The sequence below is a fragment of the Myxine glutinosa genome, chromosome 3 (assembly GCF_964187855.1).
Source record: "Myxine glutinosa chromosome 3, kmMyxGlut1.1, whole genome shotgun sequence".
NCBI lineage: Eukaryota > Metazoa > Chordata > Myxini > Myxiniformes > Myxinidae > Myxine > Myxine glutinosa.
This window is the reverse complement of record NC_136263.1, coordinates 68,601,046-68,745,224: the sequence shown is the minus strand read 5'-3', so window position 1 is coordinate 68,745,224 and position 144,179 is coordinate 68,601,046. Positions and strand designations below refer to the sequence as shown.

The window sequence follows — 144,179 nt, the reverse complement described above, 5'->3', positions numbered from 1 at the left end:
ACTAACAGGCTACACGCCCAGCCATTTACACGACACTAATGCACCCATCCAAATACCATTCTTTCACCTCGCACCACAGATGCCAATATCCAACCACAATTTACCTATACCCTCTACCTAACACTTGCACTACCCGCCCCGGGTATCCGTGATGGGGGTCCACTCTTCCCCCATTCACACCTTCGCACCATCCACTCCACTCCACAATTTCCACCATACTCACTCCACGACCATCCATTCCAATACTCCATACCATTTATTCCATACACCTGTCTTTCATTCACCTGTCGTTGCACACCTGTGCAATCCTACCTGGTGCCACCTGCACCCTCCTCCTCTTCCTGGACCAGTTGGTCAACACAACACACAATCACCACTACTCCCTCATACACTGCTCCACACACCTGTTCAGTTGCACACCTGTGCAATCACACCTGTTCAATTCTCACACACACGGCATCATCTCAGCTAACTACTCCCTTCTGAAACTTGCGCTTCCCAGTCGTCCCTTTAAACTATTGCGCTCCCACGTCATTATCAACCACACTAATCTACCTGCGTCCCCACTACAGGTATCAGTCACGAACTAAACTTAACGTCACCTAATGTCATCTTCGCTAGGGCCCTATCAATATAACCTAACCCACCCGGGCTAGTTTTCACTGCCATCACCCCATAATCTATTGCTCCTTTGCCCCCACTCTGTGAGGGATGGTGGATTTGCCATCCCACCACATCGGGGGTCTCTCACTACCAATTTCGCTCGTCCAAATCCAACAATTCAAAAATTTTCTATTTACTGCCAATTCTATTCACTTTTCTAAATTTTGTATCAAATCACTACTATCACTATCACCATCACCCGTCTACTTATTAGGTCCTCTCGGTGCGCCAATTCACATCTACAGCCCGGCTTCGTACAGCCGAGCAATGAACGCGGGTCGTTTTGTGCCAGCGGCTGGATACGTCCCGCATTCGGGGCAGGGACGGAGGCTTACCCGGGCCGAGATCCCATGCGCCACCTCGGCGTGGAGCCATCCAATGTCCCGATCTCGACCTGCCGGCACGTCTCAATAGAAAGTGGTCGCCATGACGACCCTTCCTATCGAGCTGCCCGCCCCGCCTAGTGGAGCCCGGACGCGGCCGTTCCACGCGAGGCCCAGCGTGGATCGCGCACGGCGGTTCTTTCGAAACCGCCGTGGTTCGGATCCCCGCTGGTTCTCGCGGCACGCGAAGCCCGGCACGCACCGAGGGCCCGAGTCGGCTATAAGTCGTTCTAACCTTTAACCCGGTTATCGTCGACGCTTCACCTGCAGACTTACATGCATACGCTACCCCTTTCGTGCTCATACATGCAGCCGTTCCCATTCTCCTCGTACCTTTCCTTACGCACCTCGGTACACTCACTCCGCTCACCGACTTGGTCACACACCTGACCACCGAACACCTTGGCACACATTCGTCGCTCGCACACCTCACCAACACACCTCTTCGCGCCCCTTTCTCGGTCACCTCCTCTGTGACAATCACAGGTGTGCTCTCACTCGCACACCCAACCACGTGCCTCACTACCAACTCAAATGTGCCTTCCCACACACGCTCTACCATTCCAGGTGTGCATCCTTGCTCACCTGTCACAACCAACTCACGCTCCGTTTCACTCTCACTACTCTCACCTCCACTCTTGACAGCGCACTCACCCTTACTCTCGACGGCACACTCTTTCCTCATGCACCCGTCCGTTACACACCTTTCTCGCGCATCCTCTCGCGCACACTTTTTCGTTACTTCCTCCGTAACACTCACCACACCGCGCTTCCCTGTGCTCCCTCGCACACGCGCTACGACCGGCTCACTCCTGACGGCACACTCACTCCTCGGCGTGCACTTTTTCCTCACACACCCCATGGTCGGACATTCTCGCACACCTCTTTTTTTGCACACCTGACCTGTCACACACTTCACCAACGGCCTTTCACGAACACCCGGATCCAATCCAATCCCCAAGCCGACTGAAGCTTTCCTCACATCATATACATTGCCACTCACCTTGGCACCTCGTCCCCGCACCTCCTTTGCCACCTGCAAACTCTTTATTTGGTTAGTGAGCATCACATCATGAGTTGAGCACCGACCTTGCACATATTCCATTACCTCCTCCTGGATTTCTCTCTTAGTTTCTGTCCGTCCCTTCTTAATTTCACTCACCTCTTCTCCCACTTCCTCTAATTTTTGTTTAACCTCTTTTATTTCTCGGTGCGTCTCCTCAAGCTCGTCCTCTAAGGCTACCGTGACCGTCTCTATGTGCATCCTTACCTCCCGGTCCTTCGTCTCCATTACTTCTGTCACCTCGTCCACCCTCATTGTCAGTTCCTCCCTTACCATCTGACATTGCCTCTGCGTCGCTATTAATTCGTTTTTAATTTCTTTTTGTGTCGCCTTTAACCCTCCTAGTACCGCAGTGTTCTTTTGAACCTGCTCCACTAACTCCGTCTGTCCCTCTGTCAGCTGTTCCACCTCCTCCGTCAGATCTTCTATTCCCCCTTGTAACTTAGCCGTATTATTCCTCACTTCTTTCTCTATACGCTTTTCGCCTCGCTTTACCTCCTCGCGTAGCCCCGAGACCTTCTCACTCACCCCTCGTCGTATTTCCTCCATCTCTTTTGTAGATGCCACCCTCATCTGTCCCAATTCATCCCTCTGAGCATCCAGTTTGGTTTCTACCCCGATTTTCACCTCCTCTATTTGCTCTCCCATTTGTTTGATTTCCCTGGCAGATTGTTCCCCTATTTCCCGCAATTTGTCCTTCATCCTATTTTCTAACCCCATTAACCCATTTTTCACCCCCTCTAACTGATTCTCCTGGGCAGCCATTCTGTTTTCCACCCCCGTTAACCCATTCTTTACCTCTTTTATCCCGTTGTCTAACCCCTCAAAATTATTGTCGAACTTCCCAAATTTATTGTCTAACTCCTCACCGGTACCCCTCGCTTCGTCCCTCATTACCCCCATTTGGTTTCCCATTACCCTCATTTGCTCACCCTGAGCATCCATTTTTGCTTCTAGCCCCATATTTGCCATTAGTATGGTTGCATTAATCTGCGCCATGAGGTCCCGCACATCAATTCCCGCTATTTGCGCAGCGGGCGCGGCTACCCCGCGCTCGTGCGAGCCGCCACTTTGTGCGTCTGATACTACGTGCGCGAGAGCGCCATTTTGTGCACCTGATACACCCTCAACCACCTCATTGCTCTCCTCTTCCCTTTCTTCCCCGAAGTCCTGGGTTACTTCTAACCCCTCTATCTCTCCCACCGACATCCCGTCGCCTTGAACAGCCATGGCGCGATTTCAAAATTCGGGTTTTACTTTATAAAACAAAATAAATTTCGGTACTTTATAATTTTGAGCGCGTGAAGCGCGCTCCGGATCGATCTCACTCCCCGACACCAATTGTTACAGTACTAACACAATTGGTGTCCAAAATTTGGGCTAAATAAATTTAGTCCCAGGTTCGAATCCAACTCCTGACACCAATTGTTATAGGTCGCGGACAGATGTTATAGACCGAGCGGTGGTGTAAGACCGCGACCTAACAAAACTCACCCGATTCACCCAGACTTTGGCCGGATCGCACCGCAGCTGCTCAATGAGGGGAAAAGACAAAAACGACGAATGCAAAGAGGAAAAGGAATTAAAACGAGAAGACGTACAGACGAGTAATGGGGTTTATTATTTACACACACAAGCAAAAAGGAGCAATTAAGTTTATTTACAACACATAAGACGCAGGTGACACAGTGCAAATACTAGCTTATCTACAGGCTTAACTTATCCCAGGACAGAACAAACAGAACGCTGACTCACGCGGGGGATGCCAGGAATGGCAGAAGGTGGATGGCTGGAGGGAGAGGGAGAGGTCCAAGGGGGGTCCCGCAGCACAACCGGCGCGTTCAGCAGCCGCCGTTCCTCTTTGGCCCTGCTCCAAACCGCCGTTCAGGCCCCCTTTGGCGGTTGGGTGGTCTTGCGGCTGCGGCCTCCGTCCGCTGCGTTCCCAGGACTTGTCTCACTCGCTTTTCACCACTGACTCCTCACCACCGCAACCAACTGTGACCACTGACCCTCCTTTTGCAACCGACTCAGACCAACTCTTCTCTCTCTCTTTCTTGGTGCGACCAACTCCTCCTCTCTCTCTCTCTCTTTCTCCGACCAACCCAGAGTGCATCTCCCCCAGCTCACTTCCGGTTGCGCCCTTTTATAGCGCCCCCAGCGATCACGCCCCCCGGCGCTTTGGACACGCCCATCGGGGGTGCTCACCTCGGCCCTGGTTGGTCGCGCGACCCTCTGGCTCCGCCCTTGATGACGACGGGCGGGCACGCCTTTCTTCTCCGACCCGAGCACAGGTTCAATGGCGGTTTTGGAGGGGAGGTAATTGCCAAACGACGAAAAGGGGGAATGGAGGTTGTGGGAATGGGAATGAAGGGAATCTATCTCTTTTACTGGTGCAATGGAGTATTTCAATTAATGGAAGACACAGCCTTACACTAATACACAGAATAAGATATAACTATCGAACATGAATATCCTATGATTGGCTGACATGTATGCTTGTGAACTATGGGACGCCCTTTTGATCTTACACAGCTCCGGAGGCAGGAGGCACAGCACAACAACAACAACAATAATAATAATAATACAGCACACAATCAAAAAAATATATACAGTCCTCAAATCCACAACAATATTTTCTGTGCCATTTTAAGATTTCTGTGTGGAATAAGCTAAGATTTTGTATTTTTTTCAGCTTTTTTTGTTTTGTTCCACTGCAAACCAAAGAAATACATCTGTGGATACCAAAATATTTTTTAATTTCAACAATTTTCTGGAAGAAATGGTGCATTATTTGAAAAAAGTGAAAGGGTGCCAATATTTTTGGCCACTACTGTACAGTGTACCTATTTCCTGAAAGCAATAATGGAAATGTAAGTGAATAATATTTTAACAAGTATAAGATCACAATGTATGAATCATGTTTGACAGATGGCTGTTCTGTGTCTCTGTGCAGAAGCGGGAATTCCCCATGGTGCCTGGTGGTGCTTCCAGTTTTGACAAGGTGCTTCCAGTACCTCTTGTCTTTCAGGACCAGGACCAAGAAATCCATCGTTTAGAGATAATACATGGAGATGTGAACTTTTATGTGCAGTTGTTGCATTGCATAAAAGATCGCCTGCATCACAGCCACACATTACTACATGAAATGATCTCGAGCGTTCTCAAGAAGCTGAAAGGACTACGACGATTGGCAAAAAGGAGGAAAGAAGTACTTCAATCAGCTGGCAGAGTTAGCGGAACGGCTGGGGGAAGTATCAATGTGAACGGGAGAAAAAGAAGACGGGAACGGAAACGTCTTAACATCAAGGACCAAATTGCTAAGATGAACGACTTTACCTTCCGTCAAATAGCTGGCATAATCCTCCAAAAACTTATGGAATACTTAGAGGCCTTGCATTAACTTTTGTTCAACCAATTTGAGATGAACACAACTCTGTTGCTTCCACCAATAATCATTTGAAAGTTTGATTATTTTCAAGCATCAGAAGCACCAACATTAGAACCTGAAATAATTACATTAGGGTTGTTTAACATCTGCAAGCTGAGTAAGTTTTTGAATTTAGTCAATTTTCTGAATTCTGTGGAATCTAAATCTCTCAACACGAGGCCAAAGTACAAGACTTGCCGCTGTCGCATTGCAGACAAGTCAGTGGCCTCTCTCTCAAAATACATGGAACTTCATTGTAGAAGGGGGGGCATTAGGCCCACCAACCTTGTGTAATCATGTCAATATCTTCGTACTGATTACGCATCCCCACTATTTGCAGATACCTATCCAACTCAATTTTAAACCAATCCATTGACTCTACTGCCACTAAGAGACCATTCTATGCACTCGCCACTAAGTGAAAGACCCCTGCCTTATTTACTACCGTCCGATCTCCGCTCTCAAAAAGCCCTTACACCCCCTTTACTCTTAAGAACTAGAAACTTAACTACTAACTATTAATTAATAACTATAACTTAATGAATAATTATAACTTAACTTAACCATTAATTAACTTAACTATTAATCTTAACTAGAAACTTAAATTAAGTTAACTTAACTAAGAACTAGGAACTAAAAGTAAAGGATAATATACACCCAAGAGTATTCTATTGAATGCATATTATCCGGCCCTGGAGCTTTATGATCCTTTACTTTTCCGAGTTATTTTTTTTTACTTCCTCCACTTTCACTTGGATCTTCTTATAAGGCCCTTGCCCACGCCCACGATAGATACTCTCCGCTAATTGAAGTTCCACTGACTATTCTTGTGTAAATGTAGAAGCAATTTTTTTTGTTGAATACGCATGCCATGTCACCCTCATCATCCACCAATTATCCTCTGCTATTTTTGAAGAGGCCCACACTTCTCTTAACCTTTCCCTCTCCCTTATAAGAATGTCTTGTTATATTTAATATGTTTGGCCATATTCCTTCCTTCCTTTCTCTCTCTCTTCCGACCCTCCCAAGATCTTCTTGGACACACACACTTTTCCAGTAATCTCCTCATTCAACTCCAAAATCCAGGCTCTGTCCAACCCTTTGTTTTTTTTGTTTTTTCTCTTTTGTCCTGTTTATGGAACTGCCTTCTGGAGACGGTTCAATTGCACTCTTCACTCAAAAGGTTTAACCAAGTGGTGCACCACCCTCACCCCACCCCCCATCCCTGCATCTGCAATGTTTTCTACCACCATTAAGCCTACCTCCTTCAATCCTCTTAATAGTGTGTTACTGTATCCTCCCCTCTCATATCTTTTGTTATTATCTCATTCCTTTGCTGAGCTTCAACTGTGACACCACTCTCATTACATTGTGTTTAACAGATTATCAACTCGTTCTTCCATGCGCCCCAATTTTGTACACAGGAAAAAAAAAAGATATACATCATCATCAATGATGCTAAAATACTAAAATACGCAATTCAGTATCTGTCTGACCGCAATACATTCGGTCGTTACTTATCTAAGCTCAACCAAACTTGACAGGAGGACTAAGGGTCAACCAAACTTGACAGGAGGACTAAGGGTCACACAATGAAAATTGGAAATTGGCTGGAAATTGGCTTCCGGTTGGCTTCTGGTTCAATGGAAATTGGCTTCCGGTTTCTCGATCAAGGTGGCGACTTTTGTTCTCTCCGGGCATCCAAAGTTGTTATTTTCCCATTCATGTGTTTGTCAAATTTCCACTCGTTATTTTATCTTCTATGCGTTATTGTTTGTTTCTAGTTCGTTTTGATTTGAATTTCCTGTAACTCGTAATAAATTAATCGTTTCTGTTTGCCCGCATGTGCGGCCTTGTAGCCTTGTAGCCCGAGGCTTCCCCCGTCGAAGTTTGTTCACTTAAGTTCCTTCCTTTGCTGTTTTTGCTTGGTTCTTAGATTTTTCCCTTCTCCCCCAAACATCTACTCTTTGTCAAACGTTTTAAATCCCCCCCCCCCCCAAAAAAAACAAAAAAAACACATTTATTGTCTGTGTGCTGTGTGCTGTTGTCTCATGGTGTGCTACTGTCCACGTGCGCTGTCTCGCCCCGTGCCCATTATCTCCTTGCCTTCCACCTTTTGCCCTGTTCACATGAATCGTGGTTGTCCCTCTCGGCCCTCTCCCTGTTGGTATTTTGTAAATATAAGATTGTTCTTCACGGTTCTGTTTAAATATGTTTAAACTTTCCCCTGCAGTGTTTTATTCAGTGGTATATTACAACACGCTGTTTTTCTTCATATTTAAAAGGCTTTTTTTCATTTTTCATCTTCAACTCATTCCACTTCAAAAAGAAATTCAATCTCTTACAACTCTTCCTCACTACATCCTCTAAATTAACATTCATTCCACCCCTCCTCTATCGTTCTTAAATGGATCGCTAACTTGAAAATCACAATAAACCCAAATTGTTATAAATGTTCGTCTTTCATAAATCATCCACTTTCTAAACTTCCCCCTTGCCCCTCCCCTCCAAATCTCCCCCCTGCCCCTCCCCTCCTCAACTCGCCCCTCCCCTCCTAAACTCACCCCTCACCTTCAAAACTCCATCCCAACCCCTCCCCTTCAAATCTCCCCCCCCCCCCGACCATCCCTCTCCAATTCTCCCCCCTCCCCCCTTCTCCTCAAAGCTGCCTCCTCCCCACTTCGTCTCCCTTCTATCTCATACCTCCACGTCCCCCAACCTTCTACTTTCCTCTGCCCCTACTCAAACAACCCCTCACTGTGCCTCATCCCATCACCATCAAACCTTTCGTCCTCCTCATCCTTCCCATCCTACTCTCTGTAATCTCTGACGCACTATCAACTGCTTTCCCTACCTCCCCCTCACATCCTTCATCTGACCCTACCCCTCCCCTCCCCTGTCCTGCACCCGATGCTCCCCCTCTCTCCTCATTAACGGTATGGACCTCAAACATCCGGGGCCTTCGCTCAAACCTGATTGATCTCTCCATTCAGGTTGCTTCTGACAATCCAGACTTGATCTGCTTAACAAAAACTTTCCTCCTTCAAGATGTCTCTGATTCCTTAATATCTCTTCCTGGTTACTCCCTCCTCCGGTATGATAGACCTGAGCCTCGTCCTGGTGGTGGGGTTGCTATCCTTATCAAAAACTCTCTTCCTCACTCTCCCTGCGCTGCCCTCTCTCCACCTCACCCCCAGGAGTACCTCTGGCTATGGCTTCCTCTCCGCTCCCACCTTTTGTTCGTATGTGTTCTGTACCATCCTCCAAATAGTGATGACTCCATTTACATTTCGCTGTCTGACAACAGCGACCAATTTCTATACACTCATCCCAACTCTCTCTTCCTCATATGTGGCGACTTCAACTGTCATCATTCCAGCTGGCTGGGTGTGGTTTCCTCTCTCACCAGCCATGGAACCTCAGCAAAGGACTTCTGCGACTCATTGGGACTGACACAATCTGTCAATTTACAAACCCGGATCTCAGTCAATGGAGCATCTTCTCTTCTAGACTTGGTTATGACAAACTTCCCTGCAAATGTCTGCTGCTCTTCTTCTGCTCCAATCGGTTCTTCTGACCATGTGCTTGTTAAAGTGGACATCTCTCTGGCCATTCTCAGAGAGCCTCCTCAGCGTCGACGTGTCTGGCATTTCACTCAGGCCGACTGGCACGGTCTGCAAACAGCCATCAATCATCTGGACTGGTCTCCCATCTCTACTGCCTCTGAAATCAATTCTTCCTGGGAATTCTTCCAAAGCAAACTGCTCTCTCTCATGTACAGATTTATCCCATCTCATCTTCAGTTGTCTTACCCTTCCTCCCGTCCATGGTACACTGAATCTTGTGGTGAGGCAGTTTCCCTGAAACAACTTGCCTTTGCTTCTTGGAAGGAAAATCCAACTGAAGGCAATCTCAGTTCCTTCCACCAAGCTCGGAACAAGTGTGTGTCTACCCTCAGGAGTGCCAGGAAGCACTATCTCTCCACACTCACGAATGAACTCTTAAACCTGTCTCCTTCCTCCAAATCCTGGTGGTGTCTGGTCAAATACGTTTCTGGTGTTTGTTCCTCCTCCATCCCCTCCCTTACCTCAAATGGCTACACAGTTGACACGGCACGTGACAAAGCCGAATGCCTCAACTCTGTGTTTGCCTCAAAATCTTGTGTCCCAAACCCATCTCTCTCTGTACCCACCTTACCCAGTCGAACCCAACTGCTCCTGGACTCTGTGTCCTTCTCTCCTGACAAGGTGGAGAAGTTTTGGTCAAACCTCGACTATGATTCTGCAACTGGACCAGACGGCATCAGCCCACGGGTCCTAAAATCATGCTCTGCAGCTCTATCTCACCCTCTCTCTGCTCTTTTCACACTCTCTTTTGCTCAAGGTCATCTGCCAGCATCTTGGAAATCAGCAAACATTACCGCTTAACACAAAAAAGGTGCAAAAACAGATCCGTGCAACTACAGACCAATCAGCCTGCTCCCAAGTATCAGCAAAGTCATGGAATCCATCATTGCTTAGTATATCAAATCCTTCCTCTTCTCCAATGGCTTGATCTCCGATCATCAATTTGGATTCAGACCAGGTCATTCTACTCTGGACATGTTGCTACTGCTGTCTCAACAATGGATGGAGGTCCTCAATGCCAAACAGGAAATCAGAGCTGTCTCCCTTGACATATCACGTGCCTTCGATACGGTCTGGCATCCAGCTCTGCTCACCAAACTCTCCTCCTATGGTATCCATGGAAATCTCCACGCACGGCTTGCGGACTTCCTCTCTGGCTGTAGTCAACGTGTGGCCCTGAATGGATTTCTCTCATCTCCCCTTCCTGTTCTGGCTGGAGTTCCCCAAGGTAGTGTTGTGGGCCCTGTGCTTTTTCTGGTCTTCATCAATGATCTCTCCGACTCTCTGGAAAACCTCTCTATCTCTTTGCTGATGACCACTCTCTGCCGCTCCATTCCTCATCCCCGAGGTCGGCAGTCTGCAGCCTCCTCACTCTCTGCAGAGCTGGACAAAATCACAGACTGGTCAAACAAGTGGAACATGTCTTTCAATCCTGACAAATCTCACACTCTTACTATGTCTCTCCGAAAAGACTGACTGGAAAACCCTCCCATCTACTTTCTCAACAATCCTCTACAAGAAGTTCTGTCACTCAAGCTTCTGAGTCTCACTATCTGCCATGATGTTTCTGGGGAAAACCACATTTCCAAGCTGGCCTCCAAAGCCAGTCGCCGATTGGGCAATGGGCATCCTCTGTTGTGCAAAGTCCTTCCTTGGCACACCTGAGCTCCACCCCACATACAAGGCTTTCATCCACAGCTCAATGGAATACTGTTCCCCTCTCTGGGCCGGTGCTCCTGCCTCACACCTAGATCGGCTTCATGCTGTTGAAGCCAAAGCTTTCAGAATCATTGGAATCTCCTGCGATGAAGCTAACTCCGAGGGTCTTTCACTCACTCACCGCAGGCAGGTTGGTGGTCTTTCTGTCTTCTACCGACTCCTCTCCGGCCTTGCTCCCCCAACTCTCTCTGTGCTCTGTCCCCCAAATATTCCTACAGGTCGCACAAGATCTTCTAGCAACCCTCTTATGGTTAAACTGCCAAAATCTAGGCTCTCTGCTCACCTTTGCTCTTTCATTCCCCTTTTCTCCCACCTCTGGAACAGACTCCCATACTGCCTTCAATCCCACACCTCCCTCCAGGTCTTTAAAACAGCTGTTCACCACCATCTCTTATCTTCCCCCATCCAAAACCTTGATCTTTTCTACCCCTGCTAATTCACCCCAGATCCACTTTTTTGAAATTCCAGCTTCTTTCCTGGAAGTCCTTGCAGTGTCCATATGTTTTATACCTCTCCCACCTCCCCCCAAGCCCTCTCCCTCCCACAGTTCTCTCGATGTCCCTGCTCTCAAATGTTGTGTTTGTGTCCTTCCCCCTCTCTCCCCATCTTGTCTACGGCTCCCCTTATTTTGTGTTTTATGTGTCGGTTTGACTTTTTGTGTGGTTAATGTTAGCTCTTTCACGAGCCTCGATCTTGTATGAAAAAAATAAATAAATAAAAATGAAGGTTTTAGCGACTTAATTTACCCCTCTCCCCATTTGCCTTGGGTGAAATCCGTGTTAAGATAGCTGATCATGGCATTTTTCCAAGGCTGCTTCTAATGACAAAAGTAATCACAATACTATTGATAATATAATATTAATGTTATTACAAAATAATATTAATACTAATAATATCCCCTCATTCCAAGGGTGGTTTTCCTCTTGAACAAACACCGTGTCAATGCGAATGAATAATTTGTCGTGGTGTATCCTGGGGCACCCATACCAGAAGTAAAAAAATATTATGAAACACAAGCATGTCACGACTGCTGTTTAACACTGAACTGAAAGAAAGCTGGAGGAATCCCAACAACCTTGACGCAATATATGCTTTTCGCATCAACCACAGATTAACGGATCAGTGCCTAGATCTACTGTAATATATATACCCTAGGGAGGATAACAACATGACCCTTCCTGTCACTCCCATAGGGATTGGGTGTACCAGTGTAATAAAATATTGTTACGTGGAAGGGGGGAGGATCCATAGTTAGACCGTCTAAGTGTAGTATGGTCCATGTGTTTTGAGTAGCTGTTAGATTGACATGTAGTCGGGAACCCAGGAGGCCTTGTTTAAAAGACAAAGGGGTCACGAGGCCTGGTGGAGGAGGTGGATCATTGCTGGCATTTTACACCAAACACACTCTTCTTCCTGCTCGTTTGGCTCTTGGTCACTATCCATCTCACACCTGTATCCCAAAGTAATCTATTTTGAGCCTGGCATTCACCCCGCACATCATATAAGGGAAGTCTCACCTACAATTGTTTTGTTGCATGTATGTAATCTGTGATGCCTAGTGGGTTCGGAATTGTTTTATTTCCATTCATTGTACATAAGTTTGAATTTTCCCATTTTCCGCTTTGTGTCCATTTGACTCGCATGCTTCGCTCCATTTTTGTTTATAGTGTCTTGTTACCCGTTTCCCTGTTTATTTAACAAATAAATCCTTTAAAAGGTAGGAAAACTTATTTCAGCTATCTGCTTCCATATCCATGTGCCACCATTGTTTTGGCGCAATTGAATGAAGCTCCTTGGGGAACAGTAAAGTTGGTTAATTAATTATTTAAACTCAGTACAATAACTAATAAAAGATCATTCGGTCCATCTTCTGAGTCTAACTCAGCGCTGAAGTTCTTGTTTTAACGGGAGCTTCAGACGTGACAATATGTTGCTTCTCTGCATGAAAACCATAGACAGTGGAAATTATCATGATCATTTGAGGTTAAAAAAAAACTTGTATGCACTCTTGCACTGCTGAACCGAGTTAGCTTAAAACTGCAGCTTGTGCTCGAGGATGAAAGGGTAGAAAAGGTAGTGAGAGAAGGGATATACGGTAAGAGGGAATGGATGAAGGGTTTGAGGGAAGTGAGTGATTGGGTTGAGGGGAATGGAAGAAGGAGCCGCTAAGTCAGTAGGAGTAGGTTTGCAATCGTTAGCTGCAATGGGCTGTCTACTTTGCAAAAACTTGAAATGTTTTGAACAACAAACTTACAATTTTAATTGCCAGATTTTGTAGGGCCTCAGCAAATGATTAGTTTATGTAATTGCATTATTTGACTGCTGGTTTTATAATTTCTGGAGGTGACCTGGCAATTTCGGTAATGTAGTTTAGTCCTAATTGCACCCTCCCCACCCATGCTTCAGCATATCAGGGCAGGGATTTAGGATTTGGCAATTGTACCTGCACACAATGACCTACTTTTACAGAAAGGTAGCATATGACCTTTAACACCCACTTAGTCTGCCTGCCAAGGGCCGAAAAGAGGCCTAAATTTTGATGGCATTTTTTGTTAATGGCCAGCATCCATGCTTATAAGGTTCATTGGGGGTGTGACAATCATCACCTGGGGGGATGCCACACTGGAGTTTTGCGATTAAGGTCGTTTCGGGGTCAAAGGTCATCCAGGAGGCTTATTCGAGAAGTATTGCCATATTGGTGCAGATTTAACTGCATAAATAGGCATAAAACTGTCCTATATCATAGATAGATGTTTTTAAAAGGTATTTTGTTAATTTTATTCGAAACAACAAAAAACAAATTTGGGTCAAAGGTCGTGTCAAAGGTCACAACCCAATGGTCAAAGGTCAAATAAGACATTTCACTAAAAACCCATGATTACTGATTTTTTGTTTTTCAAACAACGAAATTTCACTAATTTTACTTGATATCGAGAATTAAAAAAATATATACAAAATAATTTTGGATGGTTTTTAGAAATTATTTATTTGAACTTTTCAAAACCCGATTTTGTATTTTCAAAATAGGACTCGTGTATTTTCACATTACCAGTGCATACTTAGTTATATGGAGATATTCCAGTTCATCATCGAATAAACTGTGAATTTGCAGCAGCCTCTAAGGTCATTGGATTTGCGCATCCATCTGCGTCACATGACACTCGTACATACAAATCTGGCATGCATGATAACACCTGCATCTCGCTATGCTGCAGTTAGTTTTACATCCACAGGTTTAGTTCGATGTGCTTTTGGGATGGCTGGCAATCTCATCTAAACAACTTCAAGACCTTTCTGTCCTTCTTTCCATCCATTCGTGTCAGTTGCAGATCCAACTTCAATTTCCGCTCTGTCTGCCAGCAACCATATCTTTGCTTGGTAGTTCGATCTTACCAAGGGAATCTCTCAGACATCTCTCGTTGGTGGGAGCTGCTCCAACTCTTTCCTGGCCTTTCTGAATAGAGTGTACCTGAATTCCTCCACACTTGGACTTTCTGGGTTTTCACCACCATACAGCTTACTCACAAATTATTCTGGACCTGAGATGTCACTATCCTGATCGATATTTTCCAGAAGGGCAGGATATTTGTTATACTTATTGGAAAATCCTGTGAAGGATGAGGTGGTATCACAACCGGTGAAGGCATGGAATCCAAGCAAATTATCCAAAAGAACCCCATCAGGTTTGGATGCTATCAAATGCACCGGGAAGTATTTTTCTGTGTTTTGCCGTACCTGAAGCCATCTACATTTCCACATCAATGCGTCCAAGTTGGCAGAGCAATAGGAGAAGGACATCGGCATCGAGAAACATTTCGCTGGTATTGGTTTTGGTAGACATCTTTAGCATGCAGTACAAGTCACATATCTGCCTCTTCGTGGATTGCAGACAGGTTTGTGACATCTTGCTTTTTAGATCTTGCATTTAGAGATTCTGGATGCCCACCACCAGTCATGACTTTGTGGTCTCTTGTGAGAGAGGAAGTCTTCTGAAGTAACTCGTCAGATAGAAAGTGGGCAAGATCTTCCTTGTTTTCTTCTAATGCCAGGATCTGATCCCAGACTTCTGGTAGAAGAATGTCTGGTCCCTGAATAAGCTTTCTAATTTGTCTTCGTTTCAAAGTCCTCTTGGATCGTGTTGAAGACTTGATGCATCGAACTAACATCCTGTGGATGTAAAACCAAATGCAGCACAGCAAGATGCAGGTGTTATCGTGTAAGCCAGATTTGCATGTACGAATGTCGTGTGATGCAGATGGATGGGCAAATCCAAGGACCTTAGAGGTTGCTGCAGATTTACAGTTATTCCATGATGAACTGAGTATGCACTGACTGGCAATGTGAAAATTCACAAGTGCGATTTTGAAAATACAAAATCATGGCTTTTGAAAAGTTTAAATAGTTTCTAAAAACCTTCCAAAATTCTTTTGTATATATATTTTTTCTAAATATTATAGTTAGCCAGCCAACCCCACAAAAAGTGCCGAAAAACTGGCTTGATGGCATCTCTCTGTTACGAGCAAACTAACTACCCAGATGTATTCGTTAGGTATCCGGGATCATCACCTGGGTGGATGTCAGTTTCGTAAGTCGTCATTTCCGGTATAAAATGACGTCATTCAAAATGGCCGCCATATGGTGATATTATGCTATATGGCAAAGCAATAATCATGAGATTTTGTAATTTTGACTGACAAAAGACGCGTGTTTGTGCTGTATGTATTATCATCACTTGATTATCATTTGCAAACGCCTAGGTAGAAATTAACTGCACAACATTTTTTTCAAAATGGCTGCCATATGGCATCAATAGTAATATAATGCGTCTCATACGTAACATAACACATCTTTAATTGTACAAACTTGTTTACTCGTGTCCACATTCTGTTAACAATGATGAATATTACAATAGAGTCAGTGCACTTGACATATTGTCCGATTAACATTAGAAAGTTACATTTAAAATGTCTGAATGTGGGGGTTGGGGGGGGGGGGGGGGCTGACAATTGAGTCTGTTTATTTACTTATATTTACTAGCGACAGTGAGAGAATATAACACGCCGAAAGACCAGCATAAGACTAGATTGGATCGAATTACTTGCACAGAGTCTCTTTGACACCATTTTGTCAGTTAATTGTGGCTGTTGTGATAAACAGCCCGATTCACAGTTACTGATTCGTAGCAGGGTTACAGCAACCCTCGGATTCACACCCACATGCTGGGATGCACATCTGCCTCGACTTGTGGCATTTGCACGCAGCGTACCTGCACTTTGTTTTGCAACCACAAGTCATCAACTCAATACATGCCACTGGTACTGCTGGAAGAGTAATCCAGACAACATCAAGTCCCCCTTCAGTTTCTCGCCATCCACCGGAAGATGACGGCAAGCCTACTACCTTTCGATTGTCACACTGTCCAGCGGCCAACCACACTTTCGCCTGGTAGTTTGCTCTTGCCAAATGTGACTTGAGAGCATTTTCTGTGGGTGGAAGATTTTCAATTTGTTTCTTTCCTTTTCGGAACAGATCAAATCTAGCCTAGTTGACACCGCCTTTGGGATCCGGGGCCGAGTGTAGGCGACACACAAACTCTTCAACTTCTGTCAATGGTCCATCGCGACCAACTCCACAGAGAAGATGGGGATATTCTACAAAGACTTTCCCACACGTCTTCTTGCCACATCCTGTAAATGATGAAGTTGTGTCTGATCCAGTCAGAGCATGAAACCCCAACAGATTATCCTTGACAGGCTTTGACAGCTTTTGCGAGACTTCGTGAACCGGGTAACATAGTCTATCACGAGAGGTCCCACCAATCATCCAAACAAGGCTTTGTTGGAAGAAATACAGCAGAAGAAGGAAGACATCAGTGTCTCTGCAAGGAACAATGACTCTCTCAGATCCGGATTTGGTAGTTTCTAGCCCATGGAGAATAATGCGGGTATCCGCTTCTTCGTGATCACAGCTCAAACTGGTTAGAATACCTCTACTTGTTGATGAGGCTTTCTCGAGAGTGGTGAATCCTCCACCGACTATCAACTCGCAACCGTCAGGAACTTCAGCATGACGGCTCATCAGGTCATCTGAAAGGAATGAAGCAAGATCAGCTTTGTTTTCCCCCAGGGATACGAACTGAGCCCAAACTTGCGGAAGTGGAACCTTGCCGTCACTGATTATCTTCCAAATAGGCCTCCTTGCCTTTTGGCCTCGTTTCACTCTCGTCTGGCCTTTGATTGACATGGAGCCAATATATCTGTCAAAGATGACATCTACCCGTGTGGCACCCCGACCGAAGTGAACACCTACAGCGTAGTCGTTCCAGTTTAGTTTCGGTACTAAAACTGCCATAGCAGGATTTATGCCAAACAAAAGTACCGTCAGACCAATCGTTGTCATTCAGATCAGCCAACCTGTGCACTATTGCTGATTCTGGCAAGTCCACGTCTTTTAAGCCTCCCAGTTCATTGACAACCTCTCGAATTGGCGTCTTTCCCTGCTCTGTACTCTGTCGTAGTTTGGTCTCTCCTTTTCGCGACTTTTTCTCACAGAATAGACACGAATTTCCTGATGAAACGGGAGCCTTCCGCTTGCGCTTTAAAACTGCTACGGGTTCCATGTTTCATCGATCCTCACAGAGCATATTTAAACCTGTGGAAAGACAAAAAAGAAAACTGGTGAAGTCATTTAATTAAAACGTGTTCTAAACAAATGTTGTATATTTACTTACAAGACTGACGCAAATATATCAAACAATAACCGTTCGGAATATAAACATTTTGGATTTCACAAATTCTTCTAGCAACGTGCAAATGATCTAAATTACCACAATAAGTAATCTAATCGGCAGAAATGTTAAGCTCCTATATTTTTGCCGTTTCCCCCATCCTGCAGGATTAACATACAATCGCAGGGGAGGGGTTTCTTTTGGAGATCCACAACAACACAAGTGCGAAATATTCATACAAAAACATTTTTTCCGATGCCCCTGCTTTTGAGAATTATGTTCTTTCCTTTAGGTTCACAAAAAAAACAACTTTATACTCACAGTAGAGTGTTGAATTGAAAAAAAAAGAAGTCAAAAACATGATTTAATGGTGGTTTTGTCCGCCATTTTTTTTTTTTCGATTTTTGACACTTTAACGGCCAAAGCCAAACTGACATCCACCCTGGTGATGTTACATAGGACCCATAGAACGTGCCTGGCCAGTTAGTTTGTAACAAAGAGATGCCATCAAACGACACAATAGCCTGTGTTGGCTGGCTGACTATTAAGTAAAATGAGTGAAATCGAGTCATTTGAAAAACAAAAATTCAAATAATCACGAGTTTTTAGTGAAATATTTTAATTTAACCTTTGGACTGTGACCTTTGACAGTTGACCCAAATTTGTTTTTTGTTTCTTTAAAAATAAACAAAGAACTTTTTATAGACATCTATCTTTGATATAGAACAGTTTTAAGCCTATTTATGTGGTAACATCTGCACTAACATGGTACTATTTCTAAAATAAGCCCGCTGGGGAGGGGTTTCGGCCCTTGACCCCGAAATGACCTTAACCGCAAAAAATCCAGCAGGGTATCCCCTAGGTGATGATTGTCATACCCCAAGGGACATTTTAAGCATGGATGTCGGTGAATAACAAAAAATGCCATCAAAAGTGGTTTTTTTGGCCTTTGGCAGGCAGAGTGAGAGTGAGTGAATTACCTAACAGCAGATATGGGAGCCAGCTTTATTGATAGACACATGCAGAAGTATTCCAAAGGGCTTTTGGGGGAGGAGAGGAGAGGAGGGAAGGTTGGTGCAGGAATGGGAGGATGCAGAATGGAGTTTTTAACATGGACAGCAATAACTACCACCAGGATGGGGAAGGAATGTGTGAACACAAAAGAGAAAATACTCATGGAGAGAGAGAATCGGAGGTAACTTGCAAGAGGAACATTTCTGGCAAACACTCAGGGTAGAATTAACAAAAGGCGTCTAGCGAGCATCTTGCTAACCAACACACGCCTAATAGTCAGGGCCCTTAGGGATATTTTGGGGCCGTTTGGTTCAAATTCTTCGAAAAGCACCAAATGTGGCCCAGATGTTGCCCATGCCATACTCTATCGATTTTTGACGGGCGCCAAGACGGGCGCCCCCCCCCCCCCCCCGGGGGCCCAATATCGGCGAAATACTAAATGGCCGCCACCCGGAAGAGGAAAATCAGTTAAATAACCAAAATGGTTGGAATCATGTATGATACTGAAGGAGCTGCGCTCCAACGCGAGTCGAAAGAATTGACGCGACCAAAGACGGAATTCGTCCGAGTTGCTTTATTGAAACAAAACAGCTCAGGTATTCTGACAAGCCCGTTTATCGGGCAGCAATATATATACACATTTATGCCGGGGCGTTTGCCCGGGAAAACCGAGACCGGGCATGCCCGGGTGTCAAGGGCGAGTCCTGGAAAGGCGAGTCTGGACATGCCCGGGCGTCCTGGACGCGGCCTGGCAAGTCGAGGCTGGGCGTGCCCGAGCGCTCTGGGTGAGCCCTGGAAAGGCGAGAGCGGGCATGCCCGGACGCTCTGGGCGAGCCCTGGAAAGGCGAGTCTGGACATGCCCGGGCGTCCTGGACGCGGCCTGGCAAGTCGAGGCCGGGCGTGCCCGGGCGCTCTGGGCGAGCCCTGGAAAGGCGAGAGCGGGCATGCCCGGGAAAGACGAGACCGGGCGTGCCCGGGAGGTTCGGGTGTGCCCAGGAACAGCGAGTCCGGGCATGCCCAGGAGAGGCGCGTCTGGGCACGTCCGGACGAGCCCGGCATGGCGATCGCGCCCTGGCCGCGTCCTGGCAGGTGCAAGGCGATTGTGTACATTCAGCGGGAACCGCTACACACGCCCCTCCAGAATCGACCTGCACCGGCAGGGTCAATTTAAGGGGGGTCCGGATGACCCGGCCGAAGCGACCCCTGGAGGGTCGTGGGGGGGGGGGTCCGATCTGGTGGTGGGTGGTCGAGCGGGGGGAACTGTGGACAGGGGGCGGCCTCGCCGCGGAGGAAGGGCCAACCGTGGTGGTCGGTCGACGTCCACGTGCGCCGGTTTGAGGCGGTCCACAGAGATCCGGTCCGACCGGCCGCCGACGTCGACGACGAAGGACTTGTCGCCCCGTCGCAGGACCCGGAAGGGCCTGTCGTACGGCGGCCGGAGTGGCCCCCGGTGCGCGTCATGACGCACAAAGACGTACTCCGCTGTGCGAAGCGCCGGGGGGACGTAGGACTGGAGGCCACCGTGGCGGGACGTTGGCACGGGGGCAAATCGTCGGGCGGCCTCCTGGAGGTCCGAGCGCTGGTGTGCGGCGGACCAGGGACTGGTAGCGTCGGGCACGAACTCGCCCGGGACGCGGAGCGGCTGGCCGTAGACGAGCTCGGCGGCGGACGCCCGGGGGTCCTCCTTGGGGGCCGTGCGGAGGCCCAAAAGGACCCACGGCAGCCGGTCGGTCCAACCGTCGTCCTGAAGGCCGGCCATGAGTGCGGCCTTCATGGAGCAGTGAAACCGCTCGCACAACCCGTTGGCTTGGGGGTGGTAGGCCGTGGTGCGGTGCAGCGTGACCCCCAACGAGCGGGCGACCGCGCTCCAAAGTTCGGACGTGAACTGTGGGCCGCGGTCGGACGAGATGTCCGCCGGTGCGCCGAAGCGCGCGACCCAGGTGGCGATGAACGCCTGCGCCATGTCGGCGGTGGTGGTGGAGGTGAGGGGCACGGCCTCCGGCCACCTGGTGGTCCTGTCCACCGTGGTGAGCAGGTGGGTGAACCCCTGCGATGGGGGCAGGGGACCCACCAGGTCCACGTGGACGTGGTCGAAACGCCGTGCAGGCACGGTGAAAGGTGCTAGCGGGGCCTGGGTGTGGCGGTGGACCTTGGCCTGCTGGCAGGCCATGCAGGCGTTGGCCCAGTCGCGGACGTTCCGTCGAAGGCCGTGCCAGACGAAACGCGCCGACACCAGCTTCTGAGAAGCTTTCCGGCCCGGGTGAGAAAGGCCGTGGATGGAGCCGAAGATGCGGCGCTGCCAGGAAACGGGCACGATGGGGCGAGGCTGGCCCTGGGAGACGTCGCAGAGCAGGACGGTGCCCGCGAAGGGGATGTCGGCCAGGCAGAGGCCCGTGTCCGCCGCCCGGAGGGCCTGCACCGAGGTGTCGGTGGTCTGGTCGGCCGCCATGAGCGCGAAGTCCACACCGATGTGGACCGCGTTCGCGCTGGCCCGAGAAACACAGTCGGCCACGGCGTTGTCGTTGCTGGCGATGTGCCGGATGTCCGTGGTGAATTCCGACACGGCGGAGAGGTGGCGCTGCTGGCGGGCCGACCACGGCTCCGTGACTTTGGCCATTGCGTAGACCAACGGCTTGTGGTCGACGAAAGCCGTGAACGGGCGGCCCTCCAGGTGGTGTCGGAAATGGTGAACGGCCAGGAATAGACCGAGCAGCTCGCGGTCGAACGTGCTGTATTTTAAGTCGTTCGGCCGGAGTTGCCGGCTGAAAAAAGCAAGTGGCTGCCAAACCCCGTCCACCCATTGTTCATGGACGGCGCCCACCGCGTAGTTGGAGGCGTCCGTAGTGAGGGCGATGGGCGCGTTGAGCACCGGGTGAGCCAGCAGCGTTGCGTCGGCGAGGGCCCGTTTTGCGCTCGCGAAGGCCGCGTCCATGGCCGCGGACCAAACGACGTCATGCTTGGCCGGCTTGCCCGGGAGGGCCTCGTAAAGGGGCCGCATGAGCTGAGCAGCGCGGGGCACGAATCGGTGATAAAAATTCACCATGCAGAGGAACTCTTGTAGGGCCTTGATGGAACGGGGACGCGGGAACGTGGTGATGGCCTCAACCTTGGTCGGCAGCGGCACGGCCCCGGTCTTGGTGATGCGGTGGCCCAAAAGGTCAACGGTCGGCGTGCCGAAGTGGCATTTGGCCGGGTTGACAATCAAGCCGTGCTCGCTGAGGCGACCGAACAGTGTTCGGAGGTGGAGGAGGTGCTCGGCGCGGGACGTGCTGGCGACGAGGATGTCGTCCAGATAGACGAAAAGAAATGGCAGGTCGCGCAGCACGCCGTCCATTAAGCGCTGGAACGCCTGGGCCGCGTTCTTGAGGCCAAATGGCATCCTCAAAAATTCGAACAGGCCGAACGGCGTGATGACGGCCGTCTTCGGGACGTCGGCCGCCCGGACAGGTACCTGGTGGTATCCCCGTATCAGGTCAATTTTGGAAAATATGACCCGTCCCGCCAAACGGGCGGAAAAGTCCTGGATGTGCGGGATCGGGTACCTGTCGGGGGTGGTAGCGTCGTTGAGGCGGCGGTAGTCGCCACACGGGCGCCATCCGCCCCCGGCTTTGGCACGATGTGCAGTGGTGAGGCCCACACGCTATTGGAGCTCCGCACAATGCCGAGGTGCTCCAACGCGTCGAACTCGGCCTTTGCCACGGCGAGCTTGGCCGGGTCGAGGCGGCGGGCCCTGGCGTAGACCGGCGGGTCCGTAGTGGGTATGTGGTGCTCGAACCGATGCCGCACCGCGACGGCCGAAAACGTCGGCCGCGTGAGGGCCGGGAATTCTGCGAGCAGGCGAGCGAACTCGTTTGCCGTCGGGAGGGCGCACGCCAGTTCGGTCGGCGCGGAGCTGCTCATCGTGCACGCCAGGGAGCTGAAGGTCTCGGCGTTGACAAGGCGACGTCGTTTGACGTCGACCAGCAGCCCGTGCGCGCAGAGGAAGTCGGCGCCCAGCAAAGCCATGGGGACGCAGGCGGTCACAAAGGTCCACTGAAAGCACTGGCTGCCGAAGCAGAGGGTGACATCGCGCGGGCCGAAAGTGCGTATGGCCGAGCCATTAGCAGCGACCAAAGAGTGGCCGCAAACGGCGTCCCGCCTGTCCTGCTCGGAGGCAGGTATGACGCTCAGTTGGGCGCCGGTGTCACAAAGGAAACGCCGCCCGGACGCTTTGTCCCAAATAAAAAGCAAGTTGCCCGATGGCCGGCGCTCATGGCTGGGAATGAACGCCGGCCCGGCCGTTTCCCGACTTGCCGAAAGTGCACGGGGGTCGGCACGTCTGAGCCTTGTGTCCGAAACTGGCGTGGTAATAACACCACGCCTGGTCAGGTGGAGGCCCCGGCCGTCGTGTCGGAAGTGGTCGGCGCCGCGTGGCGGCCGCCAGTTGCACCGGCAGTTCGGCCTCCAACCGCGCAGGGCGCTCGGGCGTCGCCTCGGACGGCGGCAGGCTCCAGGTAGCCGCGCCGATGTGTTGGCCCGCCGAGGAGATCTTATTGGCTTCCCTGGCGAGGGCGCGGGGATCGGTGATCGACGTGCCAGCCAGGGCGAGGCGTACCGGGTGAGGCAGCTGGCGAAGGAACAGCTCGCGGAACAGAAAATCCGGAGAGTGCTCACCGAGCAACGAGAGCATATAGTCCATGCGCTCGGACGGGCGCGTGTCGCCGAGCTCGGGCAGGTCGAGCAGGCGCCGTGCGCGTGCCTCCGGTGAGAGGGCGAAAGCGTCAAGGAGGAGCGTCTTCAGCGCGTCATACTTGTCAGCAGCCGGTGGGTGCTCGAGGAGGCACAGGCCGCGGTGGCGGAGCCGAGCTCTGCCCCGACGTGGTGGAAGCGGGTGTCGTCCGCGGTGATGCCTCGCAGGGCGAACTGGGAGTCCGCCTGGGCGAACCAAACAGCCACGTGAGCCTCCCAGAAGGTAGGCAGTTTAAGAGTCACTGCCGTGTCCATGTCGGTAGGTCACCAGTGAAGGAGCTGCGCTCCAACGCGAGTCGAAAGAATTGACGCGACCAAAGACGGAATTCGTCCGAGTTGCTTTATTGAAACAAAACAGCTCAGGTATTCTGACAAGCCCGTTTATCGGGCAGCAATATATATACACATTTATGCCGGGGCGTTTGCCCGGGAAAACCGAGACCGGGCATGCCCGGGTGTCAAGGGCGAGTCCTGGAAAGGCGAGTCTGGACATGCCCGGGCGTCCTGGACGCGGCCTGGCAAGTCGAGGCTGTGCGTGCCCGAGCGCTCTGGGCGAGCCCTGGAAAGGTGAGAGCGGGCATGCCCGGACGCTCTGGGCGAGCCCTGGAAAGGCGAGTCTGGACATGCCCGGGCGTCCTGGACGCGGCCTGGCAAGTCGAGGCTGGGCATGCTCGGGCGCTCTGGGCGAGCCCTGGAAAGGCGAGAGCGGGCGTGCCCGGGAGGTTCGGGCGTGCCCGGGAACAGTGAGTCCGGGCATGCCCAGGAGAGGCGCGTCTGGGCCCGTCCGGACGAGCCCGGCATGGCGATCGCGCCCTGGCAGGTGCACGGCGATTGTGTACATTCAGCGGGAACCGCTACAATACCACTTTTCAGGGGTTTTCGAGGTCTAGGAATCCAATTATGATGTTATTTTGATGATTCGAGGTCAAGGTCAACCCTCAAGGTCATCTTAAAGGTCATTTTTGAGTCAAACATGTCGGTTTTTGTCAAGATTTACGCGAGGTTCACCATTTTATGTTTCTGGGTTGGGTAATCGAACTCTGACCTTATTTTTGACAATTAGAGGAAATATTTACACGTCTATTTCCTAATTTTCAGGCATATGCAGTTCATCAGTCCAATTACAAAGGTACGGATTTTGATGTTTTATGAACTGTATGCCATATCCTTGTGTTTAATTTTTGTGCGATCATGATCCGGGTTCATGTATACATGATTGTATACATGTCATAAATATGACGTCATAGGTCATGTGACCTGGCGGCCATATTGGATTTTATGAAAACCTTAAAAATGGATCCCTGCCTTTATTTTTCGATCGATTCATTTTGAACTTTGACCACTTATAGTACGCCATGTGATTGGATGCATATCCTAATTATGACGTCATAGGTCAGGTGACATGGCGGGATGGACCGGTATGGTCCCCGGATCATACCGCCCTTGGCGCCCATCAAAAATCGAAAGAGTATGGCATGGGCAACATCTGCGCCAAATTTGATGCTTTTGGAAGAATTTGAACCAAAATATCCCTAAGGCCCTGACTATAACCCTTAAACTCTGACAAAAACATTGTTGTACGCGCACAGCAAAACATACGTCTAAACAACAATTTACGAAGGAAGATCAACATCCGTTTAGTTGTGCGCGTCTAAACATCCGATTAGCATGTGAAACACCCCACATATCTCCAACATACGATTGATATGATGCACTTGCAAAGAATCAAAGAGCCACCTGGACAATTGTTGGAGGGGATTCAGCGCATTGTTCTTCATCGTAGATTGATCCAGGTCATCTTGCATTAGATTCAGCAGCCAACAAAATGATTACTTCGAGAGATCCATCCCTCCCTCCGAGATTATTCATCCCTCCTTCCACTCATCCCTCCTTCCACTCATCCCTCCTTCCACTCATCCATACCTCCTTCAACTCATTCATCCCTCCAACCATTGATCATGGAAAAGACAATCTGTGAATGTGTACAATCTCTGTACCCGAGCTATGGTTCCCACATTTGCCACTTCGGCTAATCTGGATTGAAGTGATGATGATGGTTATTGAAACATCTATCATGTTTTATGTTTGGGTTGTACACCCAGTATAAAATTAATCAGTGCCTATGTATTTATTATGTATGCAAATCTGGTGACATTTTGCCACTCTTTCCCTACCCTTATAGTTATTATAAAAGTTAACTTAAATGAGAGTACAACTGCAGTTCTAACTCTAAAATGTTTGCCTAATGCTAGCCTCAAGGCCTCAAGCCAATCTAACATAAACTACAGTTCTAACTCTACCATTTTTTCCTAATGCTAGCCTCAAGGCCTCAAGTGCAATCTTACATAAACTGCAGTTCTAACTCTACCATTTTTGCCTTATGCTAGCCTCAAGGCCTCAAGCCAATTGCTTATTGGCTGGAATGGCTCATGGCTGCTTCAAATGTCAGCGAGTGAATATTTACAGACTTGGTGCAACTTCGGTCATTTCCAGAATGGTCCCTTTCACGAGAGGCGCGGCAGTTCACTGATATTTTGCCAGTGTTCCTGCTTGAAATCGTACGTGCATGTTATAACTCTTGTCACCTCACCAGATTTTTCTTTCACTTGCAAATGACGCAAGTAAAATAAAAAAGAAAGAAGAGCATCAAGAGCGATAGGTTACGGGACATCTTTATAGCAACGAAAAAATAAATGGTGTATTTATATTATTATACCAAGAACACTCTGCAGCTGCAAAACAAGATTGACTGACATACAAGAATGTGGGGGATTTATTTTTTATATAAAAGCGAGAGGGAGAGGTGGGGGACTATAGCTTCATATTTCCCTTTTTTCAAACAAAATGAACATGGCAGAGCTAAATTCCACGACGTGATTGTACAAGATAAAAATGTCTGTAAAAGGCGATCTCCAATGAGGTTCAACAATAATAAACAGAGAAGTATATCAAACGAACATCACATGACCTTCTGCTTCTTCCAGGTGTGCCCAACAGGTCTCCTGCTGTTCCCCTTTGACCGTTGCACTTTGTTTTGTGTCTTGACAGCTCCATTTCCACGAGTCTTCTTTAACTGCATGTTCCCTTTACTTTTATCTGCACCTTCCTCTTCACCTTTCGCTCTATCACTTTCGCTCTTTGATGCGAAAGATATGATATCGTTAGCATCAGACTCTGCAATCGCTTTCTTGGAATGTTGTGCCAACCGCATTTTTGTTGCAGGTTTTGAAGCTTTACCCCATCCCTTCTTTAGTGGAATGGCCTTTCCCAATGCAAAGGTCTTCCCAGCCTTCCCAGGTGACTTGGCCTTCGCAGGCACCACACCTTTCCTAGATATAATATCCTTCCCCAGAGTCAGGCCCTTCTTGGATACAACGGCCTTTGCAGAGGTCAAACCCTTTTTGGATACAATCGTCTTCCCAGAGGTCACACCCTTCTTGGCTACGCCAGCTTTCCCGGCCTTTCTTGGAACCCCGGCCTTCTTTGGCTCAATGGCAGCATGTGACTCCGCATTACTTTCCACAGGCATATTGGGCACTGCACATGCACACAGAATTGTATGTTAGCTAATCATCACATAACAATCAGCTCAATGCTGAGCCTTCTCCAGAACTATGGATCAAAAAACAAATTACAGGCTCAAGTTTCACTTCTCACATCTAAGCGAACATCACAGAAGTGAAAAAACTTCCAACATGTAATACCAGATTCTCCATGAACAACTGAGAGCCGAGGCTTCCAATACAACCATCCATCACAGAAGTTAAGACACAGAAGACCACTAATGTTCAGAGTTAATCGATGGTCGCCATCTATATTATAAAACAGGAGTGTCCGTCCGTCCCCGAACTACTCCCTCAGTTTTGGGGCTAGCATCACCAAACCTTCTGTGGAATCTTTTAGGGTCCCAGCGGGTGTCATGAGGTGGGTGGGAGGTTTCATAAATAATTCCTCAATACAATAATGATTTTGAATTTCCACCCATACAAAACTGCTCCCTATCTGAAGTAAACAAAATCATGGGTTCAGCATCCGCAGTTTGGCCATTTACTGAATGTGGAAACATTCGCTGGTTTGATAATGGACGCCACTTTTATTGATCCAAAGGTGGATGGGAGTTTTAATAAATTCCTCAATACAATTATGATGTTGAATTTCCATGCAAATGATGCGTTACGTAACCGCTCTTTCTCGCTGACAGATTTGTCTGTATCGGTTATCATGCCAAATGGCGTCTATATTTGTTTACTTCACGAGTGTACATTGTATTTTGTTATATTAAATGGTATAGTATTGATTTGTGATTCGAATGTTGCTGTTTGGAATAAAAATATAGTGAGATTGAGTTTAAAGGAGAATGAGGAAATAGTACTTGAGAAAGGTGCGAGGAAGAAGGAAAGTTTTGTTTTATCATCTATGAGAGGCTGCGACGTATATTCATCCCTCGTGGGTGATTACAATAGCTGCAGAAGACCGCTTTAATTATAATCACCAAGATGGCACTTCTATTTCTTCTTTGGGATAATTCTTCTGCAATCGTCTCATATCTGATTGAGGAGAACTTGCATTCACGGGTTCGGCATTAGCAGTTTCGCCATTTACCGCATGTGGACGTTCGCCGTTTCCGCATTGTCTATATCCGTATACAGACTTTTCAATCAATATCACACCACGTTCGTTTGAGACTTTTGAGATATCATGGCAAATAAGAGCCAATCCCCTCTCCCCAGCCATCACCATCATCGTCATCAGCTTCATCATCATTAAAGGGACATTGATTTTACACAGTACTGCTCCCACGGTTTTTGGGCCATCCCACCAAATTTTTGGTGCACCTTTTGGGGCCCATGCACGTGTTTTAAAGTGGGTGGGAGTTTTCATAAAATTTTTCAAATTTTTTTTTCACGATGTTGGGTTCCCACCCATGTGTAGCACGGCTACCTCGCTAGTCTCTTACTAAAAGAAGAAACGTCCATCTCTGTGTGTGTCAATCACACTTTATCCTGAAGGGTTCCTGCTGTTGTCGAATAATAAAAATAGCACTGTTAGAAAGCTTATAATTTACTTGGTTGAAAAGATAATAATTGATTTAGTTGCAACAAAAATTAGTGTCCATTTAATCATAAGAACAAATGTTTTAAAAGCCCATCTTTCCAGGAGGGATTCAGCGAGTTGATAGGAAATCCTGTTCAATTTTCATATCTGATGAAAATTGACAATTTTAGACATTTGGCCTATTTTGGATCTCATAAATAATTGGTGGTTGAATTCAGTGACCTGATGTGCAAATCTTGTACAAATTTCAAGTCAATCGGATGAAATTGAGGATTTTAGAAATTCCAACTAAGTTGTTGACCTATGGCCTATGTTGACCTTTTGACCTCAAAAACAATAGGCTTCCTGCTTATGACAAATTATACCAGGTGGTGAAGTTGCGTGAAGATCGGAGTAAAAATGTGACCTGTCGGCTAGTGACATACAAAGAAACAGACAGAATAACGCACATGACCAACCAATATACAGTACTTTAAAAAACTGCGATATTCGCAAGAAACAAACAGGGGTGAAAATGTAACCTCTGCCCCAGCTTCGGTGGCGTAGATAATAACAGACAGAACTAGAAATGCACTCAATTGAGTGTATACATACCTCCGCCAGGCTGAACAATTATGTTTCGTATCCCACTGATAGGCCAGATCTAGATCCAGACAAAAACCAAAATGTAATCGGCTTGTTCTTGCCACGTAACCAACTCATCCACCCAGTTTTGTCATAATCTGTCCACAACTTTTTGAAATATCATGTTATTATATCGTTTTTGGCCCTTTCACTCAATGGTGAAGAATCACTTAGGAAATTAAAAAATTGTCGTATCTGGATCCATATTTGGATCTTTACCAAAATCGATTTAATTAGTCCTTGTCACACACCCAATCAGTCCACCAACTTTCGTCCGAATCTGTCCATAACTTCGAGATATCGTGCTGTAAAGTTGGTTTAAGCCCAATCACTCAATGGTGAAGAATCATTTTAAAAACCTTATGATCTGGATTCGGATCCAGATCTTCACCAAAATCTAATCATTTTTGGCCTCGTCACATACACAACCTCTCCACCAAATTTCGTCCGAATCTGTCCACAACTTTTTGAGATATCCTGTTCAAAAACAGACAGACAAGACAGACAGGGGTGAAAACATAACCTCCACCCACCTTCGGTTGTGGAGCTAATAATAGACCAGCCAGCAATATACTTGTGAATCTTCAATTTCGCAATAACTGACCTGCACCTGCATGCAATAACTGACCTGCACTGACTTACAAGTGAATAACTAATGTGAAAAATTGATAAACTGACCTGCACCAGGAATGACATTGGAGAACTTCCTGAATTTTGCCACAAAGAAACCGTCCACATTGTGGTCATGCGGATAGAATCGGCGTGTTAGTTTCAGAGAAGGGTGGAACCGATGTTCCTGAAACCTGCACACCAAATACACAGAACATGAAGCATTTTAATCTCCTTCTTGTACATCCATGTGAAAAAATGACAACAAAGACCCATAGCCTAGTCAAAAAATCTGAAAATGTGCCTTTATAGAATGATTGAGGCATTTTTGAGTAAAAGCAAACAAACCACTTTTTCTGGGGTAGTTTTTCATGCTGAATATGAATCTGTTGTTTGCCAAGCCCAAAAATGCGTAATTAGGTCACTAATCAAGGTCAAAGGTCAATGAGTGCAAAATTCAATTTTTTTGAAAAAATGCTTTATTTTACATCCCCTATCTGTACATTTCAATTATTTTACAATATTTTGTCTAGTAAGGTTGCTAAAGCTTTTCAAAATCTTATTTTTAAAGGAAAACGTGAGGACACATCTATGCTCATTTGCCTTTATCTCTGTAAGGGGCGACAATTAGTTTTTGCGTAATTTGCTTGCAGTTTAACCTCTAAATGCACAATGGGGCAGAGTTTTTATGCTCCTATTGATGGTCTAGAGATAGATTTTATAAAGACAGAATCTAAATGTCACCGGTAAACAACATAGGTCAAAGGTCAATGAGTGCGAAAGTCTTGCAATGACGTAACAGTTACTTGCACTTGAAACCATCCCTTTCACTCAACAGTGAAAGTGGCTTCATCTTTCTGACCCCAATGCATTTGCCATGTTTGTCAAATCATTTCCATTCAGACAGAGCAGGGTGTTCTTCAATAGACCCTTAATGATGAAGAATGAATCTAATAGCCTAGCATAAGCCATCTAGTTCGTACCCTAGGCATCAGGCATTAAACATTTCAGGAGTACAGGTAAGGGTCTTTTTAAGATTGTTAAAAAATGAAATATAAAATCAAATGAAAGTAAAGGAATGCATTCTTCTTTGGTGAGATACATGTACATACAAATGTGTAATGTATGCTTGACATCTCACATCATAGGCAGGCCTACATACATGTACATTTACCTAACAGTAGCAAAAAGACAGGCAGGGCATGGGCATTGACGATGAGTGCCTAATGCATCTACCACTAATGAATTAGTGATATCGGTTAGATGTTTTGTCTTGAAGAAGCTTTACTTTGTGTCTTTGAGAATAAGATTAAAACCCGGGCCAACACTGCCTGCGCTTATTCGATCATTTAAGGGCTGTTGCAGTATATCATACAACGTTGTAGTTTTCATGGTCAGAACATGCGTGCCTGGTGCTTAGTTTGGTTTCTGTTTCTCCCCTCAGGCCAACCATGGAACCTATTGCCAGCCTCAAGCGACAGCGTGAGGATGTGTCGTTTGAACTTTGTATCATTTGTCAGGGAACTAGCCAGGTCAAAGATACGATTTTCAACCAGACAAACCAGGGTATTGCTGCCATCAGAGAGGCGACCGAGCTCCGATGCAAACTTAGACACTATGAATTTCGATCAGCCGTGGACAGGCTTTCGACTCTCTTTGCAGAGCCTCCAGAAAGTCTCCCCAAACTTAAATGGCATAAGCTATGTTACTCTGCATACACACACAAGGGGAAAATAAATGCTAAGCTAGCCAAGGAACAATCGAAAACCGAAAAAGATCCTGAAAGAAAGAGTGTTTTGGCTGAAGCATGTCCGTTTTTACGCAGTAGTACTACTAAGATGAACTGGACATTGTGTATGTTCTGCCAGAACTTTGACAAGAAGCAGAAGACAAGTCGTGTCACAACCTTCAAAATGAGTAATGAAATTACGGAAAAAGCTAAATTTGTACATAACATCTTAGTCCGTACTGCAAATGAGAATGATTTAATCTCAGCTGAGGCATGTTACCATGTTAACTGTCTTAGTAAATTCTTTAGGGATGTCAAAAGGGCGGAAACTGAAAGCAAATCAGCAGACATGGCGATATCATGGTTGTGTCAAGAGCTGCGTCACTCTGCTGAGAAAGGGCACGTATTTGAACTATCTGCAGTGTTCGAGAGGTACAAAGAGTTAGCCAGTGAGTGCGACGGCACAATTCCTACATCGTATCTTAGTAGACTGGGGACTTTTAAAGAAACTTTGTCGAATTGCATTGGGGACATTTATGAATTTCTTGTGCTAAGAAATTTGGCGCCTTCAGAGAAACAAACTTTGCTTCTTCCACGACATTTCAGTCACATACCTCTTTCAGAAATGGTGTGCGGTCAGAACAGTGCAGACTATATTCCCATATTTAGACAACAGGATGATCATTTTCTGTCTTTAGTGCACGTTGCTCTGCAACTCCGCAGTGATATCATGTCACATCCTGCATTCGAAGGTTGCGATGTAAGCGAAAAAGCAGAGTTGGCAAGTGTACCACCATCTGTACTCATGTTTGTGAATATCTTGCTTGGAGGCCAAAGTAGTGTCGATGCTGAGTTTGACGAAAGTGAGATGTCTGAAACTGGTTGGGTGAAGAAGACAAGGGTCCTTAGCATTGGACAAGACATGGTCTATGGTGTATGTGGAGACAAGAAGGCACCGCCTAAACACGTTGGAATGGGTATGACGCTGCACCAGTCAACTCGATCAAAGAAATTAGTTGAGCTATTCCATAATGCTGGGCACATAATCAGCTATAACCGGGTTCTTAGGTATGACACTGCCATGGCTGAAAACACTCTGAAAGCGCTTGATCAAGAAACTGGGGCAGTTGTTACCAGCAACCTGGTTTCGGGACGATTTGTGCATTTTTCTGGCGACAATATTGACATCAATGACTCTACCCTAGATGGCAAAAATACATTTCACGCTACTCAGTTAGCTGCCTGGCAGAGGGGGCCATCTGCTGAAAGCGGTCTTGGAGACATCAAACCATCCAATACGTCAACGTTGGATATACCAACAGCAGTTGAAAAGATCCAACAACAGCAGTTTCCGACACCATCAAAGAAGGTCACAGAAGATGCTGAAAAGTTCATTTGCCATATCTACAAGGAACCATCTGAGAACTGTAATCAAGCCCGCATTAAACTGTTCAACAAATGCCATGCAACGGAGACCCTACCTCCATCTAGTGATGCAGCAAAGTTCCACATAGAGCGTGCAAACTACCAAAGTTTCATTTGGAGAGAGGCCAGTAATCCAATGACAGATCTGCCACCGCCGACTGATTGTGGATGGAAACTCGTTGATGACAAGTTGTCACCGGTTCTTACAACTTTACCGTCAATTCCAAAGGGATGCCGAGAACTTACTCAGTGTGGTTGCAAGAAAGGTTGCAGTTCTGATAGTTGCTCTTGTCGGAAGTGGGGGAAACAGTTCTGCACTGAGGCCTGCAAGTGCAATGCCAGTGAAACACCATGTCGAAACAGGCCAAAGTAGGGGGGGGGGGGGGTCAGAGCTTACACAGTTAAGCTAATTGGCATTCCCCTGGATGGCTCCTCCTTCCAGCCAATCAGTCTGACAGACTGCAATTGATTCAGGATTAATTAAGAATACATGTGATAATGATCAACTGCCTGCACTCCAAACATGTTTGTCATGAAGTGCATTTTGCGCCTTGTGCCATGTAAGTGCACTTTGCGCCTTGTGACCGTTAGCCTTAATTAAGTGGCTAATTAGTCAAATATTGACATTTAGTGTAGAAAACAATCTTGCTATTATATAGGACTCAGGTAAACCACTTCACTGATGGTATTTAAGGCAACAATTCAAGTGAATTAAAACAGTATGTCAAAAAACGAAAAGTTGCTTCATTACGGATATATTCACAAAAATCTGATTTTTTCCCTTCACAATTCCCTTTACTTTCATAATTGTGAAAAGCTGTAGTAACCTTACCAGACAAAATACTGTAAAATAATTGAAATGTACAGATAGGTGATGTAAAATAAAACATTTTTTCAAAAATTTTGAATTTTGCACTCATTGACCTTTGACCTTGATTAGTGACCTAATTACGCATTTTTGGGCTTGGCAAACAACAGATTCGTATTCAGCACGAAAAACTACCCCAGAAAAAGTGGTTTGCTTGCTTTTACTCAAAAATGCCTCATGAATTCACGTTTCCCAGAAATTTGACTAGACTACCAATATTCCCATTCCACAAACAATACAATCATTCATCTGTTCAACAGAAAGACATCCAACACAAAATAAAGGAATTTTATTTAATAAATCCATTAGTGTGTGTATATACATATATACAGACTTGGCATTTAATATGGAATTTTTTTTTTTCTTGACTTGGGTTTACTTTCTTAACTCAGTATATCAATCTAGTGAGTTTCTTTTACACTTTGGTGATTTATTTGTTAAAAGAACCATGTCAGATTGTCTGTCGCAGCAAGAAGTCAACAACAGCATTATATCACAGGTGGCGTGGCAAAATGTACGGACAGGTGCATTTGATGATTGGCTTCACAGTCGGGTATACAAGGGTTGTTGCGTTCTGTATTAGTGGAAAACAACTGCTGCACGTCTACAAAAGTTATTGCCGCTTCCTCTGGAGATGGTCCGTCAACTCGACAATGCTGTTTGTCATGGAGTGGTGGCTTTACGAAATTACGGCATGAAACAGCGTGCTATTGCTCGGCAGTATGGCATCACTCAAGGTCAGGTGTCAAAGATACTGAAACGAAATGCTCAGAGGGGTGTCCCTTCTCCAATACCGAGGCCAGGACGTCCCCGCAGAACCACAAGGAGGGATGATCGCCAGCTGCACAGGTTAGTCCGCAATGGCCGTACCAAGTCAGCTAATCGGCTTAGGGCTGAGTGGCAGCAACTGACAAATGTGCCTGTATCCAGAAGGCTAGTCAACCAACGACTGGTTCAAGCAGGCTATCGTGCCAGGCGTCCCCTGAGAAAGCCACGCCTGACCAGACAACACCGCCAGCGCCGATTGCAGTGGGCCAGAGCACCGTCAATGGCAGCCAGGACACTGGAATCACGTGATCTTCAGTGCCGAGTCTAGATTTCTGGTCTATCGTCAAGATGGTCGCGTCCGAGTGTGCAGACAAGTGCATCAAGCCTACAACAAAGATTGTATAGTGCCAAGAGTCCAAGCTGGAGGTGGTGGGGTGACCGTTTGGGCTGCTTTTCATGCAGGGGGCAAAACTGACCTGGTTGTTCTGAATGGAAACCTGAACCAGTTCAAGCACAGGGCCATTCTGGAAGAAACATTGCTTCCATTTGCTCATGCAGCCTTTCGAGGAAACTTTGTCTTCCAAGATGACAATGCACAGCCTCATCGTGCTCGCATGATCCAACACTTTCTTGCTGACCGTGGTGTAGAGCATATGGAGTGGCCTGCCATGTCACCCGGATATGAATCCGATAGAGAACTTGTGGGCAGAATTAACGCGTCAAATCGATCACTTGGACCAGCAGCCGACCTCTGTGCGTGAATTGCAGCAGGCTATTGTCACTGCATGGCAAGCGATTCCTGTCCAAACCTTGGCAAATCTCGTGAACAGCATGCCTCAATGTGTACGTGCTCTCCTGAATGCTCGTGGGGGTTACACGAAGTACTGAACTGTAATTTTACTGTCCGTAATCCCAGTCGTAATTTAACTTTTGTTTTTGTTATAAAATTTTTTTGGCTAATGTGCAAAATAAAGAGATACTTCTGGAAAACGTACAGAAGTTTAACACAGTACTGTCCATGAATTGAGTTCGATATCAGTTTACATCACTTTCAAGGATCAATTTATTTGTTTCGAAATGTCAAATGTGGTTTTTGTTTCTTTTAAAGGTCACATCAACAAAATCTAGAATAATTTCAACATAATTCCAATGAACTTTTGGTTCTAAGACATCTTGAAAAGTAAGTTCACCCCCACAAAAAAATATTCCATATTAAATGCCAAGTCTGTGTGTGTGTGTGTGTGTGTGTGTGTGTATATATATGTATGTATGTATGTATGTATATATATATATATATATATATATATATATATATATATATATATATATATATATATATATATATACATATATATATATATATACATACATATATATATATATATATATATATATATATATACATATATATATATATATATATATATATATACATATATATATATACATATATATATATATATATATATATATATATATATACAGTGGAACCTTGACTTACGAGTGCCCCAACTTACGAGTTTTTCGAGATACGAGCCGTCGCTCGGGCGGTTTATTGCTTTGAGATGCGAGCCGAGATCTGAGTTACGAGCTTTCGCCACCCGGTCACGTGGTTATCTTGCCGTGCAAGTACAGTATCTCTGTCGTATAGCGCTGCATTTTTGTTTTCGCATGTTGGTTATTTTGAGTTTACGCCACCAGGTGGGTTCTGGTCACGTGGTTATCTTGCCGTGCAAGTACAGTATCTCTGTCGTATAGCGCTGCATTTTTGTTTTCGCATGTTGGTTATTTTGAGTTTACGCCGCCAGGTGGGTTCCGGTCACGTGGTTATCTTGCCGTGCAAGCACAGTATCTCTGTCGTATAGCGCTGCATTTTTGTTTTCGCATGTTGGTTATTTTGAGTTTACGCCGCCAGGTGGGTTCCGGTCACGTGGTTATCTTGCCGTGCAAGTACAGTATCTCTGCCGTATAACGCTGCATTTTTGTTTTTGCATTTTGGTTATTTTGGAAAATTTCATGTTCATGTCGAACATTTCATGTTCATGTTCATGTTTTCATGTTCATGCCATGCCAGGCCACAACTTGTTCAGAGTGCCGGCGATAGCTCGCCTTCTCTTTGTGGAAAACACGGTGAGATCCTTAACATCCAACAACTAATGGGACGCAAACGGGGCGCCCAGTTTAGCGGTACACACATTGATGAATCACCCTGCCTGTGATTCACCCATGACAGGTTATAGCTGGGTCGGGATTCAAACCCAGGCTGGACAGTTTAGACTTTAGAGTCAAGTTCATGTTTTCATGAACTCGCGAGATCTCGCGAGATCTTGGAGACGGCGGCAGGGATTTTCGAAGCTCCACACGGTCTCCACGTTTTTCGAAGTTGTCTGTTCACAATTGTATTTTGTCGAAACTGTATTTATCTTTCGGTGTGTTAAGTTATTGTGTGCAACTTTGGTTGTTTCTCGGTGTTTATCTTTCATAAATTGATCGTCTGTTTGCCGTGTCGTGTCTTGAGGCCTTGTACAGTGTGCACTGTACAACCTTGAGGCTTTGTTTTTCTCTCAGCGGTCCGTCTTTTGTGATCCAATAACTTTCGTTCTCTGTATTCCCAGTCTTTTCACCCATAGCCTACTTCCTTGTGTAAATCTCAACTCGGGGGAAAAAAAAAAAAAAAAAAAAAACAAAAAAAAAAAAACATTTTCCTTCTCTGTTCTCATTCGTTTATTCATTCTTATTCGTTCGTTCGTTCTTCGACCACGTGTTTCTCCCCCATTTCCCCAGATAGTTTTCACTCATTAACCTTCAATGTTTACATTTTCCCCTCAAGTTATGTATTCCGTCATATTTTATAACACCTTTTTCTTCTTCTTCTTTAAAAGGCTGCTTTCGACTTGCTCACCAAATCAATTCATCCCAAAAAAAAATATCCATCTCCTATAGTGCCTTTTTTCTACATTCCCTAAACTCTCCTGCACTCCATCCTCCATCCTTAAACGTATTTTTAACTCGAAGGTCACAAGAAACTCATTTTGCAATAAATGTTCGTTTCCCATAAATCGTACACTTTCAAAATCCAATCTCACCCCTCCCCTCCAAATCTTCCCCATAACCCCTCCCCTCCAAATCTTCCCCATCACCCCTCCCCTCCAAATCTTCCCCATCACCCATCCCTTTCAAATCTTGCCCCTTGCCTCCTCCCTCCTAAACTACCCCCTCACCCCTCCCCGCCAAGACGCCCCCTCGCCCTCCCCTCCTAGACTCCTGCCTCACCCCTCCCCTCCAAATCTCCCCCATATCCCATCCCTTTCAAATCCCTCCCTTGCCCCTTCCCTCCCAAACTCCCCCCTCACCCCTCCCCTTCAAATCTCCCCACCCTCATTGCTTCTCAATTTCCCCCCTCTCACTCCCCCCTCCTCAAAGCGTCCTCCCCCGCTTCTTCCCCTTCAAACTCTCACCCCCATCTCCCCCAACCTTCTGCCTCGCTCTTCCCCCTCCTCAAATAACACCTCATTGTGGCTCACCCAATCACCATCAAACCTTTTGTCCGCCCCATCCTTCCCTTTCTCCGAGCTATTCTGAAATCTCTGACACACCTTCAACAGCTCTCCCTACCCTCTTCCACCTCTTCCACATCTTACCCTACCCCTCCTCCCCCCTGTTCTGTATCTGATGCTCCCCCTTCCTCTTCATTAACGGTATGGACCTCAAACATCCGGGGCCTTCGTTCAAACTTAACTGATCTCTCCATGCAGGTTGCTTCTGTCAAACCAGACGTGATCTGCTGAACAGAAACTTTCCTCCTTTATGATGTCTCTGATTCCATAGTATCTCTCCCGGGCTACTCCCTCCTCCGGTATGATAGACCTGAGCCTCGTCCTGGAGGCGGGGTTGCTATCTTTATCAAAAACTCTCTTCCTCACTCGCCCTGCACTGCACTCTCTCCACCTCACCCCCAGGAATACCTCTGGCTACGGCTTCCCCTTCGCTCCCACCTCTTGTTCATATGTGTGTTGTACCGTCCACCAAACAGTGATGACTCCATCTACATCTCGCTGTCTGATGATATGGACCAACTTCTATCTACTCATCCCAACTCTCTCTTCCTCATATGTGGTGATTTCAACTGTCATCATGCCAGTTGGCTGGGTGTGGGTACCTCTCTCACCAGCCATGGCTCCTCAGCAAAGGACTTCTGCGACTCACTGGGACTGACACAATCTGTCAATTTCCCGACCCGGATCTCAGTCAACGGAACATCTTCTCTTCTGGACTTGGTTATGACTAACTTCCCTGAAAATGTCTGCTGCTCTTCTTCTGCTCCGATCGGATCATCTGATCATGTCCTTGTTAAAGTGGACATCTCTCTGACCATCCTCAGGGAGCCTGCTCAGCGTCGACGAGTCTGGCATTTCACTCAGGCCAACTGGCACGGTCTTCAAGCAGCCATCAATCATCTGGACTGGTCTCCCATCTCTACCACCTCTGACATCAACTCATCCTGGGAATTCTTCCAAAGTAAATTGCTCTCTCTCATGCACAGATTTATCCCATCTCGTCTTCAGTTGTCATACCCTTCCTCCCGTCCATGGTACGCGGAATCTTGTGGTGAGGCTGTTGCCCAGAAACAACTTGCCTTCGTCTCCTGGAAAGCAAATCCAACGGAAGGAAATCTCATTTCCTTTCACAAAGCCCGAAACAAGTGTGTGTCCACCCTCAGGAGAGCCAGGAAACAATATCTCTCCGTTCTCAAGACCGAACTCTCTTATCTGTCTCCCTCTTCCAAATCCTGGTGGCGTCTGGTCAAATCCGTTTCTGGTGTTTGTTCCCCCTCCATCCCCTCCCTTACTTCAAACGGCTACACAGCTGACTCCGCACGTGAAAAAGCTGAATGCCTCAACTCTGTGTTTGCCTCTAAATCTTGTGTCCCAAACCCATCCCTCTCTGTACCCACCATACCCAGTCGTACCCTGCTGCTCCTGGACTCCGTGTCCTTTCCTCCTGACAAGGTGGAAAAGTTTCTGTCAACCCTCGACTCTGATTCTGCAACTGGACCCGACGGCATCAGCCCACGGGTCCTAAAATCCTGCTCTGCTGCTCTATCTCACCCTCTCTCTGTTCTCTTCACCCTCTCTTTTGCTCAAGGTCAACTGCCATCTGCTTGGAAATCAGCCAACATCACCGCTTTGCACAAAAAAGGTGCAAAAACAGATCCTAGCAACTACAGACCAATCAGCCTTCTCCCAATTATCAGCAAAGTCATGGAATCCATCATTGCTTCGGATATGAAATCTTTCCTCTTCTCCAATGGCTTGATCTCTGATCATCAATTTGGTTTCAGACCAGGTCACTCTACTCTGGACATGCTGCTTCTGCTGTCTCAACAATGGATGGAGGTCCTCAATGCCAAACAGGAAATTAGAGCTGTCTCCCTCGACATATCACGTGCCTTCGACACGGTCTGGCACCCCGCTCTGCTCACCAAACTCTCCTCCTTTGGTATCCATGGAAATCTCCACGCATGGCTGGTGGACTTCCTCTCTAGTCGTCGTCAACGTGTGGCCCTGAATGGGTTTCTCTCATCTCCTCTTCCTGTTCAGGCTGGAGTTCCCCAAGGCAGTGTTCTGGGCCCCGTGCTTTTTCTGGTCTTCATCAATGATCTCACTGACTCTCTCGAAAATCCTCTCTATCTCTTTGCTGATGACTCCACTCTCTGCCGCTCCATTCCTCTTCCCTCAGATCGGCAGTCTGCTGCCTCCTCACTCTCTGAAGACCTGGACAAAATCACAGACTGGTCAAACAAGTGGAACATGTCTTTCAATCCTGACAAATCTCACACTCTTACTATGTCTCTCCGAAAAGATCGACTGGACAACCCTCCCATCTACTTTCTCAACAATCCTCTCCAAGAAGTTCTGTCGCTCAAGATTTTGGGTCTCACTATCTGCCATGATCTTTCTTGGGAAAACCACATTTCCAAGCTGGCCTCCAAAGCCAGTCGCCGACTGGGCATCCTCCGTCGTGCGAAGTCCTTCCTCGGCACACCTGAGCTCCTCACCACATACAAGGCTTTCATCCGCAGCTCAATGGAATACTGTTCTCCCCTATGGGCCGGTGCTCCTGCCTCACACCTAGCTCGGCTTCACGCTGTTGAAACCAAAGCTTTCAGAATTATTGGAATCTCCCGCGATGAAGCTATCTCTGAGGGCCTTTCACTCACTCACCGCAGGCAGGTAGGTGGTCTTTCTGTCTTCTACCGACTCCTCTCCGGCCTTGCACCCCCAGCTCTCTCTGTGCTCTGTCCCCCAAATATTCCTACAGGTCGCACAAGATCTGCCAGCAACCCTCTGATGGTTAAACTGCCGAAATCTCGGCTCTCTGCTCACCTTCACTCTTTCATTCCTCTTTTCTCCCGCCTCTGGAACAAACTCCCTCACTCCCTTCAATCCCACTCCTCCCTCCAGGTCTTTAAAACAGCTGTTCACCACCATCTCTTATCTTCCCCCATCCAAAACCTTGATCTTTTCTACCCCCGCTAATTCACCCCAGATCCACCTTGTTTGAAATTCCAACTTCTTTCCTGGAAGTCCTGGCAGTGTCCATATGTTTTATACCTCTCCCACCGCCCCCTTCCCACGCCCCCCCCCCCCAAAGCCCTCGCCCTCTCTCAGATCTCTCGATGTCTCCATGTCTCTCGGTCCCTGCTCTCAAATGTTGTGTTTGTGTCCTTCCCCCTCTCTCCCCATCTTGTCTACCGCTCCCTATGTTATATGTTTTATGTGTCGGTTTGTCTTTCTGTGTGATTAATGTTCGCTCTTTCACGAGCCTCGACCTTGTATACAAAAAAAAAAAAAAAGTGTGCGTACCTCCAGTCCAGGCCATCCTGCCAACTTGTATGCTGCATACAGGTGAAATATAAAGCGCGAGATATTTTTATATATACTGTATATTAAAAAAAAAATTGGTGTGGTTTTTGGCGGGCTGGAACGGATTAATAGCATTTCAATGCATTTTAATGGGGAAATTTGATTTGAGAAACGAGCAATTTGAGTTACGAGCTTGGTCACAGAACGAATTAAACTCGTAAGTCAAGGTTCCACTGTATATATATATATATATATATATATATATATATATATATATATATATATATATATATATATATATATATATATATATATATATATATATGCTATATGTATACAGGGTCCGGCTGGGAGGTGTGACGATTTTCAGAAAACTCGTACAGTTATTTTTAGTCGAATTTCAATTTTTATTATTTTTAAAGACTACATATATAATGCCATTTAATACACTGTAACAAAGACATTTATATATAATAAAAATAACCACCTTTAGAGGCCATTTTTCCCCGCAAAGCGGGGGTTGGCCTTTTTCGGGGACCGTGGTTGTTGTTGTTTTTTTTGGTCCCCTTTTTGAAGCAATGTTTTACGGCCGGATGCCCTTCCTGACGCCAACCCTTTTTGCCGCCTTTAACGACAAACAGGGAATTACCAGTGAACTGGTACTCAGTGTAACAAAGACATTTTAAAAATGTAATTCATGTTTGAATTGGGTATAACAATGCAAGTGGGGGGTCTAGCGCATGCGTGATGGCTGTTGGTTACCCGTTGTTAGGCGCCATTTCAGTAGCCATGGAGCTGTGGACGATTGAACATCGCGTCTTTGTTGTTGAGACATTTATTCAAACGGGTAGTTCGGTGGTGCTTACACAGCGCAGATTTCGTACTCACTTCAATGTTGGTCGACGTGGCGCCGTTCCGTCTCGAAACACAATATTGAAGTGGGGAAAAAAGTTCAGGACAACTGGATCTGTGAGGCCGGGAGCAGCTCGGGGAGGTGATCGAACCGTTAGGACCCCGGAAAACAATCGAAAGGGTTCAACAAGCTGTGGAGGCCAGCCCTCGTCGGTCAGCGGTACGGCACGCTCGCGCTCTACGGATGTCAGACAGATCAGTTCGGCGAATTTTGCACTTGGACCTTCATTATCACGCGTACAAAATCATGGTGGTTCAAGAACTGCAGCAGAATGATTTCGTACGGCGGTTTACGTTCGCAGAAAGAATGCTGGAACTGCTGAGGGATGCTGCTGTGCTGAGAAATGCTGGAACTTTTCCGCACGTCTGCAAGAATGCTTGGACAAGAACGGCCGCCATTTAGATGATGTCATTTTTCAAACATGAATTACATTTTTAAAATGTCTTTGTTACAGTGTATTACATGACATTATATATGTAGTCTTTAAAAAAAATAAAAATTGAAATTCGACTAAAAATAACTGTATATAATATATATATATATATATATATATATATATATATATATATATATATATATATATATATATATATATATATATATATATATATATATATATATATATATATATATATATATATATATATAAATATATATATATATATATATATATATATATATATATATATATATATATATATATATATATTGCTGCGGTTTTGAGATTTGTACAGTAAAGTTCAATAAAGGCTAAAAGTTGCCCCCCATAGTTAGTCACACGAGCAACTTGTAGCCTCATTTGTAGTATAGTTATGTCTTAGTATATGTGAGAGTAGGCCCCTTCCAGTGTTAATCCTGCGTTGTGTAAAGACAGGAGGATAGGCCCTACTTCTACCAACTATTCCACGTCCATAGGCTCGATCCATTGCGGCTAAAAAGCCTGGTCATGTTGGGCGCGAGTTAACACGAGGTACGCCTCGGAAGGTGGAGGAGGGTCGAGGTTGTCGCAGCGGCGATGCGAGGATGGTAAGCATGAGTCACCAATCAGGGCTCACAGCGTGTGGCTGCAGCACTGCATCACAGGGCGTGGTTGGAACATCGATCGGGCTAAGGGCGTGGCAAAAAAACCGATCGCGCGAAGCCCCCACCCCAGTTATGGGAGAGGTGCGCTGGTGTGACTTCAGAGTTATGGGAAGGGAGAGGCGCTCGTCGAGTTATGAGAAGGGAGAGGCGCGCGTCAAGTTATGAGAAGGGAGAGGCGCTCGTCAGTACTCAGTTGAGTTGGGCGTGAGTTCAGTCGGGAGACCCCAGAGTTATGGGAGAGGTGCGCTGGAGTGACTTCTGAGTTTTGGGAAGGGAGACGCGCTTGAAGGGAATCATTCACACTGTATGAACTTGGTTACGAGAGATACGTGGGCGCAGCCAGGGCGTTGATAACTTGCGCAGTTCGGCCAAAGCGAGTGAACGCGGCTGAATAACTGCCAGCTGCGCTAAGTCCGCCCTCTACCATTCGCCCCGAGATTAGCCGTTTGTTCGAGCGACACGATACGAGTCCCTGCTTTCGCCTACCTCCATCTTCGCAGGACGTGCCGGGGACCGTGGAGAGTGAGACGGGGCCGATCCTGGACGACCACCGCGGCGCTGGAGAACATCATCCTGCCCATCTGCAATCCCCGTGTGAGTGTGTGTGAGACGGGCCCGTTTGTCCTGGGGTATTAAGAATAAGACTGTCTAGGTTTCCCTGTGTCTCTTCGTCCTGAGCTGTAAATACGTGCATAATAATTAAACCTATTTGTTCTTCCTTTTCTTCTGAATCCGATCGTCTTTGTGATTTCCCCATTGACTAAGCGTGGCACGGGTAAAACCGCTTGAATCGGGTTCCACTATCGATAATGGCGCAGATCACATGTACGCAAACCGCTCGGCGTATTACCATCACACGTGGTTCGTGCGAGGCTTATTTCCTCGCTTCCAGGGCAGCGCTAGTACTTAGGTACGAGCGAATTTGGTCCAGAAACCCTATTTGGCGCTGTCCGGAAGGGACGTAATAGGTCTCGGGTCGCGCCAGGTCAGTAAAGACAAGGGGATTAATCCCTCCTTGATAAGGGGAGAAGGCCGGCGGCAGATCCGCAACAATTGGTGTCAGGAGTTTGGATAGGACCCGAAGTGCGCTTAACGCACTCCAAATTACGAGCGACCAAAATTTAGTTTTTAAGATCCAAAAATTAAATTCGTGCCATGGCTAGCCAAAGCGGTCGAATGCGGGTGGGGGTAGAAGAGGTAGATAGATAACGAGGAATCAATGACCCAGGACCCCCGGGGAGAATCAGGAGACGAAGAGGACATTGATAAGGGGCCGGTCGTAGGGGTAGAAAATGGCGGCGCCTCGCACGAGGCAGCGGAAGCCGAGCCCGCGGCGCCAATGGATATGGGCACCTTCATGGCGCAAATCAAAGCGTGCTTCGTGGTGCAAGGTAATGAAATAAGGGAAATGAAAGACGGGTTAAATAAATTGGAAAACAAAATGGGTGGCCAATTGAAAGAATCGAGGGACAAATCCACCCGGGACATAGAAAAAATGGGTGGCCAATTGAAAGAATTGGGGGACAAATCCACCTGGGACGTAAAAAGAAATGGGTGACCAATTGAAAGAAATGGGGGACAAATCCACCCGGGAATTGTTTGAGTGGAAAAATGGGCTGGAAAGGCAAAATGGACACCAAAAAGAACGAATGTGGCAGAATGAGGGTGGCGTCGAAAAAGGAAATAAAAGAGTCAGGGAAGGACATAAGGCGCAGGTTGGGCGAAGAGGTCGCAAAGGGACGTGACGAGGTAACGCGGTGCGAGGCATGCGTAGGGAGTGAGCTTGGGCAGAGCGCAGCCAAGTTGACCGAGGGTGTAGAAATCGCGACTCGGGGTGTAAAAGAGCCGACGGCCGCCGAATTGGAAAAGCAAATTTTATTGGCGCCGGCGGTCGTCGAGGACAAAGAAATGTGTATAGTTGAAATTGGGGCCGAAGAGACGGCAGGTATAGAGGAATTATCACGGGAGGAAAAAATGGAATCTGCGCAAAGTCCGTGTTCGCATTGTGATGCCGTACTTGCTAACAAAATGGAAGGTTTGCAGGTGCGGTTGCCGGAGAAAATAATCCCGAAGGTGAGCAGGAGTGCGAAGGTGAGCAGGAGTGTTTGGCGGGAAAACATTTTTGCCGCGCTTGGGGTATAGACGGAGCCCGGGCGCTCGTGGAAGGTCCTTTGTGAGGTGTACGAGAGCGAATGGTGCGCGTGTGCGAAGGAAGTGTGCACCGGAGCGAGAGTGTGAAACGGAGGGTGAAACGGAGTGTGAGACGGAGAGTGAGAGCAGATGCACACCACAGCGTGTTGTGGAGAGTGTGCAGGAGTGCACACCAGAGCGTGTGATTGGGTGTGCAACAGGAGAGTGCACACTCGTAGGTAAGTGTGCACTGAATGGGTGTGTACCGGAAGAGTGCACACCAGTGGTTGTTACTGAGGGTGTAATAAGAGAGTGTACGCGAGGGTGTGCGATGGCCGAGTGTGTAACGGGGTGTGTGGAAGGTATGAGTGTGCCTGGGTGGTGTGCACGAGAGCGTGTGGTAATAGAATGCAGGGAATGTATGAGAGGCGCTGGAGCGCCTCGATGTGCGAGAGTGGAACGCGTCGCGTGTGTTGAGAACGCGGCTCGAGCATCGACGCAGACCGGGGCAGCGTTTAGGGCGAAAGTATAGCCGACGCGTGCGCTCGGTGCGTGGCGTGCTTTGTGTGCTGCGGGGATAGTTGCCACGGCGGCATGCACGATTCGTGCCGGGCCCCGCCCTGTATGGTCGGTGCCATGCCGTGGCGAAAGAGGCAAACGGCACGGTTCGGGTGAGGGGTGGGGGGAATAGGAGGGGTCGGACCTTCACCCCCTGGCGGCTGCGGTGCTCCGACCGGGGGCGGTTGGGGCCATCGTGCAGGGGGCCGAAAGGCTCCACGCAGAGATGGCGCCTTGAACCTTGGCCCAACAAAGCCTCCTCCCCTGAATCGAAAATGCCGGACGGACCCAACCTACAGGCGACCAACCACCCGCATGCATTGCTTGGCTTTTCGAAGTCGAGCTGTGACGAAAATGTATTGCCGCACGGAGAGGCTCATAGTTCAGAGGACTGGAATAGCAATAGTGTTGGCGAATGGTACCCGGCGTGGGGGAGTGGTGGTTTCGCCATTCCTCACATGTTCTTGGGGCACATGAGCAGTAGATTATGGGGTGGCAGCATAAACTAGCCGAGGGCGGGCTAGGTTAATTGTTAGGGATTTAGAAATGACTTTAGAAGACAAGATTTAAGTAGGGACATGGTACAGGTAGAGGGGACGTAGAGAGATTAGATGGATGATAACGACGAGGGAGTGCTTACTGTAAGGGAAGACGGGGAAGCACGAGTATTAGGGGGAAGTAGTCAGTTAGATGATGCTGTGTGTGTGAGGAATTGTGTATCGAGGACGAATGGAGTGTGTTGAAGTGAATTGACTTGCATGGTGTGCAAGTGGGGAACAGGTGTGTGAGCACAAGAGGTGTGCAAGAGAACTTGGTGTGTGGAATAAATGGTGTGGAATGAGTGGTGTGGAATGCTCGGTGTGACGTAAAAGGTGTGGAATGCATGGTGCGAAGGAGTGAATGGGGGAGATGGACCCCTTCACGAATACCCGGGGTGGGTAGTTTAAAGTCAGGTAGAGGGCTTAGGTAAATTGTTTGGATATTGACACCTGTGGTGCGGGAAGTAGCAGGAAGTGCTTGGTTGGGTGCATGAGTCTATGAAATGGCTGGGCGTGTGGGCTTTGTTGGTACGTATGGGTATTGGGGCACTCCGCCACTGGTAGTCTGTCAGCCAGGTGAGGCCGCAGATAGGCTCCGGGAGCCAGTTACAGTTGTGAGTAGTGTTCAGTGGGGCCCGAGGATCCTAGGAAAGGACCCGGGTAGCCCAATGCCAAAGAGGGCATCAGGGGGTGAGAGAGCCAGGAGGGGCCTTCCCCAATTTAGGTAGTCGCAAGGAGCAAGGTAAGCTCGGATGGCGACTTCAGTGGCGGAGGTGCGCAGGTAGGTAGACCTGCTAGCGGAGCCACAGAACCCAGCCCCGAAATTGTGCAAAGGCACAGTAAGAAAAATTGGGGAGTGAGGCCCAAATTCGTAGGGCACCAGGTGGTCAATGGGAATCAGGTTTTTAGAACCACATAGTTTAAAGAGGCCGATTGGCAGGGCATGACCCCGGGTTAGTTTAAAAGTTAATGTCAACTAGTTTAGTTAGGAATTGAGAAGTCCCTTCGCGCCATCCACATCCATTCACCAAGGTGACAAAGCTCCGCACCAGCACCAAGTGATTGATTTGAGTGAGTAAGACGCATCTCGACGTGAAAGAGACAATGTGTGTTATTCCATCTCTTCCTTCTTGGGAGGGATTGGACGACGAATTTGGCTTAGAGGGGGATATGGGAGACAGGACGTAGACGGATTTGTAATTTGTAAATACAGGGAAGGGCAAGGGTAGTGTAAGCTGACATTGGGGGGTACGAACGGTTAGGGACGAGCTTGCTCTGCTCGCTCTCCCGCACCCCTCATGCTGCATTGCCTTGATTGATGTGTACCCTTGCGCCCTTTCCTTTGTTAACTGTGCTTTGTCTCTCCTCCTCACCCATGGACCCACTTTTGAGGAGGAGTTGTGCAGCAAACTCGAACTGTGCAGCTGCACTTTGCTATTCCTGTGCGTCTGCGCCTTTCTACCCCTGTGCGGCTGCACATTGCTACACCCGTGCAGATGAACGGCGCGGTACTTTGCTGCCGTACTCTTTATTATAACTTTGCTGCACATTCACAGACACTTTGCTGCACCACTTACACATGGACCACACGTTTTGTGGCTTTACACTTTGCTGAGCAGTTATTATTATTATTATTATTTTTTTGTATACTGAATCGAGGCTCGTGAAAGAGCTGACAACCACGAGGGAAAGACAGTACAGGGGGACTGCGAGGGAAAGACAGTACAGGGGGACCGCGAGGGAAAGACAGCACACGGGGACCGTGAGGGAAAGACAGTACACGGGGACCGCGAGGGAAAGACAGTACAGGGGGGCCGCGAGGGAAAGACAGCACACGGGGACCGCGAGGGAAAGACAGTACAGGGGGACCATTAGGGAAAGACAACACAGGGGGACCGCGAGGGAAAGACAGCACAGGGGGACCACGAGGGAAAGACAGCACACGGGGACCACGAGGGAAAGACAGCACACGGGGACCGCGAGGGAAAGACAGTACACGGGGACCGCGAGGGAAAGACAGCACACGGGGACCACGAGGGAAAGACAGCACACGGGCCATTTGCTGCAAACTTACCCTTCATCTTCGGACCACTGGTTTTAAGTGGCATCAATGTCACGCAGTTGGACCACATAAGGATGGCCCTGCGGACAAATAAAAATGAACACGGGTTCTTGTACATTTTATTCTGGTGTGCCAGGAAAGAAGAACTAAGTTTTTATTGCACACAGAAGATGAAGCAAGAAGAAGATGCGGCCCAGCAGCAAATGGTGAACTTTTTGACTGTGCATTGATGAATGTGTTTTGGTGTATTGGTGCATTGCTGTGCTTTCTCTCCCCTCCAATCTTCTTTCCACAAAAATAATAGGTCCTGGGTTATAGAAATGTAAATAAGGTTAGATTTGTAATTGTAAATAAGATGCTACCCACCGGCTTTATGTTTAGTTTGAGAATCAATTCCGCAATTCGGTTAGTTGTGGGTGCGAGTCTGTTAGTTAGTTACACAACGCAGTAGGTGGGACATATTTGGTGTTGTAAAACTGTCGCATACACGGGGTTAGAGCAAATGTTAGAGGGGAACCACATCTAAGTGTCACATGTAATTAAAAACTAGTCCCAAGTCTTTCTCAAAACCGGTCGTTCACACTTGTGTGGGTTCGACTCGGGGACGAGTGTGACGAGGGAGGGGGGCAGTGCTGCAGTTTTGAGATTTGTACAGTAAAGTTCAATAAAGGTTACAGGTTGCCCCCCATAGTTAGTCACACAAGCAACATGTAGCCTCATTTGTAGTATAGTTATGTCTTAGTATATGTGAGAGTACCAGCTTGCTGGGATAAATGATCCCGGTGTGAACCCCGGTTTAGAATAGGTACACCGTATCCCTGCGCATCGTAAGAGGCGACCAAGGGTTGGCGTCAGGAAGGGCATCCGGCCATAAAAACATTGCCTCAAACAGGGAACCATGATTGTCATGGGGCCCGCAAGGCTAACCCCCGCTCTAGCGGGGAAATGGCCTTAAAACGATCATTCATATGTGAGAGTAGGCCCCTTCCAGTGTTAATCCTGCGTTGTGTAAAGACAGGAGGATAGGCCCTACTTCTACCAACCATTCCACGTCCATAGGCTCGATCCATTGCGGCTAAAAAGCCCTGGTTATGTTGGGCGCGAGTTAACACGAGGTAGGCCTCGGAAGGTGGAGGAGGGTCGAGGTCGTCGCAGCGGCGAGGCGAGGACGGTAAGCATGAGTCACCAATCAGGGCTCACAGCGTGTGGCTGCAGCACTGCGTCACAGGGCGTGGTTGGAACATCGATCGGGCTAAGGGCGTGGCAATAAAACCGATCGCGCGAAGCCCCCACCCCAGTTATGGGAGAGGTGCGCTGGAGTGACTTCAGAGTTATGAGAAGGGAGAGGCGCTCATCGAGTTATGAGAAGAGAGAGGCGCTCGTCAAGTTATGAGAAGGGAGAGGCGCTCGTCAATACTCAGTTGAGTTGCGCGTGAGTTCATTCGGGAGCCCCCAGAGTTATGGGAGAGGTGCGCTGGAGTGACCTCTGAGTTCTGGGAAGGGAGACGCGCTTGAAGGGAATCATTCACACTGTATGAACTTGGTTACGAGAGATACGTGGGCGCAGCCAGGGCGTTAATAACTTGCGCGGTTCGGCCAAAGCGAGTGAACGCGGCTGAATAACTGCCAGCCGCGCTAAGTCCGCCCTCTACCGTTCGCCCCAAGATTATTACCCGTTTGTTCGAGGGACACGATACGAGTCCCTGCTTTCGCCTACCTCCATCTTCGCGGGACGTGCCGGGGACCGTGGAGAGTGAGACGGGGTCGATCCTGGATGACCACCGCGGTGCTGGAGAACATCATCCTGCCCATCTGCAATCCCCGTGTGAGTGTATGTGAGACGGGTCCGTTTGTCCTGGGGTAGTAAGAATAAGACTGTCTAGGTTTCCCTGTGTCTCTTCGTCCTGAGCTGTAAATACGTGCATAATAATTAAACCTATTTATTCTTCCTTTTCTTCTGAATTCGATCGTCTTTGTGATTTCTCCATTGACTAAGCGTGGCACGGGTAAAACCGCTTGAATCGGGTTCCACTATCGATAAAGGCACGGATCACGTGTACGCAAACCGCTCGGCGTATCACCATCACACGTGGTTCATGCGAGGCTTATTTCCTCGCTTCCAGGGCAGCGCTAGTACTTAGGTACGAGCGAATTTGGTCCCGAAACCCTATTTGGCGCTGTCCGGAAGGGACGTAATAGGTCTCGGGTCGCGCCAGGTCAGTAAAGACAAGGGGATTAATCCCCCCTTGATCAGGGGAGAAGGCCGGCGACAGATCCGCAACAATATATGTACATACACATACACACTGTCGGACCCCGAAATTTGCGAGGGATATGTTCCTGAAAAATGCTGCAAATGTCAAATCCGTGAATGTCAGGCAATGTTTCATTGGGAAAAGGGGGGATTGGTTCCCAGAGGTTCGTGATTTATAAGGGTAAATTAAAAAATTTTAGAAACACAAATGTTTCACATTTGAAACATTTTGAAACATTTGAAACATTGCACATCATTACAGTTTCATTAAAAATTCTTCCAAATAATAATAAAAATACCGTAAACCTTTCCAAAAGATTAGCTCACTCTTTTGGCGTGAGTGTAATGTTACTTTATCAAAAACGAACCATTTGTTTTCCTTCAATCTTGCCTGTTAACATAGCGATATAAAATGTCAATAACATGCAGTTTCATGTCAATTCTAATTCATTCGTCTAGCCTGAAGGGGATGCGAGATGATTGCAATGCCTGTGTCTGTGCGTCTGACGGTCTGTGCGTCTGACGGTCTGTGCGTCTGACGGTCTGTGCGTCTGACGGTCTGTGCGTCCGACGGTCTGTGCGTCTGACGGTCTGTGCGTCTGACGGTCTGTGCGTCTGACGGTCTGTGCGTCTGACGGTCTGTGCGTCTGACGGTCTGTGCGTCTGACGGTCTGTGCGTCTGACGGTCTGTGCGTCCGACGGTCTGTGCGTCCGACGGTCTGTGTGTCCGACGGTCTGTGTGTCCGACGGTCTGTGTGCCCGACGGTCTGTGTGCCTGGCAGTCTGTGTGCCTGGCAGTCTGTGTGTCTGGCAGTCTGTGTGTCTGGCAGTCTGTGTGTCTGGCAGTCTGTGTGTGTGCCTGTATCTGTGTGTGTGCCTGTGTCTGTGTTTGTGCCTGTGTCTGTATGTTTGTGCCTGTGTCTGTATGTTTGTGCCTGTGTCTGTATGTTTGTGCCTGTGTCTGTATGTTTGTGCCTGTGTGTGTGTGTGTGTGTGTGTGTGTGTGTATGTCTGTTGTCCGATGGATGTGACAGTTTAAGCAGAGGTGGGACTCCCCATGGGGAATATTTTATTGCTAACTCTGATGTCGTAGGTCACATGGTATGGCAGCCATATTAGATTAAAAGAAAAGAAATTGACATCATTTTCTCTGAAACCATTCAACAAAATAAATTAAAACTTGGCATATATAATCAACTCTCCCATGGGGTAAATAGGGTGATAACGGTGACATCATCATGAAGTGGTATTCCAGCCATAATCGTTTGAATTGAAGTGTTCATCCAAAAACTTTGAAACTTCATATATCTGATCTATGACCAAATGTGAGGGAAGAATTAAATTTACGACGTTCATAACCCATGCCAATAAACGAGGTGACATAATAGGGTGCATGGATTATACGAGTATATGGGCCATAATAGTCGTGTGTTCAGTCAACGATGGTATTTTTGTTAAGAATGAACGCACGAGGCAAGACTATGCACTCTACGAGTGCAGTTCTTGGTCCTAATGTGATAATTGCAGTGAAAATATATTTTGCAGCACTTTGTTAAAACAAACAATGACAATTACCATCTCTTGGCTTTGAAAAAATCAAATCCACTGTCATACTGATCACGAGCCTCAATCATACCCTCATTACTTTTGTCCCCGGCCCCTCCTACATGGTCGGAGACAGGGAATAATAAATGAGCTCCATGCGACTGACCGATAATTTGTCCATGTACTTTTGTGTACATTATATTTCAAAAATCGTTGACCATTTCGCTTTGATATTGCAGATATCTATTCCTCATGACATTGTCCCAAACTGATTCGATCACAGATGTGATTGGCTGCATTATTTTGCCATGGCAACCATCTCAGTAACTTGGCTTGTGTACGCGATATTTCAAAAACCGTTCAAGGTTTAGCTTTCATCTTACACAGGTCTATTCCTCACACCACTCAAAAGGCGAGAGATACCTACAGTATCAGGCTCCTTGTTCTCTAAGCACTGGCTGGTAGCAAAAAATGTTATTGTTACCATTTGAAGAGTTTATTTCTAAAGCAATAAAAAGCATTTTTATTTATGCTGCGATATTGGGCGAAACAGCAAAAGCAGTACCTGGTAAAGCCTTCCTTCCCAAAGTCCAGCCCAGTTGGCACCAATTTAACATTTCGCTTCCGTAGCGCATAATCTACCACCCATTCATTCTCCTCCATCTGCAAAAGAAAGAACAAAATAAAACAGAGTGGTTGGATCGAATCTGCAAGCACAGAAACAACAACAAAATAAAAGAAATGGAACAAGTGGGAGAGATTGGCAGGTTCAGCTCCCTTTCTTAAATGAGAGATCAAAACGTATCTGCCCAGCAGGAGCAGCACATCTTTTACCATGATTGAGCATGTGCAATAGACCATTACACCGCCAGACAGTGAATTGGCATTCAGGGAGTCGATGGCCGAGAGGAGCAGCTCCTTTTGCAGGTGGGCAAGGCGCTGTACATCTTTCTCGTCCTGTATACGCAAGCACGATGAACACAAACTGCAACAGCTCTTTCAGGATCCTTCAAGAGCATACATTTATTGACAGGATCCAGCAAAGCAGTTTTGCCTTGGGCATACAATACAGATAAATACCTACTTTGCTACTTTTCACCAACGGGTCTTTGGAGATTATTCCCGTGCCGCTACACGGGGCGTCGAGCAGCACTCTGTCAAATCCTCCCATCACCTGCAAGTTGATGCACATGCACATAATAACCACTGTGATAAAAACTAACATCAATAAAGGGTATACAACATAGTATTCATAGGTAACTGTGGTAGATATGCATGTTGACAACATCAGAAACACTGGTGCAAAAGGTAGAGACGATGTCGAACATATCGCTTCACATTTGTGCAATGGGTCTCAAAGTTGTCATTCTCCATCTAACAGCTATTTCTAGTTACCAACAAGGTGTGCACGATGGTTCGTGTGAGCCTGAGCTAATTGACATCTAAACAAAGGATATAAACGTCAATTCTCGAGACAAAGATACAATTTCCCTTGGTCTGAAGGAGATTTTTTGAAATAGTGCATTTGTTCCCTTTACAGAATACATGGCTCATGGAAGAGCTACGCAACAGAGAGTGGCACGTTAAAAGATTGACAGAGGGGTATAGAGGAGCAAGTAGACAAAACTCAAAGAAGTACAGCACGGTATGAAAAGGTGAGTGGCAGAGATGAAATGGGGAATTAAGGGGTTCACAGCAAGTGTAGATGAGTAAGTATAGAGCCAGTGGTGGGCAACTTGAATGGCAATAAACAGCTGATTGAATGACTCAAGGGATGGGACCGACACAACAGTCACAGACAGCCGGTTTCACAGAAGATATAAAAGTGGGATGACGAATTGGAGGTGAGCATCATGCTTGAAATTGGGGAGGGTGACTTGGTGTGAGTTTCTCGAAGGATGTGGGCGACTTAAGGTGAGTGCGGTAGATGCGGGAGGGAGGTTAGTGGTTTGGAATTGACAGAGCAAAACGAGGCAGTAAAAAAAAAAAAAAGAGGAAGGTTACCACCAGACTGCCTGCGGTAGTTGAGAAGCAATTCCTGGGACATGGCCTACTGCTAACACACCAAAATGAGAAGAGTTTTGAATTCAACCGCCCTGGTGGAGCAAGGTGGGAAACAACTGGGCTAGCATAGCATAGCATAAGAAGTCATACTCCATCACATTTAGGATTCAAGTTTCTTGTACACCATAAAATAATTAGAACAGCACTCGGTAGAGAGCATATCTCCGCCAGGCTGAACAGTTTACGCTTTGTATCCCACCGATAGCCCAGATCTGGATCCAGACCGGAACCAAAACCAAATAGGCTTGTTCTCGTCACCTAGCCAACTCATCCACCTAGTTTTGTCATAACTCACCCACAACTTTTTGAAATATCATGCTACATAGCATATTTGGCCCCATCTCTCATCTCTCTATAGTGAAGACTCTATAGTTATGAGAGCCATTTGTGTGTCTCCATTTTTCTCAGAGATGGCCAAACGGATCTCCGTCAAACTTTCAGACGTTCATCAGTGAGTATCGGGGAGTATCGGGGAGTGTTTTAGGCAAAAACTTACGATGTCTCTCCGAAAAGACCGACTGGACAACCCTCCCATCCACTTTCTGAATAATCCTCTCCAAGAAGTTCTGTCACTCAAGCTTTTGGGTCTCACTATTTGCCATGATCTTTCCTGGGAAAACCACATTTCAAATCTGGCCTCCAAAGCCAGTCGCCGACTGGGCATCCTCCGTCGTGCGAAGTCCTTCCTTGGCACACCTGAGCTCCTCACCACATACAAGGCTTTCATCCGCAGCTCTATGGAATACTGCTTTCCCCTCTGGTCTGGTGCTCCTGCCTCACACCTAGCTCGGCTTCACGCTGTTGAGGCCAAAGCGTTCAGAATCATTGGAATCTCCCGCGATGAAGCCAACTCCAAGGGCCTTTCACTCACTCACCGCAGGCAGGTTGGTGGTCTTTCCGTCTTCTACCGACTCCTCTCTGGCCTTGCCCCCCCAGCTCTCTCTGGGCTCTGTCCCCCAAATATTCCTACAGGTCGCACAAGATCTGCCTGCAACCCTCTTATGGTTAAACTGCCAAAATCAAGACTTTCTGCTCACCTTCACTCCTTCATTCCTCTTTTCTCCCACCTCTGGAACAAACTCCCTCACTCTCTTCAATCCCACTCCACCCTCCAGGTCTTTAAAACAGCTGTTCACCACCATCTCTTATCCTCCCCCATCCAAAACCTTGATCTTTTCTACCCCCGCTAATTTCGGTCCCCTTGTGTTTTATACCTCTCCCCCCCCCCCCCCCCCCCTTCCCACGCCTCCTCCCCCCAAGCCCTCTCCCTCCCACACTTCTCCCTGCTCTCAAATGTTGTGGTTGTGTGCTTCCCCTTCTCTCCCCATCTTGTCTTCCGCTCCCTCTTTTTGTATATTTTGTTTGTCTGGTTGATTTGTTTGTGAAATAAATGTTAGCTCTTTCACGAGCCTCGATTCAGTATACAAAAAAAAAAAAAAAAAAAAAAGTTGGACTTTTTGAGAATTTTCTTTTAATCGCTCTATCGTGAGGGTATGTAAGTTCGTATGAGCTCATTCCATAGTGGGTGTAGCGAAGTAATTTAGCCCCCCCAAACCCCCCCCCAAAAAATAGGCCAGGCAACACCGGCTAGTCACATACATTTTTGAAAACTATCGTATCTGGATTCGGATTTTCAACAAAATCAAATTGATTCGTCCTTGTCACACACTCAACCTGTACACCAACTTTTGTCCAAATCCGTCCACAACTTTTTGAGATGTCCTGCTCACAAACAAACAGACACGAGTGGAAATATAACCTTCGGTGGCGGAGGTAACGATTAACGGATCAGAATGTAACTACCTTTGTGGAGAATAGCATGAAGTTGAACAGCCTTGGAAATATGATCTACTCAAGACACTTTATGGCTGATAAGGAGGCTTTTTGTGTGTTGCGCATACAAAACCGCAGAGAGTACACTTGTAAATGGTTAATCCACTCATTATGTTGACGGATGCACGCACGGAGGGACAGCCAGATGAACAACACAAAAACATAATGCCTCCGACAAATTTGTCAGCGGAGGCATTCGAAAAATTAACCGTTTTAATGACAAACACTTTTAGTTTCACATGTATATTGTGTGTGCGGGCCATAGAACTCTGTAGAGTGTAGTCCGTCTCGGCAAGAACTGTTACACTACCTCAAATCCATACTTGCAATAACACCTGACCATTGTTAACCCTGCAATACCTCATTCCCGCTTTTACCACAACCTTACCGTTAGAAAATGAGTGAGGATGTTTTTATTGTTTGTACTTTTTGTGACATGTTTGGTACACTAACTTTTTCCCTTTAAGTTACACGTTTTTCGAAATGTGGATTTTTCCACAGATAGCACTAGTCCACATGAGAGGCGAGAGAGACGATGTTGCATTTTTCTTGCTTTTTTTACTGGAACTATCATGTTATGATCAAATGAGTCCTTAATGTCAATATTCTTACTAAAAATAAACAAAATGAAAATACGCCTCAAAATCTTCAGTTTACGATACCGCACACAACTTTTCCCATTATGGAATGTGCCGACATAGGCAGTTTGGAAAATGTAGTGTCGCGTTGATGTTATAATTTTCAATATCATAATCGAGCCGATAAAAGAGATATCTCCCGGCCCTAATGGAGGCTTGTGAAAAATACAGTTGACCAAATTACAAAGTGCCATTTTGGATGGTGGTCCATTGTACCACTCCGTGAATAACTCTCCCAGAGTTTACCCACAGAAGTAGACCGCAAGATTCATTGGCTGATCTATACAGGACATATTGCCCATAGACTAGTTTTCCAGATCTACAGACAAGGATGCTGCTACAGCCTGCCTCCACGATGTGATGGAATCATCAGCAAAATCGTAAAGATAATTTTCCAGTGAAGCAGTACAGTGATGTAAAAGAAGAACAGCATTTACATAGTATACTGCATGGCACTGCCTCAAGAAGGAAAGCACAAGACAGAATGACATCGAAAGAGACCCAATGTTTGCATTCAGAAAGAAAAAAAAGAAAACGAAGAACCATTCAACATAAGAACCTTCAATACCAGTGGCCTACGGTTTAGAAAGGAAGGCTGGATACCAGGCAGCATTACAAACAAGCCCAATAAAATGACACCTTCTTGGTGACTTGTTATTGTGTGATAAATTTGTTATTTGCTTGTGTGATAAATGTTAGCTCTTTCAAGAGCCTCGATTCTGTATACAAAAAAAACAAAAACAAAAATTCTTGAAACCGAGGGGTCCATCCATTGACAATTTTAGAAGCAGGAAGTCCAGAGTGGAACAGCATGGGCACAACCCAAAGTGATGATCATGATCAGTGATCAGAGTTTGAGAATAGTTATGATTTGAAGTTTACAACAATGACACATGACATCACTTTGCTCAATGGCCTGGAGTTGAAGGAATCAGTCCTGGCACCCAAATTGTGAATGGGTGATGCTGGTAACTTTCCATGATGACGGCAGGTGATCATTTACGAAAAATTTGCAAAATAAATAGACTGGAGGAAAAAAAAACATGGCAGAAGAACAGATTTTGAAGATTAAAGCACTTAGATCATTGGGTGCAGTTGCTGAAGGGGCAATATCGCCGAGGAACTTCAGAACCTTTGTGAGAGAGAGCACATGCTACAGTCAAGCAGTCTTTTATTGGAGATAGGGTGAGGACAAGAGAATAAAGGCAGAGATTACGTGAGAAGGCCAACCTTGGGGAACATCCTGCCGTTGTAGCTGCAGACCACGGTGTTGGTGACCCCCAGGCGGTGCAGGTTCCCAACCACTGCACGCAGCCGCTCAGGATTCACATCGTTGGCCAAAATCATCCCAGTGTTCTTCATCAACTGTGCTGCAAGATGCGAAAATTATTGGCTAACTGTTTAAACCATCAAGCATTCAACCATACATGTGGGCCATATATTTAAAATGTACACACGTGCTAAGGGAGGGGTTGGGGATTGTGGGGTTATTAAAATGAGAAAACGAAGACAAGGGGGGTGATTGAAGGGAGAAAAGAGGGCAGTAAAGTATGACGTTTGGGAAAGACAGAGGTAAAAGGAGGGGAAAGAAGACACGTACAGGAAGCAGAATCGAAATCTCAACCACATTGTGTGTACATAATAAATAGATGGCCTCTTCGAAGACCAATGCAAAATATCAACCAACAAGCATCCTCAAGTAAACAAATAGCCAACATTTGATGCAACTTAGCTTAGAGTTAGTTCAAGTGCTTCGTGACCAAAGCAAGGCCTTTAAAGGTAATATCTGCAGTACTTAGTCTTAGACCCAAGTTGCAATATGAGTGGTGTGCATACTAAGTGAGAGCTAGTTCGTTGCACCAGATGCTGCAAGTGAGATGTGAGATTGAGCATGGCATTTTTGGATTGCATTTTCACTATGTACTGCAGAGATGAGTCTCAACCTGTGTTTTGTACATGGACTGCTGCCTTTCATTCAGAATAATGCAAGCGTCAGCATACCAATGTAGGTAGTTTTCCCTCCAGGTGCAGCACACATGTCAAGCACCTTATTGCCCTCACGCGGTGCCAACGCGATGATAGGCAGAAGACTCGATGCGCCCTGTATCATGTAATGCCCCGAAAGGTACTCTGGGGTGGCACCTGGGACAAAACACATCATCAAGATTACGTTGTCACATAATGATCTTTATCGTGACATGGCCATTTGAAGTCCTGCGGTTCTAGTACAACTGCCCTGCAGGCATCTTCAATCACTTCCAGTCGTTTTATGCAACAGTCAGAATTCACTTTGCACAAGTTAAATGCAAACAAAAACCCCGACTAAACTATCCCGCTCCGACCAATTATACCCAATGGATCTTACCAATGGGAACGGAGGAGTCGTAGATCACCAACCCGACCTTTGACCACTTCTCGATGGGGTCCAGATTCACACCACGGTTTATCAAAGCCTGAAGAAAATGGGGAAGGAAAGCAGGAAGTGCACATGTGCATTCGGAAGCAACAAGGAGCAAGGTGGAGAAAAGGTCACCAAGACTACAGTTTATTTTTTTAATCGTCACTATTATTTATTTGCCTAAGTTCTATGTTCCGTTGCAACTTGCTGTTTTACAAGACTGTCCTTTACTGCAGAAAACACGTTAATGTAACTCACAAATTCTGGTTTGCTGATGTAGTTAGATAAATTGCAGCATGAAAGATAAAAAGTTTTTAACAAGTATGCTTTAGACTGTTTAGAGTACAATTTTCCAAGACTGTGGTCAAGAGGCACACACACTCGCCTCTAAGCTGTCTAGCCTGGGCTTGAACCCCGACCCACCTATAAACTGTCAGTTTCGTGTTTCGCAGGTAGGGCGATTCATCAATATGTGTGCCGTCCCTCAGATGGATGTTAAACTGGGAGTCCTGTCTGTCACCATGTGTTGGTGGCCATTAAAGATCCCATGGTGTCCTTCGCAAAGAGTATGTGAGTATTGCCGACACCATGGCCAAATTCCAAATTCCTGCCCTAACTAGGCGAATGTCAGGCATGGCCAGCCGGTTCGTGAAGACTTGGGCCAAGCTTCCCCCCAGCCGACCCCACAATGTGGGATAATAGTGGTCGTTAAAGACCAACAAGAAGATTCCCAAGATTGTTCAAACAAAATCATTTAATGAAGGTATACTATAAGTAGCGGAGGAGCATTCGGCAGGGTGAGACGTGCTACAGCTTGCCCCTTGAAGAAGCAAAAAGTCAGAAGCAACGGAGCCTGGTCAGGCAGAGCATCTCTCCTCGGGAGGCTGTCAAGAGCGTTAAAGACATGAGGGATCTGGTAGTTAGTTGGGCGCAGTGTGGTAGTTTAGGCCACTCTCTGAGATCTCTCCAGTTGGACCTCAATGCGACCTGCAAATTATTTCCACCGGTCCTAGGCGAATGACCAAGGAGGCTGCCATATTCCTACCTGGATGAGTTTTCTTTTATTTATTTACACCCTCGACCCTGGAGTTTTGTTTTAATACCTGTGAAACCTCAAACTACCACAATGAGTTGTGGTCACAGTAGGATATGGGTTTTCTGCGATTCAATAAGTAAGTGTTGCGCATGTCTCACAGTGGAAGCCCGGCGGATTTGTACCACGTGTCATGTGCTACTTGTATTTATTATTTACAAAACTGTGCATCCTGATTATATTATCATTGTAAAGCAATCATAGCCATTATCAGATTGGTTAAAGTTTTGTGAGGTTGCCATCTCATTCCGTCAGCAAAGGTGTCAGCTTAGTAAAGCCATCGGAATTTCGGTGCAAAGACCACAGGCTTTCAAATTCCTGCCAATCAGGCCACTCTGTTTATTCTGAGGCAAATATGCCCAGCAAATATGCCCAAATATGCCCGTGGTCCACCCAACACCCAGTCACGTTATAAAAGGTCTGTGCGAAAGTTCATGAAACCCCCACCATCAGTTTTGGAGGAATATCAATTGTTAATAGTTGGATTAAGCACCAGGGCAGAAGCTCCCTTGAGCACAATTCCAGGTTTAGTCAGAACAAAACAGAAAACATATAAATGCCAGGCATTAACTGCAAACAAATAAGCAAGTGCCAGGTCTCGGTGTTCTTACCTGTGCCAGGTCTCGGCGCCGGGTTTTGAGGGTGTTTGTTCGGATTGTTATGGGCCTCTGCACCTCATTCGCTTCGAGGAATTCCACCAGCTGCAAATAAACAAAGAATCAACCAAGACCACAATAACATCACAACCTAATTTCAAGCTCAACAAAATACTTTTGTATTAATTATAAGGACATTAGTAAGATGAAGAAGACCACTCCTTTTGCATCTTCAGATGTATAGGGCTGCCAAATCAGTTTCTTAGGCTAATGGGCACAATCCAGGATGGGTTGCCACTCCGACACAGGATAATCGAATGGCTAATTCTTCCACCTCATTTTGCCAACCTTGAAAATATGACTGACTGAGTCAACCCACCTGGTGTTAATTCAACGGCACGATAGGGGCAAGAACTCAGGACCCTGAGACCTCAAGCCAACCACCTTAACCTTTAGGCCAACACCAGGCTTGCATTAGTAATAATTAACACACTATATAGGATTTTAACATGGGATCTCAAAATCATGAGCAAAATGCTCAGATGGGAATTAGAAGCATGCCAAGGTTTCCAGCAAGAAACAAATTTATATTCTAAAGAACCAATGTTATATTTTGGTGTATACATCAATCACAAGTTTCATAAAATTATTGGCACACCTGGACTGTTATCTACTTACAAGATTTCGTCCACAGCTTGATGGAATACTGCTCTCCCCTCTGGACTGGTACTCCTGCTTCACACCTACCTTGCTCAGCTTGATGCCATGGAAACCAAGGCCTTCAAAACCATTGGAATCTCCTGTGATGAAGCCGAGTTCATGGGTCTATCACTTTCATACCATAGACAGGTCAGTGGTCTCTCCATCTTCTACCACCTCCTTTCTGGTTTGCACCGTCTGCTTTCTCCGTGCTCTGTCCTTCTCAGGTGTCTGCGTGGTGCAAGTGATCTGCCAGTAACCCCCAAAATTCAGACTCACTGCTCACCTACACTCATTTGTTCCTCTTTCTTCCCGCTTGTGGAATCAACTTCCTTGGCCTCTTCAATCTTATTCTTCCCTCCAGGGCTTAAAGATAGATGTTCACCACCATCTCAGATCATGCCACATCCACAACACTGATCTTTTCTATTCCCATTAATCCTCCACAAGATGACCTCCTTCCGAGTTTTCAATTTTTCCGTCCACTTCTGTGATCGAGTTTGCAGCTGCGGCCATCTTGTTCACCCCGTGTCCTCCCCTCACCCTCATTCTTCCCCACATCCCTTACTTCTCCAAGTCTCCCTCTATTTTGTCCCTCAACCCTGATGTTGATGTACCTCCTCTGTTTCTACTGTTCTTTTTGTTCTGTTACATCCTGATCCAATCTGTGTTCTAGCTCCTCCATGAGCCTCGACACGGTATACGTTTTATTTTAAGGTCAAGCATCATTCAACCCAATAGAGTACCTATACTGAAGTCAATGTGCATTACATCAATGTTCTTAAAGATGCATGAGGTTGTATTTCGTTCTTGTTTTCAATAATGTAAATGATGAACTTCTGAATTAGATCCAAGTCAGTTTTAACATGCTGCAATTGTAATATGTCACAAGACCTTGCAGGTGAACAAGCATTCGCTTGAACAATTCATAATATAAAAGCAAAATGCCGAACATGAGGTTACGGGCTTACGGCATTACAAAACAAAACACAAGAAACATTTCATTTCTTGTTCGTGCTATCCAGCGAACAAGTGAGCAGTTAGCAGTTGCGTGGTACTAATCACAGCAATCTGATAGTGTGACGGTCAGTGCAGCCTGCAACAATAGAACCAAATGTTTGTCATCACAATTACAGCGTCGACAAGGCACCTACGCATACCTCACTTGCATGACAGGTTGTCCCCTCCTGAGTGTCACTGTTCTAGAAACAAGCTCAACAGTAAACTGTGTGGCACAACTCGATCTCAAAAACATGTTTGAACCAAAAACTGGGAAAGGAAATAACTAGAACTCACAAGCGATTAACTGGCCACCGACTCCATTTTGTCTGCTTTGACTCTCTTCAAACAGATGTACAGTTCATGAAACATAAACAGTTGGTATGAAACAAATAATATGGTTTATTATTCCATTCCCAAGTTTATTCCTTTAATAAACCACTCAAATAGGGACATATCCAGCCAGAAGGCAAGCGTCGTCTTAGCAAGAGTTCCACGAGTGGTCCGACACTGAGACAACTGTGGTTTGGAACATTGCAGATTTCCCTCGTGACTTCAATAAGGACATTTCAAACAAAACTTCGATTAGAGCATGAGCATTAACATCTCAAATACATTCCTTCCTCATGCAAAACATTTCGCCGAGATCACGGAAGGCTGCAGGGCATCACAGACATCCTGTTCACAAACAGACAAACAGACAGACAGGGGTGAAAACATTACCCCCGTCCACCCTCGGTAGCGGAGGTAATAAAAGGTATGCCTTTTAAAGTGATGCTACGTGTGAGTTGAGGCGACACAAATCGGCTCGTGGTATTAACGACGTGATAACGTATTTGTGAAACGAGGTAAAACGAGGAGACCTAAATGGGCTAGTACTGTATTTGCGCAATTATTTTTCATTTTGTGCAAAATAGACTCTTCGTGGAAGATTTAAAGGAAAGCAACAAAAGAAAAACAACAAGTACAGATACATTCAAAGTACACCGCCCCCATGCCAAATAAATAAATATCCTCCAGCGCGGCATTACCGGGGCGCCTATGGCACCCGGAGATACCGCTGTGCAGCTCATAGAGACTGTATTGGGAGGGAGAGAAAGAAAAAAAAAAACATTTTAAAGGCCATTTTCCCTGCTAGAGCGGGGGTTAGCCTTGCGGTCCCCATGACAATCTTCTCCATTTTGCCCTATTTTCTGCATCTCTCCTTGTTAACCCCCTTGCCCGCATTTCTTCTTCCACCATCTTTAGCCAAGTCTTTCTCAGTCTTCCCCGTCTTCTACTTCCTTCTACATTGATTTCCATCACTCTTCTCAACCAGTCACTTTCATCCTTCCTCAACACATGACCAAACCATCTCAACCTGTTCCTCTTCACAGCATCAATCACAGGCTCTATTCCCATCATCTTTCGCAATTCATCATTTGTCTTCCTCTCTCTCAACGATACTCCGCACATCCGTCGAACCATTCGCATTTCCACCCTTTCCAACCTTCGTTGCTGCTCTACGTTCATTACCCATGTCTCGCTCCCATAAATCACAACACTTCTCACACATGCAGCATACACCTTTCCCTTCAGCTTCAACGACACTCCCCTCATCATCAGCACGCCACTCAATTCCCGAAACTTCTTCCATGCACATCTCACTCGAGCAACCGTTGCCGAGTCTGATCCACCTTCTCCATTCAACATGTCTCCGAGGTAGCAAAATGTTTTCACACCTCCCAGCTTCACGCCGTCTCCAAGATCCAACTCAACATTTCCTCCATCTGCAGCTCCCTCTGTGCACACCTTACATTTGAATGTAGCTGCCACACTGGTTAATGACCCTCTCAGACCACTACATTTTTGATGAACCCACTCAGCGCACATTGTACACTGAATGGAGTTCACTCCGACACCCTTCCTACACACAGCACAGGGCCACTTCCTAGTTCTTTCCACCTCACCACATGCTTTACCACTTGCCATCACCTTCGTCTTTCCGATATTCACCTTCAGACCTTTTGTCTCCATACATTCCTTCCACGTGTTCATCTTTTCCTTCAGTCCATCCATACTTTCCGCAATCAACACCAGATCATCTGCATACAACAACTCCCACGGTAAACCCTCCTTTACGTTCTGAGCCAGCACCTCCATCACAGCTACAAATAGTAGTGGCCTTAGTACCGACCCCTGATGCACTCCCACCTTCACCTCAAACTCACCACTGTTCCCGTCCTTCGTCCTTACAGCTGTGCGTGCTCTTTTGTACATTGCCATCACTAGTCTGATCAACCATTCCTCCACTCCTAACTTCCTCAATGCCCATGTCAATACTTTGCGTGGAACCCGATCGAATGCTTTCTCCAGATCAACAAACCCAAGAAACAACTTCTTCCTCTTCTCCATGTACTTCTCCTGCAACTGCCTCACAATGAAAAGCGCGTCTGTCGTTCCTCTTCCTGGCATGAATCCAAACTGCATTTCGTCGATCTTCACTTTCTTCCTCTCCAACACCCTTTCCAATACCTTCATTCCATGCTCCAATAACTTTATCGCTCGGTACGAGCCACACTCCAGAGGGTCACCTTTCCCCTTGTATAGAGGGACGAGGGTACTCAGTTCCCAATCCACTGGAATGCGGCCTTCTTTCACCACCAGATTACAGATCTCTGTCATTCTCTTCACACCCCAACTTCCTGCTGCCTTCAACATATCTCCCACAACTCCCGTCGGCCCTCCCGCTTTTCTACCCTTCATTGCTTTTATCGCTTCCTCAACTTCCTTCTCAGTTATCTTCTCTGCCAGTCCTAAAACTGGGTTACTCTCTATGTTGCCATCCCATTCATTCTCTGTATTCAACAGCATTTCCATATATCTTTTCCATCTTCCTTTAATTCCATCTGGGTCGACAACGATTTGTCCCACTTCATCCTTCAAGCAACTCACCCCCATCACATCACACCTCTCTTTCGCTATCTGCTTTGCAATCCTGAATACTGCTTTCTGACCCTCTTCCGAATCCAAGCGTTCTCCGAACATTTTCCTACATGCCTCCTGCGCCTTTGCTACCTCTTTCTTTGCAGCCTTCCTGGCTGCCTTATAACTTTCATGCTCTGCTGTTTCTGCTCCCGTACCCTTCGCCTTCTGCCACTCCTTGAACTTCTTCCTCTTTCCAACTTCATCATCCCACCACCATGTTTCCGAGTGCCACGGTGGTCCTTTTGTCCATCCACATACCTCACCAACGGCTCCCAACAGACTAGCTTTCATTGACATCCAACCACTTTCAAGCTCAACCACATCATCCTCGACCCTACTCAGCCTCTCTTTTAATGCCTCCCTTACTGTCACCTCTTTCAACCTCCACACCTTCATTCTCGGTTGGTACTTCACCCGCCGAGCTCTCCTCGCACCTTTCACCCTTACGTCGCAGACAACCAAGTGGTGCTGTGAAACAGCCTCCTCCCCCGGGATCACCTTTGTGTCCCGGAGGTGCCCCCTATCTCGCCTACGCACCATCAGGTAGTCCACGGTTGTCGTCGACCCACCTGACGTGTATGTAACAAGCTTATTATCCTCTTTCTGGAACTGAGTATTACAAATCAACAAATCAGCTCTATCAGCAAACTCCAAAATCCTTTCACCTTCTCCATTTCTCACACCATATCCGTAACCCCCATGAACTCCGTCAAAACCATCCATACTCCTTCCCACATGTCCATTTAGGTCTCCTCCTACCACAACAACTTCCTCATTTTTCCCGTTTTCCATCAGCTTCTCTATCGCACACCAGAACTTGTCCTTCTCTTTATCGCTTCGACCAACCTGCGGAGCATATCCCGAGATGACGTTCACCAAGAGCTTTCCAATCATCATTTTCACCATCATCAACCTTTCACTCACTCTAGTAAACTCCTCAGAAAACAGGACACCAACACCATTCACGCCCTCCGGGCACCCTTGCCACACAAACTTGTATTTCTGTCCCTGCCTACCCTTCACCATTCTCACACCACTTCCCTTCCATCTCGTCTCTTGCACACAACATATGTCCACTCTTCTTCTGACCAATACTTCCACCACTTCTCCTGATCTCCCTGTCATTGTCCCTACATTCCATGTTCCAAACCTCAGAAACCGATCTCCACTTTGGGCTGTACCCTGCCCACATGTAGTTGTAATTGTCATGGTTCTCTTTTTGAGGCAATGTTTTTATGGCCGGATGCCCTTCCTGACGCCAACCCTCTTAGTCGCCTCTTACGACACGCAGGGATACGGCGTACCTATTCTTATCCAGGGTACACATTGGGAGGGAGAGGTGTACAATAATTGATTTAATCAATTGCATAATTAAAATCAATAAATAGTAACCGTGAAATAATTTCTTAATCAATTGGCTAAAGCATAGCTCAACCACCAGTTTCATCCGAAGCTGTAACTTTTTGAAAAATAAATAATTCATTTATCAAAATAATTAAATAATTCATTCATTAATCAATAAATAATAAATCGATTAATTGATCAATCAATAAATAAAAAATATCCTTTATAGCCAAATCACATGGTCACTGTCGTGTCCAAATATTAGCTTCCTAGCTCAAAAGGTCCCCGAGATATTTAATTCCCAGATGAGAAAGAAAATAAACAAGAAGACGTCATGCGGAGTACGACACTTGTAAAATCCGCCCCCCCACCCCCCCCACCCCTCCACAAGAAAAACAAATTCCATTGATACAGCAAATTGTCCATTTCATCAAGATTAAAATTGACAATCTTGATCAAAGCTTGGGTCAATAGGAAGAAAACTGACGATTTTCACATGAAAAATGATGGTTGGAAGGTTGACCTTCAGTTGACCTTTGACCTTTTGACCTCAAAAATAGTTGGTTTCCTACTTCAGTGAGGCAATATTTTCCAAACACGATGGAATAATATTTACCGATATGAACAGTGATGTGGCTTTTATTGAAATTCTACAAATACTGTTTAGATTTTGATGATTTGCGTGTGATATGATTTAACGGATGTTTATATAAATCATTTAAAATAAAAAAAGCCTTCAATTTCTGATATTTTGTCTTTTCATTTGGGCCTCCCAATTGAAGCCCTGCCCGTAGGGCGGGTACCGTTGCGAGTATATATAATGTAAAATAATGCTCGTACACATCAGCGATGGTTTTTTTTTTTTGTATCCAAGATCGAGGCTCGTATAAGAGCTAACATTAAGGACAAAAACAAAAGGACACATAAGACGAAATAAAGGGAGCGGGAGACAAGATGGGGAGAGAAGTGGAAGCACACAAGTACATCGGGAGATCTGTGGGAGATAGAGGGCTTGGGGGAGGAGGCGTGAGAAGGTGTGTGGGGGGTGGGAGAGGTAAAAAAAAACAAACAAAAAAAACACACATGGACACTGCTAGGGCTTCCAGGAAAGAAGTCGGTATTTCAGAAAAGTGGATCTGGGGTGAATTAACACGGGTAGAAAAGATCAAGGTTTAAATGTTTAAATATTTTGTAAACTTTATAATATCTCGTTCCATTTTACAATGATGAATTAGCTCAGATGGACACACGATAGCACATTAGCCAAGTTTTGCAACTTTCATCGAGGTAGTCAAGTCTAAGGCTTATCGATCAAAGTATGTCACATGGTAAAGATACAAAATGGTCCTCCATACCTCTCCCAGTGGGAAGATGTCCATGAGACGAACGATGAGGTAGTCATTATAACTGTAGTACAGGCTGAGGTCATGCTGAAGGAGTTCTAAATAGTCTTGTCTACTCCTACATATAGAAATCAAGAACAGTAAATAAAAGAGTGAGTTTGTACATGTTAAAAATTGATGAAGGAATGCAATTCCCATGCCAGTAAAACTCTACATAGATGCAAATAAAAAAGAATGGGAAAACAGTTTGTCACCCTTTTGGAAATAGTTCATTCATATTCAACATGAGCACCTCGTATCGAAACAAGAAACGATGGAAGAAACAAGATAGTGTGAAGAATATACTGTGATGCATCAACCCACCGTCCTTCCTCCTTGCGTGTGTTGAAGTTTGCAAGAACAGCTACGTTATCATGAATCCTCTGTTGTACGACTTGCAGGTCTGGGGGCTGGACTGGTGCAAAGGTGTTAAGGAGGTATTTGGTTGCAACCAAAGTTTACAGCAGGTAGACAAAACTACAATGCACAACATTCCATTGAGGATATTTCTTCAGGAGAATCGTCGTGCCTATTTTATGTCAGAATTGCAGGTTGATCTTTTCATTCGAGAACCCTAAATAATTCCCATACACTAAAAACGATATCAGTTAGGAACTTGATATTTCGCGTAAAATGTCGCCTAATGTTACAGAAAGACGTGACATGACCCACACAATGGTACTTTATAGCTAAGCCAAGATTCAAACCAAAGCTAGACAGCTTTGAAGCGAGTGTACGTACTTCCAAGCCACCAGGGGAGGTACCGAAGTGAGAAGATAAAAATGGAAAAATGAACATACTTTCTCCACAGCAAAAACGAAACACAAGCTTTGGATATAATTTGTCTCCAAAAATAATGTTTCTACCTTTGGATACACCTCTTACACCTCACAAACAAACCACCATGGTTATCAAGCACACTGTGAACGCAGGGCTAATCAGAGACAAAAGGATATCCTCTTTCTCAATCTCCTGGCCACTCGGGAAGACAAACTTTTCATCCTCACTGATGTTAATCTGGATTCCATCTTGCTCTTCCTCTTGCCGTTGCTGTTTCCTGAAGGGAAGAGGTTTCGAAAAAAATCAACAGTGACACCAACATCATGAGATAAAGACGACTCCTGTGTTGTGGTTGATTGCAGGGCAAAGGGTAAAACACATACCTTGCAGCCCTTTTGAGCTTCTCCCTTTTCTCGGCCTTTTCAATGGGGAGGAGCTGTGTACATTCAGAATATAAATAAATATACATGTAGAAAATAACAAATCAAGTCAGTAATTTTCGACATTTACCAATTCCTATCCAAAGCCCTTGGTTATGCATCATGTCAGGATAATTCTGCGGATAATAAAAGGGCATGATCAACGTTTTTACAGGGATCAACATTAACGGTTGTCTGACAGCCCAGGACAGGAAATTTGGTCTGTCGGACAAGTGAAAATCTCAATAAAGCTGTCCGATCGACAGGTCAATTTTACAACCCGGAAGTTTAATTAACAGCATACAGGTAGTGGAAACACCAACAATCAATGGAAGCACCAATGCAAAGTCACTTAAAGGGCGTTGGGCCACTATTGTGAGGCCAGTACAGCATGTACAGTCACATGAAAAAGTAAGTACACCCCATGTAAAGTTTTGACTTTTTCAACATATTTCAACATACAGCTATTTGATCTTCATTTCAACAATATTGATAGATAAAGGTGATATAATATAACAAATATCATGAAACATTCACATTTTGTAGTCCATTGTATAATTTAAATAAACATCAATGCAAATTTCGCATGTGGAAAAAGTAAGTACACCCCTACATTTATCACTACTTCAAACACCTAAAATTAGAATCAGGTGCACCAGCTCAGGTGCAAATGATTAGAACATCGTTAGAGGGGATCTTGGAGGAACCTGTCTTATTTAAACCTCAGACATTTAGTTTGGTTTGCTCTTTGTTGTTGAAGTGTGTGGCGTCACCATGCCTAGATCAAAAGAGCTCTCTGAGGCCTTCAGAAAGAAGGTTATAGATGCCTACGAGTCTGGGAAGGGATTTAAAAAGATCTCCAAACAATTTGAAATCAATCATTAAACTGTCCAGAAGATCATCTACAAGTGGAGAAGATTCCAAACAACTGCCAACTTGTTCAGGCCAGGCCGCTCCAGCAAGTTCAGCCTGAGAGCAGACCGCAAGATGCTGAAAGAAGTCTCGAAGAACCCCAGAATGTCATCACGGGACCTACAGGTAGCTCTTGCTACTGTTGATGTCAAAGTGCACGAGTCTACCATTAGAAAGAGGCTGCACAAATTTGATCTACATGGGAGGTGTGCCAGGAGGAAACCTTTGCTGTCCAGAAAGAACATCAGGGCAGGACTAAAGTTTGCCAATGAACACCAAGGCAAAGACCAGCACTTCTGGAGCAATGTGCTCTGGACAGATGAGTCAAAGGTAGAGCTATTTGGCCACAGTACCAGAAGACATGTTTGGCGAAAACCAAAGACAGCATTTGACCAAAAGAACCTGATACCAACTGTAAAGCATGGTGATGGAAATATTATGGTTTGGGGCAGCTTTGTTGCATCAGGGCCTGGGCAGCTCACCATCATAGAATCCACTATGAATTCTTCATTGTACCAGAGGGTGCTTGAGGATAATGTGAGGCCATCTGTCGGGAAGTTGAAGCTCAACCGAAGGTGGACCTTGCAACATGACAATGACCCTAAACATACCAGTAAATCCACCAAGGAATGGCTGAAAAGAAAGAAATGGAGGGTTCTGGAATGGCCAAGTCAAAGCCCGGATCTAAATCCCATCGAGATGTTGTGGGGGGATTTAAAACGAGCTGTGCATGCAAGAAACACCTCAAACATCGCACAGCTGAAAGAATTCTGCATGGAGTGGGCAAAAATTTCTCCCAGTCGATGTCAGAGACTGGTAGACAGTTATAAGAAACGCCTACTTGAGGTTGTTTCTGCCAAAGGGGGCAATACCACCTATTAGAGCCAAGGGTGGACTTACTTTTTCCACATGTGAAATTTGCATTTATGTTTATTTAAATTATACAATGGACTACAAAATGTAAATGTTTCATGATATTTGTTATATTATATCACCTTTATCTATCAATATTGTTGAAATGAAGATCAAATAGCTGTATGTTGAAATATGTTGGAAAAGGTCAAAACTTTACATGGGGTGTACTTACTTTTTCACGTGACTGTATGCATCGTGACATAGAGTCCACTGGCGTCTGGAAGTCTGCAAGAGGGATGTGGTGCCATTCTTCAATGAGAAAGTAAATCAACTCACACCTGTTTGATGGAGGTGGAAAATGCTGTCTCAGCCGTCATTCCAGAATATCCCATAAATGATAAATGCTCGATTGGGTTCAGATCTGATGAATGAGAAGGCCAAGACATCGTGATAATATCAGTGTCATGCTCATCAAACCATTGGGTGACCACACATGCTCTGTGGATGGGGTCTTTGTCATCCTGGAAGACACCCCTCCATGCAGGAAAGAAATGCTACAACATGGGGTGAAGATGGTCACTCGGTACCATTAAGTAGCGATTGGCATCGACCTTGCCTGCTCAGAGAATGACTGCACCCTAACCATGCCAGGAAAATGCATCCACAACTTTACAGATCCACCAGAACCCTTCACTTTTGGAACCAAGCACTCAGGATTGTAGAATTCTTTAGGTTTGCGCCAAAACATGCACTTGTTCGCTTGGCGAGAACATGGTGTAGGATGATTCATCTGATCATATCACATTTCTCTACTGCTCGGTAGTCCATTGCCTGTGATCTCTGCACCACTGGACTCACAAACGTACATTCCCAGGTGTGATGAGCGATTTGCGCACTGCAGCCCGACTATCGTATCACACTCTGTGGAGTTCTCGGCGGACCGTTTTGGATGAAATTGGCTGCTCGTGCCCCAGGTTGAAATTTACAGTCTATTAATCTGCAGTTGCTCACCTGCTTTGCCTCACACTTCAAATTAATGCACGGAAATCACGATCCTGGAAAATGCACTTTTGCCCACTGTTGCCATTTTCTGATGATGTCTTTCTCTCGGAGTTCCATGCCAACATCATCTTAGACACCGTTGCTTGTGAAACATCAGCAAGTGGAGCTGTTTTTGTCACTGAAGGACGAAGGTCCTGCCAAATGTGCCCCATAAATCACCCCTCTTTCAAAGTCACTGAGGTCTCATCTTGCAGCCATGCTAGCCATGATTATAGGCATTTATATTTTGTGCCTATAATTGCCTGTGCATCATTTTTATACATATTCCAAAGCATGTTTAATTGCCATATGGGCCCACACCTGTGTGGAAGCCGTTGCTTTCAAAATATTTGGTGTCCCATATTTACTTAGGTTTTCTATTTTTTTTGTCCACTACCTGTATCATGACCTCAAATGTAGTTGTTCTTTCACAAGTAAAGCCACAGTGATTGAGAGTGACTAAGAGGATATTTTTAAGACACGACTAACCCCGCACACCGGCGAAAACGTGATGGTATCGCACCACATGCTTGTAGCATGAATAGTTCGGCAGGTGCAATGGTCGACTGGGACAGGTACAATCTTAAACCTACCTGTCCCACGGACAGGCTGGAAGGAAAGCTAATGTTGAGCCCTGTTTGTACTTTTCCACTTCCTCTCCTCCCCCAGTTATTTGCCCCAAAATAAAATCCATGCCCGAAAAGTTTTTACACCTGGAAACCCGAACGAGTCACATCGATGATTATACCTGGTTCACAGATTGTATTGTAAGTATTGGTAAAGCAGCAAATTTAATGTCGATTTTTCGATCGATTTCGAAATATTATCAATGAGAGGTTGCGCTGTACCTTCCTCATCACAGATGAGAAAGTATGACCTCTCGTGGCAGGTATCTGCTCATCATTAATAACGGATAGTTTAAACATATCACAAGTAAATCAGATTTGCCCAGACATCCAGGCCTAACAAGTAATTGTTTTGGACCCAATATGTTACTGCAATTTGTGAAAGAGGGCGCAGGCGGACACGCATTAGAATGACGTCACAACTATGAGATTGAATACAAGGAAATGAAACAAAATACAAGAAAAACAAAACATGACCATTAGCAAAAACACAATGAGAATTTTTATTTAACATCACCGTTCACCACCATCTCATATCTTCCCCCATCCAAAACCTTGATATTTTCAATCCCCATTAATCCACCTCAAATCCATCTCTCCTTCAAATTCCGTTTTCTTTCCTGAAAGTCCATGGGGTGTCCATCTTGTTTATCCTGTGTGCCTCCCCCCCCAGGCCTCTCCCTGCCACAGATCTCCTGATGTCCCTGTTCCCTACTGTTGTTGCGCTTCCCTCTCTCTCCCCCTCTTGTCTTCTGCTCCCTTTATTATACGATACATGTGTTCGCTCTTACACGAGCCTCGACTTAGTATACATGCATACATACATACATACATACATACATATATATAAAAAATTATAAATTATATATAAATTATAATTATACATATTTATATATATAATTATACATATATATATATAATTATACATATATATATAACAATTAGTTTCACTCACGAGGATAAATCCCGACTGTTCAAGTGGTAAGAGTAGAACCTACTTGCATGCGCATACCACACACGTTATGACTTACATCATCATCTGAAGGCCCCAATTCTTCCTCTCCTTCACTACTGTCGCTCTTGTCGTCCAGAGATCCATAATCATCACGCTCACCTTCTTCCTCCACGTCACTCTGGTTAAACAAGAAATTCACAAGTCGTTTCCCTTTCATCATAAGTCACATATTTTCAATTTCCAGTCTCTCAAACTTTTTGATTGGTATTCACATTTGTTTGTCTCGATCTACACGACCGGTCAAAAGTTTTAGAACACCTCAATTTTTCCAGTTTTTATTGAAATTTATGCAGTTTAATGTCTCAATGTACTCTGAAATTAAGCATCGAACAAATAAACAATTGGAGATAAAAAAATAAATCATAGAATCATTTTTTTAAACAAAATGTAATTTAAAATTTTGACTCAGCAAAGTAGCCACCTTTTGCAGATATAACCTCCGAACACACTTGTGGCATTCTTCCTACAATGGAAATCAAATATTGTTCGGGAAGTTCTTCCCAATACTGTTGCAGAAGTTCCCACAAATGTGTTGCACTTGTAGGTTGCTTTGCTCTCACCCTTCTGTCCAGTTCATCCCAAACCAGCTTGATGGGGTTTAAGTCTGGAGACTGTGCTGGCCATTCCATGATTTGAAGCCTACCGTCTTGTTCTTTTCCTCGAAGGTAGTTTTGACATAGCCCGGAGGATTTAGGGTCATTATCTTGCTGAAGGATGAACCCCTGACCAACGAGGCGTATACCAGGGGGTATTGCATGGCACTGCAAAATGCTGTGGTAGCCCTTTTAATTCAGGGTGTCAGTCACTCGGTGCAAGTCGCCGACTCTGGATCCAGCAAAAGAGCCCCAGACCATCACGCTTCCTCCTACATGTTTGAAAGTTGGTGTCACACACTGAGGAACCATCCTTTAGCCTACTCGATGGTGTAAAAAAACCCTGCGTGATGACCCAAATATTTCAAATTTTGATTCATCGGTCCATAAGACCTTCTTCCAGTCTTCATTAGTCCACTGGCAGTGCTTCATGGCCCAGGCAAGCCTCTTTTTCTTATTTTGCCATCTTAGCAATGGCTTCCTTACTGCCACTCGACCTGTCAAACCTGCAGCTCAAAGACTTCTCTTCACAGTTGAAACTGAGACTTGCTTACTTCGACCAGTGTTAAGCTGTGCTTGAAGCTGTTGTCCTGTGAGCCGCCTATCACGCAAGCTGTTGACTCTCAGAAACTTGTCTTCTGATTCTGTTGTGGCTTTGGGTCTGCCAGACCTCTTCCTGTCAGAGTTTCCTCCAGTTTCCAATATACTACTTCCTGCAGTGAAATATTGTTCAAATAATGCTTCAGAGGGTGTAATAACAGTCTGTTCCAATACTGCTTTTATACAGACAGGGGGTTTGTAATCAAGTAATCAGCAGAGGTTGGGACACCTGTAGGAATTGTTTGCATCAACTTACAAGGCTTAATTTACTTACATTGCTGCAGAACAGCTGTAAGTTGTTAACCCATTACTTGTTCCCTGAAGAAGGCCTTTTTTAACAATATACAGTGCATTCAGAAAGTATTCAGATCCCTTCACTTTTTTCACATTTTGTTATGTTGCAGTCTTATGCTGAAATCGTTTAAATTCATTTTTTCCCTCATCAATCTACACTCAATACCCCATAATGACAAAGAGAAAACAGGATTTTAGAAAATTTTGCAAATTTATTAAAAAGAAAAAACTGAAATATCACATTTACATAAGTATTCAGACCCTTTGCTATGACACTTGAAATTTAGCTCAGGTGCCTCCCATTTCTCTTGATCATCTTTGAGATGTTTCTACAGCTTGATTGGAGTCCACCCGTGGTAAATTCAATTGATTGGACATGATTTGGAAAGGCACACACGTGTCTATATAAGGTCTCACAGCTGACAATGCATATCAGAGCAAAAACAAAGCCATGAGGTCGAAGGAACTGCCTGCAGAGCTCAGAGACAGGATTGTGTCGCTGCACAGATCTGAGGAAGCCTACAAAAAAAATTCTGCTGCATTGAAGGTTTTATCGGGGGCGGTGGGGGTCACATTTATCCAAACAAGATATTCTATCTTTGGATTTTGAATTAATTTTTGGAAATTTGTAGAATTTGTTTTTCACTTGGAGGTTGTGGGTTACGATGTGTAAATAAAGGTGTGAAAAGTCTATTTAATTCCAGGCTATAAGACAACAAAAGGAGAATATTTTTAAAGGGGGTGTAGACTTTCTATAGGCATTGTATATGAGATCTTTCTGACGCACTTTCTACCAGGAGGACCTGAACGTTCTTATGACCCAGGTCGATGCTGGGGTTCAGGAAGGTGTGGTGGTTTTTATTATTAAATCCATTTATCAAACTTGAGTATAGATAAAGTCAAGTAAAAGTAATTTTGTAGGCAGTTAAAAAAAAAAACTGCATTCCACTGTCGGTAGGATGAGTCGTTGGGTCAATAATGAGAACCAGATGTGTTTTGCTTTTAAAGTGAATTTTGATTGGATTATTCTTTGCCCATTGGAAGTATGGGAATTGTATCCCGTGTGGATAAATCGATATTATAAAAGGAGCCGTGTCTGTCTGTCTGTTTGTTTGTTTGTCGTGTTATAACTTGAGAACGGATTAATGGATTTCAAAAAAATCAAACTACGGTGGATTCAGGTAAACCCCGTGAGTGTTTGTGATCCAAAATTAGTATTTTTTTCTTTTTTTTACGGGTACATGGACACGCCTGTCAAAACTGCAAATGCCAACACCAAATGTTGGTTATCCCTGCACGGAGAGCAGGATCTCCCAATAATCCTTTCCACCCCCCACCCCCCCCCCATCGAGTAGTGATTACAGCAAAGATTGGCATTTTTGTCAGCGAAGCGACGGGTCTTATATTCTAGTACACATTAAAGCTAGCTGGTGTTGAGTTTATTTATACAGAAGCCTTACCATACTGTTAATCTGATTGATTAAAATATGTATCGTGTAATTTGAATGAATAGATTAACTATTAAAATAACTTGTATCATGTATTATGCCACATAATGGGCAGGCTTAAGAATGAACAAGGTTTTAATTCAAAAATCTAGTTAGCCTTCTGTCTCACGTCGGGCCGACAACCAGTCCGAGTCATCAAGGTCGGGCTCTGATGTCATGTAGTCTCCACAACAACACGTTTACAGTTAATTCCTGAGATCTCACCCCTCAAGGAATTTTGTTGTCTCGGTAAACGACTGGGGTCTTCTCATTGGCTGGGTTTCATCCAAGGGTCAGACGACGTGGCGCCACCAATGATTATCTCCTCAAGGTCTCTTGCCCCCCCCACCCCCCCCCCCCTTTCCACCCTCCTGCCTCTGTACTTTCAAGTTCACCCACCACACTTCTTGGTGTGGAAAACACTACATAAGGGACTTGGTCACAAGGGATGTGAGAGAGATTCTGGCTAGGTTCTGTCATTTTCTGTACTTAATGTTCCTTTGATGTTTTTTGGTACTCCTGGTACTTCGGTACTTTTTGGTATGTTCTTTGTTTGTTAAAAGCCAGTTTCCAACTCCAAGCATAAAAACGCTTCATTGTAAAACCACAGAGAGGACACTGAATTATTTCCACTTCAATTAATGCTGACCTAATATTGATTGAATTAAATCCTCGACAAGGAGCCCATTGGAAGGGGCCCAACACCCAAGATCCCAAGGATGCAAAAGAGCTTGAGCACCCAAATGACCCAAATTAACCAGAGGACCCAAAATACCCGTAGGACTCTGAAGACCCAAAAGAAGAGCAATTATGTCTCTTACATTGGAATTGTAGATGGTGGCTTGCAAACCGAGCCTCAAGGTCAGTGTACGGAAGCTGTTTTTTAAATTTTATTATTACAATAAATACACGGCGGAGGGAGGTGACATTCGCTGAACGTGACGTACAAAGTGCGCAGAGTACTTTGGCCCAGGTTCTATACCAATTCAACTCAGCTTGAATTTCTGGCGCTCGGTGAAAAGACTGTCAGCCAAAAATAGGGTCACATTGGAGGAGGTTGTGTGAACTATGCACAATGCACTGCTCATGTCTCCCACTTTTTAAATCCCGCGTGTCTCGGCTGTACTACCAACAACCTCGGAAACATGGGTTCATCACAAGCTCAAGCTGGTGAAGCCGAAGGTGTTCCTTCTCCTCCCAACCCTCACATGGACACTCGGAATCTAGAAGATCTTTGAAAGAGCCTCGATAATACCAGAAGCACATTTCCAAGCTGGCCTCCAAAGCCAGTCGCCGTCTGGGCATCCTCCGTCATGCAAGGTCCTCACCACATTCAAAGCTTTCATCCAGAGCTCAATGGAATACTGCTCTCCCCTCTGGGCTGGTGCTCCTGTCTCACACCTAGCTCAGCTTCACACGGTTGAAACCAAAGCATTCAGAATCATTGGTATCTCTCGCAATTAAGCTGATTCTGAGGGCCTCTCTCTCACCACAGGAAGGTTGGTGGTCATTCTTGTCTTCCACCGACTCCTCTCCGGCCTAGCTCCCCCAGCTCTGTCCCCCAAATATTCCTGCAGGACGCACAAGATCTGCCAGCAACCCTCTTATGGTTAAACTGCCAAAATCAAACCTCTCTGCTCACCTTAACTCCTTCATGCCTCTTTTCTCCCACCTCTGGAACAAACTCCCTCACTCTCTTCAATCCCACTCTCCCTCCAGGTCTTTAAAACAGCTGTTCATCACCATCTCTTATCTTTCCCCATCCAAAACCTTGAGCTTTTCTACCCCCGTTAAAACACCCCAAACCCGCCTCTTTCAATCCCCAATCTTTTTTCTGGAAATTCCGCGTAGTGTTAATTTGCTTTATACCGTGTACCCCTCCCTCCTCCACAGCCCTCCCCCTTCCACAGATCTACCGACGTCCCTGTTCTCTTCTGTTGTTGTGCTTTTGTGCTTCCCTCTCTCTTTCTCTCTTGTCTCCCGCTCCCTTCATTGTATGTTTTATGTGTCTGTGCATGTTTTCATGTTCAATGTGTCAGCTCTTACACGAGCCTCGATTCTGTATACAAAAAAGTAAAATATAAAAGGAGAAAGAAATTGATTCATGGTCATCTTTCATGTTCATCTTCATGATTGTCCCATGTACCCCACACCAGCCCCCTCTCTTCCACAGATCTGTGGATGTCCCTGTTCCCTACTGTTGTGCTTCCCTCTCTCACCCCTTTTGTCACCTGCTCCCTTTATTATATGTTCTGTGTGTCAGCTCATTAGGCCTGATCTTAAAGCTAAAGTGCATGTATATTAGTTTGACCATGGATTTTGGTCTTGGAGCCAAAGTATACATGCCTAGCTTTTGTTCCAATGTTTGGTTTTGTTAACCTTCTTATCTAAAAAGCATTCATCAAAAGAGATTGTTAGCAGGGAAAAAATATATATACCATGGATTGGTTACTGGTACCTTCCCAAAAAGTGAGTTGGTATTGCCCAAAAAGGCTTCTCAAACCAATGTAGGCTGAATAATACTGCAGGTAGCTGATGACAGTTGCGTTTCAGAATGAAATCCACGCTCAACCTTTTGATTTGAGTGAAACAGGGCAGTTTAGCACAAATTGTTTGGACCACAGCTTATTGATTGACTCCCAATGAAAAGTTAGTCAGAATGTTTGTCTTTAAAATAACAGAATTTGTATACCTCCTCTTCTTCATCCTCATGATCCTCGTCGTCACGTTTCCTCTTGCTCGGTTTCAACCAGGCTGCATTTTCATCACTGTAGCCTTTAAGATCTTTCTTAAAACTCCATTCTCCTTCTCCTGCAGATGTCAAAAAAGAGTCACAATCATTTCCTCGAACATTAGTTATTGAAGGTCCCAAATCCTCGTTTTGGTCTTCTCAAATTCTAGCACTAAACCACGATTCCCTTGCTTCCCCTCCCAAAATTCAAAATAAAAATAGAAGCATGTATGAAGCATGCATGTACAGCTTTGGTCGGAAGAAAGGAGAAGCCCATCCTTTTAAGGCAAGTTTCAAATGACAAACCTAACTCAATATATTCTTCGAGCCACGATGTATTTGCCGACAGTGGCTTAGTGTCTAACACAGAGTTGTTTTTTGTAATAAACGTAATTGTCCATCTTCAAAAAGCATCATTTATCCAACAAAAATGGCAAACCCTAAGTTGAGTCATGCAGGGGGAGGTGATTGGATGCTGAGTTGTTGAGAGGGGGTGGGGTGTGGGGTGTGGGCGGGTATGGTTGGGGGCATGGGCAAGATCAAAAAAGGCAGGAGAAGGTGGGAGTTGAGAGGAGATGGTGAACCCACGAATCGACATTTATTGAAAGACGGTTTCTGTTTCAGGATCCTAAAAAATGGAAATGCAGGCACACATGTTGGAGCTGGGGTGAAAAGTAAGGTTAATGAATGCTTTCTGAAGGCTCCGCTGTACCTGTAGGATGGGTTTTTTAAACGGGCTTCCATCCAGAAATAGCGCGAGCATGGTGTGAGAAATGGGAAGGGGTCAGAGGAGGAAGGGGATGAATGGACGAACAGCAAAAAATTTACCAGAGCTTGTGCAAGGAGACTCAACATGACTACGATCTCATATACACCAGTATACAAGTGGCAGAAGATAGAAGGGAAACGATGACCCAATGAAGGGATAAGAAGTTGTTTTTGAGTAAATAAATGAGCAGAACCGACGAGAATGGATTGAAGAAGGAAGAAGAAAGATTAAAGACAGACATGTGAAAAACTCCTTCAACTTTTACTACACTTTGCAACAGCCAAAATTCAAGCCATGACTGCCTTTCTGGTACAGTGCCACGAAAAGGGAAGGGGGGGGGGGGCAATGCTTCTGGGATTCAAAATCAGATATGCCTCCAACATTAAGTTGCGAATGTTAAAGATTCCCTGGCATATTTCAAAAATAGTCAACCACTGTGCACCAATACCCTGGAAAGGTTCCCTGCTGGGGGTTATTTTACAATAAACAGCATATACCTGCAGGTAGGTAAGTTGTCATCATGTCACAGGCCAACATGCCCAATGGGCTTTTAGCTGTGCCTTGAACTTATTCAAACACATTTTCTGAAATAAAAATAAATAAAATAAAAACCACCACCACCAAATACACTCACCATCTTCATCCTCATCTTCATCCTCATCCTCATCTTCATCTTCATCTTCATCCTTGGCTGAATTTCCAATGCTCACACCAACACCTTGTCCTGAATGAGTGTGTTTTGCTTGCTGCTTCTTAGCCCTCTTGCCTGCCCTGTCATGGTGTTCGTATAATGGAGGCATTACCATCAACAGACTGACAGACAACCTAAACATCTACTCACACAGGGTAGTTTTTCATGAAGCAATGTTTTGGGTAAAAAATAAAACAAAGTCAAAATTTGGAATCAAACCAGTGACAAATGAAGCCTCGTGGAGGAATCTGTGCATATGTTATACGCAGGACAAGGTACAAGTAAATATCAACATGCTTTGATATGAATTTCAAAGATATTAGGAATGTGGCTCTGCAATCAAATGCTAAAAGATTGAGTTGTGAGCAACTGCAAGGGAAAATTCAATCTTAACGGACTCTTGGGTCAAGCATGCACTGCTCTTGGTGAGCAGCAAAACAAACCCGTGGATGCACGGTTACAGCAGGAATTTGGAACTTGGCGAGGTTACCTTTGACCATTGGATTCTGGACCCAACTATAAACTGCCTCCCTGGTGCTTCACGTGGGGCATTGCATCAATAAGTGCAAAGCCCACTGGGTAGGATGTTAAGGCAGCTATCCCGTCTGCTTGACTCCGATGAATTTCCAGGATAATTGGCCACCAAAGATGGCACAATGAGAGGATACCACATCCTGACTTTCTTCGCCAATTATATTCCGTTTTCAAAATGCAGCGAAAGATTCCAGAACTTCCACTCCTTTGCTCTTTTTTTTTAACCTAAATAATTTTCAGAGAAGCCACCAGTGTTCGTATGCCGTCAGGTTAATAAAAAAAACAAGTTAGTAATGCCAAGCTGAAGGAAGCATTACCTGCGTCGTCCATGAGCCGACAATGGACCTCGACTTGCAATATCTGCGAAGGGCGCACACACAGTACCATCGCAACGGCTTCATATCAGCATTGTCACGATGCCAAAATAAAAGTAAATACAGAAAAATGAAATGCTGAAAATAAACACACATTGAAACACGGGACTGTCCATTCATCGACATGGAATTCCCAGTTTTATACAATTAGTAGAAAAATGTTGCGATTGTTCTTGGTTGTTGGGAGTACAGCTGACTTGACTGCAATCAATCAGTGCAAACTGTCTCACAAGATGGTGCATACGTACCGCACTTACCTCGAGCTTCGATTCATGACCAAACTACAAACTTTGGCACTGGTGCTTCACAGGTAACGCATCACACTATAAAGTGTGTCGCCCTTCAAACTGACTTTAAGTTGGTGATGATGGAAGGTGTATCGTCTTAGTATCTACCACTCTGATCACTGATAGAAGAACCATCTTTAGAGGCCATTTTTCCCCGCAGACCAGGAGTTGGCCTTTTCGGGCACCGTGGTCCCCTTTTTGAAGCAATGTTTTATGGCCGGATGCCCTTCCTGCCGCCAATCCTGTTAGTCGCCTTTTGCCACACACAGGGAATTACCATTGAACTGGTACTCCATAGTATCCAAGTAATCCATATCTATCTATAATTCCAGTAATCTCTGTACGTTTGTACGTTTGTACGTCTGTACGTCTGTACGTCTGTACGTCTGTTTGTCTGTGACCGCTGTTTCTCGACAACCACGGGTCCGATATACTTTTAACTTGCCAGGTATATTGCTGGGGACCCGAGGATGTGCCTTTTCAAGGTTTCATATTAATCGGACAATTACTTACCGAGCTATGTCCAAAAAACGATTCAACCAATCAGAGAGCAGCGAACTATCGCGTGTGCCGAACGTGGCGAACACACTCTGCCTCGGATGGCACATTTGAGAGCGTATTCATTTATTTCACGTTTGCAAACTATGTTGGCGCTATGTTGGCGTTAAACTATGTTTTAAAACTAATAAAAACCCCGGGGGGATTGTCACTGTACTCGCACGAGCAGATGGCGGAAGTGCCTGACCGCCAAGTGAAGTCCGAGCAACTCGCGGTCGAAGGTACTGTAACGGCGTTCGGGCGGGCGAAGCTGCCGGCTAAAGAACGCCAGCGGTTGCCAAGCTCCGTTTTAAAACTAATTAAAACCCCGGGGGGATTGTCACTGTACTCGCAAGCCGTTCGCCGTTCGCTTTGGCGTTGCGAATGGACCAAAACATTTCATGCACCAAACCATTTCATGTAAAGCGTTCGCCGTTCGCTTTGGCGTTGCGAATGGACCAAAACATTTCATGAACCAAACCATTTCATGTAAATAGAGGGGGGGATATAATTTTAGATATAGATATAGTACGGGCATGCCCTAGTATTAACAATTGGCTCACCTGTCATGTATATTGATGGAGCAAGGTCACGGGTAACAAACCATCTTTGACCAATGGCCTGATTATCTCTAACCTCAATTTACTCATTATATACAAGGGGAGTTTAACAAAGTTCCCAAGACACCCACTTTAATCCATGGCATGCCAAAAAGTTACGACAAACCTCGTTGGGAGAACATTTTGACCACCCCAGGTATGCAATGACCCTTCTCATACAGGTATACTCTTTGCATCCATGCTGGCTATCGCCAAAATTACCTGCCTAGTTATTATTAGTTTCAGCAACGCAGTCTGAGGTCCTGAGCCGGACTTCTTCTTCTTTAACGGCCACACTTGTTACCACGTTCTTGTCCAAGTCTTTCACGAACCGGCTGGCCAGGCCTGACGTTCGACCAAGTAGTTTGAGCAGGAATAAGGAATTAGATGAAGAAACGCTTCACACAAGAGAGGACACCCATAGTGACGGTGTAGTTCAGGGTTGAATACGTCACTATGGAAATACGAGTGGAACCAAATGCATAAATAAAGTTAAAATTCACTTATCAAGTGATTACCTGGGAGAAAGGACCGAAGGAGCTCTTTCTCTGCACCCGGTTGTTTTTTGGTTCTTCTTCCTGGTCCTCGTTGTTTCCCGATCTCGAGGTGCCTCCCCATGCTGACTCCAAGCAAAAGCTGGTGAGGTCAGCAACTATCTCTGGATGGAGCTGTGGAAACGCTTCTTGCCCGAGGAACGATCAGAAAGTAACTTAGACAAGGCCACGCTGAATCTCACACTGTCCAGATACCACACCACCACGTGCAAAGTTAACGTCAGACTTTCTGGAGATACACTTACCCTGAAGGCGTCTCACGTACAATATGCGAAATGTATCGCAAACACATCTGCCCTAAGGACGTCTTTACTATTGGAAGTCATCGTAAGTAATGCGGGGTGAGGAAGAACCTGTCATCTGTGAAAGATCCCGTGTACAATAATAAATACAATGTACATACATCGGTTAGGAGAGGATGTTAGTTTATAATACGTTCGTTGATAATGCAATGGAGTATATCAGGACATGTTCCCTTTGGTGTCAGGCTGTCTGACAGATCTGGGGTGTGTTCCGTTAACAAGCGGCTTGCTATCGCTTGCCAAGCGGCTTGCTTGATTCAAAACGTTCATGCAAGCGCTCCAACGGAACAAAGTGCTCGGCACCGCTTAACAACATGGCGGCCTCAATGAGAGACATATGTTATGCTATTATGGTACTCGAACAAATACGCTTGGTGTTGCCCTAGCGATTAAGGCTTAAGATCTTAGGGTCTTGCTTTCGTGACCATGTCGTGCTGCTGAGTTAACATGAAGCTGGGAATCATTGAAAGATCTTTCTCAGCTCTAAAACATAAAGGAATTATTCAACTCTACAAGACAATAATTGTGAGGCCTACACTGGAATACTGCAACTCTGTATGGCAGCCCAGATACAAGAAAGACGAGTACCGTACCTGATGGAGAAAGTACAACAAAGAGCTGCCAGACTAATACAGTACTAATACCTAGCATACTACTGCACTGTACTGTTTTGTCATTTGTGTGCCATGCATATTATGTATGATTTATAATACATAATGTGTTATTGTAGCGGCTACCGCTGGGTTTACACAATCGCCTTGCACCTACCAAGGACGCGGAGCGATCACCATGCCGGGCTCGTCCAGGACGCCCGGGCAGGCCCGTTCTCGACTTGCCAGGCCGCGGCCAGGACGCCCGGCCACGCCCCCTCTCGCCTTTCCCGGGCAAACGCTCCGGGATAATGTGTGTATATATATTGCTGCCCGATAAACGGGCTTTTCAGAGAACCCGAGTTGTTTTGTGACAATAAAGAAACTCGGACGAATTCCAGCTTTTTGTCGCGTCCATTCTTCCGACTACGTGGGAGCACGGCTCCTTCATTGGTGACCTACCGACATGGACACGGCAGTTGCCCTTAAACTGCCTACCTTCTGGGAGGCTCACGCGGCGGTTTGGTTCGCCCAGGCGGACTCCCTGTTCGCCCTGCGAGGCATCACGGCCGACGACACCCGCTTCCACCATGTGGTAGCAGCGCTCGGTTCAGCCACCGCGGCCCGCGCCCTGAGCCTCCTCGAGAGCCCGCCAGCCGCTGACAAATACGGCGCGATTAAAAAGCTCCTCCTCGACGCTTTCGCCCTCCCATCGGCGGAACGCGCACGGCGCCTGCTCGACCTGCCCGAGCTCGGCGACACGCGCCCGTCCAAGCGAATGGACTACATGCTTTCGCTGCTCGGCGAGCACTCTCCGGCATTCCTGTTCCGGGAGCTGTTCCTCCGTCAGCTGCCTAGCCCGGTACGCCTCGCCCTGGCGAGCATGACGATCACGGATCCCCGCGCCCTCGCCAGGGAAGCCGACAAGATCTCCGCGGCAGGCCAACGCATTGCAGCAGAGACCCGGGGCCCACCGCCGTCCGACGCAACGCCCATGGCACCCGAGCACCCGGCACGGTCGATGACCGAACTGCCGACGCAATTGGCGGCCGCAACGCCGAGCCGACCACCTCCAGCATGACGACCGGGGCCTCCACCTGACCAAGCGTGGTGTTACTATCATGCCAGGTTCGGACAGAAGGCCCGGACATGCCGACCCCAGTGCACCTTCGGCAGGCCGGGAAACGGCCGGGCCGGCGTTCATTACCAGCCATGAGCGCCGGCCACACTGGCAATTTACTTTTCATCACGGACAAAGCGTCCGGACGGCGCTTCCTGTGCGACACCGGCGCCCAACTGAGCGTCATACCCGCCTCCGATCAGGACAGGCAGTCCGCGGTTTGCGGCCCCTCCTTGGTTGCGGCCAACGGATCGGCCATCCGCACCTTCGGCCCGCGCAACGTCACCCTCTACTTTGGCGGCCAACGCTTTGCTTGGACTTTTGTAACCGCCAGCGTGCCCATGGCTCTGCTAGGCGCCGACTTCCTCTGCGCACACGGACTGCTGGTGGACGTCCAACGGCGTCGCCTCATCAACGCCGAGACCTTTAGCTCCCTGGTATGCACATTGAGCAGCTCCGCTCCGACCGAGCTGGCATGCGCCCTCCCGGCAGCGAACAAGTTTGCTCGCCTGCTCACGGAGTTCCCGGCCCTCACGCGGCCGACGTTTTCGGCCGTCGCAGTACGACATGGGATCGAGCACCACATACCAACCACGGGCCCGCCGGTCTACGCCAGAGCCCGCCGCCTCGACCCAGCCAAGCTCGCCGTGGCCAAAGCCGAGTTCGATGCTTTGGAACACCTCGGCATCGTGCGGCGCTCCGATAGCGCGTGGGCTTCGCCACTACACATCGTCCCAAAACCAGGGGGCGGCTGGCGCCCATGTGGCGACTACCGCCGCCTTAACGACGCTACCACCCCCGACAGGTATCCGATCCCGCACATCCAAGACTTCTCCGCCCGTCTGGCAGGACGGGTCATTTTTTCAAAAATCGATCTCATACGGGGATATCACCAGGTACCTTTCAGGGCGGCCGACGTCCCTAAAACGGCCGTCATCACGCCGTTCGGCTTACTCGAATTCCTACGGATGCCGTTTGGCCTCAAGAACGCGGCTCAGGCGTTCCAGCGCTTGATGGACGGCGTGCTGCGTGACCTGCCGTTCCTCTTCGTTTACCTGGACGACATCCTCATCGCCAGCACATCCCGGGCCGAGCACCTCCTCCACCTCCGAACACTGTTCAGGCGCCTCAGCGAGCACGGCCTCATCGTCAACCCGGCCAAATGCCACTTCGGCATGGCGGCCATTGATTTTTTGGGCCACCACATCACCAAGAACGGGGCCGTGCCGATGCCAACCAAGGTCGAGGCCATCACCACGTTTCCGCGTCCCCGCTCCATAAAGGCCCTGCAGGAATTCCTGGGAATGGTGAATTTCTATCCCCGCTTCGTGCCCCGCGCTGCTCAACTCATGCGGCCCCTCTACGAAGCCCTTCGGGGCAAGCCGGCCAAGCACGACATCGTCTGGACCGCAGCAATGGACGCGGCCTTCCAAAGCTCAAAGCGGGCCCTCGCCGACGCAACACTGCTCGCTCACCCGGTGCTCAACGCTCCCATCGCCCTCACCACGGATGCCTCCAATTACGCGGTGGGTGCCGTACATGAGCAATGGGTGAACGGGGTTTGGCAGCCACTCGCTTTTTTCAGCCGGCAGCTCCGGCCGAACGAGCTCAAATATAGCACGTTTGACCGTGAGCTCCTCGGTCTACACCTGGCCGTTCGCCATTTCCGCCACCTCCTGGAGGGCCGACCCTTCACGGCGTTCGTCGACCACAAGCCGTTGGTTTACGCAATGGCCAAGGTCACGGAGCCGTGGTCGGCCCGCCAACAGCACCACCTCTCCGCAGTGTCGGAGTTTACCACGGACATCCGGCACGTTGCCGGCAAAAACAACGCCGTGGCCGACTGTCTTTCTCGGGCCAGCGCGAACGCGGTCCACCTCGGCGTGGACTTCGCGCTTATGGCGGCGGACCAAACCACCGACACCACGGTGCAAGCCCTCCGGGTGGCGGACATGGGCCTCCGCCTGGCCGACATCCCCTTCGCGGACACTGTCCTGCTCTGCGACGTCTCCCAAGGCCAGCCTCGCCCCATCGTGCCCGTTACCTGGCAACGCCGCATCTTCGCCTCCCTCCACGGCCTTTCCCACCCGGGCCGGAAAGCTTCCCAGAAGCTGGTGTCGGCGCGATTCGTCTGGCACGGCCTTCGACGGGACGTCCGCGATTGGACCAGCACCTGCACAGCCTGCCAACAGGCCAAGGTCCACCGACACACCCAGGCCCCGCTGGCACCTTTCACCGTGCCCGAACGATGTTTCGACCACGTCAACGTGGATCTGGTGGGCCCCCTCCCCCCATCACGGGGGTTCACACACCTGCTCACCATGGTGGACAGGCCCACCAGGTGGCCGGAGGCCGTTCCCCTCGTCTCCACCACCACCGCCGACATGGCGCAGGCTTTCATCGCCACCTGGGTCGCCCGCTTCGGCGCACCGGCGGACATCTCGTCGGACCGCGGACCGCAGTTCACCTCCGAGCTGTGGGGCACGGTCGCCCGCAACCTGGGGGTCAAGCTCCACCGTACTACGGCCTACCACCCCCAAGCCAACTGGTTGTGCGAGCGATTCCACCGCTCCATGAAGACCGCGCTCATGGCCGGCCTTCAAGACGGCGGTTGGGCCGACCGGCTGCCATGGGTCCTTTTGGGCCTCCGCACGGCCCCCAAGGAGGACCTCCGGGCATCCACCGCCGAGCTTGTCTACGGCCAGGCGCTACGCGTCCCGGGCGAATTCGTGCCCGACGCTACCAGTCCCTGGTCCGCAGCTCACCAGCGCTCGGACCTCCAGGAGGCCGCCCGACGGTTTGCCCCCGTGCCAACATCCCACCACGGTGACCCCCAGTCCTACGTCCCCCCAGCGCTTCACACAGCGGAGTACGTTTTTGTGCATCATGACGCACATCGGGGGCCACTCCGGCCACCGTACGACGGGCCCTTCCGGGTCCTGCGACGGGACGACAAGTCGTTCGTCATCGACATCGGCGGCAGGTCGGACCGGATTGCGGTGGACCGCCTCAAGCCGGCGCACGTGGACATCGACCAACCGCCACGGTTGGCCCTTCTGCCGCGGCGAGGCTGCCCCCCGTCCACGGTGCCCCCCACTCGACCGCCCACCACCACACCGGACCCCCCCCCCCACGACCCGCCAGGGGTCGCTTCGGCCGGGTCATCAGGACCCCCCTCAAATTGACCCTGCCGGTGCAAGTCGATTCTGGGGGGACGTGTGTAGCGGCTACCGCTGGGTTTACACAATCGCCTTGCACCTACCAAGGACGCGGAGCGATCACCATGCCGGGCTAGTCCAGGACACCCGGGCAGGCCCGCGCTCAACTTGCCAGGCCTCGGCCTGGACGCCCGGGCATGCCCGCCCTCGACTTGCCAGGCCACGGCCAGGACGCCCGGCCACGCCCCCTCTCGCCTTTCCCGGGCAAACGCTCCGGGATAATGTGTGTATATATATTGCTGCCCGATAAACGGGCTTTTCAGAGTACCCGAGTTGTTTTGTGACAATAAAGAAACTCGGACGAATTCCAGCTTTTTGTCGCGTCCATTCTTCCGACTACGTGGGAGAACGGCTCCTTCATTATTATATTTTAATCGGTGTCATTATTTTAAGGTCCGGTGCTTGCAGTGTCCTCAACAATTGTCGTACACCAACAACACCTCGTCAATGTTGAGGCACCTTCGAGCAAAACATCCTGATAATCCGGCCGCACCCAAAGCCAATTATCGAGGCAACGCTGGAGGTGCTGCCGTCGCCCAAGGTTATTTGGGTGCCAAGCACCAAAGGTGCAAAGGCACCCTATTGTATTTTTTAGTTTTATTATTATTAGCCTAATGGATAGCCTAACGGCTGACATGTAGACATCCATAAACACGGACGCTTACATCACTGTGATCTGCCACTACATCACAGAGGAAGTGAAGCTGTCCACTGTTCTTTTGGGGGTAAAAACGTTTTCGCAAACCCACACAGCAGCACACCTAGCTGAGGCTACGGACACCCTAATGGCACAGTGGGACATTAAAAGCAAGGTGAGAGGCCTGGTCACCGACAGTGCTTCAAACATGATCGCCTGTGCAACCAAGCTGAGTCTGTGCCACATCTCCTGTTTTGCCCATGTCCTAAACTTGGTGCTGAAAAGGTCACTTGGGCAAACCCCAGAGCTTGCGGACATCCGCACTAGAGCATGCACAATTGTGGGGCACTTCGGGTATTGTATTGTTGCTATCTTGCCATTTTCTTTGTATTCATGTTTTCTTTTACATATATTTCACTGTTATTTCATTGTTACATTATTATTAGGTCAGGCACTACATCCAAAGAGAGGCTGTCAAGTGTGCAGGCACAGATGGGGAGGCCACAGATGAAGCTTATTCAGGAAGTTGACACCAGGTGGACTAGTGCTTTAGTCATGCTGCAAAGATTGTATGAGCAGAGAGAAGCACTGGGAGCAGCTCTCACCACTCTGAGCACTGATCTCACGCCTTTCACTGCTGAGGGGTATGAGACAATCCACCAGTGCGTTGGAGTTTTAAGGCCATTCCACCAGGCTACTGTGGAGCTATCTTTAGAAAAAAGGGTGTCCGGGTCAAAGGTCATCCCACTCATCAAAATGCTGAAACACAGCGTAGTGGGTGCTAATGTACTCGGATGGCCCATGAAATTGGTGCCAAACAGGCCAATAGCCTTAAAAACTATTTACAGGACAAATTATCTGTAGTGGAGGGTATTACTGCCCTCTCTTTGGCAATCTTGCTGGATCTTAGATTTAAGGAACTGGCCTTCTGTAATCCAGCACGTGCCCAGGCAGAAGTAAAAAGGTTGACAAGTGAGTGTGCCAACCTCATTGGGCCTGAGGCAACAGAAGTTGCACCCCAAGAGTCAGCAGCAACACTAGGGACCTCAGCTGAGCGACAAGACGAAAACCTCTGGGGCCTGCTGGATTGCCATGTGGGTGCACAACAGTGGGTGTCCAGTGCAACTGCCAATGCCACCGTGGAGGTCCAGAGGTATATTCTATGTTACTGTCTGCTGCTGAATGATAATGAATTTAATTAAATGACAACGATATTCCCGTCTCGGATGAATACAAGTATCTTTCTATCTAGGTATTTAAAAGACCCACACCTGGTAAGGTCAGAGGATCCACTGGAGTACTGGCTCACCCACAAGGCGATCCATCCCCACCTGTTCCAGTTGGCTACACAATACCTCTGCACACCAGCATCCTCTGTGCCATGCGAGAGGATCTTCTCAAAGGCTGGAGAAATGGTGAGCAAGAGGAGAAACCGCCTGAAACCAAGCACAGTGGAGCAAATGCTGTTTTCAAATAAAAACCTGTAACAACTTTGAAATAAAAACCCATTTGCCCCGTTGCACAAGCACATTCCCCAAACACATTGTCCATTTCTCCTTGCCCCGTTACACAATTATTTTTTTCTACGACTAATATTTTCGACAACTCTTTCGACAACTTATTATTTCATAGCGGCATATTGACACACATAATTATAAATACATTTATTGCAACACTTTAATAAGTGAACACGGATATCACAAGATCAAAATCAACACACGTCGGCTTCTTATAGGCTTTTATTGTGCACATATTGAAAATGAAATCAGTGAGGCATACCAGTGCCTCGTCCGCAGTCTCGAATTTAAATGGCTGCTATAACTTCTGCAAACCACCAGATTTTTTATTTTATTTCCAATTATTTTGAGAAATATATAATTTGTGAATTATGTTTTAGTTTTTTATTTTATTGCTAAATTGTTTTTATTTAATTATTTTATTTTTAATTTTTTATTAAGCTCAAATTCTGTAAGCTCTATGTAGCTGCTTTTCATATCTTCTCAATAGCATGGTATATTCTTTATTTTCCTCCTCAGTGCGTTGATCCCAAGTTCTTTCCCAGAATACACCTAATCTTTTACGAATCGCTTCTTTCTCCACTTGCCTTTCCTCATTCTCCTTGTTCTCCCTTTCCTCATTCTCCTTGTTCTCCTTTTCCTCCTCCATCTCCTCCAGCCAAACATCACAATATGTTGTATTCATTTCTCTTTACAGAATATAAATTATTCTTTATACTAAAATCAATTTTATATATTTACATTACACATTCAATTTCACATTTTATACATTTTAATATTTAATATTTATTTTATCTAATTTTTAATTTAAAGAAACTTTTGATAATAACAAAATAATGCTTTTTTATGCACGATCAAAACATTCCAATAAATTTAAAGCTCTATTTGAAGTACTATATCATAATATGACTACAGTTTGTTTTACCATTAATGATAAGGGTTTATACCTTGAAAAATACACCACACAAAATACGTTAATTAAAATCGAATTATATGCTGAATATTTTGAAACATATAAGTATAATCATTCAGAAGCAATTCATATAGGATTAGGCTCACATATTAATCACTTTTTTTAATTCATAAAGAACAAGACCGAGATTGTTTTTAAAATGGAAACCCCCTTTGAATTCATTATCGATATAACTTCATTGGTGGATAATTCCAATACATGAATAAAAATTAATACCGAATCTATTCAAAATATCATACCGACCCCTATTCAAGATTATAAGTCTAATCCAGTTCTTATTTCAATGATAAATTTTCATATGCTTTGTCGTTCGTTTAAGGACCCTATACTATCATTGAAATAAAACGCACTAAAAATATTCTTTATTTTATATTCGAAATAATACATATTTCAAAGAAAGTTGTTTATTATAAAACAGACGATGATGATAACGATGAAGATGATAACGATTATGATAAAACAAATAAGACAGATAAAACGAGTGATAAAACAAAGTGTGATGAAACATGTGATTAAATGTGTAAGGAAATTGGAGATCCACCTATGGATCACGCTAGATTAACTTATCATCATTATTTCAAATCCGAACAATTTACTCGTATCGGAAAAATTGGCTCGATATCTAATAAGCCTATCGCTGTATATACCGAATTAGATGAAAATAATCAACCCAAACCTATATTATTATATTGTAATAGTAATATCGGTATTGTAAAAATTTATATTATGTCAACTATAGATGAATAATATAAATTAAATAATATAAAATATTGCTTTTCAAACGATAATAATTTATCCACTATGGTTCAACATGGTTCATTTTTCAATTATATAATTTCCACAATTTTTTTCTCCCATTTCTCCTTAACCTTCTAAAAATGTGGGTGTAAATTGCCAACCCAATATATTAAATAAACCCATACATATTTTATCGTGAAATTGTTTTCTTTGGACCATTTTAAGAATTGTAAAATCTTCAATATTACATTTATGATTATGTTTACATAACAATTGAAATAATAAATACTGTATATTCATAAATTTTTTCCTATCTAATTTTTCAACTTTATTTTTACCATGTTTTTCATCATATAATTTTAATAATTGTTTAAAATCTTTAACCAAATCATACTCTAAATTAGAAATATTATCTAATTTCTTTTTCGTTAACGTTATATATATTAAATTAACACTATCATAATATTTTGTATATTTTAATTCATTTAAAAACATCATGATATGTGCTTTGGTAATTTTTGAGTATTTTACATCATCTTCTTTATCATTTATCTAAAGTCTATACGTGTTAAATTTCTCATTTAACACCTGATAAACCTTATCGGGTATTTTACAATATTGTTTTCCTTGATATTGGGCTATACAGTCTTGAAAATGAGAAACTCGATTATAAATAAACTTTCCTGTTACGTTTACCCTCGTGTAATCTTTATGGGTCATACTGGTATCTATATTCATTTGTTGGGTGTAACACATTAAACATATTTTAATGGTTGTTTCGTTTATTTCAAAATTATTTATATCCGTGTTGTTACAATTTGTACAAATGATATTAAACTGCACGTCATTATACGGGATATAAATATTCCATGATTTTACACGCATAATTTATTTGCTGATGAGTAAAAAATTATTTATAATTATTTTCTTTTTTTTCCAGAATAGGATTATCATTTTCTGATAGCGATATGGATTATAAATAACCACCTTTAGAGGCCATTTTTCCCCGCAAAGCGGGGGTTGGCCTTTTTCGGGAACCGTGGTTGTTGTTGTTTTTGGGTCCCCTTTTTGAAGCAATGTTTTAACGGCCGGATGCCCTTCCTGACGCCAACCCTTTTTGCCGCCTTTAACGCCAAACAGGGAATTACCAGTGAACTGGTACTCAATTTGCCGACCTCGGAAGGATGAACAGGCTGAGTCAACCCCCCTGGCGTTAATTCAGCAATCGACCGGGATTCGAACCCAGGATCCTTGGTTATCCTAAGCCGGCACCCTAGCCGCTAGCCCAACACCAGGGTCATAGCGATATGGATTGATGTAAAATTTTCTTTTATTCTTGAATAAGAAACCCGGTATCCATAATGTATAATAATTTCTCGCATTTGATAATATGTAACAATGTTTTAGCTTGCCTAATATTTTAACGAATATTTTTAGTAGTTTTATTATATTTAATAGTTACGTTTTTAATAGTTTTTAGTTTGGTATTAAATGTATCATACTCAGTTTTAAAGTTTTTAATAATTTTATTTTTGATGCTAATAATATCAATACACATTTTATTTAATTGTTGTGTTTATTTAAATAATATTTTATTTTATTTCCCCATGTCCTCCCCACTCACGCCGCGTGTGTCGATAATTATAGATCTAAGTATTATTTAACCATTGAATGAATGAATGAATGAATGAATGATCGTTTCAAGGCCATTTCTCCTGCTAGAGCGGGGGTTAGCCTTGCGGGCCCCATGACAATCATGGTTCCCTGTTTGAGGCAATGTTTTTATGGCCGGATGCCCTTCCTGACGCCAACCCTTAGTCGCCTCTTACGATGTGCAGGGATACAGTGTACCTATTCTAAACCGGGGTACACACCGGGATTGATACATTGATATCTGAAAATTAGTTAGACCTATTTCGGCTATTGACAGAACATCGGTGTTAACGAGAAGTATAATGAGTAATGTATTATATATTACTTCTAAATTTTGGATGGTTTAAATATTCAAAGTACGAATAAAATAAAAAAAACCTTTTAATTTTATCTTTTCTGGTAATATTTTTCTTATAGGCTTTAATTTCCTGTTCTAGTTGAAAATATTTAGTTTTCCCCCAGAATAACTTTTCAAATGATTAATTTATCTTCCATTGAAAGTTTTTTTTCAGAATGACGAATTCCCCATTAGTAGTTAATATAATTTATTTTCCTTTACGATTAAATATTAACCCCCATTTCCCAAATGCCAAATCTTGGAAAAATTTCTTCTTCCATTGGTCATTTGTTTTAAAACTACATTATAGAAAAAATGGTTGTGTAATCATTTATTTATAATTTATACTCTATATATAAAAAAATATAATAAATCTACACGCGTTGTATAGTAGAGGATTGTGAAATGCCAACCCATTGCTTTCATGAGCATTATCTGCTTATTTGTGTCTTTTGTAATTCCTGTGAATAAAATGAACCCAAGATTTCTTCCCCTTTCATCTTACTATAATTCACCAAATGTCTGTCCGTCTGTCCATTTTAAGGTACCGCAAAAACGGCTGAACCGATCACAACGATATTTTGGGTGGGTAATCCTAGGAACCCCTGGAGTAAAATAGGCTATATTGTTTTTCCAATTTTTCCAAATTTTCCAATTTTCCAGTTTTTCCAAACACGATGGAATAATATTTACCAATATGAACAGTGATGTGGCTTTTGTTGAAATTCTACGTACCAGGAGAGAGTAGATCGACTCCTGACGAACTCTTCCTATATAAACGTGCGGCTCCAAAGTAACACGGCAGCGTGTGCAAAGCGAGTGAGAAACAGGTGTAGCGGGTACTTCCCTGTTACAGATTCGGCGCGCACTCTTCACACATAAACGTGCGACTGAGAAAGATGTGTAGCGGCAGCTTCCGTTTTGCAGAATTCAATCTTTTTTCAAAATGGGCGCCATGTACTGTTTAGATTTTGATGATTTGCGTGTGATATGATTCAACGGATGTTTATATGAATCGTTTAAAATAAAATAAAAGCCTTCAATTTCTGATATTTTGCCTTTTCGTTTGGGCTTCCCAATTGAAGCCCCGCACATAGGGCGGGGTATCGTTGCTAGTCTATATATATAAAACACAGTTTGTGTGTGTGTGTAATGTTACCGATAGACTCCGAAACGGAGAGGCTCACGTGCTTGATATTTGGCATAGACATGGCCATTGAGCCTGGGACGAACATGGCCAAAACAATATTTGACGAGATCCATATTTTTTATTCATATTTACCTCAGCGCATTTCAGCGAAGTACCCGCTAATCTCAGCCAGTGCGAGCAGCTCGCTGATTCGCTCAGAGCGATCACGTGATGTTCCATCCCGTCACACGTCACACGTTTGCACGTAATTCAGGGCGAAAAGCCATTGCGTTTTTCACCTTTATGCGACCGTGTTTTGTGTCGATTTTGTGCGATATGAATTAAATTTTAATTCATATTTCGTGTTTACGAATTCGAATACGAAGGATTTCCCCTTTCGATTTCGAATACGAATCGAATACGAGCTTGAGTCGAGAGGGCGAATTTACGGGTTGGGAATGTGTGGGCTTCCCTTCCCCCACCCGGCAACGCCGGTACTGGAGGACGTGGGTCACAGGATCAGTGAGTCTCCAAAATCCGCTTCGTGCTCTTTCGAAGATGCAGGACGATGTCGCGATTGTTGTGCTTCTCTCCGACCATGAGAACTGCAACGTCATTGTTGACTGGCCCTCCCCCTTCACCCTCCCCCATCCGTCCTCCCCCTCCCTCCCCCCACCCCCTACCCCTTCTCCCCCCACCCCCTACCCCTTCTCCCCCCCACCCTACCCCTTCTCCCCTCCCCCTCCCCCCTCCCCTCCCCTCCCCCCTCCCTCTCGCCCTCCCCCTCCCTCTCCCCTCCCCTCCCCCTCCCCCTGTCCCCCTCCCCTCTCCCTCCCTCCCACCCTCCTCCCCCCTCCCACCCCTCACCCTCCCCCCTTCCCCTCCCCTCCCCCATCCCCTCTCCCTCCCTCCCCTCTACCCCTGCCCCCCTACCCCCTCCCAGCCCTCATCCTCCCCTTCCCCCCTCCCCCCTCCCCCTCCCATCCCTCCCCCTCCCATCCCTCACCCTCCCTCTCCCCCTCCCATCCCTCACCCTCCCCCCTCCCATCCCTCACCCTCCCCCCCTCCCCTCCCCCTCCCTCTCCCCCTCCCCCCTCCCCCCTCCCCCTCCCATCCATCCCACCCCTCCCCCTCCCCATCCCCCCTCTTCTCCCCTCTCTCCCTCCCCCTCTTCTCCACCTCTCCCCTTCCCCCTCCCCCTCTTCTCCCCTCCCCCCCTCTTCTCCCCTCCCCTCCCCGCCTGGCAATGCCGGGGTACTTCTGCTAGTAGGATATAATTTATAAGTCCAAGGAACTGTATCCATTACATCAACGATTTTAAAAAGTTCATTAGTCCATCTCTTTGTATAACTTTTCTCAAAATGACTTTTCCATCTATATATTCTTACAATACTACCAACTTTAAACTTGGGCTTTCTCAAATTAATTTGCTTTTCATATTCTAATTATGTAACTGTTTCTGATGGTTTTGATTTTGTTGATGAATGAACTGTATTATTGAAATTATCTACAATATCCTGAATTAAAGCTACCCATTGTTGAGAACCGAGTTGTGTAAATTTTTTATATAATCTCTCTTTCAAAGTGCGATTAAAACGCTCAATAACAACTGCTTTTCCTTCATTAAAAGTGCTGTATAATGTAATACCATTATCCTGAAGAAATTTCATAAATATTTTGTTATAAAACTCTGTTCCCTCATCAGTCCATAACTTCTTTGGTTTTCTTTTGCTTTTACTAAATATTCCACTGAAAGCTAACATAAGAGTATTACCTCTTTTGTTTTTCAGGGGAACAACCCATGCAAATCTACTCCTCAAATCAATAACGGCTAAAGCATACTTGTATCCCTTATCATTATTTAGTTGAATTAAATCAGTAGACCAGATGTAAACTGGACCACCTTTGGAATAAACCTTCCTTCTTTTAAACTTTGTGATTATAGGTTTATGCAATTCATCAGCCAAAAGCTCCTCAGTCTTGATGACATCATTAGAGCTTAATAGTTTTTTGAGGGCTACGCCCGTGGTGAAACACCCGGATAACCAAGACCAAGTTTCAATTTAGCACTTATCAATTTTTTCACAAAAAACCTAAACTTTCTCTCTCAACGTTGGATTTTGTATCAAAGACAGATTATACAACATTTCTCTGTCGACTTTATGTTTTTCAGTCAATGTAGTGGTATTCCCATGAGCAATATCATGCTTCAATTGCTTCATACACACTTCATCAACCCTATTTAGAGGTTTAGACCAAGGTTTGGGATTGTCAGCCTCATTTAATCTTTTATCCAAGTTTGTCCCTGGACCACAGAAAGAATATCCAGGAATGTGCAATTCACCTGGAATTCCAGTTGTTGTAAATTTACTCCCTGACAAAAACTTTTGTATATCTTCCCCAATTTTATTCTTAGAAATGAATTGGCACTTTTTAGAGCCACATACTAAACATACTCCTTTTTCATAAACTCGATTATTTTTATTTTTAACATGAGATATTTTTAGATTCCGTTTTCTTTTTACACTTGAGGCAATAACTCATTTTATTTATTCGTTTAATTTTTATTTATCTTAACACAAAATCCATAAGGGACACTATCAATTCCATTTCCTAAAATAAACCTCTTATCATCAAAAGCCCCAAGAGCTTTCTTGCTCACCTCTTCTGGAAGCCTCTCCTCTGACAGACACATGAAAGCCCACTTGGAGTTTGCAAAAAAGCACCTAAAGGACTCTCAGACTGTGAGAAACAAGATTCTGTGGGCTTTCATGTGTCTTTCACTGAGGAGAGGCTTCCGTCTGGCCACTCTGCCATAAAGCCCAGATCGGTGGAGTGTTGCAGTGATGGTTGTCCTTCTGGAAGTTTCTCCCATCTCCACACAGGATCTCTGGAGCTCAGCCAGCGTGACCATCGGGTTCTTGGTCACCTCTCTTATCAAGGCAATTCTCCCCAGATTGCTCAGTTTGGCCGGGCGGCCAGCTCTAGGAAGAGTCCTGGTTGTTCCAAACTTCTTCCATTTAAGAATTATGGAGGCCACTCTGCTCTTGGGATCCTTCAATGCAGCAGAATTTTTTTTTTGTAGGCTTCCCCAGATCTGTGCCTCGACACAATCCTGTCTCTGAGATCTGCAGGCAGTTCCTTCAACCTCATGGCTTGGTTTTTGCTCTGATATGCATTGTCAGCTGTGAGACCTTATATAGACAGGTGTGTGCCTTACCAAATCATGTCCAATCAATTGAATTTACCACAGTTGGACTCCAATCAAGGTGTGGAAACATTTCAAAGATGATCAAGAGAAATGGGAGGCACCCGAGCTAAATTTCAAGTGTCATAGCAAAGGGTATTAATACTTATGTAAATGTGATATTTCAATTTTTTCTTTTTAATAAATTTGCAAAACTTTCTAAAATCCTGTTTTCTCTTTGTCATTACGGGGTATTGAGTGTAGATTGATGAGGGAAAAAATGAATTTAAACGATTTCAGCATAGGACTGCAACATAACAAAATGTGAAAAAAGTGAAGGGGTCTGAATACTTTCTGAATGCACTGTATCTCAGTCAATCATACTTTCAACTCCCTCGTCGCTCAATAAGAATCAATGCTAATACTTTTATTTTATTCAATTCTAAATTCTTTTATTTTATTCAATTTTAAATTAATAGATATAAATAATTTTTGGAGAGATAATTGTTCTACATTATGTAGTAAAAAGGAATTTGAGGGGTATATGAAACATATGGCCAGAAAATATAAATATATTGTTGTTAAAGAAGATGAGATACTAAACGATATTTTAATTTTTTTTATAAATGAATGAATGCTGAAGAAAGAACAAGAAAGTTTAAGGAACATCAACAATTAGTTTCAAAAGGTGTTAAGCAACAGGAAGAGATAAAGAAGAAACGGAGACAAAAACTAACTGGTGAAGAAGCCTTTGAAAGAAAACAAGAGAACTTTTTAAAACCGCTTTTAAAAACTGAACAAAAAATGATTTCGTCTACAGTTCCTGCAATAGAATATACTTTGAAAAAACTTCAAATGTGACATTATTTTAGTCAAATGACAGATCAAGAACTTGGAGAATTAGAACATGATGATGAAGGATTATTTCAACAACTAGAAAAGATAAATCAACCTCCTGATTACATTGTGAAGGCCATTTCAAACAACGAATATTCAGCGGATACAAAAACCAAAGCAGGTCTCATACCAACATAAGAACCAGCAATGTTTCATCTTGTTAATGAAAAGGTATTGATATATAATGATGCATTGAGGTTCTTGAGTTCTGCTCAACACCCTGTTAAATTAACCCCAAGATCAATGTTTCTTCCAACAAAAGATGGAAAACGAGTTAATCCAACAGTTAGGCTTAACTCATATTATTTTGCTGAACCATTGAACACAGAAAATGAGGTTGATAAAGCATATATTGATTTTCTAAACTCGATTGATTATGGGGTTTATGTTGCTGGTAAAGGTAAGAAAAATGAGAAGGAGAAACATATTATTGATGCTTTAAGTAAGCTTGGTTCAGGTGTTAGTTTTCTTCCAAATGACCCTTCACAATTACTTAATAGGCTATTATTGCTGTTAGGTAGTAAGAATGCTGGAAACAACAATTGTTTTAATGAAGCCTCAGCTATTTTAGATTAGTTGATGAATAAGAAAATAATTAATAAATGTCAATACAAAGATATTTTATCACATATATAAAATGCGAAACATAGTCCTAAGTTTTAATTTCACGACAAGTGCTTACACAGCTTCATTCCCTTACCCACTACAACTTGACCCCACAAAAGAATATGAAGCATCTTTATTGTCTATGGAAACTTATAATACCTTGTTTAATGTCACAGAGAAAAACGATAAGTTTAGTTATAATCCAGGAAGTGGATATAAAACTATAACAGTTTCACCCAGAGCGTATGAGATTTCTCAAATATCTTCTGAAATTTCTCGCCTTATGAAAGACAATGGTGATGAACCAAAAAATATTGAAATAGATATTCAAAAACATACTTCGAAATCAACTATTAGACTCAAAATTAATTACAAAGTTTATTTCACAATTGATAATTCATTCAGAGAGCTATTGGGTTTCTCTTCAAAAAAGATTGAGAATAATGGGACGTTTTGCAGAGATAATGTCATTCAAATATCCTCCGGTATAAATTCGGTATTAATTCATTGTGATTTGATTGATGGCGCTTATAACGATGGAATAAGAACAAATACAATATTTTCATTCAGCGCTTACTCAACCCCGATTGGTTATCAATTCAATATTGAACCAAAAAATCTCGTCTATTTACCTGTGTCAGGAAAAACCATTTATAGAGTACATTTTAGGATAACCGATCAAGATAATCGTATGATTTCTTTCAATGATGAAATTATATCCATCAGAACTCACCTACGTGAAAGTTTTTCAATAAATAAATAACGGTTAATTTAATTTTTTCTAATAAATAAACAATGGTTATTGTGAGAAAACACGAGTTGGGGCAATATAAAATAATTACAGGGGATGGGAATGGGAATGGGGAAGGCATGTACCTTTCACCATACTATAAGGGTGAAGGTATGTTTCTTGGTAGAGGATACTATAAACCTAAGAGACAACGGGATGGAGATGGGATAGAAATAAAGGAGATGGGATAATTGATACTCTAATGGGTATTGGTTCAACTATTCTTAAACATAAAGACCTAATTGGTTCAACTGCTTCTGTTGTGGGAAATGTAGCAGGTGCTATAAAGGGTATAAAATACGCTCAAAAGGAGTCTCATAAATTACAAGCAATCAAAGAAATTAAGGAAGGTAAAACTCAACTATCTCCACAAGAACGAGAAAAAAAAAAATTGGGTCAGCGTTTCAAAAGTTTTAAATATTTATATTGCTAAATAAAAAAGTATGGAAGCAATTGATAGTATCTATGATTTGGATGATACGATTATCATTTCAAACTCTAATAAAAAAGAAGATTATTATAAGGTAAATGCTGTAACAGGAACAGAATGGAATTCAAACGGAACAAAAAGTTTTTTAAATAAATAATCAACAAACTTACTTGAATCTAGCTGATAGTTTCTTGCTGTGTAAATTTAAATTCACTAACGCTGCGAATAACACTAATGTACACTCGTAAATGATTTCTTCTGGAAAATGTTTGATAGTGTCCGTTTGTATATTGAAACGCAAGAGGTTGAAGCGGCTGATTATGTCTCTGTTACATCTGAAATGATGAAATTTGCACTATATTCGTTTAGCGATAGAATGGGTAAAGGAGCTGTTGAAGGTTTTATTCCTGATATGTCAACGGGAACAACCGCAGACCCCAGTTATAAGCAAAGAAAGGAATTGTATAACGATGATACAAAAGAAGAGAATAGTTTTACCATAGCAGTTCCCCTTAAGGGTATATTTGGATTTTGTGATCATGATAAAGATTTGTATGGACTTAAAATTCGATTTCAACTACAAAGGAATGATAATGAAAATAGATGGCTTTTTGGGGCTGCTAGTGCTTTTGGTGATAATAATAAATTTGTTATTAATGAAATTGGTTGGTATATTCGTGAATATACTCCTAATCTTAAAAGGGAAGAGATGTTGAATAGAAGACTTAACTCAAAGAAACCGTGAAATTTATCATACCTTAAAAGAAGATGTCAACAAGTTAATCTGGAACACACTACCTACACTTGGAATTTAGGTGTTCTGGAGAGGAAAGCCACGATACCTATGGCTCATTTTTGAGAAACCAGATGGAAATGATGGGACTGATAAGAATAATGCGCTGAGTGATAATGCTAAGGTGAAACAACTCCGGGTTTCTCTTGATGGCATATTTTACCCGCGTGATAAATTGGAAATTGATTGGGAAAAAAATGATTATGCGGAAGCCTACAAGTCTTACCAAAAGGTGTGTGAAAGCAATGGTAATCAAGAGCCCATTTTGGATATTACTGCGTTTCAAAAACTTTATACACTCTACGCAATTGACTTGAGTTCTCAAAAGGAAACTATAAAGTCTAATAGAGTGGATACTTCTCTATACATTGAAAGAGGGGAGAGTGAAGAAGTTGACGCATATTGTTTGCTTTTGGAAGAAACAGAATCGCAGATTAATACAGATAATGGTGTTATGACCAATATCACATAGATTTTTTTTCTCATAATAAATAAATGAGTAAAGTATCAATTGATGTATATGTTAATCAAATCAATCGTGATAAATTAACAACTTGTATTCAAAATCAAAAGCCTTGTCTGATTAATGTCAAAACAATTCAGAGAAAAGGAGATATAAGAATTGATGTTTTGCTCACAAGAGAGCAGGTGAAATCCTTGAACGATGCTGGTTCACTTTCATTTAAAATATCAAAACCTATGTTGAAGAAATATTCAATAAAGGACACAAGAGGAGGATTTCTTCCATTTCTAATTCCTTTATTTGCCGGTTTAAGTGTGGCGGAGGCTTTGACAGGTGGGTATTTCAGCAGCGGTAAAAACTGCTAACGAAAGGAAGGCACAACTAAAATCTCAAAAAGAATTGGAAAGACTTAATAAGGAGTTGGAGAAACAAATTTGTGGAAGTGGTGTAATTGTAGATTTTGCTGAAAAGCTTGAAAGCCTACTTGATAAAGCGAGATTGTTAGTTGGAGATATGCTTTCTTCTATCGCACAGGTAGGTGTAAAACTAACTAAAAGGGGTAATGGCTTATATCTTTCTTATAAATAAATGGATAAATGGTTTAAACAATTTGGAAAGAATACAACATCAAATGTCAATGTCAACATCAACATCAACTTGGGGGGAGGTGGTAGAAGTTTCAAACATATCAACACTGCAAGCACTTCCAGGAAAGAAGTTGGAATTCCAAAAAAAAAAGTGTATCTGGGGTGAATTAGCGGGGGTAGAAAAGATCAAGGTTTTGGATGGGGGAAGATAAGAGATGGTGGTGAACAGATGTTTTAAAGACCTGGAGGGAGGAGTGGGATTGAAGGGAGTGGGAGAGTTTGTTCCAGAGGTGGGAGAAAAGGGGAATGAAAGAGTGAAGGTGGCAGATCTGGTGCGACGTGTAGGAGTATTTGGGGGACAGAGCACAGAGAGAGCTGGGGGAACTAGGCCGGAGAGGAGGCGGTAGAAGACTGAAAGACCACCAACCTGCCTGCGGTGAGTGAGTGAAAGGCCCTCGGAGTTAACTTCATCGCAGGAGATTCCAATGATTCTGAAAGCTTTGGTTTCAACAGCGTGAAGCCGAGCTAGGTGTGAGGCAGGAGCACCAGCCCAGAGGGGGGAACAGTATTCCATTGAGCTGCCGATGAAAGCCTTGTATGTGGTGAGGATCTCAGGTGTGCCAAAGAAGGACTTCGCCCGATGGAGGATGCCCAGTCCGCGACTGGCTTTGGAGGCCAGCTTGGAAATGTGGTTTTCCCAAGAAAGATCATGGCAGATAGTAAGACCCAAAAGCTTGAGTGACAGAACTTCTTGGAGAGGATTGTTGAGAAAGTGGATGGGAGGGTTTTCCAGTCGGTCTTTTCGGAGAGACATTGTAAGAGTGTGAGATTTGTCAGGATTGAAAGACATGTTCCACTTGTTTGACCAGTCTGTGATTTTGTCCAGGTCTGCAGAGAGTGAGGAGGCTGCAGACTGCTGATCTGAGGGATGAGGAATGGAGCGCCCGAGAGTAGAGTCATCGGCAAAGAGATAGAGAGGATTTTCCAGAGAGTCAGAGAGTCTTGAGGTTAACATTTGTCTCTTTTGACAAGTCATAGTTGCAATCTGCAACACTGAAGTGATCACATACCTCTGCATCTGGATCCATTTCTTGTGTCAGCAAATAAGGTTTTTCATCTCCTTTTTCAGTTTTCTCTGAATCCTCAACAAAGACATCCATGAGTTTATCATTATCGTATTCGTAATTTATTTGTGTCCCCCATCGCACCGCGGAGCGAAAGGGGGACTATGGTTTTCCCCTCCGTCCGTGTGTCCGTCCGTCCTTCCGTCCGTCCGTGCGGGCGTGCGTGCGTGCGTGCGTACGTGCATGTGTGTGCGTGCATGCGTAAGCGAAGGACCGCATTCGAATTTGGTGTGTTGGTGCAACCCACGTCAAAATCCAAGATGGCCGCCGCCATGTATGTCTGATGCCATGTATGTCTGAACCTTGTGAGCAGAATATCTTGAAAAATAAGCGAAGTACCAACTTCTAATCTGGTGTGTGGGTGTATCTCGGCACAAGGAAGAACTCTATTGAAAATTGGGTCGCCACGTCAAAATCCAAGATGGCCGCCACCATATATATGTCTGAATCTTGTGAGCGAAATATCTTGAAAAATAAGCGAAGTACCAACTTCTCATTTGGTGTGTGGGTGTATCTCGGCACAAGGAAGAACGCTATTGAAAATTGGGTCGCCACGTCAAAATCCAAGAAAGCCACCACCATATATATGTCTGAACCTTGTGAACGAAATATCTTGAAAAATAAGCGAAGTACCAACTTCTAATCTGGTGTGTGTGTATCTAGGCATAAGGAAGAACCCTATTGAAAATTGGCTCGCCACGTCAAAATTGAAGATGGCCACCTCCATGTATGTCTGAACCTTGTGAGCGAAATATATCATAGTGTGGCGGACACATGGGGCAATAATTCCGCGCACCAGAAGGTGGCGCGAGCGCCCAGGCGGGGACCGATGGCACATGCCCCGCCCTTCGACCGAGCGGCCACGCCTGAGGACTAGGCGTGGCCTCGGCACATATATGCGGGCTCTAAGCTCGAGCCCGCCCAGTGCTGCAGTTCGAGCTTTGACAATAAAGACTCTTTTGGTTTTAACAAACGCGTTGTGGCCTACCTCTTTGGCAAGCAAGTTGTGTGCGCAGCACGACACTTCACTGGTGACTCCGATTGGTTCAGCCGTTGCTGACCACCGAACGCACCATGGCCAACAACGCCATCACGGTAAAACTCCCAGAGTTTTGGGAAGCACAGGCCGACGTGTGGTTCGTGCAGACCGAAGCACAATTTCAGCTTCGAGGCATAACGGCGGACGAGACCCGTTACTACCACGTGGTCGCCGCCCTCGGGCCCGGCACTGCTGCCCGAGTCGTGTCCATCCTGCGGCACCCGTCGGCCGACCACAAGTACGGGGCGATCAAACGTCTCCTCATCGCCACGTTCGGCCTCACTGAGATCGAATGGGCCGACCGCCTCCTGGACCTTCCCGAATTCGGCGACACACGACCATCTGTGCGGATGGATTATATGCTGTCGCTGCTGGGTGACAAAGCCCCGGATTTTTTATTTCGGGCGCTTTTCCTACACCAGCTACCTCTACAGGTATGCCTCGCGCTGGCCGGTTCCAACATAAGGGAACCCCGCGCCCTGGCCGTAGAGGCCGACAAGTTATTCGCGGCTTGCGACACGCGGGCGAGTTACGGTGCGGCCGTCGTGGTTCCCGAGGCAGATGCTACAGCATCCCTCGTGGCCGCTGCCGCACCCCGACCACCACCACCACCACCGCCGCTGAGAAAACCCCCGCCGCCGCAAGCCTGGTGCTATTTCCACGCCAGGTTTCGGCCACAAGGCTAAGAAGTGTTGCCCGCCGTGCTCGTTTGGCAGGTCGGGAAACGACCAAGCCGGCGCTCGGTGGCGACCCTGAGCGTCGGCCATTCCGGCAGCCTCCTCTTTATCACGGACACCTTGTCCGGGTGCCGTTTCCTCTGCGATACAGGAGCGCAGGTAAGCGTCATCCCAGCCTACACGTCCGACAAGCGAACCGCCGGCCGGGGCCCTGCTTTGCTTGCCGCCAACGGTACACCCATCCGCACGTCCGGGAAGCGCTGCCTCTCCCTGCGGTTCGGAGGGCAGCGCTTTCAATGGTCGTTTGTGAGCGCTAGCGTGCCCATGGCATTGCTCGGTGCGGACTTCCTATGTGCGCACGGATTGTTGGTCGACGTAAAGCGCAGACGGCTCGTCCAGGCTGAAACCTTTAGCTCGCTCGCTTGTTCGCTGAGCAGCTCGTTGAGCGGCTCACTGCGCGGCTCACCGAGCGGCGTGCCAAGCGGCTTGCTGGACGGTTCTGTCCCGGCGAGTTTGGTTTGTACGCTTCCGGCAGCGGACGACTTTACCCGCCTCCTCACCAGTTTCCCGGCCCTCACGCGGCCCACCTTTTCAGAGGTGACCGTTAAGCACGGGGTGGAGCATCACATCCCCACGGTCGGGCCGCCGGTCTATGCCCGGGCACGCCGACTCGAGCCCACGAAGCTCGCTGTGGCGAAAGCGGAGTTCGCCATGCTGGAGCGGCTGGGGTTTGTGCGGCGCTCCAACAGCGCGTGGGCTTCCCCGCTGCACATCATGCCGAAGCCCGGTGGGGGATGACGGCCGTGCGGGGACTACCGCCGGCTCAACGATGCCACCACCCCCGACCGCTACCCGGTCCCACACATTCAGGACTTTTCCACCCGGATGGCCAACACGACCGTGTTTTCGAAGGTGGACCTCATCCGGGGCTACCATCAGGTCCCCGTCCAACGGGACGACGTCCCGAAGACAGCCGTCATCACCCCTTTCGGCCTCGTCGAGTTCCTGAGAATGCCCTTCGGGTTGAAGAATGTGGCTCAGGCGTTCCAGCGGCTGATGGATAGCGTCTTGCGCGACTTACCTTTCCTGTTCGTCTACCTGGACGACATCCAAGTCGCGAGCGCGTCCCGGAAGGAGCACCTGCTCCACCTCCGCACGCTTTTTGAACGCCTAGGCCAGCATGGCCTAATCATCAACCCTGCCAAGTGCCGTTTCGGTGTCACCACCATCAACCTCTTGGGGCACCGCATCACCGAGCACGGGGCCGTCCCTTTACCGGCCAAGGTGGAGGCGGTCAGGGATTTCCCGTGGCCCCGCACGATCAAGGGGCTCCAGGAGTTCCTGGGCATGGTAAACTTTTACCACCGCTTCGTGCCCCACGTCGCCCAGCTCCTCCGCCCCTTGCACGAGGCCCTCCGGGGCAAGCCGGGCAAAGGTGACATCGCATGGTCGGAGCCGATGGCCACGGCGTTCGCGGGCGCAAAGCTGGCTCTGGCTAACGCCACCATGCTGGCGCACCCGGCGCCCGACGCACCGATCGCCCTCACCACCGACGCGTCGGATTACGCGGTGGGCGCGGTGCACGAGCAATTGGTGAGTGGTGCTTGGCAACCGCTGGCGTTTTTCAGCCGGCAGCTCCGCCCGCACGAACGCCGGTACAGCACCTTCGACCGCGAGTTGCTCGGACTCCACCTGGCTGTCCGACACTTCCGCCATCTGCTGGAGGGCCGCCCGTTCACGGCCTTCGTTGACCACAAGCCCCTTGTGTTCGCGATGGCCAAGGTCGCCAAGCCATGGTCGGCACGGCAGCAGCGCCACCTCTCTGCCGTGTCCGAGTACACGACGGACATCCGTCACGTGGCGGGTTAGGACAACCCGGTGGCGGATTGCCTTTCCCGGTCCGTCGTGCACGCGGTCCACCTCGGGGTCAACTATGCCCGGATGGCGGAGGCCCAGACCGCCGACCCCGGCGTCCAGGCCTTGCGGGCCGCCGTCACGGGCCTCCGCGTCACCGAGGTGCCGTTCGACGCCGCGGGCACGGCCCTCCTATGCGACGTCTCCCTCAGCCGGCCTCGCCCCATCGTGCCCGCTGGCTGGCAGCGCCCGGTGTTCGACGCCATCCACGGCCTGTCCCACCCTGGCGCGAGGGCATCCCAGAAACTCGTCGGGGCAAAGTTCGTCTGGCATGGCCTCCGGAAGGACGTCCGCGACTGGGCCAGGACGTGCCTCGCGTGCCAGCGCGCAAAGGTCCACCGCCACACCCAGGCACCGTTGTCCCCGTTTACGGTGCCCGAGCGGCGGTTCGACCACGTGCACGTCGACTTGGTGGGACCTCTGCCCCCCTCGCAAGGGTTCACCCACCTCCTCACCATGGTCGACCGCACCACACGGTGGCCGGAGGCCGTCCCATTAGCGGCGACGTCTGCGGCTGAGGTGGCGCAAGCCTTTATCACCACTTGGGTTGCCCGGTTCGGTGCCCCCTCGGACATCTTGTCCGACCGCGGTCCCCAGTTCACCTCGGAGCTCTGGGCCGCGGTGGCGCAAGGACTCGGGGTGAAGCTACACCACACCACGGCCGACCACCCCCAGGCCAATGGCCTGTGCGAGCGCTTTCATTGCTCCATGAAGGCCGCGCTCCGGGCCAGCCTCTGCGACGGCGGCTGGGTCGACAGACTCCCCTGGGCCCTGCTGGGCCTCAGGACGGCGCCCAAGGACGACCTGCGCGCGTCCTCGGTGGAGCTGGTCTTCGGGCAACCACTGCGGGTACCGGGTGAATTTATCCCCGACTCCACGGCTCCTTGGTCCGCGGCACAACAGCGCTCCGCCCTTCAGGAGACCGCCTGGAGGTTTGCCCCGGTGCCAACGGCACACCACGGTTGCCCGCCTTCCCACGTCGCCCCGGATCTTCGCACGGCAAAGTACGTGTTCATCCGGCACGACGCCCCCCGGGCACCGCTGCGGCCCCCGTATGACGGGCCCTTCCGCGTGTTGGAGGCCGGGGACAAGTTTTTCATGGTCGACATCGGCGGTGCCCCGGATCGCATTTCCGTGGACCGCCTCAAGCCGGCCCACCTCGATCCGGACCAGCCCCCGCCAGCGGCTCTGCCTCCGCGTCGAGGCCGCCTCCCAGCGGTCGGACCCCCGGCACCCCCGCCAGCAGCTCTGCCTCCGTGTCGAGGCCGCCCCCCGGCGGTCGGACCCCCGGTGCCCCCCAGCCCTGCCGTCCCGCCACCCCCCAGACCGGCACCCATCGTCAGGGGGCGTTTCGGCCGGGTCATCCGGCTTCCCCGCAAACTCACCCTTCAGGTGCGCGGGAATTCTGGGGGGGCGCGTGTGGCGGACACAAGCAAGGTACACGAATTCAGCGCACCAGCAGGTGGCGCGAACGTCCAGGCGGGGAACTGGAATGCATGCCCCACCTATCGACCGACCGGCCACGCCCGGGGACGAGGCGTGGCCTCGGCACATATATGCGGCTCTAAGCTCGGGCCCGCTCAGTGCTGCAGTTCGAGCTTTCATAATAAAGACTCTTGGTTTTATCAAACGCGTTGTGGCCTAACTCTTTGGCAAGCAAGTTGTGTGCGCAGCACCACACTTCAATAGCATAATAATATTAATATTATAGCATTGAAAAATAATAATCGTACTAAAATACGCATTTAGGTGTCTATCTGTCTGACGATGTTTGACCGCGATACATTCAGTCGTTACTTATCCAATCTCAACCAAACTTGATAGGAGGACTAAGGGTCACACAATGAAGGTTGTTGCAAATTCATTTGCACCCCTCCCAAGGCCCTTTTCTCTGTCAAGGGGGTGTATTTGGTGTTACGATAGCTTTATTGTGGCGTTTTTCCAAGGCCGCTTCTAATAAAAGTGAGTAATAACACTTATAACAGCATAATATTAATGTTAAAAAGTATATCGCCACTCCTCAAGAGCTTTTGTGACGTGTGATATTGCCCCCCCCCCCCCACCACTCCTACCCCGACACCTCACGGAAGTATTTGGCTCTGTGCGGGAGCGCTCCATTTAGGAATCATAGTTTTATTTTATCGTGCTTTCCTTGTTACCGGCTTTTCTTTCATTAAACCTGTTTGTTTTTGTACATTTTACTTTCGTGTTGTTTGAGTTAATTTATCCAGGTGTGAAGACTGCCGGTGGGATCCGTGAAGATAAGTGCATATCGTGCCAGGTAAGTGCATATCGAAGTGAAATATACCATCAGACCATCACATTAGCTTGAATTCTATGCCATTTCAAAAGATCGGGACGCTCCTGGTGCGTTAAGTACGCAAAACTAGCCGAAACAGCATCTTCGGGAAGAAGAGCGTTCCTCCATAACGTAAGAGACCGAAAACTTGTGGCGTGAAATGCCGACATACGGGTACTTCCTGTTACCCGGCGTTTACATCCGGGTATTCAGCGAGTTACTCGCCGCGCGAAACAAGAAGTTTGGCGAAAGTTAGTCGTCGGTCTGGCCAGAGAAATCCAAAAAAATATCATACGTGAGATCGGCGTTGGACCCCATGGTCTCGTAAGTACTTGTCCAGGATGCCATAGATCCTCAAGACCTGGTTTATTTTGAGATTAATTCGTAGGAACATGTGAAAGTACTTGCCAAAATCGCCGTGAGTCGTTCTCGTTTCATGGCCGCCAATGGCGTGCGAGTTTGTACAGCGTCACGTACGAGACCCGTAAATCGTAACGTACGAGAGGTTTATCGGAACATTAAAAAAAGACCCGCAGTCCCGTATAAGCTTTGTACATGTCTTAATTATTGTATTCAACAAGAATATATGTTGTATTTGGTTGTAATGAGCTGTGTTGGATGACTGCCAACTGGTTTTGATGGGTGTCACATCAAGATCTTGCTGTCAGTCCCTCTAAATTTGGTGTCAATTTTCAGTTCATCATTGACTGTAGTACTTCATACATGTCCATATTTACAAATATCATATGGAAACAAACGATCCATAGCCTGAGTGCTTTGAGTGTATTTATGAGCTGTTTCATGATGCATTTTTGGATTTAGGGGCCTAATATTGTATTTCTCCGATAACGGTCTCTTACGTGACGCCACGATAAAAAATCTCTTATAAGTGTCAATTGTATTGCCATCCGAGTCTTTTCCCATCCGAGGATGCCATCCGATATTGCCATCTCGGTATTGCCATCCGAGTCTTTTCCCATCCGTATTGCCATCCGAGTCTATTGCCATCCGAGTCGAGTTTGAGATGTTTGAGTGGGTATTTAAATAGCTTGAATGCCAAGTAGGAGAAAAAAAGTACACATGACAAGTGGACTGCTATTTTGTATATAAAAAAGGTATGATTAGTACTGTATTGCAAGTTTCGTTTGCTGGAGGAACAATATCCTTCTGATTTTTGATGGTTGTATGCAAATAAATCCATTTTGTTAGTAGCTAGAATGATTTGTTGGCTTGTGGTATTACCATAACGTAAGAGAGATTTATTTCTCAATTGATATTGAGCTATTTTCAAGACACAACCATAGATAACGCGGACACCCAAACTGCAAATTTTCCAGTTAATTAACACATGTATTGTAGAGTACCTGAGTGCTTTTTGGAGGTTCTATTAAGTATATTTGCAAAATAACAGAAACTTGTCAAGAGTGCAATTTAAAAAACACAGGTTTCGGTGAAAACAACTGAAAAATAGCCAATATTTGTCGGTACATAAACCAGCATACATTTTGAGTAGGAACTTGAAACTTAAAACACAAGTAGATATATGTCTTGCCTATGTTTGGTACTTTGCTTATATGTTTAAATGCAGAAATGAAGCATTTGTGACGGAATGTTTACAAAGAGACCTTATTTTGGTCTCTTACGTTATGCTAACAAGGAAGGGAAACTTTGACCATGAATAAAAACGGAACCTCTTGGCCGATCGGTGTCAGTTTGGCTGCGTTTGATAGCCCAGGCTTAGGGCTTTAAGGATATCAAGGATATTTTTAGCTATTCCAAAAAACTAATTTTTTGACCCCTGGGAGGCCCAAATGTACCTCGTTCAAAATTCTGACCCATCTACAACCAAACAGCCTCTTCTGAGTGCTCCTCTGTAATTAAGATGTAACTACTAATCCCATCAATCAAATGATGGGGTGTTGATGTTGCCGAATATCCACACAATTTCAATTTTCTACACTTAGTTCTTCTCCGATTCGAAATATGAAATTTATCCCCAAAAAGTGCACAACGTCATATGACTTGTAAACCTAATCTTTGTTCCCAGTTCAGCTGTTTAGAAACTTGTAACAAAAGAGCCATTCATAGTATTATGAGTATAAGCATAAGTGTATGATTTGGAAGCAATGCAATGACTGAAGTTTGTAAATATATGCATTTTATTAATGAATAAATAGCACCGCAAAGCGGGCATAACCCCTCAGCCCATGCATGGTGGAAACCAATTTCAAGATGGCTGCCGTGGCGGCCATATTGAAAATCGCAGCGCGCCCATTTTCGAAAGGAACCTTCTTCTACTCAACCCCAACACACACTGCAAACATGGATTTAATCGGACAAGCCGTTCTCCTTGAAATTGACGGAAACCAAAAGTTGATGGACACCAAGACGCCGCCCATGACGACAATACCCGAGGGGTGAAAAGCAACATTCCCTTTCATAGATATGTCGATTCAGGAAAAGGACAAATATTAACTCATTAATTCCCAGAAACCCCCTCCTTGCCAAACTCGCAAAATCCAGGCTCACTGCTCACCTTCCCTCCTTTGTTCCTCTCTTCTCCTGCCCATGGAACCTCAATCTTAAGTCTGTTCAATCCCAGTCTTCCTTCCAGGGTATTACGTAGACAGCACACCACTACCTCAGGTCACTGTCCATCCCTACCTGATATTTTCTCTCCTCATTAACTCTCCCCATTTGTTCGCAAGGTGTCTCTGCCTTCTCTCCTGCTCCTGTTTATTCATCCCCTTATTGCCCTATTGCCCCACTGTTATCTCCTTATCCTCTCTGTAACGTCCCTGCAAAAACCCCATAACACCACTGGTATGTGGTAAAGGATCAATAATCATGCAGGAAGAGGTTGCCTGGGATGCTTTATTGGGACATTTCTGTTGGGGACACTCGTCACATAAAACCAGCAGATGTAAACAATTTTGCCAGCAGTGCAAGTTAAATGGATGCGCTTAAAAGGCATCAATGAGTGAAGTAACGTGGAATAGGAACATGACTTTTGGAAAGTGACGGAACAGGATTAGTAATTAAATGTAAACAATGCAGTGAAATCAAAGGTGTGGAACAGGATCTTTTTTCTGTAAAGGTCTAGATTCATGTCGGAGCTGGAAGACAAAGAGCAGCAGGTTCATTAACTAACGAAGGGTGTTGGGGAGTGTTGAAGTGGGGGCATGGATATATGCAAAAGGAGGAAAAGAGGGAACAACACAAAACGAGTACCATTGACTTGGAGAAGAACACAATGGGAAGGAATCATTGTATGGAGAAGAGACGGTGAATGTGCATCAGTGAACGCACAAGCTAGTAATGGGCAGAAAATTTGAAAGACTGAAATGGGGAGGATGACACAATGTACACAGGGAGACAATTCCACAATCGGGAGAATAAGGGGACAAATTACCAGGAATACAAAAACACTACTCGTTTGTAGTGCATGAGAATGGAAAGTGAAGTACAATGGATTAGGATTTTGAAAAGATGTCTCGAGTGTACACGAGTGAACACATTCACCGATTCCTCTGGTATGAAATACTTCCACAACCAGGAATCAAAAGGTTTTTGAAAATATCCCCATGTGGAAGGCTCCTTTGCAGTCACGACGACCCTCTTGGGGGCGCCCCTCGACCATTACATGGATGAAGGGTCCACAAATTCCTGCACATCAGAAATAGAAGTACATCGCTATTTGTATTGGTACTATTTGTAATGGAAGAATAAGGAGGCATTCACATAATTACACAAAGCACTAAATGGCAGAAACAAGAACAGTTATGGAACAGTTTTTCAACAAGAACAGTTTTTAAACTTCAGGAAGCATCACTTCCATTAGACTTTGCATCACGGCGGTGGAGTTGAAACCCAGATACTGCTCGTTTACTCAAATTTTTGCAATTTACTGTACGATTGATGGACACAAACGACATTCAATCTCAGATAGCACATGTGCTTGTTAGATTGTGGGTAAGATTTTGGCTACAGCTTTGTATCCCTGAGATATAGAACAGAGAACAATGTTTTTGATAGATTGAGGCTGATGGAAGAGATGAACGAGGACGACAGTGGGGAGAGAGGCTGAGACACCAACGACGGCGCAGACAAGGAGCGGGGAATTTGGGAAGCAAGAAACAGACAAGAAGCATAAATAAGGACAGGGACGGGAAAGGACAAAAAAAACCAGAGAGAGTTAAGTAGACAGCACACATGAGGAGAGAGGGAAAGCATACTGACAGCTATCACTTCGTTTTGGCATATATCAGGCTGAGATGACAGCTTAGAGGTACAGTCACATGAAAAAGTAAGTACACCCCATGTAAAGTTTTGACTTTTTCAACATATTTCAACATACAGCTATTTGATCTTCAATTCAACAATATTGATAGATAAAGGTGATATAATATAACAAATATCATGAAACATTTACATTTTGTAGTCCATTGTATAATTTAAATAAACATAAATGCAAATTTCGCATGTGGAAAAAGTAAGTACACCCTTGGCTCTAATAGGTGGTATTGCCCCCTTTGGCAGAAACAACCTCAAGTGGGCGTTTCTTATACCTGTCTACCAGTCTCTGACATCGACTGGGAGAAATTTTTGCCCACTCCTCCATGCAGAATTCTTTCAGCTGTGTGATGTTTGAGGGGTTTCTTGCATGCACAGCTCGTTTCAAATCCCCCCACAACATCTCGATGGGATTTAGATCCGAGCTTTGACTTGGCCATTACAGAACCCTCCATTTCTTTCTTTTCAGCCATTCCTTGGTGGATTTACTGGTATGTTTAGGGTCATTGTCATGTTGCAAGGTCCACCTTCGGTTGAGCTTCAACTTTCTGACAGATGGCCTCACATTATCCTCAAGCACCCTCTGGTACAATGAAGAATTCATAGTGGATTCTATGATGGTGAGCTGCCCAGGCCCTGATGCAGCAAAGCTGCCTCAAACCATAATATTTCCACCACCATGCTTTACAGTTGGTATCAGGTTCCTGTGGTCAAATGCTGTCTTTGGTTTTCGCCAAACATGTCTTCTGGTACTGTGGCCAAATAGCTCTACCTTTGACTCATCTGTCCAGAGCACACTGTTCCAGAAGTGCTGGTCTTTGCCTTGGTGTTCATTGTCAAACTTTAGTCTTGCCCTGATGTTCTTTCTGGACAGCAAAGGTTTTCTCCTGGCACACCTCCCATGTAGATCAAATTTGTGCAGCCTCTTTCTAATGGTAGACTCGTGCACTTTGACATCAACAGTGGCAAGAGCTACCTGTAGGTCCCGTGATGACATTCTGGGGTTCTTTGAGACTTCTTTCAGCATCTTGCGGTCTGCTCTCCCGCTGAACTTGCTGGGGCGGCCTGGCCTGAACAAGTTGGCAGTTGTTTGGAATCTTCTCCACTTGTAGATGATCTTCCGGACAGTCGAATGATTGATTTCAAATTGTTTGAAGATCTTTTTAAATCCCTTCCCAGACTCGTAGGCATCTATAACCTTCTTTCTGAAGGCCCCAGAGAGCTCTTTTGATCTGGGCATGGTGACGCCGCACACTTCAACAACAAAGGGCAAACCAAACTAAATGTCTGAGGTTTAAATAAGACAGGTTCCTCCAAGATCCTCTCTGACGATGTTCTAATCATTTGCACCTGAGCTGGTGCACCTGATTCTAATTTTAGGTGTTTGAAGTAGTGATAAATGTGGGGGTGTACCTACTTTCTCCACATGTGAAATTTGCATTTATGTTTTTAAAAATTATACAATGGACTACAAAATGTAAATGTTTCATGATATTTGTTATATTATATCACCTTTATCTATCAATATTGTTGAAATGAAGATCAAATAGCTGTATGTTGAAAAAGTCAAAACTTTACATGGGGTGTACTTAGTTTTTCACGTGACTGTATGCACACATGCCTCCAAGTGGTCTAGTAGGGTTCGAATCCTGACCCAACTACAAACTATCATCCTGATGTTGCACATGCAAGGCGAGGCATCAATGTGTGGGCATCCCTTGGACGTTAAAACTGGGCATCCCATGTCCTTTCATATTTTGGTGGACGTTAAAGATCTCCACGCTGTCCTTCGCGAAAAGAAAGCGAGCTATCACCGGCATCCTGAATAAATTACAAATTATTGCCCTCAACACCACACAGAATACAAAAGCAAATCACTGAGCAGGTCTGCATCCGGGCCTAATAGGCTTGTTCTTCTCACCTAGCCAGTTCATCCACCAAGTTTTGTCATAATCCGATCACAACTTTTTGAGATATCGTGCTAAATATCGTTTTTGGCCCTACCTCTCAATTGTGAATCCCGGTGTGTACCCCGGTTTAGAATAGGTACACCGTTTCCCTGCGCATCGTAAGAGGCGACTAAGGGTTGGCGTCAGGAAGGGCATCCGGCCATAAAAAACATTGCCTCAAAAAGGTAACCATGATTGTCATGGGGCCCGCAAGGCTAACCCCCACTCTAGTGGGGAAAATGGCCTTAAAACGATCATTCATTCATTCATTTTTCTCAATTGTGAAGAATCACTTAAAAAATTATAGTATCAATATCCGAATCTTCATCAAAATCTAATCATTTCATCCTTGTCACACCCAAAATGTCAACAAAGTTTTGGCTGAATCCATCCATCACTTTTTGAGATATTCTGCTCACAGACAGACAGACATACAGACAGACAAACAGGGGTGAAACATTCGGTGGCAGAGGTAATAAATCGACTCAACTTGCTATCGCTTAAAATTGGACAGCATTTTCACTCCAGCCTAAAGAAAGGTCATTTACGATGAGTCAAATTTGTCTTCCTTTTTCAAAGTGTACGTAAAACCAACACAAAAGCGGGAAACTTCACCTGAAGGCGAGGATGTTGTGTTTTAGCAAGTTTTTCTCTTCCAACATTTTCAGACTCTCTGTACAATACATTCTCAAAACCAACTGGAGTCACGCTCTGTTGCACCATTTGCTGCGGACGATAAAGATTTAAAATAAAGAAGTGAAGCATAGTAAGAAAACAAAGTCAGTTGAGTATGTTTCGAAACAGTCAAATGCTGGTGAAGAAAACATCCCCAATGGGGTTCACCAAGACCAACATTCCAACTTTAAACCATAGCTGATGTTGCTGAGAACCCAGGTTCAAATCCCATATCACATCCCGTGTTGGTATTTGGTATGTCCTTGCTAGAGAACTGGAGGGAAAAAATTGCAACATTTTGTTGAACTCATTTTTAGTTGCAACAATCTTCAAGACTAATGGAGTACATAAATGACATAAGGGCAAGTCAACAGACAAGTCAACAGACAATAATACATGGGGGAAGGAGTGGGAGCGTTGCGTACCATGGGAAGTGTACAAATGGATATTTCTTCAGTTGGTCCTGCCACGTACATGGGGTTTTCAAACTGTGAGGGTGGTTCACCAGAATCAGAAAATCCCATATCCTGTGGAAAGAAACAAAGTTTGCTAAATTGCACTCACTCTTTATGGGTAGACAAACAATGGTAGCTATAAAGTTTTAATACAGTGCCTTCAGAAAGTATTCACATGTCTTGACTTTTATCACATTTTGTTGTGTTAGTCTGAATTTAAAGTGGAATAAATTGAGATTTTTTTGGCACTGATTTGCACATAATACCCCATAATGTCAGTTGACAGTGCACGTCAGAGCAAAAACTCGACCAGGAAGTCCAAGGAACTGTCTGTATAACTCCAAGATAGAATCGTGAGGAGGCATAGATCTGGGGAAGGGTATAAAACAATTTCTAGAGTGTTAAAAGTTCCCAAGAGCACATTGAGCTCCATCATTGGGAAACGGAAAGAAGATGGAACTATCCAGACTCTTCCTAGAGCTGGCCATCCGACCAAACTGAGCAACCTGACAAGAAGGACCTTGATCAGGGAGGGGACCAAGAACCCAATGACCACTCTGACAGAACTACAGAGTTCCTTGGCTGAGATGGGAGAACCTGCCGGAAGGATAACAGTCTCTGCAGCACTTCACAAATATAGGCTATATTCGAGAGTGGCCAGACGGAAGCCACTCCTGAGAAAAAAGCACCAGACAGTATGCCTAGAGTTTGCAAAAGGCAAGTGAAAGACTCTGAGAGCATGAGGCAAAATATTCTGTGGTCTGATGAGATGAAAATTAAACTTGTTGGCCTGAATGCAAAGTGCTAGCTATGTCTAGCGGAAACCAAGCACAATTCATAACCCATCTAAAATTATACCTACAGGGAAACATGGTGATGGCAGCAGCATCATGCTATGGGAATGCTTTTCAGCAGCAGGGTCTAGGAGATTGTCAGAGGGGAACAATGAATGGAGTGAAATACAGGCAAGTCCGTGAGGAGAAGCTGCTTCAGAGGGCAAAATAACTTAGACTGCGGTGAAGATTTATGTTCCAACAGGACAATTACCCCAAGCAGACAGCCAAAGCAACACTGGAATGGCTTCAGAACAAAAATGTGAAAGTCCTTGAGTAGCCCAGCCAAGGCCAGACTTGAGTCCCATTGAGAATCTGTGGAAAAACTTGAAGATTGCTGTTCACCAACGCTCCCTATCCAATTTGACAGAGCTTGAACAAATCTACAAGGTCAAATGGGAGAAACTCCCCAAATCCAGATGTACAAAGCTGATACAGACATACCCAAGAAGACTCGAAGCTGTAATCACTGCCAAAGATGGTTCTACAAAGTATTGACTCTCAAGGGGTTGAATACTTATGTAAATTCGATATATCTCTATTTCATTTTTAATTACTTTACAAAAATTGCAAAAAAAATAATTCCACTTTGACATTATGGGGTATTATTATGTGTAGATTAGTGACAAAAAGTCAATTAAATCAATTCTAAATTCAGGCTGCAACACAATAAAATGTGAAAAAGGTCAAGGGGTGTGTGAATACTTTCTGAAGGAATTGTACATGTAAAGACCGGCTAGATCAAGTAGGCGTACAGTGGGTAACACAATAATTCATCAACAGGATGGAAACACAGCGCAACACATTTGGGGGTTTAACAAGGAGTAAACACTATACAAGCAATGTAAGGTGAACATTAAATTTATATTGTATTTCATGTGCATTTTAGTGTATCTTGTCCATCACAGCGGTATTGATAACATCTGTACATATATACACCAATCGTGGAAAGAAATCATCACCCACCACTGGTGGACAGCAATTTGCAATGTGGAAAAATTATATCACATTACTGCAGCTCGACTCACCTTACCCAATACGATATTGATGATGTCATCACTTGTATCCCGTGTTCCTCCTGATATACTCACACTGATGTTTTGTGAATCATCATTGTGAATCTTATAAGGATTGTGATGCTTGAAGAAATCGATGACACTGAGAGGAAGTGTCAAGCGCTCATTAATACCTGATTAAAAGGCAAGCTCAATCTGCAGCAAATTATTTACACAATCACATTCAAAGTGAGTATTGCAATTCTGAAAATTTCTGATTAATGTTCATTTAGAATCTCATATGATAAATAGTTATGAATGGATAGGTAATTGCATTGGCAAGTCCAATTACATGGTGGTTAATGCTTCCATGGACCTCTCTTTTTGTTACTCCCAGTTCTCCTCCTTTCACCATCTCAACTATAACTATAACAAGTCAGGAGACGATGATGGTTCATGAGCGAGCGGTATTCAATGACAAAGGACGGACTATAACCGAAACAGGCCCGGACAGGCCAGGCCCGGAAATGTCAAAACGAAGGTTAGTGACCTTGAAATGAGATAGAACATAATGTATAATCAGTTATGAGTTTAGTTAGCTACACAATACCGAAAATTCAGTTCGATTCCGACAACTTTGAAACTTTGACCTTTGTGACCTTGAAATGTCAAAACGAAGGTTACTGACCTTGAAATGAGATAGAAAATAATGTATAATCAGTTATGAGGTTAGTTAGCTACACAATACCGAAAATTCGGTTCGATTCCAACAACTTTGAAACTTTGACCTTTGTGACCTTCAAATGTCAAAACGAAGGTTACTGACCTTGAAATGAGATAGAAAATAATGTATAATCAGTTATGAGGTTAGTTAGCTACACAATATCGAAAATTCGGTTCTATTCCGACAACTTTGACCTTTGTGACCTTCAAAGGTCAAAGGTCGAGGATTCTGAAATTTGTTGGAAAACTTGTATTTCATGATGTATGTGATAATATAAGATAATGTACGACATTTCACCCTATCAGGAAGCGAACAATGTAATAAAACCATCAAAAATCGACTTTTCTAAATTTCATGACCTTGTGACCTTGACCTTGGGGCGAAAATGAAAAATCGAGCTCCGTGGGGCGAGACACATGACATTGGCCTAATCAAATACCGAAACCCCTGTTAGATTCCACCAAACCCCTCGGAGAAGATGTAGCTTGAACTCGATTACCCCCGAAAAAGACATCCTTTTCGGGCGTGGCTCCGCCCACAATGGGCGCAATACGCCCACAATGGGCGCAATACGCCCACTTTAGGCAGGACACAACTAGATCATGATATCAACCTCCCACCCAAGTTTCATCAAGATCGGATGATATCATCGGGTAGTTATGCTGCGGACACACACACACACAGACAGACGCACACACATGAGGAATATAGTGGTCACTCTGTTTGATAACTCGTCAACCAAATATCATCATATTACTTAACATATTGCTCGATATCTTTTTTTTTTTTAGTTTTGGTGATGTATCTTTTAACATGGTAATTGTCCTGAGAAGAGCTCAGTTTCGAGAAACTTTAAATACTAATTTAAAGGCAGATCATTGATGAAGATGTTCCTCATGTTCATCAACGATCTTTATGCTTCTTTGGAAAACCCTCCTTATCGTTTCACCAACAACCTCTGTCATATCATTCCTCATCCTTTAGATTGGCAGGCAGCAGCCTTTTCCTTCTCGGTTGACCTTGATAGAATCAGGAGCTTGTCTAATACTTGGAATATGTGTTTCAACCCTGGCAAATCTCGCAATCTCTCTGAAAGGACCATCTGGCGAACTCTCCCATCAACCTCCTGGACAAATTGCTTGAAGAAGTTCCATCCCTCAAACTTTTAGGCCTCACCATCAACCATGATCTCTCTTGGGCAAACCACATATTATAGCATTGAATCTACAGATGCCGCTTCCACCTCGCCCGATCTAAGTTGCCAAACCGGATTTGTTCCATTTCCCTGTTGTACTTTCATCCCTATGTTACTGTTTGTATTTTTATCCATTTTTTCATGTTAAGTTATATCTTGTTGTGCTGTATTGTCAAATTTGTTTTTGTGGTGTTTAAGGCCTATTTCCTTGTATCTCGGCTATTCCCTTGAACCGCCGCTGTGAAAAGTCTGTCTCTTTTGACGTTATGTTTTTCGTTCAGCTTCTTCCTTTCCAAATATTGTACTTTATACCTCCTCAATGTTATCCTATTTCCCCTCCTCGTTTCCAAAAAAGGTTTTTCGCACGTGCACGGTGAAATCTGAGCTGTTGTTTTGACCTCACTAAAGTTGAGTTTTCCGACTGGATTTGTCATGTTTTGGTTGTTGTGTCTTTATCTAGGTCTTTTTGCAATATTTCATGTAAGTTAGTTCGTTGTTTTATGCTATTCGTTTCGTATTGTATTGTGAAGGCCTGAACTGCCTTTTTCAAGGCTTACCTTGGATAGAAAGTTTGCTCTGATTTAGCTTATTCGACCTGGGTGTATTACCGGGTACTTGATTCTATTTCCTCCACACTGCCCCATTCTTAAAATTCATTCAAATTCAGTCACACCACCATTCATTCATTTCTATTTCCTCTCCTCTTTTCAAAAAATTGGAACAAACAAAAAACAACAACTTACAGACTTGGCATTTAATATGGAATATTTTTTTTGTGGGGGTTAACTTACTTTTCAAGATGTCTTAGAACCAAAAGTTCATTGGAATTATGTTGAAATTATTCTAGATTTTGTTAATTAGGCCATGGGCTACCTAGACCCCTGGTGCACCCCCCCCCCCCCCACCAACCTACCACCCAAGGTTTTTTTAAAGCCTTGGGGTGTCCTGAACACGAAATTGAATGTTAACAGTGAAAATATAGGGATGAACTTTCCTGCGTCAAACACCATGGTGACTATCCGTTAGCACCTGTTAACCTTCACACAAAACTTTTCCAATTTTTGAAAAATTTGGTAATGTTGGAAAAATTTCCCAATTTGGGAATTCTGGGAATGCTAGGGAATTCTTTACCAGACGAAATTTAGGGAATTTAATCCACAGTACAAGATTTATGGAATTTAATCAGCAAAGCCGAGCCCCCAATACAACATATGGAATTTAAGGCCGCCAACGCGATTCATGGAATTCATGTTTTCTCCAACACTCTTTACGATTATTCGCCATACAGTTTTTGTTTTCAGTTATATCTCCTGTTGTACATGTGAAAATATAGTTAAGTTCTACCCAGGCAATTCTGAAAGGACTTCGTCACAGGTTAGTTAAGTTTTTACTAATACATGTCGTGTGACATGGCTATGAAAATTCACAACAATTGTAGTTAAGTTTCAATTTTCAGTGTACCATTCAACCAAGTGAATATATACGTCTCCTGATTCTCTTACCTTGGTTTTACACATAAATACTAAATATTACACATATATTTGATTGTCTTCTGTTTCTAAATATGACTTTAAACGTGTCTTTTCAGGTCCAGTGTGAATGCACCAAATGACGCAGCCTGATCATGTCTGATCCTACTGACCCCTCCACGCCGATGGAGACTGGTCCACCTCCCCAGAAAAAAAACACGACACGATAGTGGTTCTACAAGTAATGAAGAAACACAGACACAGAAACATATACCCGAATGCATTGTCCATGTTCCAGGATTAAAGTATGGACCACTTCAGCTTCTTTCGAGCACCAGTACCGCCGAGAACAAATTGTCGAAGTTGCAGGACATCAGACAAAGACGGCTTTCCCAACCAGTGGATTCTACACACAGGATGAAAGGATCATGTGATCTAATACCCAGTACCCTGTCAGACCATCATGGTTATCACCGACAATGTTACCAACGCTTCACTATGAATCTGGATCACCTGCAACCATCTGAACCATCTGACCCACTTGAAACAGGTACTGCCCCCAGAACAAGTCGGTCGTCCGAAGGTGATCGCGTCCTCTTCAACCCCGACTGTTTATTTTGTAAGTCTGAAGGGAGGAAGAAGATCAAATCAAGTGGATCGTGGACATCAGAAGGTTTGTCAATGTTTGAATTTGACGGAGGGAAAAATGTTGTCGCGTCAGCTGAGGAGCGAAGTGATGAGAGCTTGCTACGTCGGATCAGAGGGCATGACCTGTTCGCATGCGAGGCCAAATATCACAAGTCCTGTCGGGCCAAATATGTACAGAAGCCGCAAAAGTGGAGAAGCACTGACGATGAACAGCGGAAGAGGCAAGCCGACATGGAGAAGGCACATGGAGAAGCATTCAAGGCTGTCTGTAGCATACTGGACACAGATGTCCTCGAAAAGAAACAAATTCTGAAACTAACGGATTTACGCAACATTTACATATCATCCCTGCAGGATTCGCAATACCCTAATCCAGAATACAGGAGCGAAAACCTGAAAATAAAGCTGCAGACGCATGATCAATACAAGGACAAACTATCATTCTGTAACATGGGCTGCTACAAATCATTCATAGTGTACAGCTCCACTATCGACACGGATACAGCTGTGAAGCATGCCTACGAGCTTGGATCCGCTGATCCAAGCTCGTAGCACTGACGATGAACAGCGGAAGAGGCACGCCGACATGGAGAAGGCACACGGAGTTGTGTGAAGGTTAACAGGTGTTAACGGATAGTCACCATGGTGTTTGACGGAGGAAAGTTCGTCCCTATATTTTCACTGTTAACATTCAATTTTGTGTTCAGGACACCCCAAGGCTTTAAAAAAACCTTGGGTGGTAGGTTGGTGGGGGGGGGGGGGGGGTGCACCAGGGGTCTAGGTAGCCCATGGCCTAAATGTGACCTTTAAAAGAAACAAAAACCACATTTGACATTTCGAAACAAATAAATTGATCCTTGAAAGTGATGTAAACTGATATCAAACTCAATTCATGGACAGTGCTGTGTTAAACTTCTGTACGTTTTCCAGAAGTATCTCTTTATTTTGCACATTAGCCAAAAATTTTTAAAACAAAAACAAAAGTTAAATTACGACTGGGATTACGGACAGTAAAATTACAGTTCAGTACTTCGTGTAACCCCCACGAGCATTCAGGAGAGCACGTACACGTTGAGGCATGCTGTTCACGAGATTTGCCAAGGTTTGGACAGGAATCGCTTGCCATGCAGTGACAATAGCCTGCTGCAATTCACGCACAGAGGTCGGCTGCTGGTCCAAGTGGTCGATTTGACGCGTTAATTCTGCCCACAAGTTCTCTATCGGATTCATATCCGGGGACATGGCAGGCCACTCCATATGCTCTACACCACGGTCAGCAAGAAAGTGTTGGATCATGCGAGCACGATGAGGCTGTGCATTGTCATCTTGGAAGACAAAGTTTCCTCGAAAGGCTGCACGATCAAATGGAAGCAATGTTTCTTCCAGAATGGCCCTGTGCTTGAACTGGTTCAGGTTTCCATTCAGAACAACCAGGTCAGTTTTGCCCCCTGCATGAAAAGCAGCCCAAACCGTCACCCCACCACCTCCAGCTTGGACTCTTGGCACTATACAATCTTCGTTGTAGGCTTCATGCATTTGTCTGCGCACTCAGACGCGGCCATCTTGACGATAGACCAGAAATCTAGACTCGTCACTGAAGATCACGATATTCCAGTGTCCTGGCTGCCATTGACGGTGCTCTCTGGCCCACTGCAATCGGCGCTGGCGGTGTTGTCTGGTCAGGCGTGGCTTTCTCAGGGGACGCCTGGCACGATAGCCTGCTTGAACCAGTCGTTGGTTGATGCGCCTTCTGGATACAGGCACATTTGTCAGTTGCTGCCACTCAGCCCTAAGCCGATTAGCTGACTTGGTACGGCCATTGCGGACTAACCGGTGCAGCTGGCGATCATCCCTCCTTGTGGTTCTGCGGGGACGTCCTGGCCTCGGTATTGGAGTAGGGACACCCCTCTAAGCATTTCGTTTCAGGATCTTTGACACCTGACCCTGAGTGATGCCATACTGCCGAGCAATAGCACGCTGTTTCATGGCGTAATTTCGTAAAGCCATCACTCCATGACAAACAGCATTGTCGAGTTTACGGACCATCTCCAGAGGAAGCGGCAATAACCTTTGGAGACGTGCAGCAGTTGTTTTCCACTAATACAGAACGCAACAACCCTTGTATACCCGACTGTGAAGCCAATCATCAAATGCACCTGTCCGTACATTTTGCCACGCTACCTGTGATATAATCCTGTTGTTGACTTCTTGCTGCAACAGACAATCAGTGACATGTTTCTTTTAACAAATAAATCACCAAAGTGTAATAGAAACTCACCAGATTGATATACTGAGTTAAGAAAGTAAACCCAAGTCAAGAAAAAAAAAATATTCCATATTAAATGCCAAGTCTGTATATTTCACTCCATAACGATTATATTCTCCATTCAATTTCCTGCTGCATCTGGTACTACATTCTCCTCCACCCCCTATTTTCTTCAAATTGAATCTACATTAAATATAAATGTTAACATAAATATAAATGTTACATCTTTTATAAAAATTCATTTTAAGAATGCCTTTCAACGCTTGAATTTCTTTCACAAATGCTGCACATATTCTTCTTCTCCACCACAATATATGTCTCTTTTTCTTCTTCTTCAAAAGGATTATTTTCTGAAGTGTTTGCTCTGTGCCTCATCCACAAACCTCCCCCTCCCCATCCTCACCCCATCTCATACAGCGCAGCATTTCTCCGTGCGTTTAACAACTGTTCTAATCTCCCATCCCATGATATTTATCTCCATCTGTCAAATTTGGGAATATGGAATCAGGAAAAGCCTCCACCACACCCCACCTCCTCAAAGCTTCATGTCCCCCCTTTCTGCATAAAAAACTAAAACAAAAGGTGCAAAAACAGCTCCAGACTTATCCGCTTACATCCAATCATCAGCAAAGTCATGGATTCCATCATCGCAGTTGATATGAAATCCTTCCTTTTCTCCAACAATCTCATCTCAGATCACCAATATTGATTCAGTCCAGGTCACTCCACCATGCACATGCTGCTCCTACTCTCCAAAGAATGGATATCGGCTCTCAATGTTAGACACGAGATCAGGGCCATCTCTCTCGACATACCTCATGTTTTTGATAGTCTGCCAATCCCGCCTTACTCTTCAAAGTCTCTGCCTATTGCATCCAAGGCCAACTCCACTGACTTATTCTACTCTCGTAGCCTCATCAGAATATTTTCATCTCCCCTCCCTGTCAAGATTGGAGTGCCTCAAGGCACTGTTCTGGGCCCAGTCCTATTCCTTATCTTCATCAACCATCTCTGACTCTGCAAAATCCGCTTTACCAATCTATTTACTGATGACTCCACCCTCGTGACATCCCCAATCATTCAGATAGGCAGGCAGCAGCCTCTTCCCTCTTTTCAGACATTGACAAAATCATAAGATGGTCAAACACTTGGAATATGTCTTTCATTTCTCACAAGTCTCACACGCTCACTCTCTCCCTCCAAAAGAACCATCTGGAAAACCTTCCCATATATTCTTAACAATCCTCGTGAAGAATTTCAGTCACTCAAACTCTTGGGTCACACGTTCAGCCATGATCTTTTTTGGGCAAACCACATTTCAGAGTTGGCTCCCAAAGCCAGTTGTCAACTGGGCATCCTACGTCATGCCAAGTCCTTCCTTGGCACACCTGAACTCTTATCCACCTACAAGGCCTTCATCCACAGATTTATGGAGTACTGCCCTCCCCTCTGGACTGGCTTCGCTGCCTCACATTTTGCCCAGATTGATGCCATGGAAACCTTCCAGATATTTGGAATCTCCTTCCAGATCTTTGGAAGTTCAGCCTTCCAGATCTTTGGAATCTCCCACAAAGAAGCTGAGTCTATGGGCCTATCACTTTTCCATTGCAGACAGGTCGGTGGTCTCTCTGTCTTCTACCACCTTCTTTCTGGTCTTGCATGCTCTGCTCTTCCCATGTTGTATTCCCTCTCCTACCCCCCAGGTTTCAGCAGGAGATATGCAGTCCATCATCAACACTTTGCTGGTGAAACTCCCGAAATCCATGATCTATGGAATCAACTTCCATTTCATCTATAATCTCACTCTTCCCTTCAGGTCTTCAAGAGAGCTATTCACCACCATCCAAGATCTCTTGCTGCCCTCTACGTGCTCTTTTCCGTCACTTCCTCCCAACCCTCCACTCATGGCTCACGTCTCTGCAGGGTGCATGCAGTCTGCCAGTAACCTACTTCTGGCGAAACACCAAATTCAGGTTCACAGCTCACCTCCAATAATTTGTTCCTCTTTCCTCTCACCTGAGGAATCAACTTCCTGAGGCTGTTCAATCCCAATCTTCCCCCCAAAGGCTTCAAGCTGGATGTGCACTACCATCTCATTATAGCGATCATCCATACCTATAATCCTTTTTACCCCCATTAGCCCTCCAAAACCTAACACAACCCACTTACTTGAAGGTTCCTGTGTTTCACCCCGCTCCTTTCTGCCGTCTTTTCCTGTTTGTTATCTGGCTTGTGTCCAAAAGTGACGCCATTGCCCCACTGTTGGCATGTTGCCTTTTTACCCTCTGTCACCTCACTCTACCACGAGCCTGGATCAATTGTATATATATACATATATAAAATCCTCAATACCGCTGTTGATTTCTGCCATGTCTGAACAAATAAGCAATGGCATTCCAGTGCAATTTCGCAATTCTAGTGTATGTAGAAAATAGCTGGATTAATGTTCATAAATATCTCACCTTATTCGAAGATTGTGCACCCTTTCCAGGTCGGGCAGTGAAAACAGATATCTTTTGGTCCAGCACTTGTATCCCACAGCAACGACAGTACCCAGAGCAATAAAGATGATGATCAGAATCACCGCTCCCATTACTGTAAATATAACACAACCACAGCAGCAGCGGTAATGTTGCCTTTGACTACGGTACTCATAGCCACACTCACTTGAGGTGACCCACTGTACGCAATGTGCAAAATAAGATGAGCAATGCCTGCATCATTACAAGAAGTGCGAGTGATTATTCACAATAGCATATATGCATCAGGGAGAAGATAATTGGTTTTGGGTCGTTTATTGTCACTGTATATCATCTTTTCTGTGTATCTTTTGGGATTTTGAGTCGGAAGGCGACCATGACAGTCCATGACCAGCTCATGGTCACATATCTATTCCGCATATCTCATGGGATTGTGAGTTGGGCAGGCAACCATAATGGATCATGACCTGCTCATGGCACATATCCTTTCCACATATCTTGCGGGATTGTGAGTTGGACAGGCGACTGTGACGTGTGGGGAGGAGGTTTGAAGTCTTGGAGTGGGGAGCAGATTGATGCCCTAGGGAGGACTTGGGGGAAGGTGGATTTGGGGAGGACTTGGGGTTGGAAGGTGAAGGTTGAGGACTTGGGTTTTCTGAGGGGGTGGGGTAAGGGTATGGGGGTAGAGTTCGGGACATGAAGTCAAATTTTACATTATGTGGCATTTCCACGGGTCCCTAATAATCTTATTATAATAGAGCAAGCGTATATGGTTATGTCGTTATGTATGCGACCAAAACGTCTTCTTCTTCTTCAAATAAAATTATTAACACCCTCTTAATTACGTTTAGACTACTGAGACCCCTCAGACCTTTGACGACCCTTTAATTCCCCCAAGACCCTTAATACCACCAAGACCCCTGAAGACCCAAAATACCCTTAAAGACCCAAAATACCCCAAAGACCCCGAACACCCAAAACACCCCAAAGACCCAAAAGACCCCGAAGACCCAAAACACCCCGAAGACCCAAAACACCCCAAAGACCCAAAACACCCCGAAGAGCCAAAATCCCCAAAAGACCCAGAAGACTCAAAATACCCCGAAGACCCAAAATACCCCGAAGACCCAAAACGCCCTGAAGATCACAAAGACCCTTGAAGACCCCAAAGACTCAAAACACCCCAAAGACACAAAATACCCTTAACGGCCCAGAGGATGCCGAAGACCCACAAGACCCAAAAGATCCCAAAGACCCTTAAATACCCAGAGGAACCAAAAGACGCTGAAGACCCAAAATACCCTTAAAGGCCCAGAGGATCCAAAATACCCTGAAGACCCAAATGGCCCTGAAGACCCAAAACACCATGAAGACCCAAAAGACACCGAAATGGTCAATGATGCCTATCCCTCTGAAACGACTTGTGGTGAGGCGCGCGGGGCACGCTGAGTCATGCTAGTAATAATAATAACGCAACTTAGTGAGATGTAGAAACAACACTTATTTTTCTCATTGTCTCTTTTGTTCACCATCACAAAGCATAAATGAGAACAAACATGATGCATTTTGCAACTTGAAAAAAAAACGAGGTTACGTCTGATCCCTGTGAACATAAAATAAATTCATAATATTGTTTTTTGGTGAATAAGTGTGCGTATTACTAAAATGAACACTGGGTTGTTAGCAGTAAACAAAATGTTTCTGGAATAAATAAAAATTGCAAATATTGACTGAAAATAAACTGTATTACTGCACTGTAACATATATAAGTTATGTTGTTCAACTACCATCAGTGAATCGATGGATTCATTGCTAGTAATAATAATAATAACCACAATAATAACTAGAACGCACTCGATGGAGCTGTTGACTCACGCCGCTGTTTTCTCGTAGTGCAATGCTGCCCCAAAGGGCACTAACCTCTACTGTCACGTGGTCACAGGGTGAGTAAATACAGTCCGTCCCTACAGGACTTCAGATGGCAATGCATCACCATCTCACGCCCTCCGCTGCCTCCACCTGTGAACTTTTGTACCCCCATTAATCCTCCCTGATTTAAGCTGTATTCACAGTTTCAATGGTCCTTCTTCTTTCTTTCATTTTTCGTTCCTTTGATTATTACATTCACCTGTTGTTCACCTGTTTGTATGTTACCTTTCTTCATTCTATCACATTACTTTCCTGCTCCTCCATGAGCCTCGACTTTGTATACAAAATATTGTTGCGAATATGGAATTTGGCCTCCATATCCGCTTGTAAATATTCCCCTATTTTCTCCAATACTCCCCAACTTTCCCCGATCCCCCATTCCCTAGTCCCATTGCATGTAAATAACAATCAGTAGAGCCGACCTTCCCCTTATTTCCCCCATTAAATGTCGTGCCCAGGTCCACCGCACCACACGTAGACAACTTTCGGACATCTTCCTAGTTATTCTTATTCTATGTCAGTTAAGGCCTCGTCTCCATTAATTATGACTCTTCGTTGCACCAGAATGTGATTATATGGCATCAGTAGTGAGTTTAGGACCTTTCCCATACCTCCTTCCATCTTCTTCCCCAACAATTACAACAACAACAGGGGAGATGGCGGCGGAGCGGGGGAGGATGCGTCCTCACACCGGCTCGATTAGCTCCAGACCATGCGCTCCACGGGGTTACCACGAAGGGGCTCCTTGTCAGCTCCTCGTCAAGGGCGGAGCCTGGTAAACCCCCCGCACGCACCCAATGAGAAGCAACGTGCCGATTCCACGAGGCGGAGCTAACGAGCCGAGGGCGTGTCACTCCCCGCCGGATATACGCGGCCCCGCGCCGGATGTGACGTGAGATGCGCCTCAGCTTGGAGAAAGAACGTCGCCTTCCGAGCGCTGTGACCTCCCTGCATCTCTGGACCGGACCGAGTCGATTCTGCCTTGAGCCAAGAGTGCACCTTGAGCCATCGACTGCCTGCCTTTCCTTGCCATCAATCCCCGTGTGAGTCAGCATTTTGTCCCGTTTGTCTGTCGTCTGTCCGGGGTTAATATAAGAGTGTGTCTAAGTGCTTGTCTTTCTATGCTGTCCCTCTTGTAGTTGTAATCTAACCTTCCGCCTTAATATAACCTCCTCCGGAGGTCTTGAGAACTGAACCCCTGGTGTCGTATTGTGTTATTGTAGTCCAGCCGGGTGTCTTCTTTTTCTTATTGAGCCAGCATCGCGCGACTTCGTCAACGTCGAGTATAGTCGGGTAATTTGTGCGGACACGACGGCCATTCCGCTCGGCCCACTTTAACATCAAAGTCGTGTCTGTAACAATTGGTGTCGAGGAGTGAGATTCGGACCCGGGACTAAATTAGTTAGGCCCAAATTTTGGGAGGGAAAATCGGTTCGGAGCGCGTACTGCGCTCGACAAAATCGAGCCGGAGCGCGGTCCCGCGGTTACTGCGCTCGCCGAAATTATAACGAAAAAAAAAAAAAAATTTGGATTTGTTTTACGAAACTCGAATTTTGCAAGTCGCGCTATGGCGGATCAAGACGGCTGGGGTCCGGTAGGGGAGAGTGAAGCAGGGTCGGTCCAGGACCAAATTGAGGGACATGAGGGACATGAGAGCGAAACAGCGAGGGTAGCAGGCACGCAAAATGGCGCCTCGCAAGAGCGCGCGGTAGCCGAGCCCGCTGTATCAACGGGCTTTAACATGCAGCCGATTGACATACAGGCCCTCATTGCGCAGCTACAGGCAGCTGTACAGATGAGTATGGGGAGCCAAATTGAGCGATTGGGTGAGCGATTGGAGGGCCAAATGGGGGTAATGGGGAACCGGATGGATGCTCAGAGTGAGCAATTGGGAGTAATGAGGGACGAAGCGAGGGGTACTGGGGAGGAGTTAGACAACGGGATAAAAGAAGTAAAGAATGGGTTAACGGGGGTAGAAAACAGAATGGCCGCTCAAGAGAATCAAATGGAAGGGATGCAAAAGGGGTTAGAGGGGGTAGAAAATAGAATGGCTGCCCAGGAGAATCAGATAGAGGGAGTGAAAAATGGGTTAGAGGGGTTAGAAAACACCATGGAAGGCAAATTGAGGGACATGAGGGACCAAGCGGAAAGGGAAGTTAACCAAATGGGGCAGCAGATAGAGGGGGTCAGAATGGGGGTAGAAGCCAAACTGGATGCTCACAGGGAGGAAATGGAGCAGATGAGGGTGGCATCTGGGCAGGAGATGCAAGTGATGGGAGAGGAGATCAGAAGAGGAGTGAGTGAGGAGGTCGGAGGAGTGCGCGAGGAGGTGAGACACTGTAAGGAGCACATGGAAAAGGAGGTGAGAAAGGGGACTGTAAAGTTACAAGGGGGCATAGAGGACCTGACGCAGGAGGTGGAACAGCTGACGGAGGGACAAAAAGGACTAACGGAGCAGGTTCAAAGGAACAATGCAGTATTAGGAGGTTTAAAAGCGACACAAAACGACATAAAAAACGACTTAATAGCGACAAAGAGGGAATGTCAGATAGTACGTGAGGGACTGACAACGAGGTTGGACGAGGTGATAGAGGTAATGGAGACGAAGGACCGGCAGGTGAGGACGCACATGGAAACGGTCAAGGTAGCCTTGGAGGACGAGCTTGAGGAGACGTACCGGGGAATAAAAGAGGTGAGGCACAAATTAGAAGAAGTGGAAGAAGGGGTGAGCGAAATTAAGAAGCGACGGAGAGGGGATAACAAAGAGATAAAAGAGGAGATAAAAGAATTGGTCCAAAGTCTGTGTTTGGATCGTGATGTGCTCGTTAACCGGATGAGGGATTCACAGGTGATGGAGGAGAAGCGAAGAGGAAGAGGACCCGGTGTAAGTGGTGACCAATATGGTCGTGCGTATGATGCGCCAGGTGATTTAAGAGGCTTGGGGGTCGAGATAGACCCGGGTGTTCGTGAGAGGCCGTTGGTGAAGTGTGCGACAGGTCTGGTGTGCGAAAATGGAGGTGTGCAAGAAAGTCCGACTCTGGGGTGTGTGAGGAAAAAGTGCGTGCCAAGGAGTGAGTGTGCTGGCGAGAGTGAGTCGGTCGTAGCGCGTGTGCGAGGGGGCACAGGGAAGCGCGGTGTGGTGAGTGTTACAGAGGGTGTGACGGGAGAGTGTGTGCGAGGAAGGTGTGTGACGGACAGGTGCATGGGGAAAGAGTGCGCTGTCAAAGGCAAGGAAGAATGCACACCTGTGGTGAGTGTTACAGAGGGTGTGACGGGAGAGTGTGCGCGAGAAAGGTGTGTGACGGACAGGTGCATGGGGAAAGAGTGCGCTGTCAAGAGTAAGGGTGAGTGCGCTGTCAGGAATGGAGGTGAAAGTAGTGAGAGTGACATGGAGCGTGAGTTAGTTGTGACAGGTGAGCGGGGATGTACACCTGGGATGGAAGGATGCACACCTGGAATGGTAGAGCGTGAGTGGGAATGCACGCTGGAGTTGGTAGTGAGGCACGTGGTAGGATGTGCGAGTGAGAGCACACCTGTGATTGTCACAGAGGAGGTGACCGAGGAGGGGGCGCGAAGAGGTGTATTGGTGAGGTGTGCGACCAACGAATGTGTGCCAAGGTGTTCGGTGGTCAGGTGTGTGACCAAGGCTGTGAGTGGAATGAGGGTACCTGGGTGTGTAAGGAAAGGTACGAGGAGCATGGGCACAGCTGGATGTGTGAGCAAGGAACGGGCTGCGGGGTGTAAGCGTCCAGGTGAAGCATCGACGTTACACGGGTTAGAGGTTAGAGCGACTTTTAGCCGAAGCAGGCCCTCGGTGCGTGCCGGGCCTCGCTTTGAACGGCCGCGTCCAGGCTCCACTAGGCGGAGCTGGCAGCCCGATAGGAAGGGTCGTTATGGCGACCACGTTTTGTTGAGACGTGCCGGCAGGTCGAGATCGGGACATTGGATGGCTCCACGCCGAGGTGATGCGTGGGATCTCGGCCCGGGTAAGCCCCCGTCCCTGCACCGAGTGCCGGACGCATCCAGCCGCTGGCACAAAACAACCAGCATCCATTGCTTGGCTTTACGAAGCCGGGCTTTGGACAGGAATTGGCGCACCGAGAGGCAGTAGTGAGTAGACTGGGTGATGAGGTTAGTGTTTTGGACCCAAAATTGGAGAAAAACAAAATTTGATGATTGGCAGAGTGATGGTTGGTAATGGTACAGTGATTGGCAGATGATTGGCAAATTTTTGATTTGTTGAAATTTGATGTGCAAAATTGGTAGTGAGAGACCCCCGATGTGGTGGGATGGCAAATCCACCATCCTTCCCATGTGGGGCAAAGGAGCAATAGATTATGGGGTGTATGGCAGTGAAAACTAGCCCGGGTGGGTTAGGATATGGTGTGTAGGGATCTAGAGAAGATGACATTAGGTGACGTTAAGTTTAGTTAGTGACTGATACCTGTAGTGGAGACGCAGGTAGATTAGTATGGATGATAATGACGAGGGAGCGCAATAGTTTAAAGGGACGACTGGGAAGCGCAAGTTTCAGAAGGGAGTAGTTAGCTGAGATGATGCCGTGTGTGTGTGAGAATTGAACAGGTGTAATTGCACAGGTGTGCAACTGGACAGGTGTGATTGCACAGGTGTGCAACTGGACAGGTGTGATTGCACAGGTGTGCAACTGGACAGGTGTGTGGAGTAGTGTATGAGTAGTGAGTGTTGTGGATCAGCGCGAATGCGCTTGGGGAGAGAAGGGTGCCGGTGGCACCAGGTGTGAGAGCACAGGTGTGCAGGTACAGGTGTGTGGAGAGAGTTGGAGTAAGTGGTACGGAGTGGTGTGCATGGTGCGAAGGTGTGGATGGGGGAAGAGTGGACCCCCATCACGGATACCCGGGGCGGGTAGTGTAAGTGTTAGGTAGAGGGTGCAGGTAAATTGTGGTTGGATATTGGCATCTGTGGTGCGGTTGCAGAATGGTGTTGTGAATGGGTGCATTAGTGTTGTGGAAATGGCTGGGCGTGTAGCCTGTTAGTGTGTGTAGTTGGTTGGGCACTCCACCACTGTGAGGATGTCGGCCAGGTGAGGCCGCAGGTGGGCTCTGGGAGCCGGTAGAGTTGTGGATGGGGCCCGAGGATCCGGAGGACGGACCCGGGTAGCCCAGTGCCAGAGAGGGCACCGAGTGGGGAGAGTGCCAGAGGGCCTTCCCCAGGTAGTTAGGTTAGGGTAAGGAGCAGGTAAGCTCGGAGGCAACTGCAGTGGTGGAGGTGTGCAGGTGGGTAGACCCACTGGGAGAGGTACACGTCGCAGCCCAGAAATTGTACGAGGGCACCGGGAGATGAATCGGGGGATGAGACCCCAAATTGAAGAGCACCACAGTTTGGCCAATGGGAATTGGTTTTTAGAACCCATAGTGTAAGAGGGCCAATGGTTTGGCCGGAGAAAGCCCCCGGGTAGTGTAAAGTTGTTAAAGTCATTTAGGAGATAGTTAGGATTGATGAACCTGTCGCACCATACGCAGCCACTTACCTGTGGTGATGATGATGACTCCACACCTGTGTTTTCTTTGTTTGTTGCAGGAAATGAGATTGCTGTGGATTTGTGAGACGCATCACGACGTGGATGAGACATTGGGGTGATTCCATCTCTCCCTCCCTAGGAGGGACTGATGATGAATTGGTGATGGCAAATTATGATGTTGAGTTGGAGATGGCAAATTTTGATGAGAGTTGAAAATGGCAAATTTGATTGGTTAGGAGGGAGAGAAGACGAATTTGGTATATGGGAGGAACGGGGAAGACAGTAGGGATGTTTGTTGATTTGTAAAGTAGATGTTTATGGGTAGTGTTGTGTTGTGTGGATACAGTAAGGGGTAAGGGAGGGGCCATGTAGGTTACCTGGTGGGGGGGGGGGCGTACGATAGGAACGTACCTGTCTCACCTGGTTCCCATGTGCCCCCAGTGTGCATTACCTTATATTGCGTGCACTTTTGCGCCCTTACCACCTTACTCACTTGTTTCTTCTTTTGTCTCCCACCTCCGAGGATCTGGCTTTGGGGTAGAGAGAGAGGAGAGAGAGGTGCTGGCTGCGCAGTTGTGGGTCTGCACTTTCGCTGTTTGCTGCCGGGATCGATACACCATATGGACCGCAATGTTTGTGGCCACCCACAATGGACCGCAGTTCGTTTGCGGCCAAGCACCACCCGGGGATGGACCTATGGGTCAACGTGGCACCTATGCCATACAGGTGAACCACTTTTAGTTGACACCAAGTGCACCACAAGAAGAGCAAGAGACACCTGCAGGGTTAGGGGTTGTCGAATTTATTTTTATTCCAATGAACAATGGTGACTGCACCGATTGGTGGTGGGGTGGTGCTGTTGATGCTCGGGAAGGGTGCTCTGCACGTTATTAAAGGCCGTCGGCCACAGAGCACTCGTGGGTTGGTGTATCGATGTTGGCAAGCGCGCTCTCTCTCTATGCATAACATCTGCATGTGTTCCTCCAAAAACAGGTCCTGGATCGTAGTGTAAATAGCAGCGTAGTCTTGTAAATAATGCTCCCTACCGGCTGTATGTTTAGTTTGAGAATTCTTTCCGGATTCGGTTATCCTGTGGGTGTGTTTCTGTGAGGAGAAGGGTGCAACGTCGCAGGGGGACATATTTACTCATTTGTGAATATCTGTAAAACTGTCGCACTCAGGGTAGAGTTAATAGTAGAGGGAACTACATTGCGTGCCACACTAAAGTAGGTAAAAATTTATCGGGTCGGGACGCCCCGAGGGTAGAGAAGGGTGCAATGTTGCGAATATGGAATTTGGCCTCCATATCCGCTTGTAAATATTCCCCTATTTTCTCCAATACTCCCCAACTTTCCCCGATCCCCCATTCCCTAGTCCCATTGCATGTAAATAACAATCAGTAGAGCCGACCTTCCCCTTATTTCCCCCATTAAATGTCGTGCCCAGGTCCACCGCACCACACGTAGACAACTTTCGGACATCTTCCTAGTTATTCTTATTCTATGTCAGTTAAGGCCTCGTCTCCATTAATTATGACTCTTCGTTGCACCAGAATGTGATTATATGGCATCAGTAGTGAGTTTAGGACCTTTCCCATACCTCCTTCCATCTTCTTCCCCAACAATTACAACAACAACAGGGGAGATGGCGGCGGAGCGGGGGAGGATGCGTCCTCACACCGGCTCGATTAGCTCCAGACCATGCGCTCCACGGGGTTACCACGAAGGGGCTCCTTGTCAGCTCCTCGTCAAGGGCGGAGCCTGGTAAACCCCCCGCACGCACCCAATGAGAAGCAACGTGCCGATTCCACGAGGCGGAGCTAACGAGCCGAGGGCGTGTCACTCCCCGCCGGATATACGCGGCCCCGCGCCGGATGTGACGTGAGATGCGCCTCAGCTTGGAGAAAGAACGTCGCCTTCCGAGCGCTGTGACCTCCCTGCATCTCTGGACCGGACCGAGTCGATTCTGCCTTGAGCCAAGAGTGCACCTTGAGCCATCGACTGCCTGCCTTTCCTTGCCATCAATCCCCGTGTGAGTCAGCATTTTGTCCCGTTTGTCTGTCGTCTGTCCGGGGTTAATATAAGAGTGTGTCTAAGTGCTTGTCTTTCTATGCTGTCCCTCTTGTAGTTGTAATCTAACCTTCCGCCTTAATATAACCTCCTCCGGAGGTCTTGAGAACTGAACCCCTGGTGTCGTATTGTGTTATTGTAATCCAGCCGGGTGTCTTCTTTTTCTTATTGAGCCAGCATCGCGCGACTTCGTCAACGTCGAGTATAGTCGGGTAATTTGTGCGGACACGACGGCCATTCCGCTCGGCCCACTTTAACATCAAAGTCGTGTCTGTAACAATATAATTAATATCCCAGTCCTGAATAAGTTGGGTAAGCATGACCCAAAAAAATAACAGGATTGATAATAAAATGCTCACACGTGACATCAACATTCCAAAGAACACTGAAAACAAGGCACTTGGACCAAATACAGCACTCAGGAAGGAGAAAAAGGAAATGCAGTATGGTGTTGCAAATTGTAGTCATGGTACCCAATCATATTGTGATTGATGCTGTGAAGAGGAACAGGTTGAGATGGTTTGGTCATGTGTTGAGGAAGGATGAAAGTGACTGGTTGAGAAGAGTGATGGAAATGAATGTCGAAGGAAGTAGAGGACGGGGAAGACCGAGAAAGACTTGGCTAAAGATGGTGGAAGAAGAAATGCGGGCAAGGGGGTTAACAAGGAGAGATGCAGAAAATAGGGCAAAATGGAGAAGATTGTCATGGGGACCGCAAGGCTAACCCCCGCTCTAGCAGGGAAAATGGCCTTTTAAAATGCATGTTGTTGTTGTTGTTGTTGTTGTACCCAATCATATTATGCAAATCATTCCAGTTATGTATAATCAAAGTGAAAGATGTGAATAAAATACCAAATCACAAAGTACAGTATTCAAAAAGAGCAAATATTACAACAAACAAGCAACAACTTGAAGCTCGTGTTCTGGGATCCAGTACATAACTTGGGAGTGAAAGATGCTCCGATATGGAACACCTTAAAATGCTTTTAGGTTTAAGCTTTAAAACATCACAACTTGTTCTTGAAACAAAAACCTAAAAAAAAAGTTTAATAATGCCTCTTATTAAACTTTTTAAAGTTAAAAAAAAAACTTAAAGTTTAATCGACTTCGTCGGCGGAGGCATAAAAACGTTGCAGATACTTCAGTCCCTGGGTAGGCCTTATCGGTACTTATTTAAGGAGATTAAACCCATAAACGAATTGGAAGGCAAAGGTTCTCCAAATCCTTCCCTCATTTCCTTCAATTGCAGACAGGTCAGCATTCTGTCCATAATTTATGAAGTGATTGAATCGAAACATCACAGATCTCATATCTTCGTCGTTCAAAAACTCACGGATGGACAAGGCCAAATTCAGTTTCCATCCTAGCCACTCAACATTCAATCTCCTGCTTTCATCTACACAATTGGTGTATGGATGACACAGGCTCCATTTTATTGGACTAAGAGTTAGCTTTCATGTGATAGAGAAAAAAAATACAAATCCCCACCCCCCCTCCCCCCAAAAAAAATCGAGAATTAATAAAAACTGACGAAGATACCTGAGGAAGTATTTGATGACTGTTTTTCACAATAGTTTCCAGTGAGCCCAGAAGAACATCTGAAAACCAAAAATAGCAATTAGGAAGGAGAATGTTCCCAATAAAACAGAGATGTTGCCCTCATGGCGTTGGATTTCAGAATTAACAGTTATACCTTTTAGACATTTGTGTAATGGCCAATCAGGTTAATAAGACCAACCAGATATAATTTTATGTTCCTACGGATGGTAGCTGAGGGGCCACTTCTAGGGGGCCATTTTTTCACCGAAGCTCACCAGTTTGTATCAGTTGGGAATAATCTGCGTGATGTCCAGCCTCACTGTTTAACCCTATCGACAAAAACTGGATGATAAGAATACCTGTGCGAAGTAACTTTACGTGTATTTGAAGATGCATACAATTTGAACACCAAATAAGGGAGTATGTTGCATGTCCCCTCTTCTTGGGAACTACAGTCACAAGTGATCACCAATTGATACCATTTTCTGATGATTGATCTCACCAGCAGTTTAACATTGATTTGAAGTTTCTTTACTTGTGGCATTAGAAGGAACATGCCAACATTTTGAGCAAGTTATCCATTCTGAGAGAGCTACTCGTCTGTGATTGCATTACACCGCCTTTACTTCATGGAGACGTAATGAATTCCGTACGATGGTTTCAAGGTCATTTTCGAGGTATCGTAAGCAGGGGTCAAGGTAATACACCTAATATGAATGCAATTGACGCTCGACACTGGATCACGATTTTCATACCAATATTTACTCCGTAATTTAAAGCATTACTTCAAACTTACTTGCAATGAGGTTGTTCACCTTCAAAGTAACAAGTTCCTCCATTGACACAGAAGCATGGCAATTTCATTGATTGAGGAGGTACTAATGCTATCGTGCGACAGAAAGAAAACAGATTAATAAGGTACATCATTCAACCAATTTATTGATATAAACGATCAAATACTAAATCATTTTGACAGCACAGTAAATTATTATTTAAAAAAAAAAAAAACATCCATGAGAACAACATTTCATGTTAGTAATGGCCGAACCACCACCATGACCACCTACAAATGATGGAAATAGACCACCAATCCACATTTTGAGATAGATACTGAGATGTGTGCATGCCATTTCCTTTGACTTCTTTTAGGAGTGAGAGAGAAGAGCTTGTATATTTGTTTCTTATAAAGACATTTTTGAGGGAGGAAGACATTGAGGACTCAATGGTGGGAGGGTGAGAGGGAGGAGGGGAGAGAGGAGGTGAGGAGGAGGGGAGAGAGGAGGAGGGGAGAGAGGACAAGGGGAGGGGGAGAGAGAAGTCGAGGGGGAACAGAGAGTGTGTGTGTGTGTGTGTGTGTGTGTGTGTGTGTGTGTGTGTGTGTGTGTGTGTGTGTGTGTGTGTTCACGGTGTTTGTGGCTATCCTGAACTTTGCTGCATGTGTATATGCCAGGCTACCAGTGTCCATGTGGAGGTAGATAGATACTCATAGCATATAGTTCAAAATGGGAGGAAGTCCTTTCACTCGTCTGCTTCTGAATTTACTTGTGAGACACCCATACACTGTGGAGTCACCATGGTGTAGATATATATCTCTGAGTAGCTGTCATGTTGGTGTCAGGAAGGAACAGCGTGACCAGCTGGTTCCTGGGATGGCCTGGATGGCTTGACTGGTATTATGTGAGTGAAATGAAATGTGAATACAGTATCTTACTATAATTGACCAAATGTCCGTCCGTCTGTCTGAAGGTACCGCAAAAACGGCTGAACCGATCGCAACGATATTTTGGGTGGGTAATCCTAGGACCCCTAGAGTAAAATAGGCTATATTGTTTTTCCAATTTTTCCAAGTTTTCCAATTTTCCAGTTTTTCCAAACACGATGGAATAATATTTACCGATATGAACAGTGATGTGGCTTTTGTTGAAATTCTACGTACCAGGAGAGAGTACATCGACTCCTGACGAACTCTTCCTATATAAACGTGCGGCTCCGAAGTAACACGGCAGCGTGTGCAAAGCGACTGAGAAACAGGTGTAGCGGCCGCTTCCGTGTTACAGATTCGGCACGCACTCTTCACACATAAACGTACGACTGAGAAAGACGTGTAGCAGCCACTTCCGTTTTGCAGAATTCAATCTTTTTTCAAAATGAGCGCCATGTACTGTTTAGATTTTGATGATTTGCGTGTGATATGATTCAACGGATGTTTATATGAATCGTTTAAAAGAAAAAAAACCCCTTCAATTTCTGATATTTTGCCTTTTTCATTTGGGCTTCCCAATTGAAGCCCCGCCCATAGGGTGGGTACCGTTGCTAGTTCATCTAATGGAAAGAACGAACCTCGATCTGGACATGTTTCAATGTTACTTTCTCTCAATAAATTCATGAGATATTTTTGTAGACCTGCTTACCCCCTTTAAGTATTTGTATAATTAAGATTCAACACTTGTGTTTCAAGAAAACGTCACAAGAAAAAAAGAGTTGATAATTAACAGTAGAAGGTATGTCCAGTACATAAATATTTAAATACATTTAAAACCACAGACTTCTAATACTTCAGATACCTTCAGACCACAGATATGTACTTCTAAACACTCTGTCCCACCCAGGTGGGAAGTGCAACTCTTGCTTCCTGGTACCTTCTACAGTGTTTTTGAAAATGAATCAGCCATTCTTGCCATCTGTTACATATCATAATGTCTTTACAGCATTTTGTAAAGTTTACTGTAATTTTTAGTTTTATCTTGAAATAATACTTGGCGTACAATTTTTAGGGATTAGTGTATGGTTGTACAACAGTTTTACGTACAAAACACTCAGTTGGTGGAGAAGCAGACCAGTCTGTTATTGGCAAGTTAGAGCTAACACACAAAATGGTGGTGAAGTCGAGAAAGATGGTCTATATCGTGTAAGACAATAATCCTAGTAATTTTGATTGAGACGATGATTTCATTTGTTTGTGCTTAACCAATCAGCAACCGTTAAAATTTATGTAAGGAGGCATACCTGCGTCACAGTTTGTATTGCTGTTTGGAAGGAAGTTGGAGCCCTGGGGGCAAGCACATGAATAGCCATGAGGTCTCAGAAGGCAGAGGTGACTGCAACTTCCCTTACATGGGTTTCCTCCTGAAAAAGTGCAAAGTTCAAAATCTGTTAATTATATATTATGTGAAGTCAGACAGGATGGTGCAGAAGTAGCACACACATCTTTGAGCTGTCTTGTCTGGTTTAGACTCCGTCTCGGTCTGGGTTCTTTCAATGTCTGGGTTCAAGTTGTCCATTCTCTGGTTCCTGTTCTGACTCCAATGTGCAGTTAAAGATATTGGTTAATATCATGCTTATCTGCTCCGCCACCAACATTCCAAACTCTTGGATTCATACTATCTGCCCTGGAGCTTTATCTTCTCTGGGTTTTGGTGCTATTTCTTTACTTCTTCGACTTCTACCTGGAGCTCCTCTAAAAAGCCCTTCCTCGCTTTTGCGATGGAATCTGGGAGTCTGTGATCGAGTCTAATATCCTTCTCATCCTCCCTTTTAGTTTGCCTACTTCTTTTCTTAACTAGCCTCTGTTTACTCCTTAACCGATACGAGTCGACTCCTGTGCTGTTTGTTGTTTCATACAAAACAAATGCTTTGTGTTTGTAATTAATAACACTCTAATTCCCTGCTCAACCATCCAGGTCTCTTTGTACTTCATGCTTTACACTTCACTAGAACATACTTAATAATAAATCTTTATTGTCCCATATTCAGGGAAATTATTCTTTGGTGACACCGTAAGTTGACCATCATTAAAATATAAAACACAAAGGGAATAAGAAAACGAAATAAAAAGATATAAAATATAAAATAAATATAAAATATGGAAGATTGACTAAACAGCAAAATGGCTAGGAATTTGAATTTAGCATTTGAATTGCACATGGTACAAATAACTTTTTGAAAATGTTCTTCTTCATCCTCCTTACACGAAAGTGTCTCCCTGATGGCAGTTTTTCAAAAAGCCCGTTCAAGAAGTGACTTTCATCGGTACACACCTGCACCGCCTTCC

At 45.7% G+C, this 144,179-nt stretch overlaps 2 protein-coding genes across 2 annotated transcripts in view; both read right to left on the bottom strand.

Moving 5' to 3' along the window:
• Nucleotides 1-26,006: 26,006 nt before the first annotated feature.
• Nucleotides 26,007-84,472, bottom strand: LOC137423526 (28S rRNA (cytosine(4447)-C(5))-methyltransferase-like). Its single transcript, XM_078774177.1, has 19 exons — nucleotides 84,335-84,472; nucleotides 84,054-84,171; nucleotides 82,056-82,098; nucleotides 81,148-81,284; nucleotides 79,706-79,824; nucleotides 74,056-74,157; nucleotides 69,555-69,607; nucleotides 69,348-69,448; nucleotides 68,716-68,809; nucleotides 68,365-68,470; nucleotides 61,016-61,105; nucleotides 59,279-59,366; nucleotides 58,915-59,055; nucleotides 58,144-58,283; nucleotides 53,463-53,552; nucleotides 53,213-53,335; nucleotides 52,944-53,041; nucleotides 29,708-29,832; nucleotides 26,007-26,887 (listed from the first exon to the last, which is right to left on the bottom strand). The coding sequence occupies exons 2-19, from the start codon at nucleotides 84,151-84,153 to the stop codon at nucleotides 26,310-26,312; spliced, it is 2,328 nt and encodes a 775-aa protein (XP_078630303.1). The 5' UTR covers nucleotides 84,154-84,171; nucleotides 84,335-84,472; the 3' UTR covers nucleotides 26,007-26,309.
• A 29,493-nt stretch (nucleotides 84,473-113,965) lies between these two features.
• Nucleotides 113,966-144,179, bottom strand: part of LRP2 (LDL receptor related protein 2) — a 433,005-nt gene continuing 402,791 nt past the window's right edge. The window contains exons 74-81 of the mRNA XM_068110809.2: nucleotides 143,135-143,254; nucleotides 140,925-141,012; nucleotides 140,129-140,187; nucleotides 129,074-129,206; nucleotides 120,343-120,472; nucleotides 118,452-118,553; nucleotides 117,967-118,077; nucleotides 113,966-114,775 (exon numbers count right to left, since the gene is read on the bottom strand). Of these exons, the coding sequence (XP_067966910.2) occupies nucleotides 114,749-114,775; nucleotides 117,967-118,077; nucleotides 118,452-118,553; nucleotides 120,343-120,472; nucleotides 129,074-129,206; nucleotides 140,129-140,187; nucleotides 140,925-141,012; nucleotides 143,135-143,254 (770 nt within the window). The 3' untranslated portion in view covers nucleotides 113,966-114,748. The remainder of the gene's footprint in view (nucleotides 114,776-117,966; nucleotides 118,078-118,451; nucleotides 118,554-120,342; nucleotides 120,473-129,073; nucleotides 129,207-140,128; nucleotides 140,188-140,924; nucleotides 141,013-143,134; nucleotides 143,255-144,179) is intronic.

Bases quoted from the DNA above. Each gene is read 5' to 3' on its own strand.
- LOC137423526 (XM_078774177.1), bottom strand. From the start codon at position 84,153: ATGGGGAGGCACCTCGAGATCGGGAAACAACGAGGACCAGGAAGAAGA. The intron at 58,284-58,914 runs GTATGCTGACGC...CGCATCTTGCAG, and splicing joins AGGGAAAACTACCTACATTG to CACAGTTGATGAAGAACACT. The intron at 53,553-58,143 runs GTTGGCCTTCTC...ATCAACTTGCAG, and splicing joins ACGGCAGGATGTTCCCCAAG to GTGATGGGAGGATTTGACAG.